Source organism: Haemorhous mexicanus, chromosome 1, assembly GCF_027477595.1.
Source record: "Haemorhous mexicanus isolate bHaeMex1 chromosome 1, bHaeMex1.pri, whole genome shotgun sequence".
In the NCBI taxonomy this organism is placed as follows: Eukaryota; Metazoa; Chordata; class Aves; order Passeriformes; family Fringillidae; genus Haemorhous; species Haemorhous mexicanus.
In genome coordinates, this window is record NC_082341.1 from 104,108,486 (window position 1) to 104,252,664 (window position 144,179).

At 36.6% G+C, this 144,179-nt stretch overlaps 1 protein-coding gene across 2 annotated transcripts; it reads right to left on the bottom strand.

Moving 5' to 3' along the window:
- Positions 1 to 19,764: 19,764 nt before the first annotated feature.
- CDH7 (cadherin 7) lies at positions 19,765 to 104,501 on the bottom strand. 2 transcript variants are annotated; one of them, XM_059857544.1, is made up of 12 exons: positions 104,378 to 104,501; positions 95,129 to 95,537; positions 64,245 to 64,539; positions 56,672 to 56,791; positions 54,215 to 54,382; positions 52,699 to 52,886; positions 40,929 to 41,182; positions 37,095 to 37,231; positions 34,978 to 35,099; positions 33,494 to 33,611; positions 31,224 to 31,475; positions 19,765 to 23,983 (listed from the first exon to the last, which is right to left on the bottom strand). In XM_059857544.1, exons 2-12 carry the CDS (start codon positions 95,336 to 95,338, stop codon positions 23,490 to 23,492), a joined length of 2,358 nt encoding a protein of 785 aa, XP_059713527.1. In that variant the 5' UTR covers positions 95,339 to 95,537; positions 104,378 to 104,501; the 3' UTR covers positions 19,765 to 23,489. The 2 variants fall into 2 exon arrangements, with proteins under 2 accessions (XP_059713527.1, XP_059713536.1); XM_059857553.1 differs by lacking the exon at positions 31,224 to 31,475.
- Positions 104,502 to 144,179: the final 39,678 nt, after the last annotated feature.

Here is a 144,179-nt window from a genome sequence, read left to right on the forward strand (position 1 = left end):
AGATGGAAGAAGACCAGCAGCCCAAACTGACAATAAAAGGCATGGGGAGTTTTAGATACCATAATCCATTTATAAGTATAGTCATTTTTCAGAGGAATATTTCTTAAGATGCCACTTGCAAACACTTGCAAAATTCCCTGCAGTTGTCAGCTAGATTTGTCCCTCGTACTTTCCTATCCTTCACCGTGTAAATGCTGACACCTTGCTCTTTTCTTAAATCCACAAGCCATTAATTACTGACAACTTGCCTTCTGCTTCTGAGGTGCCTTAGTGGCTATAAGATCTATTCCAAGTTCAAAGTTAACCATCTTATGCTATGTCAGGGGTTTGCTGCTGCTGCGGTTGTTTGCAGATAAATAATTGAAGTGTTCCACCTATCTCATATGAATCAATGTCTCTGTCTTATTCTACCTGTGCAGCTCCACACCACAGACAGACTTCTTGGTGCCAGTGTTTCCAGCATTATAGCCTACATAGTCATTTTTTATGCACATTAGCCATTATGATCGAAAACTTTGATAATCTGCTTGTTTCCTGCCAAAAAAAATCGTTCTGTAGCCCTCATGGTCAAAAATCACTAAATGATCAGTGATGTGTTCAGTGAAAATGGGAATGAGTCAGATTGATTTTCCTGAAAGGCAGAATTTTTATGTATTATGAATAAATAATTAAAAATTCATCTAACTTAATCCTGCATTTTAACAATTAAAATATGCTTCCACCAAATGTCCATATTTATAGAAAATGGTTACATATTGTACTTAGATAAAGGTGCAGCTGGATCTTTATGAGGTCCCAGTTTTCTATAAATATAAAAATTTAGTAATTATCACTGTTGTGCAGCAGTAATAAGCTCAGCTGGGGAATTCTGCTGCAGTTGTTTCTTTGGCTACAAATTTCAGGCTTACAGGTTCTCTCTAGTTTTCATCTTCTTTTTTATTCTACATGGAGTAAAACAGCTTCAGCCTATCAGATTTAAACCTGTGCCTGGTCTGGATATCTGGTTGTCAATGGCATCTTCCAAGGCAGTGAAATTTGAGTTAATGTGACTGGATCAAGTGACAGACATCATTCAGAACTTAATCACTGATACGTCTAAGCAAAAGATGAAAGTGAAAACCGCAGCACTTGACTCCCTCTCCGCCCTCCTCTGTTGTAAATTTCCTAGTTGTTAAAATAAAAAACTGGAATTATCTCTTAACCCTGTCATGCTTTCTTCCTACCTTTGTCCCTTTCCTTTTCTTTTTCCCTATTTTTTATTGCATAATCAAAGACTGGTTGTGTTTAAACTAATGGCCAGTATGGAAGAATGCAAACTATGCAATGATAGCTAAACTGAACTAATATTCAGGAGGCTCTAACTACTCTAAATTACCTAGACACTCGGGCACCTGGTTGCTATCATTCTAAACTGTCACTTGCTAATTAAATGTGAGACATTCAAGTACAGACTTCATTTATAGCTTGTAGAGCTTGAACTACCTGACTTGGTAGAAATCGCAGTAGTTTCTTGGCTTTTTAAAGAAAGTATGCATTTAGTTAAGGTATTTCTTTTTACTTACTCCACTTTGTATTTCTGGAACCAATATGGAGCTGTTTTGTCTACTCCTTTCAACATAAGAGTGTCAGTCCGTTTTTGGAGTGCATCCTCCATGACCTGATGCAATTTTTTTTACTATAGAATTTACATTATCTGTGCATCTGCCTTTGGAAACAAGATGTCCCCAGAAGCTGATTGGAACAGTGTCCTTTGCTGCCCCTTTGCACTGGCCTTCCAAGCTGGCTGGCAATGCAGAGGACAACTGCAGTCCAAACTGGGAAAGCCATTGTAGATGTATTTCATTCCTCATCCTATTTCGGTTTTAAAACCAAGAAGTAAATACTATTTCTTTAATCTGTGCCTTTGATACAGTTTTAATTTTTTGCAAATTACATTGATAGAGAAATCATGTAACAGCCAAGTCAACCTAAGCACTGAACCTTTAGTGAATTCCACAGGATTTTCAAGGGTTCAAGGTCTACGAAGCACAAAAAGCCAGATCAAATTGTATACTCTTGACAGAAGGTATTTATTCAATTTTTTCTTAAAGGAGTAATTTTTGAAACTTGTTCATAGTCTAGCTGTACTTCAGCTTCTGGCAATATTTCTTCTGAACATCTATGGCTTTAAAGTACTATCTGTGAAACAAATTTTAGGGTCTGCATCCTGATTAGCTTTTTGGGTTTCTTGAGGGAGGAAAGGTGGGTATGTTTATTTTGTCCTTTTTTTGTTTTCAGCTCATACAAAAAGAAAATGTGTGATGAAATAGAAAACAAAAATGAAACAAAAACAAAGAAGGTAGGACACAATGTCATAACTTAGTAGAAAAATTGTAGCAAAAACTTAGTGCAGGCCCTGTAGAAAGAAAGATGATTTTTATAAAAATGAAACAAAGTGGAAATAAATAAATAAATAAATAAACTCAATTACATTAGCTCACGTTGACACTCATGCTCCCATACTCACAGGCACCAAAACTTTTGTAGTTTAGCATCCTCTTCAGTGTGCAATGACCAAGGTTTATGTACAATAGTAGTTGGCCCCAGGATGATACAGGTTCCAAACAACATCAACTCATCACCTCCTCAGTTTTTCTTAGGTGAGTGACTTATTTGCCCATTTTTCCTGTGTCTGTTGGACTCTTTCAATCTCTCCATCTTGTTCAACCTCTACAGTCCTTCAAAATTTACTCAGTTTTTTGTCTATTGAATCAGATGTTTTGAAAATCAATGCTACATGGTATCAGCACATGCTGTTCTTATAGGCTTAGTGTTCTGCTTTTTCTTCCATTTCTTCCATAGCAGAAAAGTCCTGTTGATTCTCCATTCACACCAATCTTAATGATTTTACTGCAGTTCCATAGAAATGGAAGTTGCAGAACCAATTTCCTCTCAACTAATCGCATCAACTAAAAGATTAAAGTCGTCTCTCAAAATGTAATAGCCTGATTTTTGCACAGTTTGTAAGTAAACTGTGCCAAAAAGTAAGCATTACTGCCTGGCCAGATTTGGCAGCTGAGGAATATGCATGAAGCCATAATGGTCCTTGGTTCTCTGATGAGTAAACTTCTCATGACCAAAGAATATCAAGTCTCTGAAGTGAAGTATGTTTATACAGCAATGGGTAGTTTGTTTTGAGGAAAACAAAGTATGAGTGGGATAAAAGGCAGGAAGAACATATATGGCTAGAGATGTGAAAGCACTTTCCATTCCCGACTTTCAGCTGGGTAGTACAGACTAGGACATACCATCTGCCTTATGTCCTGGAAATGCAATTCCCATCTCAAGCCTAGGAAAGTTTTTTGAGAACCTTTCAGCACATCCTCTACTAGCTAGGTTTCTTCTAAACTAGTTTTTCACTTTTTACTACATGGCCTTTAGTCTGAACTATAGCTATTCTTAACATAATTGTGGATTTTTATCTTATCTATGTCTTAAGACACCTCTCCAGATTTTTAAAGTTTCCATCATCTTCTTATCTAAAATGCTGATGTAGTATTAGAAATTATTCACATAAATATGTTGTCATTTCTCAAAATTACAGCAGAACCTGGATATATTATATTTGCTGCAGTTTCATCCAAACTGCAGTTATCACCACATATAAGTACGACTCTGTCAGGGGGAAGGAGAACATAAGTAATGGATTATTACACTCCATTATTCTGCTGAAAAGCCACCAGTTACATCCTTCTTTGCTGTAGACCTCTACTTTCAATCTGTGAAAAAAAATCTGAGTGAGAAACACACAGTTAATCACATCTTGTAAAAAATTTTGTAGGATCATATGCAATAACAAGCATGCAAACTCTGTTGAAACTGCAAACCTGCAGTCCCTCACTGTAAACCTCCCTTTGAGCATGTGACAAATTGATTAGGGTGCAGCGAGATGTACTCAAAGACCATAAAAGATTAACAGAACTTTTAACTAGATGTTGTATAATCATTCCATATATTGTTGGAGATTTTAGTCCCCTAGCACTCTGAAAAATGTACTGAGGGGTACATTACAGCACCCCAAAATAATACAGAAGGAGCTTAGTTTTTCTAAATATGTGTATAGGTTTTAAATAGGACTTCTGCAGAGATGAGGAAATAGCATTTTATACAGGTATGCCACAAAAATGTAATTTTAAATGGATTTGAATGCGTTGGTAATCCATTGGAAAATTTTATACAGTTTGAATATTTTAACACCTGTCTGAATTCATAATTAAAAAATGCTTAATGCTATTGCAAACAGTGAGGAAAAATGTAAGTACTCATGAAAATGTATGTATTGCTTCTTATTCTGTATTTTCTCACTTAAATATTGATCATAAGGAAAGAGTCCTCTTCCCTGCCTTTCTTGGTCTGATTCCACACTGCATTAGATAATCACTATCTTGTGTGCAAAAAAAGTGTGGGTATGATCAGAATAGTAGCATTTTACATGCAAACTGAAAAGCTATAAGTGATTGCAGAGGCTTCAGGCAGTAAAAAATTTGGATTCCCTGCCTATGTTGGATTGTGCACTGCTGGCTAGTATCCAGTTTTGCAAAGGTAAAAGATGCATAGAAGATTTATAGACAGCTGTTCTGTCAGGCATTGAAACTTTAAAACTGTACTTCCTCTTGCTCTTCTTGGTTTCTTACCAACTTATTTTTGTTCTTGTTTTTACTAACGTACAGAACCATGGATCACCCTACAGAAAGCATACATAGAGTTTGTCAGAAGACTGAACTTATTTTCCTGGCAAACGTCTGCTAGTGAAGATTAAAAAAGCCTATGTCAAGAAAAAAAAATCACCTAAAATAACCAGCTCCTGGTGTTAGAAAAGTTATGGTTCTGAATGTCTTTGTGCACTAGTCATCCCTTCAAAGTTACACCTGCTTCGGGGAATTACTGTTCAGAAAGGCACATTGTGTTACCTCGGAAACAGCTGTGACTGCATGTGTATATTTAGATAGAAGGTATTTCACTTCCTTCACATTTCTCTCTGATATGCCATTTACTTTGTATTTAAGCTGTTAATGCAGTCAGTCCTTTGCTATCACATCTGCTTTCTTTTAGTCTTAAATCTACCCAGCTGTAAAAGATGGTCTTGTAAGTATGTACCTCTGCTGACACTTCCACATTTATGCTACCTCCAAAATTTCTACAGAAGAAAGACTAAAAGAATGTTATTAACATATTTAGGACCAGATAGATAAATTCTACGCACCATCTTTAGAGGATTCAATATTTCATTAAGACAGGTCATCTAATAAAATCACACAAGGTGACTTCATTTCCTTCCATTTCACTTCACAGTTGAGAACAAGGGTACTTGTCTGTAAGACAGACACTTGGCAGGAATGAAGTATAGCTACGTACAAAGGAGACTGGAATTATGGGATCTTATTTTTGTTACTGGAATTGAATTGTTGTGTGGCCTTGGGTAAGTCATTTAAATTGTCTGTGCCCTGATTCTTAACTTCCCATGTCAACAGGGTTTTAATAGTTGGCTAAATGCTACTGAGCTTCAAAAATACTTTGAATTCTTCACACACAGCACATAATATATATCGGAAATATTTTCATGATCAATGTTATTTCTATTCTACACTGACCTTTCCCTAATTAGGGGAAACAGATGCATTACTGATTTAAATGCAGTGTGATTCTGCTGTGAGTGAATCAAATATTTTAAGTCATTCTGCTTTCTGTGTATGAATGATATTTACTTCAAAAATATGTATTTCATAAAGCTGATATGTAAAAATAAATGCTTTAAACAAATCACAAAAGAACTGAGAAAATTCATACAGCAATTTTCTGCTACTGTCTTGTTATGATACTGAAGAAAAAGTAGTGAAGAATGAGTATGATGATATTAATAGAAAATTAATATCAACATACAAGTCTGTTTCCAGTCTACATTTATTTTTGCATATAAATATAGGAAAACAGTTGATTGAAATTATGCTTATTCTTTCAGTATAAAAACCTATTTTTTTTTCCTGTCTTAATCTCAATTTACCTTTTTATTTTTGTCTAACGAAACCTCTTTTTCTTTTTTCCTCATTTCTCTGTTAGAGTACTGTAAAGAAAAATACTGCACGTGTCTTCTGGATTTCTTGCTCTTTTCTGTTCAGTATATATAAATAGAGCAGCATCAGTCATGAAAACTTAGTGATGAATACTCCTGCGTGCAAATATCATTAGGTTATTGCTGCCAGACTGAGCTGTCTTTTCCCAATTAACTCCTGGGAAAGCGATCCTGAGTGACATACAGCAGAGGAATGATAACAGGTAGTTTCAGATATTCAGCCAGAAATGAGAGAAACTGGAAAAGGTGAGATAAGTTTCAGTAAAAAAAAAAGCCAAAAGAAAAATAAAAGAAAATTCAGAGCAGCTCACCTAAAACCAGTGATTTTAGAGATATTTATATTTGCAGTGTTTAAGGCACTCTTAATTCTAGAATTTTGTTTGTTGCAATGTCAAAATTGTAAATTTCAGAATGTTGCTTTAAGACCCCAACAAACAAGGGTTACACAAAATAGGGTATTACTTCTGTAATCACGTAGGAAAAAACAGTCAATAACATAGTTTAAATGCATAAATAAATGCAAATAAGTAAGGAAAGAAAGCTTGCAGGGGAAAAAAGGAAGTTCTATAGCAATAGAAATCAGTGCTCACCAGTTGTAGATTGAATGGCATCTTTTTGGACAGGCACTGGGAAACCTAAACTTAAAAGTCATAATAGTGTGTTCTTTCAACCAACTGAGGATTTCAGTGTTTCAACATCAAATCAAAAGCTACAAAAACGCACAGAAATAAAGCTGAGAATATCGAGGACATTGACTCTGTCCTAGATTACAGGAAGAATATGAGAATTTGTCAGATGAAACTATCTAGATAGGGAGGCTGAAAACAAATTGAAACAAATTTCCAGTGTTTTCTGACAGTCAGTCTTTGATTACTTCCTGATTATTCCTCTAATGATATATAATGATCACTTCAGTATCTAAGTATGAAATACCATGTAGACACTTGAAAAATTATCAGTAATGCTAGAGTTACTTTTGAACCTGTACTGTAGTCAGTGATCAGTCTCCAAATGCTTTTTGGGAAGAAGAATGAAAGATGGAACACCAAAACAAAACCAAATTTATTTGTCTAGGATGCAGTCTTGGTGACATATAAATTGGGTGCAGTACTTAAAAGCAGGGTTGGCATTTTTGTTCAATGAAGCCCTTATGTTTATTTCAACAATCTTTGAAAATGTAAATGAGTTGAATACATATAATCTTTCATCATGAGAATTAGGATTTTTATGTAATCCTTTTTTCTCTAATCTTTTCAACTTCAGTGTTAGAGTCAAAATCATTAGAAACGCTATCCCAGGACCTTACTCAGAAACACCTTTCTGATTTTGATGACATTATTCATGACCACGTCATATCCCTCTGGCCATGCATAGGCATTGTCTTCTAAGGCAGATCATTCTTGTCCTTCTTTACATCTTTACACTTATAACAAAGGTAATCTTCACTCCACGTGTGGTTTACTATCTCTTCTAACATGAATTTGTAGGGATTTTTCCATTTTCACAGTCATCTTTACTGTCTTTTTCTGTATCAAATTCGGATAAAGTTTATGCTAATCATCGGAGTCATATTGTTTACAATATTTTGAGTAAGATCATGACAATGTGTTCCAAAATGGGAGTACTATTTTCCTTGTTTGATGCACTCTGGGATATTATTCTTGTTATTTTCACAACCATGTCACAGTCATCCTATTACTCGCCAATGTATTCAAGTTTTCCTTTCCTTTCTTGCATACAATTACATTTATAGGCTCAAATTCTCATTAATCATAAAAAAATTATCTTTAAAATTTGTATTATTTAATTTATTATAATTTGCATTGCTTTAGCCCCCAAGTTAATCCAACTCTACCACTTACTGATTAGGTCTGGATAACACTTTCTGCTTTCTAACACTTCCACATTTCAGGGTGCCCACTTAGCTCCTGCATGAAAGTCTCTAATGAAAATATTAAACAGGAGGAATGACTGAGGGAAATAATTGTCTAACTTCTTCCCAGTCTGATCTATTCAACTCAACTTTTGCCACAATCCTGTTCCCTGGCTATTCATAATTTCTAATGATTATCAATTCACTCCTCTATAGGGAACTGTATGAAGTGCTTTGCAACTCTAGACAGATTGGGATGACTTGACTATGATGATCTAATAGATCAGCTGTCAGAAAATATATGTGTATTTGCAAAGAATATATATGGAGTGTATCTACTGTGCTAGATAATAATTTTATAACTTCCTGAAGGGTCCACAGAGATACATGGATTTGGCAATTTTTTTCTCAAAAATAAGTTCTAGGCCATTATGCAGCACTGAGGCCTGCTATGTGCATATTTCTGATGTGTTTACAGTGCTGTGTTTCCTTCTCTTAATTCAGAGACCATTTCCATCATTCATTCATAGTACTGGACTCAATTTCAAATTATGATTCTTTAAAGGACTATATTCTTCAAGACAGACACTAAAGGACTAATCTAATTTTTCTTTTTTTTTTTTTTAGAATTTGAAATCTAAGTTTTTATTCCCTTTCAGATATCCTTACTTTTGTCTCCTAGTTATTTTTTGTAGTCGTTTCTTTGGCATGTTTTTTTTTTAAATTATAATTAGTTACTATTTTTTTCTGTATAGCAGTTACATTGAAAAAAAGAAAGTCTGAGGTAAAATTATTCCTTTGGCAATTGGAATAGATTAACATTGATCTTTTCTCTTTTCTGAGCATGCATTAGTATCACTTTTCTTCTGTTTCCTTTTCCTGCTGACCCTTTTCTATTTTTATCTTTGTCACTGACAGATGTAATTTTCTTTAAAAGACTCAGCTTAACTGTATTTTGACTATTTTCTTTTTTTTTTTTTCTGTACTTCCTTACAATTTTGTCATAGCAAAATTTATTGGAGAGTGTTTTTCCATAGTTTTTCATTGTTTTCCTTTGATTGTTTGAACATATGTTATGTTGTTTTGCATTGGTTTTCTTTTTATTCAGTAAGGCTTGCACTTCTTCCATATCAGTGCCCTCCTGCTTTGAATTAAAGATCATGCTCAGAGTTGCCCTTTTTACAGAAAGTAATTCTTTGCTCATTCCATTCCAATACTTGTGTTCATCATTCAAGCCAATCAACATCATCAATTAGAAATAAAAAAGTCAGAGGCTAATTTTTGTCTTACATTTCAATATATCAGATTACTTTCTGTGGCTAACTCTGTTATAAATATGCTTTCTGATCGAAAAGAATTTTTTCCTCTGCTTCATTTCAGCACTTGGTAGCGATACCTGCCTTCTCCGTGTGCAAGAATATTTTGTCCCTAAAGTTATTATGATATCTGTTTTTAAATATATGCTTAGAAAATTACAGTGTTTCAGACATGTTTTTCTTGTTACTTCCAGAATTTTACTGAGCTTATTGCATACTGAGCTTCTGCAATTTCTTATAGGGGAAAGGGAAAAAAAAAAAAAAAAGAGGAAAAAGGGAGACTGAAACTTTATCAAAACCTGGATTTAAAGTCTATCTAAACACATATCTCATTTAATGATTACTTTTGACATTATTTGAACATAACTGATAGATGTTTTGAAAGTTGAGAATGGTAAGATATGAATGGTAAGTCAGAAAGGTTTTATGACTGACCTTTACTTGAATTATCTTTGCTTAGTCAACAATCTTCTTTTGTTTCCAATGCTAAAAGAAAAATGCTGAATTAACACTTCCTTAACATCTAAAGCTTTCTTATTCTTGCTTTGTGAAGGCTAATACAGCTGGTGTAACTAAAAAAAATGGCCTGAAGAAAACATTTAGTGATCAGATGGACAGAGAGAGGGTATTTTACTCAGTGTGTTTAGTTCTTTTTGTCTTTTTTGAGATTGCTGAAAAAGTTGTTAAATTAATTGTCAGCAGTTATGTGAGTATAAGTATATTCTATGACCTAGTTTCAAAACAAAAGTTATTTGATTTTGCCTCCCTGATTGTCACCTGAGTGTAATGTAATATCTTTCAAATATTATTGACTAGAAACTTCTTCCTACTCAAAACTCTGTTCATACAGTTATGAGGTTTTCCTTCCTAACTCAATATTAACTTCCTGAAGCATGGATTCCACTGTCTTACTCTATCCTTATGCTATACAGTGTCACAACTTCTTGAAAAGCTTTTCTTTTAGAATTCATAGAATATGAAAATATTCATAGAATACACATGCAGTGGAAGAAAACATAAGGCAGTGTATTGGTTTTAAGTCTTTTGCCTGCCTTTTATAAAAAGAGGAAAATTCTGACCACATGTAAATAGTGGCAGAGAAATTTGTTTAAGGGGGATCTAGAAGGCAGCACTACCAGAAGTACTGATTACAAAACCCATACCTGAAATCTAATTTTGCAACTCAAGTAGAGAGAGTGCCTCATATATCTTATCCTTTTAGAGACTGAGAAATTGTATAACAAAAGAGATTTATTAAAGGAGAAAAGAAGTGAAAGGGAATTAGGGGACGAGAAATAACAGAAAAAAGTGAAGGCGTATGGTTTTAACAGAAGTCTATAAAAATGTGTGAAAAGTCATTCATTTTCAAGATCCCAACATGGTTAACCTCCATAACACTGGTGCACTATCACTGCTAATTCACCTTTAAATTGTATGCTAATATTGTATTTTATGTATATTTTAGAAATAGAAGAAGGTTACATTTATTTTCTTGGAGACTCTAATTTATATATTTATTCTTCCATGTTCAATTACATTTTCTGAAGAGCTCTAAGGTTAATAATTCATACTTAACAGCTCTCTGATGAATACACTCGGTTGTAAACAAGATGTGCTGTTTCTAATCTGGTCAAAGTTGCATCCTTTTAACCTAACATCATGTCATCTTGTACACACTCAATCTTCTGCCTGTTAGGTGGAAATAGCACTTCTCTATGTCCTTGGACAATATGTATAAAACCCGTAACATTTGCTGTCTGTCTTGTAATGCAAAAGTCAGTAGGATCTCACTTAGAGAAAAAGCATTTAAAAAATAAAAATAACAGGGTGTTTCAGAAGCTCTTACAGTTTTATCCTAAGCCCAGGTAGTTTGCTAATCTTCTAAACACAAGATACTCTGATTCTTACTTCTGTTCATGTAGACAAAAAATTAGATGTTATAGAACACTCAAAAAAAAAAAAAAAAAAAAAAAAGGAGCCTTATTGATGTATGGTTCTTCATCCAGCACATGGAGTGGATTGGTTTAATGCTGTCTGGATGTCAGGTGCCCACCAAAGCTGCTCTACCACTCACCTCCAAAACTGGACAGAGAAAATATAAGAAAAGGTTCATGAGGTAAGAACTGGGATTCAGTCACTGGTTACAGTCATGGGCAAAGCAGAATCATCTTGGGGATATTAATGGAATTTGTTGCCTAAAAAATCAGAGCAGGATAATGACAAGTAAAACAAATCCTAAAAACACCTTTCCCCACCTGTCCCTCCTTCCCAGCTCTACTTCCTCTGACCCAGCGGTGCAAGGAAACAGGTAATGGAGGTTATGGTCAGTTCATCACACATTGTTTCTGACACTGCTTGAGGAGAGGAATCTTTCTCCATAGGCTTCTTCAGTGTAAATCCTTTTCACAAGCTACAGTTTGTCATGAACTGATCAAGAGTGGGTCCCTTTCCACAAGGTGCAGTCCTTCAGTCACACCCTGCTCCAGCATGTATTCCTCACAGGTCGCAAGTCCTACCAGGAAATCTCCTATTCCATGGACTGCAGGGAGACAACTGCTTTACTATGGTCTTCACCACAGTCTGCAGAGGAATCTCAGCTTCAGTACCTGGAGCAGCTCCTCTCCCTCCTTCTCCAATGATCTTTGGTGTCTACACAGTTGATGCTCTCAAATATTTTCACCCCGCTCCTCTCTGGCCACAACTATATCTGCACAATAACTTTTTTCCCTCTAAATACGTTATTGCAGAGGAGACATCACCATTGGCTTGACCTTAGCCAGTGGCACATCCATCTTGGAGCCAGCTGGCATTGGCTTTGATGGACTTAGGGGAAGCTTCTGTCAGCTTCTCACAAAAGCAACCCCTGTAGGTTCCCTGCTACTAAAACCTGGCCAAGCAAACCCAATACATAGAGAAAGAAGGTATAGATAATTTATAAAAGAATGTATAGAAAATTTAAAATACTTCCCTTTTAAATACTGAAGATTGCCAAGAATAATTGAGACATTTAAAAGAATTTAGCTTACAGAGTTTTACTGTGAATTGTGCTGATAAAGGTTAATACAGTGCTTTGGTTATTTGTAGATAAAAGACTGGTAAGATCACTTTCAATACAATAAGAAAACTTCCCAGGATGAAGCTTATATATGACCCTTTTTTCTCCTATAACTAGATTTCCTAAGGTAGAGACTTTTGTCGCATTCCGCTGTCTAAAGGATGCTGTCCTCAGATGTCTGGTCTCTGGGGAATTTGGAAGATAAGGGTTCAGTTCTGATCATGGCCTTTAAGAAGTCTTTAGCTGCCCCACTGTTATTGGTCATGTGACTAAATACCTCTGAAACTCTGAGGCTGAATACACTGAAAGCCATATTCTTCTCTAGGTCAGCTCACTGCTGCTCCAGTAGCAAATCAGCACCAAATAATTGCCACTATATTGGACAAAATCTGAGCTAGCAGAAGGCAAATAAAACAACTACAGTAGTTTCAAAAAATCCTCTCTGAGAACTTTTAACTCATGTCTTATGCTTCTCTGGGTATTGTTTGGTTTTGTTTTTTTTCCTCTTAAGCACGTTGAAAGCAAACAGTAGAACACATGTTCTCTGAGATCCCATTTAGTTCAGAAAATAATTTTGCTGTCAGAATATTGGCATTCTTTTTAATTAACTCAGAAAAAACATAAGCAGTCCAGATTTATTGGCCTGAATCTTGATGAATTATTTCACACATTATTTCTGGACAGCATGGTCACCTTTAAATCTAATAATGTGTTAATTTCATCTGTATCAGTTGGTTTATATAATTTCCATTCACCAAAAAATTACAGAAATAAAGTGATAGACCAAAAACTGTTTTTCTACTGAAGATGATAAAAGCTTACCTGAACTGCCTCTATTTTGGTTTTCTGAGAGAGTGATTTTGCTTTTCTAACTTGATGATACCTTAGGCACATGGCAGGTTAATCTTAGAGAGATCATTTGGAGAGGTAGTCTGTTCAAAGCCATTAGCTTTTCTCACATATTGCTTTGCCAATAAAACTTGCTAGTGAGGGAGCCTTTAATTTGTTTAATTTCTGATTTCCAATGAGAGGACTGATTTTCAAATTTACAAAGCCATTGGGTTTTCTTATGATTAAATGGCAAGAAAGATTAATTAATTATCCCTCCTCAGATGAAGCTTCCATTTCAATAAAGTTTTTTATTTTTCAGTTTCATATTAGCTAAACCATAAGGTTTTAAAGATAGATGTTTTACTTTAGGATTGGGTATTAACAAGCTTCAGCTGTTGAAATAAGTTAGCTGAGGAGAAAATATATTCTCAAAACCTTTCTGGTTACTTGAAAATATGTCTTCCTTCACATTAAAACATCAATCAAGTATTTGCCTTTACTTCCTTGAATACTCAACAGAAGGCTATGTAGCTTCCTTTTACTTCAGTAAAAAGTATACTAGTCCTCCAAAATATTTGTATGCCACTGTTTCACTGTGGATCTGAGAGAATGCTTTCTTCAATGACAGAATGACTAAGCAAATTAATGTCTCTTTCTTTTAAACTCTATGAATCATAAAATGTATAAAATTAAAGTATTGGAAGCCATTTTGTGTGGTGGTTTTTTTTTTTTTTTTTTTCCTACAGCATTCCATCTCACTGGTATGACTATCACATTGCATTTGTATGGCATCTTAATGCCAAATAACTTTCAGGACCTCTTGTTTTTTTCTGAAGCTTTCTTGCCATCCTATATACAGCATTGAAATTACATTGCTGCTGTGCTGCTGAAACTGGATAGGGAACAGTTTACTCCAGACTTTTGCCAGGAATGAAATAAACTAACAAGAAACAAACAAACAGTTTCATGAATATTGCCAAATTATATCCATTCTACAAAATATTGAAAGTGCTCTGTTCCTCTTCAAGTCTTTTTACCAACAGGTGACAAAGATGGATAGATGGATCAATCAGTGTCACAGATCAGATCACTGACAAAGCTGGGCAGATAACTAATATCTAATAATAATCTGATATTCTGATTCCAAGACTAACGGCGTCTCTTTTTGACAGAGTCATTGTTATTAGTAGTAAGAGTAACATCAGTATTGTTGTTCTGTTTTTATGGCTTAATCAACATTTGGGATCAGTGGTATGAACCACCATACACAGGGAATTCACAAAGTTACAACTCTCCTCTAGGAAATACCAGCTAGAGCAAGAGAAGAGCAGTGGAAGGATGAAGAGTGAGGCAGTAAGACATTGTCATTCACTGTAGGGAAAAGACTGAGGCAAAAATTAGAGAAAACTGGGAAGTTATAAGAATACAGAAAGAATAGGGGGGGAATGCAGTTGTTGTTCCTTGGATGGAATGCGGTCAACATGTCCAATTTCCCACGCACAATATATGAGAAGGGAGGGATGAAACTGACAGTGGAGCAGAGTGGACAAACAGTGACCAAGCTCAGCTGAAATCCTTGCAGAAGAGGAAACTCAGTGATATTTTTTATCTGATAAGCCACATATTAGCTGCCTACCAAGGGATATAAAAAGAGATGTCTTGCTGTTGAGCCAGAAACCAGGGTGAAATCACTCTTGTCATATTTAATACTGATGCCAAACTCCATCCCAAAGTTACCTCAGATGTAATACTGATCCTCACCTCCATCCCAAAGCTACCTGTCTTTGGGATATGAGCGCCCCTCTCTGAGCATGATGTATGCCTAGAGCCACTAAATCTTCACCTAGACACCAAGAAATATTGTAAAAGTAAAAAGTAAGTTAAAAACTGGGAGAAGTTAGGAAAGACTCCATAACAGCCAGGATGAGCTGACAAGCTGAACATGTCTTCTCCCCCATGGGGATGTCTATTGGGTAAGAATCATACTCCGTGCACACTGAATAATTATCTCAAGCTAACATTTCTAGGGATTAGAGCTTATCCATATATTGCTTTGAATAAGTTTTTCCATCAAATACCATAGTAGCAGCCTTTGGACCTTAACCTGTCAGAATTTTCTATTATAGTAATAATATTGTTCTGTAAATTGTTCATGTGAGTCCTTCAAGGGTGCTGGCAGTCACTGGCAGTGTGTGGCACTCTGGACTGCAGGGACTTGGGAGGTGGTCTCTCTTCTGCTGTTGGTGTGTGTCCTTAACAAGTTAGTTGAACTGCCCTCCCTTCCAGGGGACTGCTCAGTGGAGAGCCCCCATAATGGGATACTGACAAACTGTTGGGCACAAGGATCTTGGCTCTCCTGAGGTCTGGTCCTGACACATAAATCAAGAACAAGGGGTTTGAGGAAATCTTCCCTTTCATTCACCATGGCCTCCCCATACCATCAGTCTTATCTATATTGTAGGTGACACCAGACATCCAGACTGTCAGTCAACCACAGCTTTGGACTATATTTGCTTTATCTGTTCGTGAATGAAAAATTGACCAGAAGGCAACATAAATCTTTCAGTTTCTGAAGTTCTGGTTTTTGCAGTACACAAAGCCCAAACTAAAGTAAGACAACTCTTAATACAGATGACCCTAGCTAAATTAGACTGATTAGAATGACTGCCATTGGAAGATGCCTCCTGGGTTTCTATCTTGCTTTCAGTTGTAGTCAATTGGATTTTCATCTATATCCACTACAGGTGTTAAATTTGAAGAGCTTACCCTTTCTGACTTCTCTGTATATATATAACTGTTCCCAGAAAGACAAGGATTATGGACTGTTCCTTACTTCTGTTTATTTCCAAGGAACAGTGCCTTCTGAATATTTAAATAACTCTACATTTTATAGTAGCTATTTGAATTAAAATCCCTTCATGGAGGTGCTTTGTGCATGAGGCAAGTTGGTCGAAATTAATCTCTGAGTCCCAATAAAGTATATTGACCTGTGCTAAGCTACAGTAGAAAAAAAAAGTCATACATAATATATTAACCTATTTTTCATGATCAGCTGCTACTAAATATAATTTTTTCATAATTAGTATGTTATCACATACTAACTTCCACTGAAAGATAAATCAAGTCATAAACTACTAGAAATGGAATGGGAAAAAATATAAACAAATATCTAGACAGAATCAATAGTTGCATCAACAGGTTGTATGTCCTAGGAGACCTTTATTCATGTGTTCCTCACACCTAGAACAGGAAAACTTAATGTCTTGACCAATTGAAAAAGCTTGTTCCTTACATGTTTAATCTCTCCCCTTAATAACTCTTTTTTTATGTTTGAATAAGATCAGGCCAGGCCAGGCCAAGCACTGCAGACTGTTGGAGAACAGTGTTCCACTGGATGGAAATATTATTACCTGAAAGGAAATTGTATTCCTGTAGCAACTGGTAAAACATTATTTTTCACATCATTAGATCATCTATGAAACATTACAAGCACCAGAAAAAGCTTGATAATTTAAACCTCTCTGTCACTTTTTTTTTGCTACAGCCCTTTTCTATGATTTAACAAAATCTGAAGTATCAGCAAAACAAAATATGTCCAAACACAATTATGGTTAATTTGGATTGTACCTGCAGTCACTGAAGTCAGTAAGGCTACAGATTGTCCCAGAGTCTGAGAAAAATATGATAACCTAATTTTGATAGCCTGAAAATTCTGTGTGTTATTTATTTTCGTGAGTAACTGTTGTTTGTGTTTTGCTTTGGTTTGGTTTTGTTCTCCAGGCAATATTTTACTATTGGTACCTCATCAAATGTAAACCTTTCCTAAAACTGTGTAATTAGCATGTGCACAGAAATTATCTTTATGAGCAAGGTACTATTCACTTCAGCAAGGTTATGTGTACTATGCTGATAGTAAGTAAGTAGCTTGTGCCATTAAAAACATCCCATTAAGCTACTTGCATTACCATTCTGAGATTATACCTTCCAAAATTGGTAGGTTAGTAGAAGAGTTTGTGTAAAAAGAAAAGGTATCCAACTCAAAGCAACAATCTTCCATCCTGATGATGTAAGTGATCATTTATCTGCCTCCCCTAACAATGGACAAATCTTGACACCTCTTGAAAGCCATAGGGAGATCTGCCAAGTACTTCAACATGATCCAGATTTTGCCTAACATTTTGTAGGTGAATCAGTCAACACTTCATTCTCCATAAAATTTCAACAGTCTGATGACAATAATAAAGGATGTTCTGATCATTAAGGAAATAGAAGAACATTAAAATTCAGACTGAATATTCTTGTCAAACTCAAATGGTCTAATGTGGCCTGAATATCTGGCTTGAAATCACACTATCTTAATTTATTAGTAGATAGTCTCAAAGAGAGGAAAAGCTGCCAGTGTATGAGGAATACCAAGGCACAGCACTAATTAAAACACTGCATTAAATGTCAGTGCACAGAGGGGTATTTTGTATTTGGGCTGTTTTACTTTGCAATTTTTCCTTCTTTTTCTGTGCATCAAGATCATGATATAAATAACTATGATGAAACCGAGTTACAGGTAACAAACCTTGACAATTCTAAAATATTATTTAATTAAATGTGTAAAAATTGCTGATAGTAGTACCAGAATATTTTAAGGTTTTAAGATTAGATCCATGTCATTATTTGAATGGTGGTAATGGCAGCTTAACTATGGAATTTGTGAGTTTGTGTTTCAAGAAAATTATTAGTTTTAGATTAGTTTCACTGCAGTCTGTTGATCCTCTGTTTATCTTTTTCTTCATAGCTTCTTGACATCAAAGAGAGAGAACACCTCAGGACTTTCTTTCTGCTGTTAACAGCACAAAAAAAGGTGGGTTTGAAGTCAAAACAGAGGGAAAGTCAGGATATACATGGCCAGTATGGTTTTGGCCAAAGAAAAAAAACCCAAAAAAGTCAATTAAAAAAGTCAGCTCATTCAAACAAAAGCATTTCAGCAAGAATACCAATTTTAACATTAACAAAACATAAACAAATAAACAAACAAACCTCATTCCCCTAAAACCCCCAAACCACAACAACTTCACAGGTCTCAGGTAGAATGATCTTGGCAGTCAAGACAGAATCAGAAAAGAATATGTAAATAGAATGTCAAGGTAAATGTCTTTGAGCCTTTGTATGAAGAGACAACATCTAATTACCTACTGTGTTCAACTCAGATTCGACATGATTTTGCTTTGGTGGACACTGAAATTCTAACTTTGACCGAGATACTGGTGAATAGAAGAAGAAAGTAAAACCCTAGATTTTCCCCCTACTAGTGGTTCAGCATCCATCACAACAGGTTTATGATCTTTGTTAATCATCCAAATATTAGGCTCCATTTGACCTCACATTACTTCTAGGAATAGGAATTTCAATCTGCTACCATCTTTTAAAAAAATGCACAGAAATCACAGTCCTTGTACTTCTAAATGCTTTTAAACTATTTTGGATCAAAATATGACACCACTTTCATTGTGGGGGCATTATTAAAAGTTTTGCCTGAGTCTAAATTATATTTTTCTACCTCAGTCATTGATGGGGATAAACAAAGTTTTTGAGAGTAGGATTACATTTTTCCAGATGCTCTCAGATTAACAAAAAGTATTTTAAAAGAAATGGTTTGGGAGTGGAATGTTAAAACATACAAATAATTTTAGAAAATATGTGTTCACATATGAAGAGTGTTTGCAACACACCACTGTGGCTTCAAATGAGATTTTCTTCTGATTTCCAGAAAATTTATATGCTAGTTTCTTCTTTCATTGTGTTTGATCAGATATATAAGGCTTCACATAAAGATTCCATTACAATCTCGTGTCATATAATGATGAGGAAAATCAAGTTTTTTCAACTAGTATATTTTTGTAGGCAATTGTATGGTCTAAGGTTTCACAGATTTTATGTACCATAAGGAAAGATTTTTTCTTTCTCTTCTGAAAAAAAGTAAATTATAGTAACAAAGTAGAGCCTATGTTATGAAGATTTTTTTTCATTCTTTTCATGTAGAAAATAGATTATATTGTGTACTGAGATTCCCCTAGTCCAAAAAACAAAAATTAAGAAAGAAATCTATTTTAAAAAATCAGTGAACAATAAAATGCATTTTTAGCTGCATTAAGAATGAACTGAAGGATAATTTTTGGTGTGGAAGGAATCATTCTGGGGTGAAAATTTACCATGCATCTGAAAAAATTTAGTTATAGATCTGTCAGACTTAAGGATGGCATAGTTAAAAAAGCAATTTTTAGAGCTCTTGTAGACTTCCCTGTTTCTGTCCAATAAATAAAGTGACATTTCCATCTTTAGCAATTCCATTTTAGAGTCACAGACCAGTAAAAATATACTTGACCCCTTCTATAACTAATGAAGTGAAGACAATGATGCCTCAAAGCAGTATTACTCTATATAGAATGTAAAGTAGACAAAAGAAATCTATATTTAAAAAATTAAAATCAGTCACCTGATGGACTGCAACCAAGAATTTAAAACTAGATTTGATATAGGTAATTGTGTTCACTTTTCAACTCCTTAAGGACCTTAAAAGCCAATATAATTGTATGCTTTATTTATATTTATTTCCTTTTCAGAATGACAAATTATGATTTTTCTTTATATCATACAAGAGTTTTTGTCCATAAAAATAAGATGCTGCAATTTTATATTTCATACCATGCTTTCATCCAAAACTTCTAAAAGAAAAAAAATTATAGGATTTTTTTATTAATTATTGCTAACACCTAAAGCGTTAACAGGAAAAAAAAAATTAGAAAGACCTTAACTGAAAAGGGACATTGTGAGGAATTCTCCCTCTCCCTTTCAAAACAACAAATAAGAGAGTAAAAATGAACTTGTTTTTTGGTGTTTGTTTTTTTTATCCCTAAATTCTTCAAGAGTAGGAGAAATTTCAGTTGCTAACATCAAAGTTCATGAGTCCTGAAGTGATTGTATCAAGCAGCCATCAGAACTAGGAGGCTTAGGAAAGCCCATGCTATGTCTTAGTGGGACTATCACCTAGAGGAAGTACCCTAAGTTTACTCTTTTGAGTGGGGAATATTAGTCAGAATGTCTGTTGTTTGTCTCTGTTGAATTCAGTAGATTTTACACTGGTCAAAACAGAGTAGGAAGTCTTCACCTTAAGTCTTCTTCAAACAGCTTAATATTGTGTAGGGCTATTTTAGTAGCACTCCAAAAACTGTGCACTTTTCAAGATTCTTGTAAATCTCAATCAAAAATAAGCCCATTCCATTGGCATGTGGTGGAAGGAAAGACATGCTATTCCACTGTAAGATGGGAGTGATTGCCATGTTTGACCTATTTTTTATCTAAGATTTTTGGCTTCTAGTTAGATACTGAAGCTCTTCAGAAAGCTAAGAAAATAAATATGATTGGAAGTATTTTTAAAGACCTGTTCTAATTAATTTGCCCAAGTAATTTCATTACCTTTCTAGGACAGAGAAAATATTTTTTACATTTTATAGTATTTAGTCAGTAGAATATACTTTATGCCATCCATCTATGCAACATAAATAAGACTCAACAAAAGAATTTGAATCAGATTACAAACTGTAAACACCTACAGTCATGGTCATTTTTGGTGAGCATTATATAGTATGCATATTACACACACCCTTATGTTGATGCTATAGTAATATCTGCCACCAAACATAGACTATTTCCACCTTCCTTTCTTACTGCAAAAATACAATCAGCAGATAAGCATGTAGAATGTAACAGCAAACTAATTAAATTAGAACTGCGCAACAGAAAACATGTATGTGCAAGAGCTTTTATGGTATCAGAATAAACCATAATATTTTTTTTTCTGTAGAAAGCACATCAAAGAAATCCCACCCTAACATAGTTTCCTAATAGTGGAGGGGTTTTTTTTTTTTTGGTTTTTTACAGATACAGAAGCTAGAAAACCAAGGAAATTGGTCTGTTTACTCTAAACCACATTTAAATCTCCTGTGAATGTTATGTGCTAAAACCAGCATTTCTGACATCTTATTCCAGATGCATGAATTAACTTCCCACAAAGAACAAGGAGATTAATGAAAACTGTTCTTTCAGAATCTCTCAGATTTAATACCTGCTTATATTTTGCAGCATATCTTGTTCTTATTAAACTGTATACACATGGGGTTTTTTTTCCTATTTTTTAATATTTTTATTGAAAATCTTACATGTATGACTAAAAGTCATGGACGATATCTTTCAGTTCCATTACAAAATCTGTCATATATATATATATATGCCTATATATATATATTTCGTACAACTAGAAGCAAATCTACTGAATAATGAAACAATGATTGTCTATTAACATGTAACTCAAATTAAGTATGTTGTAGATGATTAAAATTATTTTTCTTTTCTGTTGGAGCTGAAGGCCACTTTTACATAATTAATTGATAATGCTGGGCTGCAAAAATTACAGTCTTAATGATAATTTCCCATCCCCCAGCCTCACATCACTCATACATTAGGATTTTAGTACAAGGATCCTTCTCTCAGAAAGAAGTACTTTTAGAGTGAGCATCATCCTCTGTGGAGCACCTTCTGTTCACAAACTCAGTTCTGTAAACAATTTGGTGTAGCTCTCAGTAATTGCATGAAGGTCAAGTAATTTCAAGTTAGGTGCAAGCAAAAAAATATGCAGGAACAGACTCTAATTTAGGAACTCGTCTACATTTTCTCTAAAACAAAAAAATAATCTGAAATAATACCTAAACCTACTATTTTACTTGAATATATGTCTTATTATCTAGTAATAAATCATGAAAGATGAAGTATAAATATTGTCAGAATCATAAAAAAGTTGTCTTTTTCTAAGAAATCCTACTTCAAAATCATACAGTGTATTAACCAACAATAGGTGTCCTTCTGTTTTGGCACTCCTGAACCAGCATAGAAATTACGTGTAGTGAGTTAACACCTTGGGGAAATAATACTTATGTGCAGCAGGATCTAAAGATGACCTCTGAAGTTAATAGTATTACATTGCTTAACATAAGAAAGAAATAGAAAAATCTTTTACTGTGATTCATCAGCAGCAAAAGAGAAGGGAAGGAGAAGAGCGAGGTGCTTCCAGTCTTTGAAGCATATAGCACGTTTAACCTTGAAAATTAAATCTTGCATTAAAGACACTCCCAGCTACCTCTGCAGTCTTCTTTCAAAAAATTCAATGTACAAATATCTTCTTTAAATGTCTCAGACTTTGTAATGGCTCAGAAGAACAACTGCACATCCTTGGAGCTGCTCTCCTTTCTGTGGGTTGAATGGTGGGTGGCCTTGTTTACTGTAATTTTTTCCACTTCCATGCTTCATTTCCTACATTTATCTGAGACTGGAGAAAAATCAGCATGTTCTGACAAGTCTAAAACCATGAGGCAGTAAAATGGACCTGAATTTAGTGGAGATTGGAGTTTCAAAATAAATAAAACATTTTATGTCAAACAATAATAAAAAAGGCTAAATTCTCCTGTACAAATCAGAAGAGAGAATAAAAAATAGCAAATAGATAGCAACACCTCTTCTATACCTACATGGGCATCACAAAACTTTCCATCCATAAGACTCCATATGTATCATTTTATGTGAATTTTAAGCCACTTTGTGAGTTGATGACACACTGTGGAATTTCTTAGTACAAACAATAATTTCTCAAAAACTACCCAGAAAATTACAGAGATTTCTAATTAAATAGCTCTGAGAACAAACAGGGAGAAACACCAAAAAAAAAATTCCTGGGCTTTCCTTGTTTTCATCAGTCCTTCTACTTTTGTTCTAGTATGCTGTATGCATAGAGTAAGGAAAATTTGCTAAAAAACACTTGCCTGTGTAAATACAATGTACTGTAATACTGTATTGAGTTATATATTTGAAAATTTATTTCTTCTTTAACAGAGACTCTGTATTCTCAATATAGTAATACTGTGAAGGCATCTACAGAGTATCACCAGCTCTCTGAGGTGACTGTATAACATACTCTTGAAAGTGAGTTGCCTCTGCAGGTATTTAAGGGTTGCTATCTATTTGAACGTGGCTGAGCATTTCATTTTATCAAAAATGCCACCAAATGCTCATATTCTGTGTGGTCAGTGCAGTCCCTAGGACAAGTCTAATGAAGATATGTTCCACCAAGGCAAAAACAAGGAAAAAAAAAGCCAACAACCTAAAATTTTAAAAATGGGAAAATATTTACAACGTCTTCAGTCTGTTAGATTGAGTTTTCTGTTTTAGTATTCTTCAGTGCATTTTCAGAGAAAGGTTCCAAGGCTAGGAGTATAAGCATTCTGGTCCGGTCCCATACATATCTGCAAGCCTTTTAAAACGAGGGCCCCAGTCACTGAGGTAATCGTAGTTCTGGTCAGAGTTTGAGCTGATGGAATCTAAAGAACTGAGCGACTCCGCCACGGAGCCGTTCCCCTCAAATGCGTACGTCTGCAGGGAGTCATAGGGCGGCGCGCAGGGGTCCACGTCAGCTTCTTTTAGTCTTTCCCAGATAAATTCCCTAAAAATGACATTATCTGGGATACTTTTAAAAGTCGGTCTGCTCAAGAACTGAATCTCAGGCGTCACGTCCCTTCTGGTCTTCGTGTCTCGCATGATGTTGAGGTTCCTCAAGGCAGCCATGTCAAAAGCCTCTGTGTCTTCTTCTCCACCACCCTCATCATCGTACCTGACAATGTTTTCTCTGATATCTCTCTCTTCATCAAAAATGAGGGGTTCTTTTTTCCGTCGCCTCATGGTGACAATCAGCAAGACAAGAACTGGAACACAGAAAAGCTAAAGTTTTAGCAGTGCTGAAGTTTTCTCATATTTTTCCTTATGTTGGAAGTACCCATTAATTTACATGTCAAAGACCCAAGGAATTTATACAGATAGATGCAAGAAATGTGTGCAGTTAGATGTGAAACCTAGCAGATTATGAAATAACTTTTAAGCCATAAGCTTTTTAGACCCTAAAGAATCTATTTCCCAAATCATTCAGGATTAGCGTCTTCATCTCTAATTCTAATATGCTATATTGTCTGCTAAACATAAATTTCAATACTGGTTAAGTCTGACTATGAAAAATCTCACAGCCAAAAAATTATAATAATTAAAAAAAAAAAAATCAGAAAGCTTTTTTTGAAGTCTTAAATGCCCAAGTGATAAAAGCACATTTATAAATTGACGGAATAGAATTTAAAACCCATAGTTTGGAAAGTGACAGCATTAAAGTGTATGATCAATGTCTGCCAAATAAAAATAAAGTTTAAAAATTCTTTTTTGGAGAACATCAAATTTTTAAGCAATGTATAAAAAAAGACTGTCTTAGTTAATGGAATAAAACCTCCTCTACAGAAGATCTCGCTTTCCTGAAAAGTGCAAAGTACTGCACTTGAGATTTACGCTTTACATCTAGTGACAACTGCTATGACTACAGTTTACTGGATGAACCAGTACTAGAAATGTAATTGATTATTTAATTTTAACCCTAAAGTTTCTTTCAGCTTGAAAGGTAATACTAAACTGCAGTGGCAACCAATAGCACTAAAAGAAACTAGCTCAAGTCTCCTCTTGTTCTAATACAGTTTTGGTACAGAAACATCACTGGTAACACAAAAAATATGGAACCAATATTGCATCCATCTGTGGGACATGATGGAGCGTGAATCATCTTCCTAGAAAATAATTAATACTATACTGTAGCATCTGGATAACATTTGCTGAGTTAATGACACTCCTAGGAAATCACAGGCATCACTATGATTGAAAAAATAACAGTACGTTGAAAAGTGTCATTCCACATTTAATTAATCTCTTCTGATTTTATGATTATTTTTAATGTTAAGATTATGTGATTATATGCATTGATAACATTTTCAGTCTTTACTTACAATGCCAATTAAATGCTGTAGAAACATATGGAAAAGAAAAAGCTAAAAGGTGATAGCGAAAAAATTAAGCTTGAGGTTCCCTAGGTAGCCTGAAAAGACTACAAATTGCATGATTTGAGACTACCATTCTTAAAAGCCTTTTCATGGAGTGATCTTAAAATCAGTATCAATCTAGTCATTTTGAGGAATTACTTAATATTAGGATCATTTGGCTAGAATAAACCAGTAAATTGTACATGCAAGAAAGCTGTACATGTCTACAGATGTTGTGGTATTATTTCGAATTGGCTAAAGCCAGAGATGCCTTTCTGCACTATTTTTATTTCCCTTTGGAACCACACATGTCTAAAAATAAAACTGCAACTACATTTTTTTTCCCCTCCAATTTTTGACAAATATATTAGGCAAAAATTCTTTCCTCTTCTCTCAGTAGCTACCAAGCACATATCCAATAATCCATCTACTAATAGATGTCTCATGACTCTATTACTACGTAATCAACATCACCCTTTCACGGTTTTTGCCCCTGGCATCTACCTGATTCATTCTTTATGTATTGAATTCAGAAGCCTCTAGTTTGGGGCATTTTGCTTTGAACAATATTTACATAGGCAGTTTAGTAATATGAAATTTTGACCTTTAAAGTGACATTTGTGAAATTTCAAAACATTCTGATATTTGTATAATAAGCTGTAAATTATACAGCAGAGAACATAAAAGTGTCATCAGATACAACGGCACTCCACTCTTAATGTTTTTCCTCATTGTAAAAGATATTTTAAAGTGAAATTACATTGCTGACAGTACAAATAGACATTTCAAACAAGATTTCTATTGACATAACTGCTTAATTACTGTTTTTAACATTTACTGCCACATTTTTATTGTCATATAAGTAAGGAGCTAATAATTTACTTTACTCAATAAATACATTTTTACTCTACTGTCCCTCTTAACATACTTCATGTTGAAAGTTAAAGACATGCTAATAAGTGTAAAATAAGAAACTTAGTAGGAAGGTCTGCCTAAAGGTACAATAAAAATCAAGATACAGTGAATGTTTTATACAGTGTTCCTTCTATCTCTCACACTTGCTCGAAGCCAAGAAAAATATGGAGTCTTTCTAAAGGTTAAATATTTTAGCATTTAGATAACTTTATAAGATTATTAATTTCTAGCCTTTCCAGCAGCCATGAACAATAAAGTTTAACCTCTAAATGAACAAAGCTTTAACTGCATTGCAGGAGCAGCAGAAATTAATATGAGCCCTAAACAATTTTCACTGCTATTTAAATCAAATGCAAATAGTTTCCAAGTTTTTTCATTTCTCATTAAGTAATGGTGGGCTTTTATTTCCTGCATTTATGAAAAAAGAAGACATTAAGTCAGTAATTAGGGACTGTTTGAACTTCTAAAAACCTAATTTAATGATTGTTAGAAAAGGAATAATACAGTGGAAAACCTTTAGGCACAAATGAGGGCATTAGATTGGCTCCATACAGATATATCCAACTCATACTAAAGAGATGAAATGACAATACCAATTTCATATATGATGTAACAAATAAATCAATCGACGTTTTAAGCTGCTAATTATAAAGTCTTAATAACCACAATTAACAAAGACTGATTTAAACTAACATTTTAATTCTTCTGATTTACCTAAATTTTTAGAAATATTGATTTCCTTTAATAGGCACAGTAGCCAAGCAAAAAAAAAAAATTGTTTCTCTTTATATTAGCTGTGGTAATGCACAGTTTTTTCCATGTCTCTAGTATGCATTTAATGTTTGTAGTTTCAGTACACCCAAATTAGTCTTTAAACAAACACCCTTGAGCAAGAGTGGATTTTTTGCTTTGCCACTTTTCAGTGTGCTTTCTGGAATTACCATGAAATTTCCATTTTGGTATGATCTGGTAATAAGTCAGGCTTAGTTCACCCGAACATATTTCTCTAGTTTAGTATTAATTTTTCCTTTTGTACTCAAGGCAACTGCAACATAATTGTAAGGAAGCCATAAAAGTCGTGAGAGGCCCTGAGGGAGAAGACGACATGCAGAGCTATACAGAAAGGCACAGAGCTAAATCACAAGCATTACCATGATTTGTATACACTACCCCCCTAAGCCAGGAATTTACTATAGCAATAAGCCACATCAGCTGTGAGCAGATCTGCACACTGGTTTATGCCTTAGGTGTGTCATGATTCATAAAGCTGATGATTGGAGATCCCCAGCCATCTAAGCAGCACACTAATAACCTATTTAGTTATACCTTGCAGTTGCCAGCACAGTCAGATAAGGTTTGGGGATTACAGAGGCCAAGACTCAGGAAACTTGAATTTAATTCCCACTTAACAAACTTCACCTATACCTGTTGTTTAATCAGTTTGGACTGATATTTGCAAAGTGACTGTAACCTTTAAATGCCCACACTGACTGACCCTAATCAGCTCCCTTACTTTCAGAAAATAGCTGCTGCATTTCATATTCAACCACTTTCAGGAAGTGTTGCTTTGGGTACCCCTAGTTAATTGGTTTCCCCCAGTTACACATTTATCGCTTTTAAAACTGCAAGCCAAACCCTGCACATATTACATAGTCACATTCTGTGCACGTAGCACCTATTAAGAGAATAGGATTCTTATGACTAGAACTGCTTCTTCTTGTTTACAAATCACAGTTAATGTGTTCTGATTTAATTTTGATATTTTGATAATGATAACAAATTTGACGTCTTTCAACTGAAAAAAAATGATAGAAAGCTGAATTTTCAAGTTTTAATAATGTATTATCCTTGTAAACTCTAGTGCCACACCAACAGGAAGCTTTCTTCAGTCTTCCTGAGAAAATACATCACACTAATAGATTACATTCAGAAGTGTGAAAGAAAATAATTACGAAAAGTATTGTGACAATATAGCTTTCCATACAAAGAAAATACTTACCCTCTCAAATGTGATTAGGTTATCTACAGGTGAATACTCTGTTTATGTGATTTTATGTAAACATTTTATGCTAAACAGTCATTACAAAGGCAATTACTGTTTCTGGAAGATGCTAACTGAAAAACAAATTGCCTTGAATTAAATTACCATATAATTTTCAGAAAAGTAAAAAAAAAATTCTACTTGCTTTCCTCAAAATTATATGCAATCCAAAACTAATCAAGCTACCTTTTTCTATGTTTTTTTATGATTTTTTAGAATTTTTTTTCTTTCTGTAAAACAGCCTTACTACATAATTGGAAAGCTGTTTTGAGTATTTAAAAAAGTACTGAAATATTCTTGAGTAATAAAATATAAAATTTAAACTCCATCAGTCAGTATGAAGGTAGAGATTTTGTTTTTAAATCTTTTTAGATTTTAAAATTTATTTTAGTTTAAAAAAATAGTCTATACAGGGTTATTTGCAATTATCATAAAAAGAGTGTAATTTAATTACGTTCTTCCTTCTTAGAGTCAGTGAAAACACTGGGCTTATCTAAAATTGATTGCTTGCTTAAGCAAAAGTAGTAACACTAAGAAATCCCACTGAGACAATCCAGATCTTGGTAAAGACAAATGGTTATGTATCTGCCATAGGGATGTATGGGGCAAGACCAAAAAGTGTATCATACTAACTTTAAGAAAGCAAGACCTGGTTGAGAATTCAGGACCCTGGTGCCAGAATGCATGTATTCATTCCATTTATGCAAATTTCATGTTTTCTCTGCATTACAATTGGCACCCACATTAAGACAACATTGATTAATGTGACTGGATTTGTACTGCATGTTAATCTTCGGTTAGGAAAAGATATTGATCCAGTAGACTCTATCCTCTTTTCACTGATAAAGTCTTACACAAAAATGTGCATCCTTTGTTCTGGTCCTGGAACCATTTGATAATAGCTGAAGCCTGGTTTTTTATGCTATACTAGTAGATCTTCAGCATTTTTCTCAGGAATGAATGCAAAGGACAAAAGGGCAAAAGCAAATTCCTAGCAATACCACCATGCAGCTGGTCCCAGAAAACATAATCTAGGAGCAAGTGAGAGAAGAAGAAAGTCTCTGGGACCAGACAAGCGGCTGGGTTTCATTGAACAGCAGGGATGCTTGGGTACCTCTTCCTTGTGGACACTGGCATGCAGCTGAGACTAAAATGGGATACAGCACCCAAATGCAGTACTCAAAGCCAGGGTTATCATACAAACACAGCCTAACCTGTTCCTGCAGCTTTGAACTGTACTCAAAAGGAACAGTTCAGACTGGAAGTGATGGTGGCACATACAAATGTCTTTTTGGATAAACAATGTTGGTGCCTTCAGACAGATGACTTTGGAAAACCAAAGTCCTGACAAATAAAATCAGTGGTGCGGTGGTAATATGCAAGATTTTTTTACCAAACCCCTGTTCAGAATGCTTTCGAAATAACTGGAATAAAAGCTCATTTGTTGGTTTATTGGTTGTATTTGACCCCTGGTGCACTGAGTAGAATGAGCAAGTTATTTTGTGCCAATATGCTTTGTCTACACTCAATGGTCTTCTTGAAATCCTACTGCTTCCATTTAAGAAAAGTTTATGGCCAGACCAAGCTGCATGCAGCAGGTTCCTATGTAATCTTCAGAAACTAGCTTTTCATGTATAACTAAAATGGTGAGATTTCCTTTTGGGTTCAAATGAATTGCTATGGTTACAGGACTTATATTCCTAAGCATATTGGAATTAAGCTTAAAGCGGGTGTTTTTTTGCTGATACTAATGCCAGTTGATATAAGAGAATATTTTTGTATCTTTTTGAACTGTAACATTTAGCTTCATGTCCAAATAAAGTTCATTTGTGTACATAAATTGGCTAGAAATGCTACAAGAAAAATGGTATTTAAAAATGTTCATGAAAACTTCTGGCAATAATTCTCTTGCATTTCTTAAACCTAGGCCTAACCATGTGTTGAGTGAGAATAAAGTCTTATGGTGTTAGATTTTTTTATGTCACGTAGATGGAAAACTTTAGAAATGCCACCTCCTATATATGTATATATAGCTACTGAGTAAGTTGGTTACAGAGGTAGTGATTTTTATTAATCTTTAAAAAAAGTATGAAACAGGTTTTTCATTTTGGAGACCTTTAGAAATATTTTAGCAGAAGGAACATTTCCTTCTAATGGTTTCCAGTGACATGAATCAGAGTGTGAAAGAAGACATATCTGTACATGGTGGAAATACTGCCACGGACAGAAGTTTGGACACAAATCTCTTGATTTGACCTATGCAAATTACTTTGATAACAGTGGCAGATTAATCACTGGGATTATACCAATATAAGAAGATTGTGGTCTTCTCCCTTTCCTTGGGCTGGTATGTACAGACAGGGAATAGAAAAGTCTCTTAATTGATAGAAACACTGATAAAAATTCTTTTGAGCTGAATCGGGTACCCTGTTAACATAAGAATTTTCAGACAAAACCCAAAACTTCAATTTGGCTCACTTTATCCTGCATCTTTATTTCTTGATTTGACCTTTTATTCTCCCATTTACTTTTTAATGACTAGGTATTATATGAGAAATGCTAGGCAAACTAGGATGTTGACACCATTCCGCTCTTTTCCACTGCCTTTTATATAGCTGAAGTTTTACCACTCAACATAAATCCAGCTGTGCTACCATTTACAGAACTAACAAAAGATCACTCTGCAAATGATGTCAATTAATTATGATTCTCATGAGTAAATTGCATCTGTTGTATTTTCTGAATATCTTTTGTTCTATGCAAATCAGTAAATGTTTAAAACCAGTTACGCCTGTTAAAAAGCGATACTGGTTATATGGTGAGTATGTTAAACCAAATGCTTCCATAAACTGCACTGCCTATCTCTTAAATATTGCATTTGATGCATGTCAAACTTTCTTTTTCTTTTACTGTATTTTCTTATATCTGTCTGGAGGCAGCTTGATATAGAAACAGTGTCTAAATTGATAATCCCAATCTAAAGGTGTTTTTGTGCTAATGATACAAAATGCTGTTCTTGAATATTAACTGTTCCTGTTCACAGAAATCAGGGCGGAGGGGAATTTTGAAGCTTATATGCACGTATCTTTTGCCACGATGCATTGAATGGAAAATAAGGGTAACAGAAAGAAGACATACCTAGCAGTGTCAAGACACAAGCCAATATGGCTATCAGGGCTCCAGTGCTAAGTCCTGCAGGCAAGATATATGCTTCTGCATTGCATGTCTGAGCAATACCATCTGCATCACAATCACAGACCCTGATGGTGAGAGTATTAGTGCTACTAAGTGAAGGTGATCCACTGTCCACTATGAATATTGGCAAGTAGAAAACAGACTGTTCCTGTCTTCGAAACCCATTTCTTTTGGTTAATACTGTCGCAGTATTATCTAGATAAAGGAATAAAAAGACAAATTATAAAATATGTGACTTTTCTGAAACACAAGCTCATAAATACTATAACCTTTATAAAAACATTGATTTTATTTCAACAAGTTTACTTTTCCCAGTCATATACTTTTGAACCTGCAAAGGTAAGATCAACTGAGAAATCACATACAACTAAACAAGAAGATTTTTATTTTCAACAAAAGAATATTTCAAAAAAGCAGAGTCCATTTGCTTTTTAGCCAAGCTTACATTTTAACACCTGGATAGATAGCTGAGGATGAGATAATTGTAAAAAGAAGAAAAATACCCTTCAGTGATCAGATTAGGTATCTAAATACATGCTTCCAGTTAATTTTCAAGCATCTATTTCAACTATTTACAGCTATAGATATCACATTAATGGAAGCAATGACCATATTAATAGGAGAATAGATTCTGAAGATCAATGAAATATTTTTTGAAGGCAAAAAAAAATCCCATCCATGCACAAACAAGGTAATTGTGCATGCAACAAAGAAATGCTGTTGTTCTCAAACTCTTCTGAGATTCAAGATGGCTATTATAATCAGTCTAAAATGTATAGATCGACAGTGGTCTGAGTTGTGCGATTAAAAGGCCTGTGTGTTCAAGAAGATATGAGAAAAACTCATGTGTACAACACAGATTGAGAGCTCCTGAGAGGTAGGGGGTTACATCTCCCAGCATGTATAGAAATGTTCATTCAGTTGGTTTATCTATCTATCTGCCTAGCTATCTATCCATAGACAGACATATAAAGTTATCTTACTGCATCACCTATTATGATCTATCTGGCAAAATGTGCAAACACCTCTTTATATAATATCACATGAGAGATGCATAAAAGTAGCTAATGTTGAATGAGGCAGCTGCTGCTGTGTCTTGTACCTCCACTGATATTCCAGGCATTACAAAAGTCTAGTATTACTTTTATTAAGTTATAAGTTCTCTAGAAGAGGGTCTCTTTTCATTAACTACTTTACAGTGTTCATGATGTCAGATTTCTGAACAGTCCTATTCTAATGCACTTTTATTATTTTGATTGTATTACTATTAGAGTCTTCAGTTTAAACTGCAAGCTGTTCATATGAAGAAAATTAAGCATTTCATTAACTACATGTAAGGTAAGGCAATAAAGACCTGCATGAAAGAACTTTATTAGGTCGCACATTATGCTTACTGAATATTATTCAAAGTCTGCCTGTACAAACTGTGTCCTTCAATGTCCATATGTTTGTTTTTCTTGTTTTACTAATAGGATGACTTTGTAGCTCTGGCTAAGTACTGATCCATAAAAGAGCAGTGCAAGAGCAATACCCTGTCTATTTAGTTCTGTTTGCTACAGCTAATAGCTAAACTGCCTGACACGTGCCCAGCTGCTGTACTGTGCAGTGCAGCTAATGAGGGCAGTAATTAGAGTGTGTTCTCAGATATTTTAACTAACAGAAATGGGATGTCAGTGGGAGTCTTTGAGGAAACAGTCATGAGAAGTCTGTGCAAATATTATAGGCAGCTTTCATTATCAAAAGCATTCTTCAAAAGGGGATATACTTAGTTACTGAAAAGATGTGTTTTTCTAAAAACCAAACAAAAACCCCAGAAATCACAAAACATCTCCATCTATTGTGCACTCATTTTTTATGCCCTGAGTTATATTAATAAGACATGAATTCCTGGACATTTTTCAGACACTGCCCCAAGGTAAAATATCATTTAGATAAAAACCTATAAATACATGCAAAAATGTGAAGAGTGAGTGATGGGAAAAAAAAAGTAAATATTTAAAGATTTGATGCTGCTCTGCTTGGCTCAAGGCTTTAAATGACTCAAGCTACAGCTTAATTCCTTTGACAAATAGTCTACAGATAAAATTATTTGGCAGGCTGATTGTAGTCTATATCCTTACCAGAACAGAAGTTTATGTAGGTCATAATAAGCATGCTGCATTGAAAATGGAAGGGGCTATTGATGAATATTTACCAAATCAAAATTTCCTTACCTTTGTTGTCCTGCAATGTAAAATTGTGGTTATTTGCTGCCTCTGCTGTTAAACTGAAGTAGAACTGATGGCCATTTGGTGGGTCATCCTTATCAATTGCACTAATTTTCTGGATCACCTGTTTTGAGATACATCAGGGTTTCATTGAAGCATACATACGTGTACATTACATAACCCCTCTGTTTCCTACCAAAATATCAACCCTCCCTCAAGTTCTAATAATTCTGAATTTTAGATTTCTAATCTCCTAAGCATGCAGAGACTGTTAATGAGTGACTCAACTCTTTACATGTACCAAATTTATTGGCCAAAGCAATGATCTGCAGGCTCTAGGAGAAAGTTAGCTCCTGTCATTTGCCAGAGCTTGGAGTAATAAACTACACAGCAGTGGAAGAAGTGTGCCTTCTGGATGGCTCTTAGTGTAGTTATCAGTGGCTGCAACCAATGTTGTAAACCTTCACAAGGAAACCGTGATGTTTTTGAGCATTCAAATTCATGTACTTTTTTTTTTTAAATATAATGGAAAACAGAAAGGCACATTATATTAATATTGTTTTCTCAAATTTCATTACTAATAGTTTTTTGCTTCATTTTCTAAATTTCTCTCAAAATCAACCTCTAAAGAAATTGTCACCACTGCTTAAAATCCACAAAAATTGGAAACTCCAATTCTCTGGTCCAGTTCTGATCAGAGCACAGGGAAAACAGAAAGGTACAACAATAAAAGCATGCATAGTCTGTGTTTCTGATGAACACAAGCTATCATAGTGGGGTGTTGTCAGAATTTAAATTATGAGGTGATTTTGAAATCTGCAATAAACATGTACCACTGGAAGGACAATACACTGTGAGAAGGCACAAAAGCACAAAGTCTTCCTGGAAATATGTGGGATCTTTGCAGGTGCAACATCTACAAGTTTTCTGGAAGTGGGAGGAGAGACTGAGAAAGTACATGTATTTGGTGAGGTCTTCCAAAGTAGAGAGGAAAAGGCCAAATATGAGGGACACCAAGGACAAACAACAAGCAATAGATTTAGTTAAATCTAGGACTACTTGGAAGATATTTGTGTAGTTGAAAACATGGGAAAAAAAAATAGGAAACTTCCCCATCGTGCAAATGTCCATACTTTCTAGGGGGATTAAAAGTGTGTGCTCATTTTCAGAATAGTGGACATTTAGTCTCAGAATGACCTTTGTATTACTGCTTCCCACTTCCCACAAAAATTAGGAGAAAGTATGCATTCTCATTCAAAAATAGGTGAGTTAAGTAAAATGTATCAGTTATACAAGTAAGAAAGCCAGAGATTTTGCCACAAATTTCAACCAATATTTTTTATACCCGGATCTTTCCTAGTGTTTGCTTGTACTGCTCATCAGAGCCTCATTCCTACTGTTATAAGAGGATTTTTCTTAAAGCTGGAAGGCTTTCATAAGCAATGGCTGATCATCTGGTAAAAATAAACATAAAACCTATCAAGAAATACCTGGCCAGCCTGAGCATTTTCACAGACAGTTGTCTCATACTCCATGGCAAACTCAGGGGCATTGTCATTGATGTCAAGGATTGTGATGGCTACATAGCCTCTCCCAATCTGTGCTGGATTCTCTACAGGAAAAAGTCCAATAAAACAATTAAGAGGAGATCCTTGCAAGTTATTCTGAAGGTCATTATCTTTTTTTATTTGCATTCTTCTTTTGGATATGCATCATATTATAATTCCTCCCTCAAATCAATTATAAGTCCTCCCTCAAATACAAAGGAAGCTCTTGTCTTGATCTTCTGGACCAACATTTAGGTACTCCATCTGCTTCAATTAATCTAAGATTAACTCTCGGAATAAATTGGAAATCTTACTCACTAATCACAGCATTGAATCAAATCACATGGAAGGATAAAAGCAAGATGGTGTAAAATCATCACCAAGCTAGCCAGAACATCACCATTCATACTGAAAATAGCATGATTATTATAGATTAAACATTTTTTTTTTCTGTACTTTAGATAGATCAGTCTATTGAGAAGTCAAAACCAGAATTTTATCAGCTATGTGTAAGAGAAAAAAAGAGAAGGCTGCATTCTGAAGCAAATCCCAAAGTATTTAAAGTGCACACACAAGTAAGTACTTCAATACTGTCATTAAAATGGTGAACAACTTAAATATGAATCACATCCTAAACTGGTACACATCTCTAGCTAAACTATGAGTATGTTCATTGTCCAATGTCATACTTTAACCCTATAACAATAATTATATTTTGGAGTAAGCACAGGGATATCAATGAGTGCACTACTTATTTTGCTTCTCTTTCAGAGCAGGGAAAAGAGTTTCTATAATCCTTTTTTACCAAAAATGATGATATTAATGTTACAGCAGGACAAAATAAAAAAAATTTACAAAACTTCAAACATGTATTTATTTTTTTAGAGTGTATTGCAGCCACATTTTAATAAATATTTTAAGCATCCAAATGTTAATCACAAGGTGTGGGATTTTTGGCCGTTTTTTATATCACATGTGAAATGCCAGAGAAGCAAGCCTTTTCAACACCAAATTTTTCCTCTGCTGAACTAAGCTTATTGAAAACCAAGCAGACTATAAATTAAAGCAGCAATTTATAAAATAAATTACTATAAAGACTATAAAGTAAAGCAGTAACTATAAATTAAAGCAGTACATGTTTTTACTTGTGCTCCTAGACTCTCATTTGTTTCAGGTATGCCCCTTGTCTACCTCATCAGTTTTGCTACCATCCAGGAAAAATTTTGTTTTCTATTTTGTGGTTCTTTAGACCAAAATACTACTCATGATAACAGAAGATAGATTCATAGAAACACTAAATAATAAATCTTAACTTTCAGGTTGAATGTTAAATTAAGCTCACTGAAATCAAGAAGTGATGATTTTCACAATAGCAAGCCAGAGAACTGATAACTTTTTATTATCACAGCCCAACAGAGTAGTAATAAAGATGATATTTGAAGATATAAATTCTTCAAATATAAAAGCACTTTACAAAATGTATTCAAAGCAGAATAAGTTTATGTTTGAACCTGCATTAGAAGAATTCTTGTATCTATTTGAAGCATTACATTCTTTAACACTTTTTATCTTACACTAGAAAAAGATACCAAATACAAAATAACTTCTACAGTGGTATCTTAGAGTCAGGAAAATGAAACCACATTAGCATTCACATCCCCTTTTCTTTCTGGCTTCTAAGAATGCTGAGTTTGACCGATAGCAATCAACTCTGAGTGCCCTCACTGAGATGGGGTAACCACTCTCCCCTATGTTCCATATCACCTTTCCTGTAATGGCATTTAGTGTGAGACTGCTGACTTAACATATTTCATCTTCCTTTGTATTTGTCTTTCAGAAGATAAAGGAATACACAAGGTGTGAAGCAAATGAAAGAGCAAACACCTAAACTGTTGTATTTTTATATTTTTATCATATAGATTTCTTTTGCATTAAGCAGTATGTTATTTTTATCTGCCACACTTTGCAGCTGCCAGGATTTCTCTAAGTGAAGCTCATCAAAACCAAGCCTGAAGCTTTACATACAAACTGTCGATAAAAAACCTCCTATGGATACTTACGACTTTCCATGGCCAAAACCGTGATATTATGAACAGCATTAGTTTCCCTGTCCAAAGATTTGGCAGTTGTAATGACTCCACTGTTGGCATCAATATTGAAATACCTCTCCAGATCTGTGTTTCGATCTATTGAATACCTAGGTAAAGGATGAAAGAAACTTTTCATTTACAGCTCATTTACAGCTTGTAAAAATATTTCACTGATTTCTTATTACAGGGAAAGCACTTCCACTGTTTCTTTAGTTTGAGCATTGCTCAGTCCAGTTTTCCTGGGGCACTGAGAGAGGCAAAGGCACTTGCAAACGTGAGAGAATTACACAGTGACTTGTGCTGACAGCGGTGGGCTACACTCCCACAGTGTCATCTTAAGCAAGGTTATAGGTATTCCTCTGTCTTTTCTTTCTTCCTCTATGCTGTAAAACAAGCTCAGGAATTAATCAAATACCATCCTCCTGAGAGCCAGCAAAGGAGAAGGTGAGTTGGAATTTGCTACAAGGCTGTACCAGCCGGGCACTGATCCCATGGGGCTGGCAGTCTGAGTGCAGAGCTTTCTATCACCAGCTCTTGAGCTGGTGAGTCACCCAGAGCTGCAGGGGAAAGGGGAAAAAGGAAAGATGATGCAGCCTAGGGTCAAGGGATTGCATGTCATCACTGTCAGCTCACAGTGCTTTACTGTCATTAAACAAACACAGGCTCATGGCCTGAACTCTTTGACTTAACACATCTTTACCTCCTAATTTGTTTTAGGAAGAGGAGCTCCTTAGGAGCTCCTCAGCAAACTGAAAATAGCATATGAGAAAAGGTCAAAACACCTGTGGGTGATTTTCTTATACCCCTTTTGAGAGTAAGGGACAGCTCATTAGGCAGATTCAGATTTACAACTGGAGTATTTTTGACATTAGATTTATAATTGAGTCAGATTCTTGCACTCTCATTTAGGTCGAGTATGTACTCCAGGGCACTTCCCTACACTCAGGATGCAATAAAATGTCTGAACCAGATCAAGTGTGATCATTGCAATTACTGACACACTGATGATATATTAGATTATTGATATAATATAAAACAAATTCTTTGAACAACATGGAAAGAAAGACTTTTGCAAGACAATTAAAAAATGTGACTTCCTAGACACAATAATCTTATGAAACTGGTTTTTTTTGTTCTATGTTGTAATATACATCTTCTTTACTGTGTTACTGTTTTTATCTTTGCCTCCTAACTGTATAATCCAAATGCAGAGCCTTGTTACATAATTAGAATTGTTTACCTGTATTATGTCACAGTGAGAGAGAGAATAACGAGTTGTAAAAACAACAGTAAAAGCAGTTTTTGTGGATTACTGCTTTTCCTCTTTCACTTTCGCTTTTCTTCTTTCATTTTGTCTTAACTGTAGGCCATTTTTCACTTTATTTCTTGCCATCACTGTTGTTTATTTGGTCAGCAGTGTTCTACAGCTGCTTTGAGGCTGGCAAGTTTTCCCATGAGACTATACCTGTCACCTCTGCTAGGTAGTCAATCTTGGCAGGCCTCACAGCTGAGATTCAATCTCCTGCCAGATTTCCCTTAGAAATCCTTAGATTTCCCAGTTATTAAGACTATCATTATGCAACTTGAAGAGTGAAAGGAGAAAGAGGAGATAGAGAGGAGAGAAAGACAAAAAGGAAAAAAGCAGTAAAGGAGGGAGACAAGGAGGGAGAGGGAGAATAGGGGCAGAAACGCAAACAAGTTATATAAATTGGATGATCTCCTTACCAAACAAGGAGAAAAATAATTCTGTGCATAAGAACCAAGCAGTTTCCCTTATTTATAAGCATTGTATCCATACTCAAATTCTAAAGAAAATATTTTAAATATATTTAATCCTTTAATTCCTCACAGCCATAGCCCTTGAAAATCTTTGAGCTGCAGGAGTTTTAAATCCTTTATTAAAGCTAGTTCAAATATCAATAGTTCTCTGGTCCTTACAAGATAACCCCTTATTTTCAAAACACTAATTATTTTCCCTAGTTCTTGGTATTGTCAAGGTTATGTGTCTGATCTTGTAATTTCAACATTTTCTGAGTTGTAAAAAATCTAGATTTTAATCAATATCAATATAATCCAATGTTTGGAAGTTGGAATACTTATTTATAGATTAATAGTTTAAACTCCTTAAACAGATCATGAAAAGTTTTATGCATTAATCCTCTTTAGCACATTCCAGTTTTAGGTGAATCTGTCTCTGATGTATCAGAGCATATGTAGAACAGCTTTAAATTATATTATCTTTCAGTACCTTTGGCCATGTACATAGCAGGTTCACAAGCACATTTATAAATTCTCACTACTTTTCTTTTTTCCTCTCCCTCAAATTCTAAGAGACTTTGAAGCAGAAAGAATCTTCAAGATGTTAGCAGGTGATATAATCATTTTTTATGCTGAAATTGTAAAAATTAACCAGATCAAGGCCAATAAACTCATCTTTTTGTTTACAAGGAGTCAAAACCACTCTGAGCATGGCCTGCATAAACGGAATGTGTTTAAGCTTATTCTAAATGATTCTGGTAACCAGATATTATACACCAGATGCTAACATTAGTGCCAGAAAATACTGCCACAGCAAAGATAAATTTCACAAGTAAATCCATGCCAAACATTCATCTAGGACTTGTTTATACATGATAGGAATCAGCTATTTTGAATATGTTGCAAGTATATAACGAAAGAACACTTGCATCACCTCTAGGAGTGAAACATATGCTTTACTTTTGCAAAAGATCTCTGCTTTAGAAATTACACTTGAATCCCAAGTTCATTTTCAATGCATGAAAGGAAAGACTTAACATTACCAAAACAAACACCCAGAAAGATATTTCCTGTGTATGCCCTAAGTGAGCAATAAAAACAAATGAAACTGAGCACTAACTTTTGATTGTGTATGAGTTCCTCCCCCTGCAGGTGTTTAAATTCACTGAGTTTCTAGGTTATAGCCATTACTCTCTAGATCCTTTGCATGTTCCTTTGAGAATTAATATTACTACTCTGCATAAGTAAAATAACAAGTAGCTCATTACTGGTGTAGCTAAGGTGGTGAGTCTTTGCCCTTGAGCTCCGACCTTAGCTACAGGCAAACATAAGTTTGAGAATTTGTGTTCTTCTATGGTTTCTTAATGATTTTGGACATTTTATTGTGGAAGGTTTGAAGGTTTTTCAGACACTGACTACAAAGGAAGAGGGTCTTGACAGTTTATGAATTTCCAGTGATCATACCTCTTCCCATTCAAATGGAAGATATTTGGCTGCAGCAAAATTTACAAAACCAAAAGCCTTTAACCATCCTGACTAGAACAGGATGCATCTCATCCTGTCCACTTTTCTCATGCAAAGAGTTTTTATGAATGCTTCCATGTGGGAATTTATGTCCTATTACATTTTGATTTCTAGTGCACACAGACTATAAATCATTATTCAAGCACACATGTATAGTATAGATATAATTTTTGATACTGGTTGATTCAAGAGAACATAACTTGCTATAGACAATAACAGACTCTTCCTAAGCTTAGAGAGTAATAAATATGAGCAATATTTTTAGGTGATTTCTTCCCTTTGGGATTTTAAAATGGTATCTTCTCTTTGTTTCACAGATATTTCAACTTTTTTTTTTTTCCATAGATTCTGTAGTTCAGGTTATAAAGGTTAAACCATGCAAACTCATAGAACATCTGAATCTCCCTCTGCAAGGGAATAAAGCTTATTAATGACTTCCAGTGTAACCAAAGCCCCTCCCACCACAAGATGAACAACCTCAATGCAAAGGTCGAATAAATTATTAAGAACTCTTGCAATTACCTGACAGGACTATTTGATGCATCAGGATCATGGGCTGCTACAGTTCCAATGATAGTGCCAACCTTTGCTGCTTCAGACACCACCATGGAGTACAGACGTGAGGTAAACACGGGCGGCTCATCGACGTCCTCTACAATTATCTTCACTGTGGTCATATCACTGAAGGGCCCCAGACTCAGGAAACGAGGGTCAACATGCATATTGGCTGCTTCTATCCTCAAGGTATAGCTTGTCTTAGCTTCAAAATCCAGCTCCTATATACAAGCAAAATTTTTTGGAAATTTTATTATTCAGTGATGTCGATGCAAAACTGTTTTGCTTAAAACTTTCAGCGAGTATAAAATGAAAATACCTTCATTTTATACTTACTTCAGTGTACCTTCATTTATACTTCAGTATACCTTCATTTTATACTTACTTCAGTGTACTGTTTGTATACAACCATCACTTTTGATGACAGACCACAGTTCATGGTTAATTTTTTAGCTTTCTCAAAACACTATTTGCAGCGTCTCACTAGTGAATATTCTGTGATGACTTAAGCAATAAAGATAGTTCTACCTTGTGAGTGAAACAAATTTATAAGAAAATTGCAAAACTTTCTGTAACTTCTGTGAGGACCAGATTCTCACTGATTATTTCACTATTGTGAATTAATACTTAGGTTTGTCTTACTAATACTTTATCTAAGCTCCTGGCAAATACCATGTAACATACTAGCCAGATATAAGAATTCAATATAATCTTTACAGGTTACTTAAAGGTGAAAACGCCTCATTCAGAAAATTGTGTTGGGATTCTTTTCTGTTTTAAATTTCTTTTGAAATTATTGGTTTTTGCATAGTATTTGGATTGAATAAATAATCTTTTCTCCAAGCTTTTACAAATTTGTGTAGAAAATGCGACAATGACTTAAATTACACACTTTATATCAAAATATTTTGTGCTGAGATAAAGTTTGGAGATTGTTTTGGTTTGTTTTGCTTAAAAAGCAAAATACATGTAATTTTTATGCCTTCCTTCTGCTTTAATTTTCTTCAATGGAAATACAGTTTATTTTCAAATAAATACTGCATTAGAATCAAAAAGTACCCCCCACAACGAATGAGACATCTGTGATCTGAGGATATTCAGATTCTTTAGAATGAAGAAGATTCTATTTGAGGAAAGAATAATTTTAGCACAGAGGCCATTACTGAAATAAAACACCAAGTTAATATTAGAACCTTTTACCCTGTATCTATAATCTTAGTTTGTCAATTTGCACCAAACATCCCAGTAACTATTCCTTCTCAATTCCAAGTTTAATCATTAAAAAACAGCAGCAAAATACTGAAGCAGTTCTAAGGCTACAGTCTGGTTACTCAACTATATCTTCAAACTATAATTCCAAGTGTATAAAACAGATTAAAAAGGTTTTTCTGCAGTTCTGCTACTGAATACATCACAGGGATCTGAGATGTGCTTGCAAATTAATCCTCCAGCATCTGCAAAAAATTCCAATATTCACTGAGGAGCAGCAGAGGTGAAACACACATCTGTTGACGTACAAGGGCCCAAGTTCTCCATCCAGTTACAGTCGGATAAATCCCAAATGAGCATCTTAAAGTCAGCGATTATGTTGATGCGATAATACAGCTGCAAACAGTCTATATTCAAACATGATAAATGAACTGCAGCACAACACACACACAAAGGCACTGAACTTTTACAAGCTCTGTGTGGCAGCAGAAGGCTTCTCCAAATGGGAATGCTTGTGATCCTCATATTATGCAAGCACTTAACTTCTTGCATTGAATCAAAGCTGCAGTATCCACAGCTCTTGGAAAACAGATTGGCTGAAATAGAAAGTTTGTCTGGATACTGCTCCCTGTACTGGATACAACTGATCAGTATTCATTAACAAAGCATGTTTAATAGTTTTTTTTTTTTTCATTTTGGTTTTGTATTTACAGGACAATACATGTGTTATGAAACAACCTCATAGTCATAATGCAAATTCAATGTGATGTTGGAATGATGAAAATGCCTCAGAACCTTCATTCTGTGGTGATAACAACTAGGCAAGTGATATGACCAGATGAGCAGCAACGTTAAAGAGTGGACAAACTCTTAGGACATCTTAAGGCCTTACATTATCTAATAAAAGCAAACTATTAATTAAAAAATGATGACCTGAAAAACCAGCATAATAAATAAAGAAATGATAAGCCAAAAAATGTGAAAGGCAAAAGGCTAACATTTGTTGAACTAAAAAAAACAAAAACAAAACCAAAAAAAGTACTAAAACCAAAACTCCCCCTCAAAAAACAAAAACACCAATCCTTTTGCAAACAGTATATTTTCAGTCAGAATGTACAAAAGTATGTAGTGGAGAAAGGAAAGTTAATTTATCCTCATGTATCTGTTGAAATTGGGTGGTTGAGATTACAGTGATACCTAATCAAACACATGGAAATTTATCATGAGTCTGCAGAAAAGATAGCTTCTTCTGATACACTAATGTCAACAGCACAGTCCTTCAAAGTAAAAAGAATTATGAAATTTCTGATTTAATAGACAAAATTTATACCATATATGTAATTGGAAAACTTATATAAATTTTGTTTTAATAGGCTAGCGCAACAAAAAAAAATACTATTTAAATTAATTTCAAGACACTCCCATGTCTCTATATTGATTAAAGAAGACTACTTTAGATCTTTATTAACTGAAAACATAAAGAAGTGTTTTTTTCATATGAAAGTTTATCATGAAAGAGTGTTAGACTAGTAAGGAATTCACCAAAAATACACTCACGAGTAAAGTATTTCCTCATAGAAAAGGATGAAAAACTAACAGTGGTGTAGATACGTATTCTAAACAGTCTTACTTACTAAGTGCATGTTCAACCTTCTATAACATAGCTATGTACATCTGAGAAAACCACCATAAGGTCCTTAGCGTGGTTGTAGCAAAATTCTCCCAGGAAAGCTATCAGCTGGTGAATGCCTGCTTTTCACCAGTTGCTAGTAAGGGAATCTCAGTAACTGAAAGAAGTACAAATGTGCTCTTAGCAAAAAGAATCCTTCTGTAGGATTCCCTCAGATACATTCTGGTACCCAATGCTGCTAGCAGCATTCAAAATAGATAAGGATCCTTGTGATTAAAAATAAATAAATAAATTTTAAAAATTTAATCTAGGTACATATAAAGTAGAGACAGTGTTTAGAAGAGAGCAATTATGGATGGAAAAATGGATTTTACAGCATCAAGTGATTTTATTGCAGTGGCAATAATGTTATTTTCAGTTCTATCTAGCAGAGCCTGTCTTCTGTGGGGTGTGGCAATGTCTACAAAAGCAACAGTCATTACCCTCAATCTGCTGCTCTGAGATATACAACCTCAGATCCTGTAGGGAATACTGAGGTATCAATCAGAGTTTAAGGTAGAATATAATCTGGGAAAAACAAACAGAATATCTAAATATGATTAATGGGCAAGAGCTCTTGACCTGGAATAAATATTTCAACATTTCTTAGATAATATATTGAAGAAATTGCATGCTACACACACTCATGAGAGTCAGACAAAGTGACCTGAAAAGATTTTTTTTTTGTTTCTTCTTATCTAATTATCATTGGTGTCTGTTATACTGAGAGCATTGTTCAAATGGCTTTTGGATCATGCCTTCATTATTTCCTGCTATAACAAAAGCACAAAATTCCAGTGACAGAACACCAGGTTAACAGACTGCAAATTACTACATCAATGGTGAAGGTTAAATGGACAACATTTACTTCAGTCCTTCAGTACAGTGAATAGAGCTTAACAGCTTTATTAATATCTGTGCATTAGCATTATCTGATTCGATCCTGTGCAGGATCCATATCTTTCCTTTTGTGAGGTCTGTCTCTTTTTTTGTTCTTTTCCTTTTAAGGGGTAAGAATTTTATCCTCTCTGAAGGAAATTGCAAAACAAGTCTTCTATTTTAGAGAGGCTGGATATAAAGTCATAACTCACAGAAAGCCCATTTTTATAATGTTCATTTTTATTGCATGGTAACTTTGTAATAATGTACTTTTCAGAGGTGAAAATCCCATTTTTAAGCCCAGTTGAGGTTTTATATTGAAAACTGCAGTACATCAAACAAATGCACACAATCTCTCAAAGGAACCAGGGAAGCTTCAAGTTCTTACATTGTAAACTCTGATATTGAATTGAAAGAAAAATTTCTAGCTAAGAAAAAAAATAAATGTTAACAGTAATGGAAAGATAGCTTTTCACTCAAAAGCTTATGCATAAACCCTCTCCTTCCCCCACCCCCATTTTATAATTGCCAATATTGCTTTTTGAACGAACTCTGGTTTTAAAATAATCTCTTAGCAGTCAATTTCCATGAGAAAGTATGTTACAACAATATTTTTCCGTTTAGCATGCATACCAGTTAGTGATATTGTGTTGGGGCTGTGCATTGAGGGTTGAAATGAAGGCAAAGTGAGCAAGAACTCTGCCATGGGAAATCTTAATGCTTGCCACTTTCTGCAGTAAGACATTGCAACACTCACTCCACAGAGTATTTAGGGGTCTTTGGTCCTTTTTTCCCCCTCCCTTTAATCCACTAAAATCTCTCCATAGACTTCCAAATGGCTTGAACCATGTCTCATAAAATCTCAAAAAGTCACATATGATACATAAAATAAAAATATACCTTGCAGCCTTTTTTATTATTAAATTACCATAACTACTTTAAGTACCAAATATTTGATAAATGTGTAGGTGGATACAGAGCATCATGTTTTTATCTTTAAAAATTTTTCTGCTACGCTATTAATATTACTGAAGTCTAATTTTAGCCTGCAACTTTGTGGATAAAGTGAGATCATCTGTACCTAAATGATGCTTTTCTTAGTACACTATTTCTAGGAATAGTGGTTTGGAAATCAAAAGAAATAAGGGTTTGTGTATGTACAAACTTAGAAAGCAAAGCCAAGACTTCATTCATGTGAATTACAATTTGATTCTGTCAAAAATCAACATGAATCCACTTCAAAGATGTATATAGCTTTGCATGGACACTTCAGAATATGTCATATTAAGTGACTGAATCATCATTTGCTTCCATAAATGTTTCTTCAATTCTAAGATTTCTACTGCAGAGGAAAATCTGACACATTTTTTAAAACTCCAATATATGCAGAAAAAATACGCTTTTTCTCCAAACACCCTCACCACTGTGAAATTGAGTTATGCAAATGATCAGAGTCCTTGCTAACGGAGCATTGATAGCAGTATGTAACTTACAAATGAAACCACAGGAAGGAATTGATCCTACTCTACAGATGGAGAACTGAGTCACAGTGTGAACGAAGACAAAATTTTGAGATACTTCTAAGAAATATAAATGTCTGATTCCTTTTCATAAACTCTACAACTCTTTTTTTTTCTGAAAAGAGCACATAAGATGGATGTTTTCCTAAATCCAGCTTAAAGGCAACTTACACATCTAGTTTAGTTTTACTTTGGAATTGGCAGACCATGGCTTCAACCCGTGCACTCTTCACTGAGTTAAAAACTGGCCAGGCTCAGGGAGTTGGTAGTGAATGGAATTACATTCAGTTGCCATCCAACCACCAGTGGTGGTCCCCAGGGCTCAGTGTTCAGTCCAGTCCTGTTTATTATCTATAAATAATTTGGATAGGGGGATCGAGTGCACCTCAGTAAGTTACAGACAACACTAAGTTGGGTGGGAGCCTGGATCTGCTGGAGGCCAGGAAGGCTCTGCAGAGGCATCTGGACAGGCTGGATCAATGGGCTGAGGTCAGTTCAACAATGAAAGTGAAGGGTTCTGCACCTGAGTGACAACAACCCCTGCAGTGCTACAGGCTGGGGGCAGAGAGGCTGGAAAACTGCCCATCAGAAAAGAACCTGGGAATGCTGATCATGAGCCAGCGTGGGCCCATGTGCCTCAGAAGGCCAATGATGGGATCAAAACCAGTGTGTCCGGAGGGACAAGGGCAGTGACTGCCCCCCGTACTTGGCACGGGTGAGAACACACCTGGAGTCCTGTGTCCAGTTTTGGGCCTCCATTCAGGAGGTGCTGGAGCGCAGGAAGGGCAATGGAGATGAGGAATTGTCTGGACGATGAGTTGTGTAAGGAGTGAAGGAACTGGGGCTGTTTAGCCTGGAGAAAAGGAGGCTCAGAGAGAACATTATTTTCTACAACTACCTAAAAAGAGATTGTAGTGAGGTGGGGGTCAGCCTCTTCTCCCAGGTAACTAGGGATAGTACAAGACAACACAGTCACAAGATGTGACAGGTAAAGGCTCAGGCTGGACATCACAAAGACTGTTTTTCACTGAAAGGGTACTTAAGCCTAGAAACAGACTGCCCAGGGGATCATCATCCCTGGAAATGTTCAAGAAATAACTGGAAGTGCCACTATAGTTTAATGGTGGTGTTTGATCAAAGATTTGGCTTCATTAATTTGGAAGTCTCTTCCAACCTTAATGATGCTATCTTATGATTCTATTCTCTTCTATCCTGCTTTATTTTATTAATTGCCACAGAGACTGTGCTACAGTGCAGAGATTAGCCCAACTCACATTATTTGCAACATCAGAATTGCAGCGTGAACTGCTCCAAGCAGGATAAAAATAAGAAAGATTTTATTTTTCTTGTAAAAATAAGAAAGTGAGAACTTTTCATTTATTTGTTAGTATTATTTAACAAAAGAGAAGAAACTGAGTAAATAAAGAAGTAGGAACATTTCCACAGGGACTTGAAACTGCTAGGCAACAAATTGTATGAATATAGTAGGTTACAGGAAAAGATCCTTATTAGGATCTTTTCCTACCACTTTCCCACCCTTCATTTAAGCTGAGAATTTTACTTATGGGTCTCATTCACTTGTTTTTTATAACAACTTCTGAAGAAAGAGGAAAGACAAAGAAAAAGAAAGTCAAAGTTTGTCTTCTAGAATTTTTTATTTCCTATTTCAGGTAATGAAATGGCTGAAAAAAGCTTTAAATTGATTTACACACTTTTATATACCATTGTAGACACATGCTGGATACATGTTTTGCATATGAAATTCGTTAATGTATTACAGAAGAGAGTAGGCTATTTTTTTTAGTGCCAATTACCAAGTAAGTGGTTCAACACTGTTTTACTAGCTTCTGTCATTAGATGAAATAATAGCTTCTCTAATCATACAAAAAAAAAAAAAATCTATCCAAACATAACCTGCTGTCACTATGTAAGCCATAAATTAATGAACAAAATTAGCCCTTGTCCCAAATATTTTTAAAATGTTGTGTGTGAAGTTTTTTGTTTATTTCTTTTTTGTTTGATTGGTTTATTTGGGTCCAGGCTTTTTTGGTGGGGTGTGGTGTTTTTTTTTTGCTTCAAAGGAACTTAAGCAACGTCCTGAAATATGTGAACTACTTAACTCATTCATTTTATTTTGATTCAAGTATCCTAACTGGGATAAAATAAAATAAGGAGTGGTGAGTATCTGAAAGCCCATAGGGCTGCAAAAACTCTACAGTGATAGAAGCACACATGCTTCTTAATTGTGCTCCATAAGGTGCAGTACAATCCTACTCTTGACTCTTGGAAAGGACAAAGACCAAGTGGATAGAGACACAGAGAAAGCATTCTTCCCTTGTCTGCCTCCATGTGGTCAAGGGAGGAGTTACAGGAGTGCCAGGCTATTGCCAAAATGTTATTTTGAGCTGAGGTTTAGTCTAGTGGTTAATCTACACAGACATTAGGCACCAGGTAGCAACAGTACTAGTGTGCTCAGGAACACGTAATCCCTAGTCCTGCCATGGCTGCAAGAGCTATGAGCAGAACTACCTCTACTACTCAGAAAACTGCACTGCTCTCAAAGTGTTAGGAGAAAAATCCAGCCTGAATAAACTGTGCAAGCAAGAGAGATATCTGGGTTTATAGCAAGGCAGAAGAGTTATAAAGGAAGGAAGACACCCCATACATTTCAAAGAAAATCACTCTTAATAGTAAAACCAATTTTTTTTTCCACTGACTCGTGATGTTATGAAATCTTTGTTGCAGGGTACAGAGAAGAAATGTGTTCAAACAGGCATGGAAAACAAAAAACTAAACACACCCAAATCTGTTCACCAGTAATCTTGAGATACACCTAACCACATGACACATTTCTCATTCTAATATCATGGTACTTGGTGTCTCTCTGTTTCAAACAAGATCATTTTCCTGCAATTTTTGCTCGTCCCTGGGCATTTTTCTTTAATATTCCATAAAATGAATGCTGTGGAATAAAAATAAAAACGAACATAAAAATCCATTTTTACATGGTGAATTCTTAAATCTCACTTCTCTTCCTGCAGTTTTCTTTTCTTTCTTACAAAAGCTCTCTTTTTTTAAATTTAATGCTACTTATGTGTTAAAAGAAGTGTTAGTTTTGAGTGAGGAAGTCAACTTTCAAAGTTGCCTTGAAGTGGTTATCCTTCTAAAAACAGAATGCAAAATCCTCAGCTCGTGTGTGGAACTCGGATAACCAGGTGCCAAACTTTCTCCAACAACACCCAGCACAAAAATGAATGGAGAAGTGCCTTCAGCTGCTCAGTTACTGCCGGTGATTTTCATGCCCAGCCTGCTGAGCTTTATGTACAATTGCAGCAGAAGTAGGCAAAACTAAAGCACCCATTTGCATTTAGAACCAAAGCGTGCCTTTTCATAAGTCTTTGCCTTGGCATTTTACTGCCTGATGTGTACACTAACGTGACATCTGAGCATATCAGTCATCAGAAGTTGAAAAGGATAGGCATGCATTTTGAGGCTGAGCTGCTTCTCAATACCTCAGCTGATTTTAGGGCATGAAAAGGAGAAAGGTAATTGCACTCAGAGGAGTACAGAACATCATGTGCTGGACAGTAAAATTTTTAGGCAGATTTCAGGCTACAAACTTAATTTCTTCCCTGACTTCTTACTAACGTGCACATTATCATGCAGAGATAATCTGACTCCACAGTGATCTGGCAGACAAGGCTCAGTGACTGAAACCTACTTAACCTGCATCTGCAGTTATTAATAATGGTCTTTAATTCAATTTATTGTCCAGAAGACAGTGCAGTTGCCTAATATGTCCTGTACTTCAGTACCTCACTTCTATCCTAGACAACGTTCTCTACAAGGCTGGCAGGGAAGGTCTTTGAGCGCTGGGAAAAGCACAAGGTTCCCTGGAGTCAAAATGAAAAGCTAAGGATATCCTGAGGTTTGGGAGGTGGCCCTCAGTGTGGGAAATCACCTTTGGGTCTGTCAGGGTTTGGGTGAAGGGCAGTCAATTTTTCCCACAGCAGAATAGCGCTGTGCTTTGCATTGGTAGGTGGAAAGGTATTGACAACACGCCAGTTTTTGGCTACTGCCAAGCAGTGCTGGCACAGCATCACTGCTGTCTCTCCAACATTTCCCACACAGATGGGCAAGATCTTGGGAGGAAGCACAGCCAGAACAGTGGACCCAAACAGACCAAAGAGATATTCCATGCCACAGGATGTCTGCTATAAAACCTAAGAGAAAGGTGGGGGTTGGAGTGGGGGAGTGGGCATTACTTATTTACAATCTTTTCCTTCTGAAGCAGCTGCTATTTGAAATGAAGCTCTGCTTCCCAGGAAGCAGCCGGGTATTTCCATAAGGAATAAGATCTTCTGGTTTTTCGCTTTGCTTGGCATGCATGTGACCTTTAGTTTTGCTTTCAGAAACTGCTCTCATCTTAAACCAAAAGGTTTTCTCCACCTTATTTTCTCAAACTATCCTGCTGAAGGCGGGGTGATAGACTGGCTTGGTGGGCACCTTGCACTAGCCAAGGACTACCTACCACACAGAGGAACAGAAGTCAAAAATAGTAGGAAAATTAGAGAGAAGGTCTAACGCTGCAGAGAAAGAAGTCTGAATTCTTGAGTCAAAATACAGCAGAATGTAGGTATAAAAATTATTAGCAGATTAGACCATTTGATCGGGTCAAAAATTTGTACCCTTTTGATGTAGTCGAACAGCTATTCCATGGAGCACCTCTCTGGACAAATATTCAGTAGTGAAAAGTCCAGTTCAGCTCTCTAGCTAAAATTATTATAGAAATAACAAATGTCAATTATTTGGTCCACTGTATAGCACTGAAATCAGGATACTCCAGGAACAAATACCATGACTACAAAGCCATACTAAAAAAAAAATTAGAAATGAACTCACCAATTCTTATATTAGATCGCTGAATACCCTGACTGATTCAGTGTTGCTCATTGTGGCACTGGTAAATGTTTTCCCTCTAGCATAGGCACATTTCTCCCAAATCCTTGCCCAAAAACTTTAAATGAGCAAACTGAAGGAGCCACACTGAATTTGGCTGTTGAACAGAAAGACTACTAACTTTTCATCACTTGTATTTCAAATGTGCTAAGCAGAAGTACATTTTGTAAGAAGCCTAAGATGGATGTTTTTTCCTTGAAAAAAGATTCACATTACACATATTATGATCTTTCAAGGGTGAACATACTTCATTTGCTGTGACATCTATGGATGATTACCAGTTCTCAACAGGTGGTAAGGGCATCAGAGAGTTAGCCCATTGCTTTGCAACAACTCGCACTCTTAACTTCTTTCAAAGAGAAATATACCTGAAGATTTATATTGCTAGAAGAAGGAATTGATACACCAGAGAAGGGAAAAAAAACCCCAGCACAACAAGACAAAAAAGTGCCCCAGCCGATAGGTGAAGTTTACAAAGATTAAAGACTGTGTAGGGAAAAAAAAACCTGTTACGGAATAATACTAAGTACAAACATAGATCCTTGTTTGGAAACATATGTGGATGTATTCTGAAATGGCAAGTCATTCCCACATTTTAAGGATATCAAATTTCTGAGGAATCCATTCAGTGTAGGTAGCTGGGTTAGCAGCTGCAATGGGAGCTGCAGGCTGAGCTCTGGGTGAGAAGCCCAGGCCATGAAATACCATTCTTTGCCTAACAAAAGTCACAGGGACCTTGCCAAGCACTCACACATTAAGAGTAGGAAATTATACGAGAGATTCTTCCAAGGTGTTGTATTTCTTTTACTGTTAAAAAATTTAAACTTTCTTGAAAAATATTTGAGCACATTTTTTTGTTTTTAAAAGGGTAGTCAAAAAATGTGTTGCAACAACGTGAGAAAGCTTAGTTTTAATAATTTATATCAACATGATCTTTCAATTTCGTAATGCTTTCTAACCACACATGTAGAAATCTATGAAGAAAAAATACTTATTTAATTTTTTCAGGGTTTTTAAAATAATATTTTAAATAATACATGATCTTGTAAACCTACTACATTTACTGTTATAAAACTTTAAATTAATAATGTGTGCTTTCTGAATAGTATTACCTCAGCTAAAGACATCCAGATAATTATTTTTAAAGTTAATTTCAGAATCCAATTTTTATTCTGAGCTTCCATTTTTGCTGCAAAATATATTTTCACACTTTCTACCATTTATTACAAAGACAAATGAGCCTGAAGTGTAGATTCCCATTCAAATGCAAGGCTTTAAAATGTACACCTCACAAAAATACAGGTCTTGTCAAAGAACATGCAGAATATTTTTCAGCATAAGTCATTAAAAACCTCAAAATCACACAGTCAAGTCAAGATGAAATGTACCAATGGAAACATTTACAGCAGACAAGGCTCTTAGGAACAAAAGCTCATACTCTCATTACCTGCCCCTATCTTGAAGAGTTCCAAACAGAATCAGTGGGTAAAATCAGACTCACCTTCTGAATAGTTATGATTCCCTCCTGGGTGTCTTTGTCAACAGAAACTTTGAATACTCCCAAACCATCACCATCCACAATCTTGTACTCCATTTCAGCATTAGGTCCAATATCTGCATCTGCAGCTTTTATTCTGGCCACCACAGAAGCCACTGGCAAAGACTCTGGGACATTATACTGATATGATCCTGCAAAATTTAAAAATTTAATGAATTCAGAGTCTTCTGGGACTGAAAGCAAAAAAAAAAAAAAAAAAAATCTAGCTTTTTTAAATCTACATTCCTTCAAATCCTGTGCCTGAACATTTACTCAGGCTACAAGAAAATATTCTTCAGTTTTGAAACCAAATTGCCCTTTTTGCTAGGTTTTCTTTGTGAGAGACTATAAGTAAAACAAACATAACTTCTTCATATGACAAGAGAAGCACAAAGCAAAGATGCAAAAATAAAACTCAAGACTTAAATGCAAATCATGATGTGAGTTCCTGATAATGCAGTTTTACTTTGTTTACCAGAAAAGAGGAAAGAAAAGCAAGTAAATAAAATAATATCAATATAAAAATGTATTATTTTATAGTTTATATCTTGATTAGGCAGTTCACAATCTGAATATCACTAAAAATTAATATATTATTATTTCTTTAACAGAAAGTGCACCATTTTGAGAATTCTAGCTTTTTTTATTCAAGCAGAAAATGATATATATGCTGTCAAAAGGGTATCAGAGTGCATTCTGTAGCCAATAACACCCTCACCTTCAAAAACAACTTCAGTTATTCTAATATTATTTCAAGCAGTTGGTGGCTTGAAAGAACAGGAAATCTACTATGTACAGATCTATTTTTTTCCATTGTTGGAGGTGAGGCTGGAGCTGACATGAATATATATCCTTCACATTACTTTCTATGTTACCACGTTTTTGGTTTTTTTTGGTTTTTTTTTTTTTAACTAATAAAAAAGCACCCCAAACAGAACGCTATGAATAAACTGAGCTCTTCTGGTTTGAGCATACAAATGTGAGCTCCTTTCTTTAGGTTAGGATGAGAACCACCTTGGTCAAAGAAATCAAATGGAGGGAAGATGACTTCCCAGCTCTTTGGTATTTAACTCTTTAAGAAACACTGTAAGCACGTGACAATGCCGAAGGAATACAAAGAATTGAGGGTCAAATTAAAGAATTCTGAAGCCTAACTGGAAAGACCTAAACATCTATTAGGATATATTTTTTTGTTTATTTATTCACAGAGAGGAAGTAAAATCCATTAATAAATGTCCCTGGTGTATGCCATTTCAACCGATCTGGTATGCAGGAGGCAAAGAAAAACAATGCTTACTAAACAACAACAACAACAACAACAACAACATTAATAATAATAATAATGTAGTCTTTCAGTCAGTGTTTAACAAAGAACTTAACATAGAAAGTAAGCACTCTTTGTTTAGAAATAGCACAGTGTAAAGAAAACAGCAGCGTTTAGGAATAATATTGCAAGTCACCTATTCACAAAGTAACTTACTGCGTGGAAAGCGCGGCGGGTTGTCATTAACATCAGTCAGGGTGACAGTTACGGATGTAGTCCCTGACAACCCCCCGTTCTGCCCAACCATGTCCTTTGCTTGGATAACTAACAGGTACTGGTCCTTGGCTTCTCTGTCCATATTCGGAAGGGCAGTCTTGATAACACCTGCAGAAAGACAAGGTGTCAAGGATCACACAAGCAAAAATATGCTGCTGTAAAAGCTGAGTTTGCCTTTGAAAGGTAACAGCGGATTGCAGCAAGAGTGGAATGAATTAATTCCAACGCCAATATAACAGGGTTTGACTAGGAGTTGCACTGACATAAGCTTATTTTAAATAGTCACCAAACCCACTAATTTTTATTTACTGGGTAATGCAGTGCATGACAGTGTTATTCAAGTATCTTCTCCCTGAACCAGTCATCACAATGTCTTGGATAACACTTCCTTCCCTGGAAGATGTAATCTTCTGTATTTGATTACCCACTCTTTTAGAGCTAGAAAGAACAGAATATTCTGCATTCGTTTTTTAAATTCTAAGGTCAAGATTCATTTCACTATCTTTTGGATACCCATTCAAGGCATTAACTCTTACAAATACTGATAACATGCCACACTTTGCAGATATATGAAATTACCTTATTTTGCCATATATTGGCTTTACCAATATCTACTTCTAAAACATTAGTATATTTAAGAGATGTTTTTATTTAGCAATGAAATACTTAAATGTCTGAAGTAGTTTTTGTTATGTCCATTTGATGATCTGCATAATTAATTAATTTGTAATTAACTGACATGAAATGAAAACCAGAAGAAAATTCCATGTTTCATTCTTTCAGCTTTGCTGATATACATCAAAAAATAAATACGCCTTCTCAAAACAAGATGATTTTATGAATATTTCATGCCCAGAACATAATACAGCTGCTAACCCTGATTTCCGGAGAGGCAGCCGTTTGCTCCTAAAGCACTTAGTGTCAGCAGTAAAAGAAACATAAACAAACTAAATAAAGAAGAGGCACATTGGGACACGTATCTCTTCATCTGCTATTTGTTGAATGTTAGCTTAGAGTTTTATTTCTTTTTTCCCTTATGAATGTTGGACTTGCCATTAATCACTTTTGCGTTGAAACATTTATTTCACCCACAGACTGCCTGACACTATTTCACCCATTTTACAAGATGTGTAAAAATACAATTAATATACAATTTAATAGTGTTATTGTTTCTACCTTGTTTTTCCTGGCATGCTGGTTTTTCTGTCATATTTAAATTGCCAGGTAAAGTTACCCAATCATTTGGAAACAAACTGCCATGCACACAGGAAATCTGAGTATCACATCAAAGTGATGAAAATGTATGCAAACATTTCAGTCTGAATTCTTCAAGATTTTTATCTAGCAGAAACTACCATATTATTTTTCACTGGCTGCCTGCAGCCAACATCACAACATACATGGTACATAAGCTCACATGGAGAGGGAAAAAGAGAAACAGAGAGAAAACCACTATGAATCATACTCATTGGAGGGAAAAGGACAGTGCTATATATCCCTGCTGAGCATGGATCTGTTGCAATATGGATATAATTATAGTAGTTATTTCTGCAAATTTAGATGTTGCTAAATAGAGTGTGACTTTTTGGTCACAATATTGGGACTCAGGTCTGATTCACATCACAGATTGTTTATAATTAAAAGGGTGATATTTTTTCTCTTTTGTCTCAGCTTGGTTATATCCAAAAAGAAGATTATATCTCTTGTCCTTATAGGTGTAAGTGAAGGCTCGAGCACTAAATTGAAATGAGCAGAGCAAAAAACTACTTTCCTTCATTATGAAAAATATAGCAGAATGGGTAATATTTATTAAACTAATAGAAGATTAAATGTTGCATTTGGTTGTGGCTTAAAAATAATAATAAAATTTAAAGAAAATTATAAAAACAAAGTTTCACCAGCAATATGATTTAAAAGTGGCAGCACAATATTATATCTGAGAAGCATAAGAAGCATAGTGTTTTCTTCTTCAAATTAATAAAGAAGGGATTCATTTTCCACAACTAAACTTCACTTTGAAAAGTGGAATGGAGAGTAATTGAGCCTTAAATATTTTCTTATGGAACCTGGCTATGTGACATTTAGATATTTCTGAAATCTGATAAAATGTTCAACAAATTTTGAAACTTTCATTGATAAAATAGATGACAATGGCAGCAGACAAAGTAGCTGGTAGACTGAAAAGATACTAAATTCTATTCCAGCAAAGTCTATTTATTACATAGCTCAGACATGTGGCTTTCATAAATCTATTCTAAATAATAAGTGATTAAAATATCAACAAAATCCGAATGTATTCAATTAACAAAGAGGTCATATTAATAAGCTCCTAGCAAGTTTTAATGCACATTTTTCTCTTTTTCTCACCATTACTGCAAAGGTTTTATGTAAATTTACCTGTTTTGGGCTCCACAGAGAAGTAAGGCTGTCCTTGCAATATGCTGTAAACCACTCGAGCACTGTTGCCGTAGGTAGGGTCATCTGCATCAGTGGCTGTCACTTGAACCACAGAGGTACCTGTAAAATGTTTGAGGGACTGTTGCAAATGAAAGATAGAAAAATCTGAACTACACTTACTCTATATGCTTTGCCAGAACATATTTGGAACAGTGTGAAGTGGCTTTTCACAACTGCTCATCATTTCCATGCTGACTCTGTTTACTGTATCTATTTGTAAACTGATAGTATCAGCTACTACAGAATTCCATCTTCCCAAATAGTTACAAGCATTGACTCACAGCAGTAAAAAACATCTCACTCATTAGCTCCTCCTCTCCACCTCTGACTTTGCCTGGTGGAAGATATGTCAGCAAAATTTCAGTAATGATGGTGAAGCCTGAAGTCTTTTCGAGTATGAAATACAGTAGCAGTAGTTTTCCTTTTAAGAGAAGTCTGCTTGCTGAAATTGTAGTAACTCATAACAAATTCAAGCATACAAACATATGTTTTACTAATTTTGATAAATGTATACAAAATTATTGATAGCCTATAAAATTATTTATTGCTTCATAAAGAATTGGCTGAAGAGTTTCTTTCTCAGCTCAGAGAAAACCTGGTGAAAGTGGTCTCTAAATTCCTTTAAAAAGCAGTAAGTTCCCTCAATAATTTGTAATATTAATTTTCTTCAATATATCTGCAATATCAATTGTGGTAATCTATTGTGGAAAGATTCCTCGAGCAAAAAATGTCTCTATTTTAACAGGAATAGGAAAGAAAAATTTCTAACTGGCTAGTAGAAAGGTTATGTTTTGTGAGGACCTCATTCTGCATCCAGCTCCTATTCATTATGTTCTCCATGTCAGTTCCCATTTGTTTTGTTCTAGACAACAGCTTTCATGGTGTATGCTGAGAGCAGAATAAAATAACACTTGGAGCCAGGGCCTTGGCCATGGTCATCATCCTGTGATAGACAGAACAGAATATTTTTTCTCACTGGCAGATTGTCTGTAACATTCAGACCTTCCATTGAGCAGCCCAGAGACCCATTTGGAGGTGAGATTGCAAATTAATATTGTATCAATTTGGCAGATGCCCAGTAAAGTTCTTCAAGAGAAGATCAGATTGCTTCATGGACTTTATTTAGACACATGATTAGAGAAAAATATTTGCTAAACACAATGTTCATTTTCTGAAAGGACATCTTTTTGACATGTGAAAATGAGACCAGCAAGCCTTGAAATCACTTTTTAAGAACAAACTGAAATAGCAAGTGTCCAGGATGAACTTAATATAAATAGTATTCTGGTCAGTTTTACTTGGAATTTTCAATAAATGGGAGTAAGCTCTGAAATTCTTTTTATCTTATATAGTAAACCACCCATCCATTTTCCTCATCTTTTCCATTCTCAGTTAAGTAGAACATCATAAATGGAGCCTAGGACTAGGCTGAAAGTTTAGAGAAAGGATTAAGTGCAGCCCTCCATTTGGAACAGATTGCAAAGGATGGGTCCTGCTTGAAAGAATTCTAACCAGAAATTATCATATGTAAAACAAAATTATTGAGGTTATGGCTTAATAAGCCCACATTCCTGATCTCTATTCCTGAAGTATCCATGACAAATTAGTATGGTTGCAATTCTATTTAAATTCAATTTTTCTGTCTTGCGACTGGTCTAATATTTTTGGACAGGGAAAAGGTTCTTCCCAATCTGAAATTTTGCATTCAACTATTAAGTAGATGGAAAGTTTAAAAAGAAGATTGCTAGCTAATCCATCAAGTCATTTATCAGTTTTGGGACATAAATAGATCCATTTTCTGTTCACCAGTAACTAAGAGCTTTGATTCAGGATGTCAAACTGATTTTACAGATTACTCTATGATGTAATTTCATACAGGGACCTATTCCAAACTTGCCAAAGTCTATCCAGCTTTTGAGAACAAGGGTATCGTAATGACTGTTTGACATCCTGTGTTCTTTGTGAAAGCCAGGCTTACCACATTTACAAAGTCACTAAGCCCTGCCAATGAAGCTTACAATGTCTGCAAATATTGGCAAAAGTGCTTATAAACCTCTCACACAGTTATGTCTTTCCCCCTGCTCTTGCTGCTTTCAAGGGCCCCAGACCAATACAAGATCAAAGAAATTACAAGCTCTGCAATCTCAGCATAGACATTTTCGAAATGCTGCTAGTTTAGAAGTGCTTGTTTGCTGTAAAAATCTATTGATGTAGCAAACAAACCCTCTACATTCCAGGAGATGAATAAAGTCATTATCTGAATTTGATTGTGTCTCTCCTAAAACACATGAATCCTTCAGAAAATGGTGGGTTTTAAGTAGAAATTCTAACATCAAATCTTTCTGTGATCATTTCATTTAAATGTAATCAGTAACTAAAAAAAAATGATACTTTCCAGTCCCTCTGTGCTAATCAACTTCTTCTAAACATCAGTGGGGGAAAGATCTAAAACCCATGATATTGTCATTATTTCTTTGTTAATTGCACACACACACAAAAAAAGATCTTTTAAAGCCCCATGCTGAGAGATTTCTGCACATTTTTTTCAAGAATATGCAAGATAACAGAAGGTATTCTAATTATGTGAAAAGTCCTATGTGTAGGAAATCTGTTCCAAGGAAACAAAATGCAAAGAAAGATCTGTATTTGAGGATTTCCAGAGATTTTTTTTTTTCCAGAAGAAGCAGATTGCTCTTGAAGAACAGAAATTCCTTCAGAGTAGGATAACTGCCATGTACTGCTGTTCTAATCTTTCTGCAATGGATTGATTGATGTCAAACTAAAATACTTCCTTCCTTTAAAAACCCAAATCATAAAGTTGTGGGGATACTTATGGATAGTAAATAAATCTAAAAGTGTGAGGAAAAATGAGTAGTTTCATTGTAGTTCCAAGTACATTGCCTCAGAAGAGTTTGTGTTCCTGCACGGAATTTGTCTTCCTTGTGCATGTGAATGCTTTGCCTTACCCTCCAGCAGAGACAATCAGCTGCCAAACCTGTACCCAAGGTTAGGACTTACAGGTGACAGGGACAGCCAACAAATGGTACCACACCTTTACTCCGTCCGACAAAATGAGTGTGCCAATAAATCTTGTTTAGTCACAATTGTTCAGAGCCCTGGATTCCAAGTATAGACAGGACACTAACTCTACCCCAAACTTTCATTACTGTCTTAATATAAACTGTGGCTTTGCAACTAAAACTTAACAAATTAGTAACAGATATTGCTTACAAAGTATTACTTTGTGTATTTTGTGTGGGTTGAAAAAATAAGCATGTGTTATTTATTTAAAAAGTAGCTTTCTCTTTTAAGTATGGATTACTCAAGAATTATTTTTCTCTACAGTTATGTCTTTTTAACAAAACTTGGATATTAGTTCATTAAAAGGAATTCTACATGTAGCAACATAAACTTTTCAAGCAATTGCAGCCAGTACTGAGAAAAAAATCTGTGCTGCTTATCAAAGTGTTCCATGTAATTCTTTTCTTGATAGTAGTTAGTTACAGACTTAATTTTGTGTGACTGGTACAGATTCCTGGTTTTATTTTCAAGAATTTTTAAGATAATTTCTAAAATAATATTTACTAGATATTGATAGAGATTACTAAATTACAATAATCGCAGGATTTGACCTATTAGCACTTATATTAAGGTAAAAGGATGGGAAGATATTTGCAGAGAGGACCTTGTACTTAGAATGCTATTTGTACTTAGATTTAGCCAAGTCAAGGCTCCACAGTGCTCCTGACACACTGCAGAGATTAACCTTTTCTGTGATGGGAAGAGAAAAATCTAAACTTGTTGCTGAAAATTGAGTTGGAGATCCTTCAAAGGGATCAATTTTGAATCTCTAAGTGTACTGTTTTAGAAACATCTACAGAGCTTTTTAGAAAGCTTGCTAGTAACTTGCAGGATATTTTATGCAAATAAAATTTGAATATTTCAAATAATATTTTGAAATAGTGTTTCATGAGAAATTATTCCGTGACTTCTGTTTTAATATTGGTGAGATCATTCAAAATAAAACTGGTTTCTAAAACTAAAATAATTTAACAAATGCATAATTTTTAAACTGCACAAACTCCTATAAATTGAACTGTAGCCACATTATCAAATTGAAAATAGAGCTTTAGGCAGTCAGTTATTCAAAGTATTAATTTATATCAATTAATGATGTGCACTATTTCTAATATACAAAACCTTTCCATAATGGCATCATGTCTCTACATGGTTTCAGCTGCTACTGAAAACATTAAACACCTTCACTATCAAGTGATCCAGAATTCCTGCATGATCCAACAATCCAGACCGATTCTGCTCGGTACCTTCTGGTATTTCTAAGCTTCCACCACCAGGTCTCACCCACAGCTGATGCAGCAATGCCTCCACAGCCTTTCCCCTCCAGGAGTGTGAAAGGGGAGAGTCAGAACCCTCTTCAGCTCCTCCCTCCCCTCCTACAGCCTTCTTATGCTGCCTTCACTTGGGGAAAAAACTCAAGAATAGTCCCAGCTAAGCAGCAAGGTCGGACAAAGGGAAGCAGAGGTGCCTTGTGCTTGGAGAGAGACACTTCATGCAAGCTCTCAAGACCCACTACACACTATATCAAAGATATAAGCCTGATATAGTGCTTTTGCTTTCTTTATGTCTTTATATAATTCAGGTATTTCTATCCATCCCAGTCAGGGGTAATAAATGGCAAGAGATATTTGTTGTGCTGGGTAACAAGCAAAGCTGTTGATATGGCTGGAGAGCGGAGAAGATTAAACAAACCAAAAGTATGTTGGGCATTGGAATTCTCATCCCTTCTTCCCTCAGTCATAACTCAAACAAACCAGTATCCTTTTGTTTGAAATATAATGCTGCTTCAGTTTTTTAAGTACCAGACACACTTTAAAAAAATATGACAAGAACAAACCCCTATGGTTTTCAGATAAGCCATATCTTTGGGGGTTTTGCCATGAATAGATTTATAAGCCATCAAGATATTTACTCTGTTCAGGATAATCAATATAATTGGCCCTGACCCAAATATAATTTAAACCTGACCTGAAGTAATTTCAAATAAAAGAAGAGATTGACTTCAATTAGCCTTAGATAATGTCCAAAAATATTTGTCAAATAGAATACAGAAACATTATACTTGCATAACCCATCTGTAGGTTAAAGGTTGTAGTTTTTCTAGCTTTGTAGTTAATTTGGGTTTATAATCCTGCAATCTCTTTCATTTCCTTTAATATCCAATTAAAAATCCTTGTCATGGATACAATTTTAAACAAAATAGGAAAGAGATACTTTGTATCTCCTTAATATTTCATGGATGCTCTAGGTGATTAATTAAAAATTATGTTATATGAATAAAGTATGAATTGCTGTAACTATGTAAGACAAAATTCGACAAAGTGCAACAAAGTGTCACAAAGGAATTTCATGTTAATCCTTAACTCTGTAACAACGCAGTATTTGCTAGGTGTGTGACACTAACCATGAAGGTGTTTGAAATGTGCAGTTTCAGGAAGTTCATGAATCTGAAACGACCCTTAGTTGACACAAATTTCAGAGAGTGCACTAGTCTCAGTTAATAATTTTGCATAATACTTACCTGAATTGAAAACATATTTGGTGTTGCACAGTCCATGTGGGAGAAAATATCTTTTACTCCTTTATGATGTAAAGATTCAACAAAATATGCAAAGCAGTTAATTTTGAAAAACAGTCCTTATATTCTCCACTGCACACAGTGCACTCCCCATAGATTGATTTCAAATATATTTTTGGAACAAATGGAGCATAGGTAGGAGTAGAGGCATGGATTTGTATAGTTAAGTAAACCTCGTAAATCTGTAGTAGTTGTCTGTACATCAATATGCCAGTGCAAGAAAAGACAGAGGTGATAAATGCAAAAGTGAAATATGGAGATAATTTCTTTCCAGGTCATAAGAAAAAAGTGGGAAAAAAAATCTAATAGATGCTACATGCTAGACCTTACTTAAATACTCTTATTCTTAAGTAAAAGAGCATCTTAATTAAGAGAAATACAGATGTATTTTAACATAACTTATTTTTGAAGTGTGTTATTTAGGTTTTACAGTCTTAGATTATCTGTTGTCTATATTTTTTCAAAGTTCAGAAGAAAAAAGTTCCCAGCAATTTTTCACAACTTCATCTCCTCCCTGTTACTCTGCAAAAGCTGTGGTGTCTGTCTTTCTTCATGGCTAGTATTGCCTCTTCAGCCATCCACATAGTGCTCGAGTGACAATGAGCAAATGCCAAGTATCAATGAGAAATAGTGTCTATGCTCACTGCTTAGTAAAATAAATGTATGGAAAACTCATTAGCAATGTTTTACTTGTCTTCTATTGACTCCTAAACTGAGTTTCAAATATATAAGCAATGTTTGCTTCCGATTGCTACAGGGCACTTAGGTAGGGAAGATTCTTCTCCTCGCTAGCTCCAATGTAAATGCATTGTTTAACATTCAAAAACACAAGAGATCATACTGAGGAAACTGTAGCAAATTTTATGCCCAGCCTTTCTGTAAGAGTACCACATTTTAATATGGTTTAAAATCAGTTCAGCAAAGAAAATCTTTATTTCAATCAGCACAGAACTCTCTCAGGTAGAAGGGGGCCTTCCCATATACAGATTTATAGTAAAGTAAGTTTTTATTTTTTGTTTTGTTTTAGCTTTTTCTTCTTGTTTTTGTTTGGCTGGTTTGTTGGGCTTTTTTGTGCTTGTATTTATAATTTCATCTCAAAGTAACATTTACCAAAACATCTCTGGGCCAAGCCTTGCTCTGGTCTGAAAGAGTCAGCTTTCAAAGGAACAGTGGTACCTGACAATGGATGAGCATTTGGTCACTTTATAATGAAGAGAGAGTGGATTTGATTTTGAAATTCTTCCCTAATTCAAATTCAGGAATAATCAGCATTTCTTAGTTTCCAGCAAAGGGTCTGAAGCTTCTAAGACCCATTCTTCTCTGATTTCAGTAGAACTTTGAATTATCTCAACTTGTACCCCAGTTCTTGCTTCTTGCCTATATTCCCCAGAAAGTGGAATTTCAGTGTAAGGAAAAAATATACAATAAACTATTGCTAAAATGTGCAAAACTTACAAAAAAGATTATGCTATTCACTAGCATGAACTTGAAGTGTTTGTTATGAACAGACCTTATCTGAATGAAATTATAAATTATAACCTCTGAGTACCATAACAGAGGTGTGAAACTTATTACCATTAATGGGAATTATAAAACAAAGCCTCTGGGCCCTGGAATGAGAAATGCACCATAGAATGGTTATCTGAATCCATAGCTATTTGAGTTTCACAACATTTTTGAAAGGGTAAATACTTAATCTAGCATGTTATTTCCAGTTTAGTCTTGAAATATCTAACTGTTGCAGGTGCCTCATAGATAATTAAGTAGCTTAGTGCAAAACAGTAAAAAATAATGAAACTTTTAAAAAGGCAATAGGAACAAATTTCCCACAACACCAACAGTGTATTTTGCACTTACCCACAGGAGACATCTCAGGAACTCCAGCAGTGTAGGGACCATCCAGAAATTTTGGCTCATTGTCATTGATGTCCTGAATCTTAATGACGAACTCAGACTCTGGCTCCACGGGTTTATTAGTCAGCCTATCTAGTGCTTGTGCTCGGAGCGTGTAGTAGGCCTGCTCCTCTCGGTCCAGCCTCTTTGTAGCATGAATATCCCCCGTGTTCTCATCAATAATGAAAATGGAACTTGCCCCTTCGCCTGACAAGATGTATTTGATGGAACCATCTCCTTTATCAACATCAGAGTGAAGCTGGTGAAAAATTGATGAGAGATGAGATTAACTTACAAGAGAGTCAGTGGCATGGAGATATGTTAAAAAAATAATTCCTGTGTTGAGCAGAACATTTGATTGTTCCTGGAAATATAAGCTGAATGTTTGTCACACACAGCGTGTGTGGCACCATTAGAATTTGTAAATTTGCTCCTTTAAGCACAAAAACTTCATTCTTTCCTCACTCTTCTCATGCCAGATTTTTACATAGGCAAACACATGCACCCATATGATCATAACCATGACTTTATTCCTATCTGAATTTAACCACATTGCTCAGTTCAGCTTATAATCCTTCTGAAGGGTGAGACTTGAAACAAATGGCAATATAAACTTCATGTCAGTGTGTGTTTGCTCTTGTGTGTATTTACGTATTTTCTCAGTGTTTACTGCAGAGAGCAGTAAAATATGCCAAATACTCCTCCTGAGGGAAAGCAGCAGGTACTGATCTCTTCACTCTCGTGACCAGTGACAGAATTCACTGAGAGAATGGCATGAAGCTAAGTCAGGGGAGGTTTAGGTTGGATAGCAGTAAAGTTTTTCAATAAGAGGATGGTTGGGCACTGGAGCAGGCTCCCCAGGGAAGTGGTCACAGCACCAAGAATGACAGAGTTCAAGAAGCATTTGGACAATGCTCTCAGGCACTTGGTGTGATTCCTGCAGTTTCCTGTGCAAGGCCATGGGTTGGACTTGATTATCTTATGGGTCCCTTCCAGCTCAGCATATTCTATGGTTCCATAAAATGAGGTAAAATGTACTGGTTGATAAATTGCTCACTACTATCTGATGGGCCTTTAACTTCAATTCTTCATTTCCATATCTTCCTTTTCATTATCTAATTACAGAAAAATGCAGACTCTGAGAAAGACCAAGGTGTCCTGGCACTTTTGGAAGCACACAGCATTGAAAGCCAGGTGCAGTTTCCCTGGGACTACTTGTAGTAGGCGCACAAGAAATACACTTCAGCATACAAAATGCATCTTCCATTAGAAAGATAAGAAAGGTTTACAGAAAGAAATTTTTTTTCCTCATCACTCAACATATTTTAAATTACAGAGCAGGATTCCACAGGTTTTCTAGCTCTTTTATGTTGACCGAGTTTCATCTTCCAGTTAGAAAACACAGACTCAAACACCTCTTACATACTTCTCAAACTTCTCAAACAATAAAGAGTGTAATTGATATGGATGTCATGTTATAGTAACACACACATATGATATAGTTAATACTGTACAAGTGAAAAGAATACCAGTAAAATGTAAAGTATTTTCTTGCTTGTTAAAAGTGGAATAATTTGTAAATAGCTGAAGACAGTGTTAAATATGCTTGGGTTTTTCTATCTCATATCTTCTTTGTACCTGCCCTAATTCCATGTTATCTTGGGTTTGGAGGTACATTCACTATCATCACCATCATCATCACAATTTCCATCGCTAACTTTTTTCTCTCTGTTAGGAGTATCACTGTGACAGTATTCACTTCCCAAATACATGCAGACAATTGTTATCTTGGGCATGACTTAGCACAGCTGCAAAATATTTTCCTATTTCAGCAGGGAAGTATTCATGCTCAGTTTTGAATTTTTCAGCTGGATAAAAAGCTGCCTATTTCTTACACATTATTTCACTTATACTGTTTGGATATCTCATACTTATGCAATTACAGTGCACTCTGCTCTTTTAAGACAGAAATGGAATCCAGAGCTTTGGACTGGATTAGAGAAACAGAACTAGGATATCTAAATCAGATTAGCTACATTATTTTGAAATATGATTTATCCTTATTCTGCTGCTACCTAAATCCAGAGATACCTAAACAAGCCTAAGATTTCTTTGGTGGATTTCCCCAAACATTTAAAGCCCAACTTCTCTGCACACTCAGGAATAAACAGTGCTGACACTGTGAGCAGGCCAAGGAAAAATGTATCTCACATTCAGGCTCTTATGAGATCCACAGCACTGGGTATTCCTCAGTCCCAATGGCTGGGGTTTATTGAACAAACCATACCTCTGTTCAACTCACACATCTATGACAGCTCGGTCTTTCAATGCTTTTTTAAACTTGACTGGAAGAAGTATCCATCTTCCCTACAGAGGAGCAGGGGCCTGTGGGAGTAAGAATCTGTATAACTTGTCTCTAATTTTATTTGACCCTTTTTTCCTTCCTATTTTCTTTCTCTAATACCTGCTTCAGGGTCCATAGGTCTCCTGTGTGCTACAGAGGAACTGTGTGTGTTTCCCTACACAGCCAGAATCCTACAGTCTAGACTGACATGCAGAACATCACATTACAGAAGAACCGAGGTTATGGCATACAAAGATTCCATGCCTTTGTCTTTCTTAAGTGATTCTGTTTTCTCCATACCCCATATTGTAGCTGCTCTTTCTGTGGTGGCTGAGACTCTCACATTCTCCCTGTAAAGGCTGTTCCACCTTTTCTGGCATACTTTAGGATGAGAGAAAAGCAGGGGACACCAGCATCCCCAGCATTTCATCAGGCAGAGCATTTTTCTGAATTTTAGAGATGTACAAGTATATCTCGTCAAGCAGAGAAAGGAAAGTTTCCATATCTCAGTTTCTGACAACAGCACAGCGCTGTCCCATTGGGATGGAGCGGAGCCCATCAGCACACCACAGTGCTCTCAAACTCCAGGGCTGCACAGCCTACTTTTTACCTTGGATCTACATCCAGACCTATCCCAAATAACTAACCAGCACTGCTTTGAAAAAAATAAAAAAGAGACCTTCAGGGGAGAGGCCAGTAAATCCTTGAAGATGCACTGAGCAAGGCTTTCACATCCTAGGGAAAGGAGAAATTCTGTAGCTTCAGCATTTCCCATTTGCTCACTCAGTGGCTAACTGATTAACAACACATTGTTCTTTAAGGAGTTCCACTTTGAGGTCCATAAATCTCCTCATGGATTGCACTACAGTGGCTGGTGACCTGGAGTGAAATGCTGAGCAGAAGCCACTTTTTGGAACGATGCCTTGGTGAGAAAACTGCTACCACATGGATTAGTAAAGTGATTGGTGAGGACCTTTGTTATTCCAAGGTTAAGGCTCTGGAACTGCAAACTTCTTTGCATCTTTTATTAAAACTTTGTTCTACTCAGCATTAAAGAACTGTGCTGGCCCATGCTCAAATTAGTAATGTACCATTCTCTACCTACTTAACCACAGGAAGGTGATATAGCTAAAGATTTTGGTTTGTCTTTGGTACCGTGGAACAATCAATTCAGTGTAAAGCACTCCAAAGAGATTTTTTTCAACACTTTTATATGCTTTTTAGAGGAGATCTGAGAAAACTTAAAAGTACAGTACAAGAGAACAACACAAAAAAAAATGTACCTTGCTGAAAATATTGAGAATTTTGATGCAGTTTTCATGCCACCAATATCCAGTTTCACACAATATAATTCTTCCATACAGTGATCTTCAAAGTCATTAAGGTAGAAGCATCAATGCATTGCAACTATGAACAAAATTTTTGAATTTGAATGTCCTGTATCATATTCACAGCAAACTACCTGTGGTTCCAGATATTTAATTTAACATTGTAGGAAGTGAGAAGCACAATTTTCCATATTAGGTTGGCTTTAGAAAACACTTTGTGCATTTTCAGTTGTTGTGAGTTGTTTGCTTTTGTTATTGCTTTTGGGTATTATTTGTCCCTTTTTTAATAGAAGAAACACATTAAGTAATAAGACCTGGGATTTTTATTTGTTCTTGTTATTAATTTGGCAACAATTATATAGCATTACATTAGTCCTCAGGACAGTAGTACTTAGCAGGAAGGTTCCAGAAAGCCTCTCTGGCTGTTCCATCTGCTAGCTTGCCTTTCACTCCTCCCACTTTCTATAGGGCCATTCTTGCAGGAGACAGAACTGCAGCTCAATCTGTAGCTGCACATGGGGACTGACTTTCGAAGTAGACAGGCTCAAGACAAAGTCACTTTCAAATTCTTGTTTCAAGAGACATGGAGGATTCAAGGATTCACTGGGTAAATCTCATCTGGTTCCATTCTGGGTCATTCCAGAAAATTCCTCTTTCAGAATCAGTTTGCCATGGATATTGTAAATAAAACACCCTCTTTTCAGAAAGCGAAATAATGGAGAGAGTTGTATGCTTCCAATCCATTTCATCCATTGCCACCTCCACACAATATCCATGATGGTGACTCTCTAGTTTGCCTTGCCTTTCAACTTGGCTTATTATCAGTATAGGATTCATGATCTTATATGCTGATCCTATAGCCTTTTTGTTGCATACTGCATATATTTAACATTAAGATTCTAAGAGTTCTGGAGTTAGGTGATCCCTGCATTTACAAGAGTACATGCGAACAGGAAAGGGAAGCAACAAACCTCTAGACAGAGATGATGTATTTTTTACCAGCAGGATAACTTCTGATGTGCTAGGAAAGTTAGCAGAGAGCAAACAAATCTAATAATAAAAGCCACATAAGCCTTTTTGAGGCAGAGGGAAAATGTACATAAAAAGTGAACTTTTTCTTGTTCTTTAGAAGATAATTTATTGTTGACTCTGAACTCAAGCTAAAAAAGCACTTAATCTCTTTAGGATCTCAGTTTTAGAAAATACTTGCTGGATATGTGTGAGAGAAGGAAGCAGTCAGCTTCACTAAAGAGCAAAGGTGTTTCTACCTTAAGTCTTTTAATAAACCAAATCTTTTCTCACATTGTTTTGGCCCTACAGCAATATAGCTTAGTCTAGGGTCTCCCCTAATGCATTTATGTCTATGTGGGCCTTTAGTCTGGTGATGATTCTATGGAAACATAAAAAATTTTTTTTTTCAAAATTCCCAATACTCAACAGTTTCTAAATATTGCCTGTGTTAAAATCTGTACAACTAAAGATGACAGTCTTTTGTATCACTTGCCATTAAAGTAATAAACAGTATTTACAAAAGAGAAGGAGACTAATTTTTCTCAGGAAGGAGAGATATTGCACTGAATTATTAAAAGCATTTTAAGTACTAAAAGCAGCTTATCTGGCCACTACCATCTCTTGTATGTCTGAAGGGGAGGTTTGCTCTTTTTCTGATTTTCAGTTCAGACTCCTTTAAAGAAGGTGCAATGGTCATATGCTCATATGCCTCTCTCCTCTGATCTTTCTTAAAGATCTATATTTCTTTTTGCTTCTCTCTGTGCCAGCATGGTCAATGATTCATTACAGAGTTTATAGATTATTGGTGAAGAAGAAAATCGAAGGGAGAATGGGAGGAGCTGATGTTTTTTTGACACTAGCAGAATGACAGAAGCAATGGAGAGAAAGAGATGGGCAGGGGAAACATTAGATGCTTCAATACAATCTAGCTTCTTTGCTCTCTGAGACCATAGGAAATGTGCTCTCCTTTGCAGAACTGAAAAGTTTTCTCGAGGAGGATTTGCCTTGTCTGCACCTCTTCCTTTGTCTCTATGAAATTAACTAGAAAAGGAGGAGAGGAATGAAAACTGCCTCCTCCTCCTCCTCCTCATGCCCTGTGCAGCATCCATCTTTATTGGTGATATGGAACTGGCACCAACTGAAGGTTTATTCCTGCCTCCTCACAAACCGCAAGGAAGCACTAAGAATCAAAAACAACAATGAAAAAGGAAAAAAAAAAAACCTCCAAGCCAGAAGCAATCTTCTTGTCCATTTTATAAACTCCGTTTACTATCACAAAACAACTGAGAACAGACTGCGAGAAGAATAAACATTTTCTCATGCCACCTTCTCCCCTTCATCCTTTCTGGGAAGACATAAAAAGGGTATATAAAGATTGAGCATGTAACTTCTAGAAGGCTTAAGAAAGCTGGTGATTTGAAACAAAAGCACAATTTTTCCATTTCTATTAATTTTAGTCATCACAACATCCAGGTTCTTAAATCTGCTGTTCTCAGATTTTCTTGGAGTCAATATTTACTATGGTTACTCATACAAAGTTTTCAAATCCCCTTTCCCCTTAGATTATCATTGTTAGTATGTGTTTTGTGATGACTCATAAAGTACTAGATACTTGTAGGGGTTTTATCTCTTTTTCTTTTTCTTTTCTTTTAATGTAACAATGTATTTATCAACTCTCAGGATAACTAAGGGTTCCGTGCTGTTGCTTTGGAACAATTTCAATGCAAATAGTAACTAATATTTAAAATTCAACCTGGATGATGTAGTTAACATTTCAGTAAAATCTAATGTGCACACAAACCACATTTCTGCAATGTCTAAGGGCTTCACAAACACATTAGTTATTAATAGGATCATTGTTTTCAGAGGGAGCCATGAAACTATCATTCTTCCAAAGTGAAACCATATTTCAGTATCAACAGCCTAGGACATCTTTTTAAATTTATCTTTCAGTCTGATTACAGAAGTCATGAGGGAAAGAAAAAGATTCCTCAACATTTTATTGATGTCAGCAAAGGCCTGTGATTCATTTAATTGACTTTATACTCAGGCACCAGTGAAAGTATTATTCAGTCGGTAATGATTTTCTTATAAAAGTCTATTCTCCAAGAAATGTTGAGAAAGTGATAAAGGAGCTCCTGGAGGGCTTTTGTTTGCTTTTGGTTTTATTAATTTATGTAAAACTATAGTATAGGCCTGGGCTCAGAAAGAGATATGCTGGTCTACATTCTGTGCTTTCAGCACAGCAGATAATACTGCGGACAAGAGATCAAGTCAATATAAACAGATATACCCAAAACTCCAACACATTTAATTAGAGTTTGAACAGAAGGAATATGCTTGTAATGCTGCCAGAGTTTCCTTGTCTCAGCAATGTTGTCAGCATAGTAGGGAACCCGCACAGACAACGGTGTCACTGTGGCACAATTTGCCATGTTGACATACTGGCAATTTCATGCACTGTTTTGTGCCTTCAGACTTGCTCTTTGTCAGGCAAGTGCAGAGACAGTCACAAGGGAATACAACAAAGTCTCATGCAGCAGACCACAATATAACCACTTTATATTTATCTAACACAAGAAGTTGGTGACAGGGTTGCTAAAAATCTGGTCAGTCCAGACAAGACATCTCTTCTGACTTGATTTAAAATATCCAAACAGTGTCTGGAGTGCTCAGGGCTGACCAAAGACCTAAGAACTTCTGAGATAATTGAGGCCCAGGACACTTCAGAGATCTCTTCACATTCAGCACTGACCCTACAGGCTGCCTGAACTCAGACTGCCTCTGAATCATATTTTGTTTTGACACAGGTAATACTAGAGTCCTATGAATGACCACAAGGCAGATATATATCTGCCCAGGATCACCACAAATGCAATGAGGTCATCAGAAATTACCTACCAAATGAACACATTTCAGATTCAAGGTAAAACCAAGGCACATCCCTTTGGGAGTATCAGTTTCCATCCCACAGATTGTCCTCAATAGTCCTCCTGCAGTCAAAATGTATAAACTTTGGTGTATTTTGAATCTTCAAGACCTTCATATTCAACAGGATATAAAACCAGTGAGAACAAAGCTTCGTTTGCAATCAAGGTATTCAGTCATTATTAAGAAAGCAGAGGATGAGGCTAAATAAATAGAAATGTTTAACAGGAAAGAGAGGAAAAATAAAATTTAAGTGAATACATAAATAAAAAAGGTAAAAAATTCACAAACTGAAAGCCAAAGTGAATGAGAATGTGGATACACCTGAAGTTCAAGAATAGTATTTCAGAGTAATGTTGTATAACTTTATCAGAGACTTCTTTTCATACACTGCCTAATTTGACAGCAGTTTAAAAAGATGATTACCTGAATCTGGTCAAGTGTCATTTTACTGAGGATGTGTAATACCACTACTCCAAGTGTATGGGGAAAAAAAAAAAAGGAGGTAAAAAAAGAAAGAAAAGAAGTTGAAACTTAAATGGCCATTGGTTTTCAAGTCCTGAAACCAGAGGAGAAAACAAAATAAACATGATTAATGGGCAGGGAGAGAAGCATAACTGTCAGCTGACTTTTAATGAACTAGGTATTTTTCTTTAGAAAACCTTCAAACAATCCTTATTTCCACTGTAATGCAGTTTTTTAACTCCTTTTCTGTTACAGAATGCATGTTTTTGTGCCTAAGAAACTAAAATAGTAAGATTTTGTATTAATTTACTTATGCTCTTCCATTAGCAAACTTGGAATAAGCAGTTAGGTTTTACTATTCCCTCCTTCCTCTGTATTGTTTCCAAAATAAATTTTCAGGGATACTGGTGGAAGAGTTTAGTTAAAGACCTTTACAGCCCTTATACTTTTAAGTGGTGGATCAATGCTTCAGGAGGATAATAATCTTACCACCTCAGCCAAATGAAGTGAGGTGAATATTTAATTTTGCCAGCCTTTTGAAAATGGGGGTTAAAGAGGAAAGGGACAGTGAAACTTCATTTCCTTGATGGCTACTGTTCAAACAAAATTCAAATTAGAGGTACTAAAATTCTAAAACTTTCACTTCATAATATTCCACTTAGCATCTAAGTAAGCCCTCAAGGCTTCTAGGTTGAAGACCAAGTTCAGAAGAATAGTTCCCCTAGGAATAACTGATACTGTCATCTAAAGGCTAGTGAGTTGAATAATTAATAGGAAATACTGAAAACTTGATGTGATAAGAGCATCCATGTAACATTTCTATATTTTTTCTCTTAATAATACTCAGCTGTGTCTGTAGTGTTCTCTCTCCTCGTGTATACTCTCATAATGTAGCTCTTTATATAGGCAGGGATTGTATATCTATACATGCATCTAAGTGTGTGTATGTACATGTACACATGTGTATACACACACACGTACCCTTCCCTTTTCTTTCCTTTTCCAGTCTCTGCAGCTGCTGTAGTCACCAATCTGTGCCTTTTCCACTCCCCAGTTTTAATAAGAACACAAAATGCCCTGTGGCGACAGGGAATTGTGCAGCCAGCCCATTAAGTTTACTGCAGCTCAGGAGGAACTCAGAAGCAGCTGCTGCTGTGGATGGAGCTGAGTGGGCATATGTAGCTGGCTGAGTATTCTTGAGGAGTTTTAATGGGCCATCATCATGACATGTCACTCCCCAAAATGACTGTTTGTCATTCACTCTCTTAAAAAGACAGTTTGGCAGCTTTGGGAGGTAAAAACCATCTGCATACTGTGCATCATCATGTACTAATTGCATAATATTTATTGGGGGTGGGGGGACAGCAATACTGTATTGTAGCACCACCAAGAGCCTATAGATATCATAACATGTTCCTAACAAGAACTGCAAAAAAGGAGACCTGCTTTCCCCTCATGCACAGGCTTCAAACTTTTCAGAAATTGCCTTCCTAGAAGGGAAACAGACCACACTGTTTGCAGACAACATGCACGTTGGAATCCTTACAGAGCTTTTCAATATTCAGCATCGCGTGGGGTTTTCGTTCAGTTGTTTTCTCTTTTTTTTTTTTTGGTGGTGGTGGTGGTGGTGTTTGTTTTCTTCCCCACACTACTCTCAGTCTATCAGTATTTATTCCTAGGAGTACTCATTCTAAATATCTCAGTGAAAAAAACAGCATCATTGACAAACCAACACAGAATGGATTTGCCATCTCATGTGGGGGGATAGAATGTAAGAAAATACAGTGCCGAAGGTAGTCTCACACCTGAGGAGTGGCAGCTGTACTAATCACCAAAGATTAGGAACAGGCCTGCCCTTTATAGGCCACAGCTGTGTCCAATAAGAAGAAGAGTGCTACAAAAGAGTGGGTTAGCTGGTTGAGAGGAGAGCTGGAATTAGTTGGCTGTGCTGTGAGGAAGAGGTCCGTGCTGTGAGGAGCTGCCCATGAGAAATCACCAAGAAGTTAAGGAACTTTTGCAATAAGATGACAACACTCTGACTTACTTTTTATACAAAAACAGTTGTTTTTTACTCAAATAGTTTTAATTTTTGATTAGAGAAAACCCAATGACTCAAACCTCACTTCTACAAGAGCCTAATACAATTAAATCACGTGAAAATACCACTGCAGTGAAACTCTATTTACAAATTCCTGAATGTTTACTCTTGCTAGCTTTATTTTGGGTCTTCTTCTCCAGGAAAGGGCCTAAGTTCACTTCCATACATGCCAACAGCATTTCCACATGATCTATATCTATTCATAGTGAACCAAGCAACTTGCTGTTGTATACTAAAGTGACGGATTTGATGGTCCAGTGCTTTGATTTATTTTGTTGCCAAGAATCACTGAAGCTGTAAGACAAAATTCCCTTAAAGTCACTACACTCTATTTCAGCAGTATAATGAACTTGTTTCAAGGATGCTTCCTTTCTCCATTCCCCACATATTGCTTCTACAAATGTGTTCAGGCTTTTAAATGTAGCATGGCAAACAAATACCAAAGTTCCCAGCATACTTCATGGAAGAATATCTCTGGGCTAGCAGATGTTCATGGGCTTGAAAAGTTTATGTATGTGTAGCAGCTTGCAGAAACAAAACATTCAAGAAACTTTTCTCATTCTTGTTCTCAAATTACTTCCTCACTATACATTAAATAATTTCTGTTTGCACAGTATTAACACACATACAGTGAAGTACTGTTTCCTGAGCTTATATTTTTCTTGTATGAAACACATACATAGGTGCACAAATATATATATATTTATAGTTATATGAATATTTTCCCTTCTTACACCACTTAACTTCTATTAATTATTTCAGTACAGTTTGTTTCTTTTTGTTAGTTAGTTAGTTAGTTAGTTAGTTAGTTAGTTAGTTAGTTAGTTAGTTAGTTAGTTAGTTAGTTAGTTAGTTAGTTATTCTGACCAGACAATGCATGCATGCACTATTCCTTATATCACAGAAAGAAGGGAAAGAGGGTAAATGAAACAAGAAAGGCAGTAACAGAATTTATGTACCTTCAAAAATGAAAAATTAATGCTTTTACTTTTTTATCTGTCCTTGAAAACAGAAATAAGACATTAGAATACAAATATGGTAATTGGAAAGTTGCTTCTCCCATAATGCTTTTTCTACTCAGCCATAATAATTTGGGACTAGGATTTCAACCATGGAAAATGGGAGCACATTAGACTATCTACTTTTTCATCTCTAACTCTGTAATCTATAGAATTATCTGTAACAGCACTGCACAGGAAAAATAATCATAGACATTTCTTGTTTGACTACCATATCAATAATGTCAAATTTACACACAAAAATTCATTTGGTATTAAAGTATTTTCTGAGATAAGATATGTACTTATTTACTGTATTTATTTTGGATTGGAAATTATACCTCCCATATTGTCTCTTCTTTGTCAAACTACTGATCTATAGTTTAGAGTGATTATCCTCTTTCTGCTTCAACTATCCAAAATAGCTTGCAGCATTGCTTCATTGATAATGATTTTTCTCATAGGAACCTGCTTCCAAAGAACATTAGTAACAAGGAATAGATACCCAGAGGGTGTAGAGCTTTTTTCATTTGTTTTCATTTTAGTTTTATGTTGTATCAATTCCTCACATTTAATTTGCTTTTGAAAGTTTAATGCTACTAAAGATCAACTCATAATCTTACCTTGCGTGTTAGTGGGAAGTGCTGACACCCTGACAGACTTGAAGACAATGGTAAAATACCTAACTGTAAGACAGTGTAAGTACCTGGGGTCAAGTGTCTGGAGAGGTTTATAAAGTACTGGACTACATAAGAGAGTATGATCTGATCATTTTAATGATTAAAGACTTGCAATAGAGAAAAAATGTAGTTAACTGGGTCCATGTACTCACTAATCTTTAATTTCTTGAAAACAACTGTGGACTTGTTAATTAATATTTTAAAAAACTGTCAGAACAAAACAGACTTTACATGTCTGACTAAATACGAATTTTAATTTTTTTAAAAAAATGATGGTACAAATGTCAGGATAAAAGTGCTTGGTTTTGTGTTTTTCTTCTTAAAAACTAAATTAATATTGTCTTTCTTTAGAAAATTCTGTATGTTTGAAAAAAATGCAATACTTGATGCTGACTTTCGTGAAAGATATATAGTGAACTTTAAATTGACAATTCTCCATATGAACTAATTGGTTATATGTTATAAAATATTTCACACCACCCAGGTATTTCCCAAAGCATTTTCACAAATCTAATCCCACAGGTCTTCTCACTAGAATCAATGGGACTACTCCTAGACCTAAAGTGCAAAATTAGGATTTTGACACAGTGCCCAGATTGGATATAATTAGTACCTCAGAAGGCATGTTGTGGGGAAAGTCACAACTGCCCAGAGCTGAGAGTAGGGCAAGGAAAAAAGTCAGTAACAGAGAATTTAAACACAAAATTTTACTATAGCATTTTAAAAAAAGTGAATTATTTCATATTAAAAGAACGAATGAATATCTACAGTAAAGCACAGTTTCCTTGCTAGTATGACAATATAAGATGAAAAACCAGTGAGTGGCCAAATAAAGTGGAGACTAGACACTTATCTTGTGTCATAAAATGAGCTCAGGTAAAAAAGAGCAAAAAAATCCCTTGGTTAATTTGTTATCATAAAACACAGGTTACTGTTGCTAGTGTGTTTACATTTCATTTAGAATCTCTTTTACAGTCTGGCTGGTTAAAAACCCTAATATTTCTGTGAATGCTTTCCATTAACTACTGTGACCCATTTCTAACTCTGCAGTAAAGGTAAAACACTGAATGACAAATAACACGCTCTTTTTTTCAGGGGACTATAGGACAATTTTTTTTCTTTTCCCAACTATTATCCATTTTACTGAAGGCTGTTTATCATATTGATTTTTACCCAAAAATATTTCTCAAGTCCATCCATCCACCCATATATGTATTGGCATATGAATTCACAGCCCATGGTTCAAAATTCACTTCAAAACCTAGGGAAATTTAACCTGGCGCTACATCGAATTAAACCTGGTTTAGAATTTTCTAAGTCAGGAAATCATCCTTACCCATGTGGATCATGTCAGGACTTGCTTAACAGTCATGAAAACTGATACTAAGCATATGTCTAAGTATCTTTCTGAAACAGCCCCTTAACCCCTGCTCTAAGAGGAAGGTTGCTTTAATGAACTTGTGCGTCACATATGCCTAATTATAAGAAGCAGCATTGAAAGATTAAGAGATTTCCTTACATAAATTCACACGGTAGCTGCTCAGTATTCAGAACAAGCTGAAGCAGAGTATGCACAGTAAATATGGACACTTGAAAGTCTGCTTGAAACTGTTCAGATCATTTAAAGTGATCCTTTGTGAATAGATACTTTAAGAAGTTTGATTTCTCCCTAGCTTTTTTTTTTTTCTTTTTTAACCATTCAAACTTGCAGGCCTTCAAGTATTTTCAGATATAACCAGGCTGATCTCAAGATAGTAATTCATATCTTGATAGGCATTTAAACTCTACACGGTTAAGGGCTGGGAAATAAATGCTTTTAATGCCCAGGTTTTCTGCTTGTTTTTCAGAAAATATTGGAGGGGGAGGATAATGCCTTATTCAAACCCATTAAAAACTGCCTTAACATGAACAATACAAGGTTAATTGTAGATCCTCCCAGCTTAGAAGGATTTTAACAGTTCTGTATAAAAGACAGTGCTCTCCTAGTGCCTTTTTCTATGCTGGTGTTTACAACAAGCATTTAACAAAGAAAATCTCATCAAATTCCTCTGCAGTCATTATACCTTGTTTCCTTAAATCATATTTTGCTGTTTCAAATGATGTGAGAAGATATTTATGAGGTAAGATTGAACTTCACTTGTATTTAAAGCAAACAAACAAGGATATAAGATTTGCCATATACAATGATGATGCTGAAATTTTTTCATCTGTTTTCATCATATCATATTCTTACTGTATTTCTTACTCATTGCAATTTAATGCTGGTGATACAGTCAATGTATATGCCAAATAAATATAAACAAATTTTGAGAAAATAGTGAAATGGAAGCTGTTATTTTACACTGCTCATGTATACTTGCTGGATCTACCTTAAAATTCAAATTGTGCAGACCTGTTTCTAATTCTGTAAGCTATCTTGATTCTACTGAAAATTTTAGTGTCTTCTTCCAGAACTGATTTCCGAGGCTTCCAGTATTTCACATATATTGAGAATTTTAAATTTCCATAGAGACCCCTCTGATTATCAACAACAACACATCCTTTTGACACTATAAAGGACATTTAAAAGGTTACATAATTCAAATTCTTGTGTGGTCTCTGATGAAATTATAGCACTCTTACCTAATGATCATTTTCTTGTTGACCCCCTTCTGAGGGAGCTTTGGTTCAATGAATAGTGCACACAGTGAGCTACTTAAAAGAATACTCCCTGCTTCTGGAACATTGTTGTGAACATGAAGGTACATGAGTTACTAGAATTGTGCACTCTGTTAGCTGCAAACAAGATCAGTCATCTGAATTTACTTGCCTCTACCTCAAATGTTGCAACTCAAATGACTGCTACTATTTTCTCTGTCATACTTCTGGTGTGCCATCAAACATCTCCATAAGGGATCTTTTATTATAGTACCTGGTTGTTTCATTATAATATCTGATCCATTTTATAACTAAATCTGAAAACAATTAGTTACTCTTAGAGATTAGAGTTTAAATCACTATAATACTTGCCCCCAGCATCCAGGACTGATCTTTGCTAAGTTTCAACTGGCACAGCATGTAAACTTCTCTACCAGATTGTCTGAGCGCTCTCAAAGCTTAATTGATCCAATTTGCATGTCTCATCCTGGCAGAATTGTGTATCATTTCTATCCTCTTGGACTAAGTGATCACAATCTAATCACTTAGTATACAAAACAGATGCAAAGTTTCCAGCTCCCTTGCCTGCATCCATATTAAAGCAAGGCTAATTCAACAAACAATCTGATCTTTCTGTATTTTTATAGGATTACTGTCTCATTGATAGGCCTTCTGTCACCAATTGTAATGTTCAGAACTTCATACTCAAGGCATTTCAACTCTAGTCTCATACCTTCTGTGTGGTCCATTAAAATGATCATTTCATTTAAGGAAGTCCCCTTAGGGAAGTTCTATAAAACTTGGTGTAAATCAGCACAGCTCCTTGCACTGAAAGAAAGGTACAATAGGGACAATTTCTATTAATTGAGGATCCTGTACTTTTAAGGGGAAAAAAAAAATTATATCCCTATTAATTGGCCTCTGAGCCATGTGAACTAATAGAAAATGCCAAACTTATATATTTGTTAAAAGGAAAATGTTATTTTAAGTAAATATTTTTAAAATAATAATTGCTTTTGCACATGAAAATCTTATATATGTTATTTTGCTGTACAGTTTCCCTTCAAAACTGCACGAGTTGTCATATAGACACAATGGCATTTTAGTAAATAGTGATGTTGTTCACAAATAGTTGAAAGCTACCTTGTGACAATAGCACAAATAAGAGCTTCTGCAAAGAAAAGTCACGAGTAGATTAGTCAAATTAATGAAGTGTCTGCAAAACTCAAATCACTAAAATCAAACTTTCTGAAGTGGACAGGAAGTTCTACTTTCTAATCTCATTAGTGATTCATTGACAGAATTTATCTTCTCCACCTGTCTCTAGTTTATGCACGAGTTCAAGCTGTGCTGTGTTTCTTCAGCCACACTCTTACCACATATTCCATTCTGTTGAATTCATTGTCCAATAGTACCCCTGCTCTTCTGGGAGTTTGTGGCCGGCATATTTTTTTCCTACATGCATCCTTTTCATCATTTCTTCCACTTTTTTTCTCTCCATTAATCTGTATTCATATTTGCCCAGTAAAATTCATGAGAAGGCAAAGAGATTGTTCAGAGATTTTAAAAATTGGTTTTCAGTGAAGAATACTGAGGAGCTCTAAAATATGTTGTTTACAGAAGTCATCAATCAGTGCTGGTCAGTGTTCATGGCAGTTCAAGATAAGGAATACCCTTCAGTTTGCTCTGCAGCTACTTTAAAAACTTGTGGAAGACTGGAAGGTAAAACTGGTGCCTATATAAAAGAGCAAAGGAACTAGAATACTCTTAAATTTTGTAGTAATTTTTGTCAAAGGTAAAGGATTCCTGTTCACTTATAAAACCATGCTTTTGTGTCCATATATACAAAAAATAGTGGTACAAGTGGAGGGATAGTAGTTCAGCAGCAAATCTAGTGAATTCAATATTAACTGATTAAAAAAAAATGAATTAACCAACCAAGCCAATTCAATCATTAAAAAAATGCATTAGGGCAGTAAACAGACCTTCTATTAGTATGCAGCATGATAAAAAGTAATAGCATAAAACCAGCAATTCCTTTCTTTGTCTTGCATTTCAGACTCAGTGGACAGGTCATATGCAAGCTGTTCATATTGCAATCTTGGTTGAATCTTTCCCCTGCTTACAAAAGCAAGTAAAGCCTATCTTCAGATTCTGTTCTAATTTTAAAAATGTAAGGCCCCATAGCTTACAATAGGATTTTGCAGGTGTAAGTCAGTGGAACATAACAAATAAGTCTGTGGATGACACTCAGTTTGCTGTCTCTCAGCTGTGTTAGCTCAGCAGGACTAATGGCAATAATAAGTGGGAAAAAAATTATCACTGGAACAGGCAGGTGTGACTCACACATAGAATTCATCTACTGAGTAACACAGTATAATTTTATGCAGTCTCTTTTAAGAGCAAATTTTCTGTTAGTCTGTAAACCATCAGACACATATTAAACAATCCTATTGTTTGTATGAGTTTCCAAGCCAATGTGAAGACTCAGGGCCCCGAGCAGCCTTTGCCATGTGACAACTTACTGCTTCTTCTGACACTCCACCCTGAAGGTATTTAAATACTGAAATAAAAGATTTAACAATATTAAATGCTTTTGTTGAGCCCAAACTTACAGGAAAACATCAGGGAGGGCCTATTGATTACCGAGACATACAACTTCAGAAATATATAAAGACTCTTACCTTGCCTTACAAGACATAATTTATAAAGTGATGATATCCTCTGCCAAACATTATTAAATAGTACTTAATGTTTAAGAAAATCTACCTTATTTTATTGCACTAGTTCTGCTGCAAACCAAAGATGCACTTTGATTTTGAGCATACACTGAATGTACTGCTCATTGTCAGTTGTATCCATATTTTCACCAGATTCAAGTTACTATGGAAGAAAAAGCATCTGATTTCACTCCACAACTCTCTACAATGTCACACATACAATTTCTGCTGAAGTTCTCTTATCAGCAAAGGTTATTTACAGGTACAGGAATATATGATTCCAGGAAAATTTGTGATATTAAAGATCATTTTGTTCACTCTAACAAATTTAACTCTTCTAACCTTGAAGGTGAATCTGCTGTATGTCTCCCTTCTTTCCTATTAATTATTTTACAAAGTAATGTTCCAAAAAATATAATCTGAAACAAAAATTTTTACCTCATCCTGCTAAAGCCTCAAACTGTGTTCCAAAATGATATTTGCATTTTAAGTATAATACAAAGCATGCATCAAAAAATCAGAACTGGAAGACTGGCCACTGTCTAAAACACATATGATGACATAATTTCAGGAGCAAAGGTAACTATCTTCCCTTTTAATATGGTATATAGATACAGACCCTTATATCTTTAAATCAGAAGGATCTGTCATCAAGGTGGATGTCTTAATCTTTCCATCTTCCTCACAGTCTCATTTTCTGCTTGGCAGGTATTTTGGAAGCCTGACAAAGCACCTGGGCCCTCAGTCTGTATCATCCCACACATCAAGCAGTCATTGACTTCACTTTGTGCTACTAGAAGTAAAATTGCCAAAAAAACCAAAAATCCAGAAAGATGACTTTGTCATCAGACTAGCAGAATGGACCATCATTGTCTACCCATCTCTGCTTACTAAAATAAGAGATGAATGGAAATTGTTCAATGTGATACTGTGACTTAGATAGTATGGAACAGCATCTAATTTTTACAGGACATTGAAATTAGTCTGCATGAAAAAATTCTCATGCAGCCTGCAAACAGATGGGAGGAAATATAGTTACATGAAATGATCAATGTCAAAATATCAGTCTAGAAGGAAAGGTGTCGACTTCTGTCAAAGTTCTGAAAACCATGGACGTCATTATTTCATCCCTTTAGCACACGAGAAAAAATTGCTTTGTAAGGTGTGACCTGCCTTCTTAAATGGTAGACCAGAGAACTTATCATTTTGATTTTTAGCTCTTGATTTGGAAACAATCTGGACATGGTCCAGTTACTTCCCTGAGAGCTGACCATATTTGCATCCGTTCATCCGTCTGCTGAGAACTCAGATTTGCTTGGACTCCTCCAGATCTTCATGTTGTTTTTTACTTATCCATGCTTTATCTTGACCCAGTAATTCTTGGAACCTCTATGTATAGAATGCTGTTCTGTATTGTCCTGTGCTGTTTGGCACTCAGCTGTTCATGTTTTAGGCTTTTTTTGAACAAATTCCAAATTCTCTAGCCCTCTTCAGTAAGGTTTTATAAGAAATATTTACATCTTTCATTTTCTATTCATTGCTTCCTTAGTGTCATTAAAGAAGCATAAAAATTTGTTCTACTAGGTTTTGTCTTGATGATATTTGCTTTTGATGTCTTGTATCACAGATTACCTTGCTGCACATGACATTTTCCTCTTTTGATTAAAAATGAACTTTATTCTACCTTTTTTGCCTCTTTCAAATACATCTGCTAGTTAACAGACCTACTCCCCTGTATATTTCTAAAACCTGTATTTTACTGGATCTCTGACTATCTGCCCTCCTTTTCCATCTGTGCTAGCATAACCAAGGCAGGTCTGCTTTCTAGAACCCATGGGGTGGATTGAGGTGACCTAAAGCAATGTGTAATCCATACAGATGCATACAGCTTCTTTAGCAAAGAGCACAGGGAATCAAGACCTACACTTAAGGTGATTCTTACCTCAATCCCTGTCCTCATTCAAAAGACCATCTCTATCCATGTGGATGACAACAAGGTGATCAGGAGTAGCCAGCATGGATTCACCAACAGCAAGTCACACTGGACCACCCTGATTGCCTTCTGCAATGAAACTGCTTGGAGGGATGGGGGCAGTGGATATTTTCTACTTTGACTTCAGCAAGATTTTCAGCCCTGTCTCTCTCAACAACTTCATAGGCAAATTCAGGAAATGTGGGTTGAATGACTGCACAGTGAGGATGACTGAGAACTGGCTGAACCAGAGGGTTGCAGTCAGTGGCACAGGGTGCAGTTGGAGGCCTGTCACTAGTGGTGTCTTCCAAGGTTCAAAACTACACCCAGTATTTAACTTACTGATCAATGGCTTGGATGGAGGGTTAGAAGTCTCCTCAGTAAGTTCCCTGATGACACCATGCCAGGAGGACTGGCTGATATCCCAGGAAGTTGGGCAGCCCTTCTGAGGGACCTCAGCAGGTGGGAGAGATTAATAAAGAGGAACTGTCTGAAATTCAACAAAGGCAAGTGCAGGGCCCTGCCCTGGGAAAGAATAACCCCATGGACCAGGACAGACAGAGGGTGACCTGCTGGAAGGCAGCTCTTTGGAGAAGGACCAAGGGGTCCTGGTAGACAACAAAATGTCCACGGGCCAGTGTGTTCTTGTGGCCAAGACAGCCAGTGGGATCCTGGGATGTGTTAGGAACAGCATTGCCAGCAGGTCAAGGAAAGTGATCCTGCCCCTCTACTTAGCCCAGGTGAGGCACATCTGGAGTGCTGGGTGCAGTTCTGGACTCCTCTGTAAAAGAGAGAGCTCCTGGAGCTTCAGGGAGCTCCTGGAACAGGTCAAAGAGAAGGCAACAAGGATGCCTAGGGGACAGGAGCTTCTTTCCTACAAGGACAGGCTGAGGGAGCTGGGCCTGTTCAGCCTCAAGAAGAGACAACTGAAAGGGGTCCTCACCAATGTCTATAAGATTCTGAAGAGAGGTGCCAAGAAGATGGAGCCAGACTCTTCACCAAGCAATAGAACAAGACGCAACAGGCAGAGACTGATGCACAGAAAGGTCCACCTGAACACAAGGAAGAATGTTTTTATTGTGCAGGTGACCACATACTGGAACGGGCTCCCCACAGAAGTTGTGGAGTCTCCGTCACCGAAAATATTCAAGAGCTGTCTGGGCACAATCCTATGCCATATGCTCTGGGATGACCCTGCTAGACCAGGGAGGTTGGACCAGACAACCCACTGTGCTCTCTCCTAACCGAAGCCATTCTGTGATTAGATTGTTTTATCTTAATCTAAATTTATTTTCTCATTGATTTCAGTTTTACATCAGGGTCCAGAGTGATAAAAACAAAGTTCTTCAAACTGTCCCTTCCCCTCTCACATTTACTCTTTGGCATACTTTTCCTTCTCTTTAACTTTTTCAGTCTCTATTTTCTTGAGCTAGAAACAATACAGGCTAGGATTTTTACATTTTCCTTGAATCTTAAAATAAATCTGAATTAAATTAATGTGTCAGTATAAGCAGGAACTATTCCTCAATGTGAGGTCCCTCCGTTGCTTCCTGGATATATATACCCATTTATGTATATGCTTCATCAGTGCTATCATTCTAATTCCTGCATGTTTGCTCCATAAAACCTTGTTTGACATGGCTTCACTTGGTTTGTCAGACAAACAAATGGAAACATTTCAAACAACTATTATTCCCACTGCTTTGAGACTGATACTCACTCAGAAGTATGCTTGATTCAGCATAAAGATTAAAAAAAAAAAAAACAGAAAAGCAATAAGGCTTTAAGATTCTCAGCATGGTAGTGGGCATGAATTTGCAAAGAAAGAGACAAACATGAATAGTGCAATTTGAATCTTACAATGAGAAAGGAAGTAACAGTTTCACTTGGCTTATTTCCTGTTTAGATGAAGCAACAATAGTGTGCTTTTGTTCACAGCTTTTCACTGTCAAGAAGATATTCAAAAAAAGGAGGGGATGAATGAAAGAGCAGTATGGATGAACACAAGACTACAGTGTTGACTCAAAAGGAAAACCTTTTAAAAGTATTGCTTGGCTAAGCAACAGCTAAGTGCTAAAGGGTGAAAGATGGTGGGAAGGATAACAGTCTACATACACATGAAGAATATAAACATCCAGGAGCAATTATTTAAACAGTTCTTAATATGTAGACTATGTAGAATTACAGCCCTGCCAGTTAAAAAAGAAACATAAAAACATGCCAAGCACTTTTCCAAATGCCTGCTCTGCCCATATAATGTGTATAGATTTTGTTAGAAAGACAAGTTAAGTATTTTGCTAATTTATGCCATTACGTTTATACCATGATTATGGAAACTTAAGAAATGACCATCTGCTTTTCCCAGCTGTGTATGGAAACTTTTCATTGTTACAGAATAACAAGCTAAAATTCATGTAATACAGCACCTGCCTACCTTGTAAGGAAAATGAATTGCTGGATTGCCTAGTCAGCAGGGTAACAATTTGGTACCTCAGTATGAAGTGTTTAAGCAGCTTATCATCCTTACACATGTACAATCCAACTACCAGATTTTCCATATTTTGGAAGCATTTCAAATGAAAAATAACTTTTTTGGTTCAATTCTTCTCACACATACTCCACAGCAACATAATTGTATGTTTAGTTAATCCTTAAGGTAATTTATCATGATTTACAGAAACAGGAAAACTAAATGAAACAGTATGACTCTGGCAATGTTTTGTGGAATTCATGCAGAAAAATCTTACATCACCTAGAAAATGACATTCTATTTCTTTCTTTCTACTCAGAGAGGGCTTAAGAATTTTCTGTGTTATAGGTAAAATATTATGTAAGAGTGTCCTTAGTTGTTCTTAGCATATACCTTTTGACCTACACCCAATATCACAATGCATCCCCTTGGTGCTTTAGGAACATTAGAGTACTATATAAATGGAAGCCACTATTTCTTCACTCTCAAAATGGGGAATATTTTCATATATGTTGAAAATCAATCCTCAGTATTTCTCTTTCACTAACCTACAGAAAAAATTACCAGTTAAAATTCATTTTTGAAATGATCAGATATTTGTATTGCAACAATAATACTCTCAAATGGTCTCCAAGGCTGCATAAAACTGATCTGAAGAATCTGGACTAAATTTTCAGTTACTCCATGAACAGCATAATTTAATAATCAAAACATATTAAAAAACTTTTTACCCTCCTTTTGAATGTTTAGAATTAGCTTCTTCTCCCAGAGGAGGACTCTGAAAAAGCTTGAGATGAAATCAGTAAGGCATATTTTGTGTTTCCTGGTACATGAGTAATGGCGCATGAACTTCTGTATGCAGAAGAGCTATATCTCTCTTGGCATTCCTATTTATCTGGAAGAAAAAATAAGGCTTATTCTTGGCTATGTTTATGACTTGTAGTGTGCTACTACCATAGTATGTGCCTTACACGTACATAAATAACAATATTACTTTTGCAACAGCACAGGGCTGTAACATCACCAAATATTTTTACACTGACAGAAATCTTAATGGTAGTATTTTTTCTCATGAACATCTGCAAGAAATAATATTAAATATATTCTTCAATTTTATGAACCTGTTTACTGATTTTGGCAATCAGTACCTGTTGCCAATGAGCTTCTTGCCTGCAAAGGTTCAGAGGGTTCCCCTTTATACATTGAGCTCAAATGAATTATACCTAGGTGTTCACAACATTTATTTATATCAAGTGAACAACCCCCATGCCTATTTTTAACTGGCTAATTCTCCTTCTTATAACCTTGAAGTCATGAAAGATTAAGCATTATGACATTTTCAAACTCCTGCTCTTGGTATAGGCTGGTACTCATACCATGACCATGGTCTGAACAGCTGGGACAGAAATAGAGTTCTTCTAGAGCACACACTCCACTGTCTTTTCTAAGAGCTACTTGACTCTAATTTACATGACAGTAAAAATGTCTTCCAGTGCAAAAGTGACAGAGAAGATGTTGGTAACATAAGATAGCTAATAGTTATTCTAAAAGAACTGAGCAACCTAGTGTAGTAACATCTTCTCTCAGCAGTTCCACTGTTAGCACTTTGCTCAGCTACCTATTCCAAGGAAATTCATAGTGCTGAGATAATAAGATGATACTGAAGAGATTTCCAGCACTTATCATCAGTGTATTTATGTAAAAGCCACCTTATTTCATGCAAAGGAACCATTCCCTGATTTTTTTTCAGAATCCTTAAGTATATTGTCCCAGGTTCTCCCTTTAAGTGGTCAAAGTTAGCACTAAAACACTGATATATGTACACAAGTGCTGTTTTATTAAGTGATTATTGGGGGAAAAAAAAAAGAGGGGCCAGGGAATTAAGAAATGCAGTATGTTATTTAAAAACAAATTTGAAGCAAAGAAGAAATTCAGCAGCAGAGTTATGACAAGGCAGCAACAGTCCTGGCAGCACTTTTAGATGGTGACACATGGAAAATACTTAATACATGAAATGAATGCCCAACGAGTCTGCAGACAGACACTTAAGGCTAACAGAAGATGTATAAGTGAAAAAAGGCAACATGAAAAGGTAGTGTGACAGCAGGCTACAAGATGTAAAACTATAAAGCATATGCAGTCTGATATTTTGAAAGAAACTGGAAAACATCCTCTATCTTTACTGGTCTGAAAGAAGATGTAGCCTTGTACAAACACAGATATTAAACAGGTCTGCACTTAAAAGCTACAAAAAACTTGTCATCTATAAACACTGGGAAGTAAAGGCAGGAAAGAGCTCTCAATTATATGTTCATAATGTTTTAAAATGTTGCATGAGTCTCATTTTTAGAAATGAAATATTCTGTCTTCATGGAAAACAGCACTAGTGACCCACTGTTCTCAAAGTATTTTCAGATTTTGATTAACACTGTAGTTCTCTGAATTCTGTCATTGCTTTTTAGTCTGCTATTAGTTCTCGCCTTATAAGACCACAGCCTCAGAGTGGGGGTTGTGTTTACTTGCATTTTAGATAGGAGAATAATTCATGAACGGACTCCCTTCGTATTAGAACAATGCAAATACTCGCAGTTCCTGGTAGCCATAGTTTTACAGTGCTAATGCCATTAACACAGAACTGTGGGACAAGAGGACACACATAAAACTGGATGCTGGATGACAGCCAACAACAAGAACTAAGGGACCAAGTACAATCTCTGAAGACAAAAAGGAGAAGGAATGTCAGCTGAAGCAGCATCAGCCTGACTGACATCAGAGCTTCAAATCTCATTCTTTCCTGAAAATAAGGCATTTTCTGATAACCAAGCATACAGGAGCCTCTCATCTACATATAATTGCAAAATCAGCTTTTACTGTTTCTTTTTTATTTTGTCAGACTCATAAAATTTAGTTTTAAACAATGCCCAAAACACATCCAGAGCAGAGCACTGCAGGTAGAGCCTCTCATTCTGCTGAAATACAGAAAGGGTATTACAGGATTACATAAATAGCAGGGCTGTGCCATTGAACAAAAATTGCCATGAGGGCTGCCTAATTTACTGATGTTGTCATCACCTTCACTAACCTTCCTCTTCTGTAATGGCACATGTTAAGGATCAATGTTCTATATTATAGAAAGAGGTCAAAAAGCTACATGTTTGGTTCAGTATCCAACCATAAGTCTCTCAACTCTATTATCGCTTTTAATAATGAAATTACATACAAATTGTCTTTTAGTGCTTGGGCTTGTGAAATTGTCATCACTTTAAGTCCCTGGCATAAAAGCTTCTCTAGTATCCATTCAGCAATGAGAGAAGAGGACTTCCAGTAAGGAGGGAGAGAACAAACTACACTGTAGCTGGTCAGGCTGATGAAATCAACCAGGAAAATGCAGCAGATTTTATGTAATCTTTTGGATAATTCTTCCTGTGTGCCTTAATCTCACCATTCTCCCCAGAGACACTTTAGCCCTGCATGCTAAGGAGGGAACATTTGGACTGTCAGTCATCTCTCAGTTATTCAGGGTAATCCACATGAATTATAGCATGGAAATAGCACACAAAGCCCACAGTGACTATCCAGTGAAGAAAAGTGTGTGATACTGGGACTGGACAGAACAAGTTGAGATAGTAAAGTCATACATGTGCAGTACAACTGAAGCATCACTTCCCCAAGACCTATTCAATACATAAAGCAAGTAAGAAGGACTTAATTATTTTGGCTGTTCATTCATTCATTCCATTTGCAGCACTTGTGGTAGGAAAATACTTGACAAGAATGGCATGTCCCATTTTACTTAAAAGGTCAACTGTTATCAATTTTCATAGCAGAGAAAAGCAAAGAGTTCCTGAGATGGATAAATATCAGAAATACAGCAGACTTTCTTTTTCCCTTCTATAAATGGCCTTCTGGGAGTATATAAAACAACAGTGCTTCAAAGATTATGATAAAAGTAAAGATAACACAAATAGAAAGTGAGGAAAAATACAACAAAGGGGAAGTTTCTTTCTGAGTTATTATACTGTCTGTTTTCCACACAGAGGCCACAAAGACAGATGAAAAATAGTTGGTCTGAGTTCGGTGTGTTTGAATGTTTTTGTTTCCTAAACTTCTTGGGGTGGAAAATGAACAAAAACCTGCAGAGCTGTGGGTACTCTCAGCCAGGAGCTTACCTGCAGAGCAGACATGAATATTTACCTTTCACAGGATGCTTGGAGGGTAAAAAACACAGACTGAAGCTGAGCAGAGAGCCCTAGTCCCTGTGGATGCCTCTAGAAGCAGCAGGAGGGTCAGATCCCTCCAGGGAATTGCACCTGACTAACCTCCTTCTTCACTATGTGCAAGTGAGGCAATCCAGTCCTTTTTACCTATATTTAGCCTTTGTTATATCACCCCATGTCCTCTCCATTTCCCAAAATGACTGTAATATTCCCACAGTTCAGTCTGAGTTTGACTGAGGGGCCAGTACTTCCACAGTACTCACTGCCTTAAAGTATTTTAGCAAAGACACTTATTATCCAACCCAGTCAAAATTAGTCAGCCACATCTGAAATTGTCAGGCTATGATTCTATGAAAAGAGCACTACTGCTGACTGCATCTGTATGGCCTGAGACAAGGTCACACCACAGATAAATATAGTATGTGAGTCATTCTGTCACCTTATTGAAATATTCACCAACACCTTTGAAAAACAAAGCATTAATCTAAAACCCCAGTATCCTCCCCTATCCAGCCTCCTTCCCTCCAAAATGAGGAGACTGGAAAAAAACTACCCACTCTCTATGCTAATAATAACATAGACTTGTTATATGGGTGCTTTAAAAACCCATCCTTCCTGTAAGTTCTCTTAAAACTTGTAGAACCTGCAAATTCTCTTAAATGATGTAATTTTTTAGGAAAAGCTTAACTTCATTTCTTTTTTCACATGCACCTCATTCTGTACTACTCCAGGAAATAATAATGCAAATATTTGCTTCTATGCACTTTTGTCCATGTTTGAAAATTGAATCCAACAGGTTTATTTACCTTAAGACAGTCAGAAAAGGCAGGTAAAATTGTGTTGGAAGGCAGTGACTGTGAGATCTAGGAAACTAGAGGCTCTTAGTTCACTCATTTAACCATTTTTCTTTATTTTAGAATCTAGAAAATACAGGTTAGCACTTTTGCTTTACTTTCTCTTACATTATAAATAAAAAATAACACTCAGGGCGTCTTATGATTTCAAAGCATTATTTTTGAGAATTACCAATGAGCCTTTCAAAGTTACATACTATCTTATTGGGTTTGTGCTCAGTCAAGAGCCTCTGGTTTTTATTTTGAGTCCTTCATATGCTAGTGAGATCTCAAAGGAAGAGTTTAACTCAGCCAAAAGCTTGAAACTGCCCTGTAACTATACCTAAATTTAGAGCAATTGGAAAAGGAGAGTTGGTTTGGATCCTAAAGAAAACAGTGAAGCTATCTATCAATCAGCATCTCACATGGAGTTCAAAGACCTCTTTCCCTTCTTCAGGTTTGTTTGTGGCTTCTTTTGTTTGTTTGGGGTTTTTTTAGCTTTTTAATAAGGAACATGAAATTATTACTGGCAGAGATTCTGTGTCATTATAATGCTTTTGATGAGACTGACATTCTAGCAGCAGAAGACAGATTAAAACAAATAATAATAAAAAAACTCAAACCTATCAGACCAAAATACCCCCAACCCTGGATGTTTGATAGTTATGTAACAAAACCAAAAAAGTACCAACAAAATTTTCAAGTTCTACTTTTACTGTACCCCTTTTTGCCAATGTGTACCCATGGAAACTTCAATTACAAGACCGTACGCAACTTTTCAAATATTCAACATAACAGCATTTTCAACAAAAATTTTCCTAATTTTGGGTGCTTATGTTTCAAATCATTTAAAACTGCTCTATACTATTTTTTTTTTCCAAATAGATTCCATTACCATAATTTACAAGGAAAATACAGAGTAAGGCATTTTACAAAAACATATTACCAAGCAATAGTAAACATTTTCCAGCAAACAGAAGCCAGCTATGCTTCTAGCTCAATAAGCATCACAGTTAACTGCCTCACCTCCTACATGGCATGTCTGGAAGAGAACAGTACCTATCCAAACAGTTTTAATGCGTTAAACAGTTAAATGCTTCAGCCCTTCAAGTGAACATAACATATGCTGGGCTGACCGACAAAATAGAATTGTACATGGTTCAGTCCACAATCTGATTACATGTTAAGCACCTCCAAAGAAGTGCTCAAAATTACATCCAAGATTATTAAAATTCATATCATAGAGAGGAAGGACCTAATTTTTAAAATAAGAGAATAAAATGGCACCAAACTTCTGTCACCTCTGACTCCTATTAGAGTGAAATTAATGGAACTCCTCCAGAGGTTTCTCCAGAGTCACATGAGAAACAGGCCCTGCTGCCTTTATGAAAAAAAATACATATGCACTTAGGAAAATGAAAAAAGAATATCAAGAAGGAAGGCAGCAGTATACCTCAGGTATAGATGTGAAGCCTCGTTAAACAAACATGAAAACACTGAAAAATTAAGGGAAGGACTTGTTTTACAGAGGTGAATAGGAATCCTACTACATTATTTACGAGGAAAAGGGTTTTACTCTGCATGATCTTGCAATTAAAGTGTCAGCATGCAGACACCCAGGAGGACAGAGCTAGTGCTGAACATGGAACTAACATTGATATTTCACAACTCTTGAATGATTTGCCATGTAACGCTAACATCCCCCAAATGCTGCCTTCCAACTAGAATTGCCTAGGGCTTTGTAAAATTGAATAGTGCCAGGGAGACAGTATTCCGCATTACAGCTCCATTTGCTTGAGTGTTTCTGAAGCCTTTTTATCTCACAGCCCTTAAAGGCTGGAGGAAGGACCCTCCTTCCTGGATGTGCAGTTAGATTGGCACCCTGCAAAGCATCCTGAACACAAGGCAGCACAGGACTGGCCTCCCCAGAAGCAGAGCACTCTGCAGAGTCTGGTTGCTGCTTCCACTTCATTTGATGAGAAAAGTGAGTTATGAGAGCTTTTTGCTTTCTGCAGCTTCCTCACCAAGGGGAAAAAAAAAAAATAAAAAAAAAAGACTAAAAAATCCATCCTTCCTATCCAAATCTTGGTCTTCTCTGTTCCTACCCCTGCAAAGGATTTGAAACAAGAGCAACAATGTTTTTAAGAGGAGAAGAGGGGGATGAAGGTGACTGCTGCTCACTTCAGCCGCACTTGTAGTGGCGCTACACATAATATGTTAAGACACAGAAAGAAATTCACTTCTTCACCTTTTTGCTCCCCTGTGTGGGAATGCAGCTTCGGTCATGACTGCACCTCAGGAGCCACACAGTGAAAAGCCTCTACAGTGAGAAGGTTAGGAACTGGGCACATCTTATCTTACAAGATGCTCAGCAAGGACTGTGTTTCCAGGAAGATGGGCTTCTTTTTGTAAGTGAAAATTCTTATCTGCTCTTCCTACAAAATGGATTGCTGGTACGAATTCCTCAGCCAACAATTCATACTGCTGATACAAAAGCAGGCTGGGCACAGAATGTTTCAGGAGGAAAAAAAAAGGTTGTGTTTTGGAAGATATCTGCTTGTGAATGCTAGGACTCTTGCAAAGGATGGGAAAAAGCAGACTGTGAAACTAAAAATAACCACATGCATGCAAATATCATGTACTACAGCACTACCACAGCATTTTTGGCCATAATATAGCAATCGACTGAATACGAGAATTACTACACATCAAAACTAGTCTTCACTCAAGTATTTCAAGATGCGTCTTTTCCAGGAGAGAAATTCAAATTTGCAAGCCACACTTCTTTTTTTAACAGTAGGAAGGAATGCCAAATAGGCCATTTCCAGAGCCACAAGAGAAATTCCAACCTGGGGACAAATTTGCCTAAAAGACAAACCCACACAGGCAACCAGCAGCTGTGTGGCATCAGAATGGGTACTGCTACATAATGTAAAACTTTACCAAAACTTTCAAGACCACTGTAATGTCACCACAAGATGACATTTTTGATTCTAGCACACCTTTCTTAAGGGTTCAATTATGCAAAGTACCAGTCCCAATTCAGAAAAACACCTAAACACAACGATGGCTGCAATCATGAAAGCAGTTCCCTATTTAACTTGATTATTCCGTTGGCATGATTAAATTCTAAGTGCTTAACTGCATTAACACAAACATCAAGGTTTTGTCTCAGTAGGATGAATTAAGTAAGCTGAAATTCATTGCACTGGTATATTTGAAGCAGTGGATTTCAGATTACTTCATCTCTTTTTCTGTAAGCGTGCTGTTGTGCCAAAAGCTGTCACTCCCTTGTTTTCTATGCATTTGCTGTATTTTAATGAGAAACTCTATTTATTGATTCTGATATTACCGAGAAAATGGGTTTTCCTTTCAATAAAATGATTACACATAAATGTTACAGAGAAACACAAGAGGGGGTTTTGTTTTGTGGGCTTTTTTTTTCCCCTGCATAATTGCTGAAGGCAGCGTATTACCCACTAGAACAAGGCAGTAAATGAGCTAAGTCCTGGATTCACAGCTGTGCTCAGTGTGCTCCATGTGCGGCGACGGGCGCTCAGAAAGAACCATTTGGGATGCCTTGATGTAAAAGGGCTGGCTCTCTACTGGACCCGTGCCCATCGCAGGCGAGGTAAAGCCACAAGGCTGTGCTGTGCACAGAGGACAGCGAGGCCCCCAAGGTGCCAATCTGCCAGCCAGGCAATGTCAAAGAAAAGCAGTAATGCAGACATGCCCTCCGAATTTTCACTCATCACACCCACAGATGCCTGATGCTTTCTCTCTTGCTTTCAGTAGTGCTGAGTTTTAGGGAGCAAACAACATAATACCGAACTTCTTCTCTGGGAATAGCTGTTAACTCTTAAAAAAGAACACTCATCGTTTTGTTCCTGTTTTCAAACCTAGTATAAGTAATAAATATCTTCTTCCTATTGGTGGTGGTGAAACACTTCCATTACTGCACTCTCTTAAACAAGCAGTGCTAATATGTACAGCTCTTAAAGAAAATTGCAACAGGAACCTTGCATTCTTACGAGAATGCAATGTGTTGCTGTTCTGGGCTGACAAAATTACAATTTTTAGATTGCATCATATAAACACATCAAAAAGCAAGCATCTGCACCCTCCAAAGTTTATTTAAATCCCCTACCTTTCCTACATAGAGTGGGTCTGTACCCATGTATTCTTCCAGCACAAAGAACTGATTCCACACCCAGCTGCGTTTGGTTCTCGTCCTCCCTGATTGAAAATAGGGCTTTGACCTGGACCTTGTGATCTCTGCTTGATTCATCCCAGAAAGACACAGGAAAAGAGCTAGTATCTGAAGAAAATGGCAAAACTCCACTTTGCCCAACTTCATCTTTTGTTTTTTTGTTTTTTTTTTCTTCGATGAAAGAAAAAACCTTGACCAAAGCAGGCACAATTCCAGTTGTCTCAGTAGCTCTAGCCTCCGGCAGGGTGTCAGCTGGGAGTCCAGAGATAAAAATCTGCAGAGTGGCCGATTGGAAGATGTCACCACTGCTGAATAGCCTTCACCAAAGAAATGGTGTAATGGGTACCTATACAGGAAAAAGACAAGAACTGTTGTCAGAATTATAATTTTTTTTAGAGAATGCAAATTCTTTGCAGCTTTCGCATCATGCATTGAAACTGTTTATTCATTACTTTTCTCCTCATCAACACCAAAGAGTTTACATAAATCTCTCTGAGTTTATAGTGAACTTCTTGGATGGCATTACTACTGCTGATACAAATGTATTTATAGCTATAAAGTTTTCTCCTAAATGTTCTCTTAATACACCGGGGTTTTTTTACAGTATAAATGCTAAAATTGTTGCTCTTTAAAATAATCAGAGTAATTGTAATTATTTACAGTAATTTTGTTTGATATTTTCTCTTCTGCCTACTACGGTCTGCTTTACTTGCCATTACTATGATATAATTACAAACCAGCTAGAGGCAGCAAGTTGTAATAATGGCAGGGATATATCCAAGATTAACTCTCTCCCATATAACTCAAAAATAAAATGAAGGAGAGTAAGATGCATCAGAACAATATGATTGATTCTTAGTCACAGTACACCAGATGCTGTGATTTGTTCTGATCTGAATCTGACCTGGTAAAAAGCCCTGAGTCTCCCCACTCAATTTCACTACATTCCTAAAACAAATGTCAGGCAGTGTAAGAAACATGTTAGACTACTTTATATATTTATACAGAAATATGCCCAGAAAGATCAGAAGATAATGTCATTTTGTATTTTCAATGAAACCCAGATGTAATTACAAATGATTTCCAGAATTAACAAAGGTAAATCAGTTTTTATTTAAAATTTTAATAATTTTATGGCTCATGGGACTTACTAATAAAAAAATTATTTTTTTTTAGAAAGACAAACTTCAATACTTAAACAAGACTTTTCTGCCTTTTATGACTGTGAGCCTTCTCTGCCCATGTAAAAATGTATACTTAGCAAAATGTTTGTAAAAGTATAAATTCTGTCAGTCAGAAGCAAACATAGTTTCCCCTTTTAGAAGAATCACCAGATAAGCAAAGCTGTCTCCTAAACAGACATCCTCCCTGTCCAAGTGAGCAATAAGGGAGACAAGAAGCATTTACGAAGTGCCAAACATGAAGTGGAAATAAGGATGAAATTAAAATAGATAACGGCATTAATTTGGAGTGAACTGCTGCTACTTAGGAAGCCCCAGAAGAAAGAAGATTTCATCCTTTATACTTTTAATTAATCTAAAAAGGCTAGACATTAAATCACATACACATTAAACACTCTGGACTGATTATCATAGTCCTACCCATTACTACTAAAACTGAGTGAAATGAGATATCCACTATCTGTTTTCAGTATGTCAGGCTCTTTCAGCTGCAGAACGCCTATGCATTGTGCTGCCAAAGGTACCTAGAGGGCAGAAACATGAAACAAATAAAAAGCTCTTCTGATTACAGACTGTATTTAAAGCCTTTTTATTGTAATCCCTTCTGTGGTAGTGCCCTGCACCAGAAAGGCTTTGCTTAGAGGCTGGTGGGATAAACCACAAACCCACTGAGCGTGTTTGCTAAGCAGCAGCAATTTGAAAGCTTCCAAATAGGAAAATCCAGTGTCTCCCTACAGGCAAAATGAAAAGAATAGGCAAGCCTTACCTAAAGACCCTAATTTTGAAAACATGATGCTACAGTTATAAAAGACATCACTTCAACATGGACCAAAATTCTTGTCACAGCAGGATTAACAAGCAGGTGTCATCCTCGTTAGAAGAGCCTACTTTGAAATGATTAATCCCAACTAGTCATAACTCAGTTTTGATCTGGCGCTTTGGGTAAATCATGACCATATGACAGTAATTACTGAGAGGGCTGCCAATGAGTGCTAAGGAAGTAGCTTAGCTGTGCTTTCCCTGTGATATGTTCCCTTCCTACTGCTCTGTTCAGCTACGGTAAACGTTGTTTGTAGTAGAGGCTGTTTATGCATCCTTGATTTACCCTCTCTGTGTCTAAGTTACATCATGTTAAAGACATCTGATATTGATAAACTGTCAGTTTATTTCAAAGAGGCAGCAGATTGTTATTTAACAGAGATAAAAATACAAAATGGATTTTCTTAAGAAATGTCAGTAAAACATTTACAATATGTTAGAGTCTTTTCACTAAGCAGTTTGAAATGTCTTGTTCTTGCTCAGAACAGACATTTCAAACCTAGAATTGCTCTAACCTTTATCTCAAACAGTGTTCTCTTATATCCTTTCTTTTACACCTGCAGGAAAGTATGAAAGCCACCATATGGAGTGCCATGGTCCCCAGCCACACACCACAGCACAGAACTGAAAAACGCACCCAAAATACCAAGTGAAAAACAGTCCATATGCTAGACAGCACAATCTGATGAAAAGCAGAATACTCACACCTCCTGAGAAAAAAACGTTGTTGTGGTTTACTCATTCTCAAATACTTTCACCACACAGACTCCAAAATTCCAATTATTTTTATTCAGCTGTGTGGCAGCACTTTCTGCTCTGAAACACTCTACCCTCCCTTTTTTCTCTTCTTCAGGAAAAGTCTTCGTATTCCTCTTAAAGCCCTTTTTTTTTAGGTTTTTATTTATAGTTCTTCCAGCACACTGCCTTTTATATGTGATACCTCCAAAAGCAGAAGTCTCTTGTATTTAAAAATAATTTCCGTTTTGGGAAGAACTCTTTATTAAATTGCATTTCATTACCTTTCTTACTGAGATGGATGGATGGATGGATGGATGGATGGATGGATGGATGGATGATAGACAGATCGATAGATAGATGATAGATAGATAGATAGATAGATAGATAGATAGATAGACAGACAGACATTTTATACAGATTTGATTAATTTTGTCCAAGCATAATTAGAACTTCAACATCACCTGTTTTATGATGTCCATAATTATCAAGTCCACAAGACCACATAAGCAATGTCACATCATTCACAAAATTGAAAACTAAGAGGTACTGTTGGTGGTTTTTTCTTCATTAAGTCACAGCTAGAGTATTCAGGGTTGCACTTGCAGCAGAGGATAAAACTAACGCTGACAGTGACAGAGGGTATTCAGTGCCCTGATTCCAGTGTCTTCACTGTCATCTGTGTTTACTGACTTGAGTGTGATGGCAAAACTGACCTGTAACCACTTTCTACTTTTTGTTTAAAGATGCTCTTTTATGAAATGCCATCTCTTTCTGCACAAACAAGATTCAGAATATACAAAACTGAGTGATTTTTACACTTTTGATATCATTAACTACCCTAGAATAAAGGTGTACCTTTACATCTTGTTTCTGATCTCCCAAATGCTACCTTCCTCCCTAAATAGGGGTAAACCAAATCATATCTCCTCACTCACACTTTGCCAACCTAAAAGTAACTTAGGCCTTTAGAAATAAAATTGTCTACTAGTGCATTTAAAGCATTAAGCTCTAGCTTTCACATCTAAGCTTCTTTTCCCTATTTGTTTTACATGTAGTCCTGGCAATAACAAATATGAAAAATACAAAGTAATAGAACTGGTGTGTAATTTGGAGAGTATGTTATGTGATCTGGACAGTGCAGGTAGCATGCCTCAACTAAGCAGTAACATGCTGTCCAAGTGAACAGCTGTAAGAATCAAATAAAAACACAAAACCAAAAAAATTAAACAAAAAAACATTTCCACAAGATATTCAAACACTAGTTTATGTTCTTAAATAGCTGGCTGATATATAAAACCTCAGACTGAAGAATATACATTTGGAAAAAAAAAAACCAATATACATTTGAAAAAAAAAATAACCTTTTCATTCAATATACATACTAAACCTTACATTTTCTCCCATCTGCTGTACAAAAATTAAACTGTATTTAAGCCACAGTGTACTGGTATACACTGCTAAACTGAAAAATGTTACTACTCTACTTTGCCAAAACAATCTGCTAATGTCAAAAAGACACTATTATGCACTGTCTCCAAGGGGCAATCTTGATTTGTTGAAAACATTCAGATCATGAATAAGATCCTCAACTTAAAGGAATAGTCCCCCTCACTGCAAGCAATTAAGGGTAATTTACACCCACTAAAAGTCTCTCTGAATATTTTGCTTCACTCCATAATTTCTAAAACAACTCATCAAGTCTAGTGTTCGTTGTTTGCGTGTCACAATAAGCACCAGTAGATAAGGACAAGTTTTCAGTCTCAGAGATATCATGGTGGAAGCCCTCCATCCCCACATCTTGAGATTTCTCCACCACTGTAGGGCAATTTGCTGAATGCTCTTGAGATCATCTTTGCACCACCTAACCTTTGCAGCCAAAATGCAAATTCCTGCAGACTTCTGCTAACACATTGCTACTAGTGTCACAGTGCCAGCTTAATCTATGAACCATATCATTTTCCTGTCAACCTCTTCCACTCAACTGAGGATTTTGTCCTTCAGCATATTTTGTCCTGAAGTGTTTCTAATGTATAAAATGCTTCAGGAAGAAGTAGAAATCCAAACCCCTTTCCATTACTAAATTCCACCAGTCTGGATTGCATTACTCTAGTTTGAAATCTCACTGTCAGCCACACTCTGGAGTTGTAACTGAAGAGTTTACCACTCCTGTTTTATTGCCTTCTCTTCCCTCATCCTCCCCCCTGCCCCATTATTCTCCTTTCTTCTTCCATTTTTGATACCATTGCAAAATTTACCGCGCAAATATGGACCTCGCTGACTGAGCAGCCACCACCTGCTAATAAATCTTGCATTAGCTCGGTCAACTATGCATAGTTATCCCATGGGGTTTTTTGGTTTTTCTCTACTTTAGTCATTCAGTAAAATCAGAGCCAGGGTGTTGAAGTTAATTCCAAGGGTGACTGTTGCCACTGGATCTTGAACCATGGTCCCTTAAACAAAGTAGAACCAGCAGGTGAGCCCCGACAGCTGGACTGCCCTCACTGAAATATTTACGCTTTGACATTCAGTTTTACAATGCCCATTGGACAGGGTGTTACATTTAGCGGCAGAGAAAATTCCCCTTTGTTACAAGCTTGCAGCTCCTCCATGTCACACATCCTAAATATTACAGGAGACTCCTCCACAGGCACATGAACAGGAATGTGATCCTTGAGACAAAAAGGTTTTGAGAAGATAACATGTCTAATTACGGTGTCAATTGCAATGTTGGGTTATCACTTTTTTCAGAGAAAGAAAAAAAGAAAAGGAGGGTGCCTTGGAGCAAGAGAGGTGGGGACCCTGTGATGAAATGAAGCTCTGCAAGTCAAGGCAGTACGATGAAACCTATTAACTCCCTGTGCCAGATGACATTACAACTACAGACCACAACCTCCTGCCGCTAACTAGCCTAAATATTCACATGGGAGATCTGTAAATGTAGTGCACATCCTGCAGTCTGCATCTGGTTATGAAGCAAAAAACTATCACTGCTCCAAACATATGGCACTGTTACACTAAACTGGCTCCAATACCCTCTGACTCAGGTGAAAGGACCTGATGAGACGACAAAAAACCACAAGGTACACTACTATAAAGTATATGGCTTAAAAAAATTCATAAAGAAAGCCAGGAAACAGCTTTCGGTCTTTTACACTGCTCTGCAGTTGATCATAAGATTGCATGTGTCTAGAGTGCTAAATTGTTTGAGTTTTTGGTAAGTTTGTTTTCTTCCCCATGCAAAATTATCAGAAGAAAGATTTTTTTCTAATATAATTTTCTCCATGTGAAAGGGTTTTATTGGTTTTTCACCTTGCCATGGTGCATCTGAAAGATCTAAGCTGCTGGGAAGGATTATGCTAATTTGATCAGTTATTGAAAAGAAACACCAGCAGTATTTGTGGATCTGGGACCAATCAAGGCAAATATTTAAATTTCCACAAGCTCAATTTTTGCAGCCTCATTTCAGCTGAAGAATGTCACATAATGCCTAGGGATAACTTTCTTGCAGAACTGCTGAATTCCCAGAGGAGGCACTCCTGCATTACTGCTTAGAGTTAAGCCTGGTTTGACAGGAAAAACTGAAGTAACCATCTATTTTATGCACCCTTCCTCAGATAGAATTTAATGATTTTCATTGCCACAAGAAAACAATACCCAGTAGCAGCATGAAAGCGTACATGAAAAAAAAATGTGTGCGATAAACTAAAGGAAAAGGAATGGTCCAAGAAAGGCCTTCATTGAAGAACCGCTGAACACATCAGATACTGAAGTCAATAGACTGAAAACACTCACAAAAACTCACTAGACATCACTAGGACTGACTCCCAAGCAGTGTACTCATCTGTAAACCACTTGAAGTTTAAAATATTTTCTATTTTCATCACACATGGGAGTCAGTTTGTTAGTTGAATCCCTTTGAGAAAAGGTTTAGCCAGGTTTATAGCAAAGTAGGAATTTAAGTTGGAGTAGAACAATATAAGGTCTTGCATTAGTAATGATTTTCTTCAGTCAAGTCTCTGACTGCTGAAGAAACATAGAGAAATGTGGGAACGTGCATGCACACACAGTCATATGTGAAAAGGATAGGTGGAAATCTATGTGGGTATTGTATCCATTCTTCTCATCGGAAAATTCACAGTTAGTCTGCTGCTGTACAAATGCTTTACAATTACACTTTTACATGAAAACATAAGAATATTTTGCTACTAAATCGATAGCAAATAATCAATAGTGCCTTGTTATTAAATCAATGAAAGTAGGCTTAGGAGAGTTGTGAGGCTGTCATCTGACTTTTAACACTATTCTAATGACCCACATCAGCCTTTGATTACAGTAAAGTCTCCCATTATAAGGCTGAAATGTTCCTTGATTAAAACTGCAATCTTTAGAGGCTTTTTGCAAGAAAGTAGGCTATATTACTGATGTTTGTATTTTCACTCACATTAACTGACACACATTTCTAACCTGCAGTGGTAGCTCAGATTATTACCTTTGATATATTCCTAATATTCCTGGTAGTTTTAAACCTTTATCGAGTACTCAAATCCTAGATATTGCACATACTTAATATTAAAAGCTGTCATAGCTAGGCCCTCCCTTACTGTGGATTTTACTGCAATTGTTTTTGAATTTTACTTAGCTTTTCTTCATGACCCTGAAATAAATGTGTGTCTAGATGTCTAGATTAGATCCCCTGGTAGTTGCAGACTGAAAAGCTATAAAATTGTGCAAAAGGACTTAAAAATAATAGCACATTTGGTCCCTGGATAGTTCTTTTGAGTTTGTTAAGTGGGTTTTGTGTTCTTTTTTTCCTCCAAAGGGGTAACACACTCGTGGCACTGAACTAGCTCTAATGAGGCACAGTCGTATCATTTCCAAATATCCTCACTTCACTTCCGCATTGTTAAAACTGTTATAATACTGCTGAGAAAAAAATCAGCATCACTTTATAGCTGATCTTTATCTGTTGACCTGTTGTACCTTCAGGAGCTCCATGGTAAGCAAACTTAATGTAGTTATGCAACTTTCATGCTACTGCCCATCTGCACAACTCTGCACCTGGGGTTATGTAGACCCACCTTTCTCAGAAATAAAGTACCTAGCTTTCACCAGGAACAATTCCTTGCAAACTCAAATAATGCAACACAGAAACAATTAGCAGATAAATTAAGGATAGAAAAGTAAAGTCATGCATCAACACCAAGGAGAGACTGTTTCAGAAACTGGCATGCTCAAAAGTTTGGCTCTTTTATGTATTTATTTGTCCTGGAAAAGCAATTTATTTTCTGCAAAGCTGCACAATCACCTATGTTTTAGCTGAAAAATTGCAAGTCAGTATGTCTTGTTAAGGAGACTATGAAGTATACCCTGCCCTTTCAAGTCTCTGGTTTGGCTTGAGCAAGTTATCTATCAAAACATAAGATTTTATCCTTGCAAGGAGAGAAGATTAAAGTATCAGCATTTCAGTTCCCAGAAAAAGAGCACATCAAAATTATCCATCTCCCATCCTTTCTCACATCCCAGGGAAGGCATCGTTTGTAGAATCTGGGCTCACCTGAACTACTTCACCTTTTGAAAGCAGTATAAAGGCTAAACCATATCTCAAAAAGGAATATTTTTTTGCCTCCACTAGTAACTAGAAGTCTGAGGATCCAGATGACAAACCTCTTGCTACTGGTATACACAGCCTATTGTAGGAAAGCAGGACATGCCCGTGTGTGGATATGGGGATGGATTGGGGGACAGGGCGGAGGGGGAAGGGTCAGCATCAGCCAAGCACTGCAGAGCTAGCCTTACCAGCTGAATACTAATCAAAGAAACGGCTCCCATAAATTCAACATTTGCAAACTCTAGAACATCTTTGACATAGAAGGACAAAAGCTCTGGGAAATAACTCAGGAAATTTCATTGTCTTTATAATATTTTGCACTGTAGCATCACTGCCAGACTTCGAGCCCAAGCAAGACAGCCGCTTTGGCTTGGCAGAAAGGACTGAGACAGTCAGGACTTTGGACTGCCGATATTTTGCAGAAGTCTGTGGTCCTCCCTTCCCCCACCCGACTTCCCCGTTTGTCCGTGAGACTTCTCCAAAGAGTCAAGAGTGATGCTATTGTTCTCTTATTTCTCAGAAGGTGCACACGCATCTATAGTCCCAGGGCTCTCACTTTCCACGGTTTCCCCACCACACCTGGCGTTGGGCGCTCCCGCGGCCGGTCCCGGCCGCCCCCAGCCCGGGGAACGTCAAACTTACGGCCGCGGCCGCACCGCTCCCGGCGGCTCCGCAGAGCCGCGGCTCCGCTCCGGGCAGGAGCCGCTCCGTGGCGAGCGGGTGCGGAGGAGCAGCGCACAGCCCTTTCCTGCAACTGCTCCGACCGCCCTCTGCCTACACCGGAGGGGAACGGAAAGGGGAAGGAAGGCAAGGAGAGGCACAGGTGCAGCCAGCACTTACCTGCTCCCCCTTTCCCTCGGCTGCCCAGCGTGGTGAGTATTTTAATTCCAAGGGCTGACGGTGCCTCCGCGGCGAAGTGCTGGCGGGATGCTCCCAAGCAGGGGGGGGCGGGCTGTGGGCGGCGAGGCGCCCACCGGGCATGGGGGCTGCGCGCCCGCCCGCGCACTCGCCCGCACCCGCGGAGATGGGAATGGGAGCGCTGCCGCTGCTCCGCTCCTCCTCCTCCACGGCACGGCGCGGCACTGCACTGGCAGCCGCTGGGCACACGATGGGAGAAGTGGGTGCCGGTGCCAAGCCCAGCTCCGACTGGGTGCGGATCGTGGCTGCGGGAGGAGGAGGAAGAGGAGGGAGGGAAGGAGCGGGGAGGGAGGGAGAAAGCAGAGGAGGTGGGGATGCTGCTCTGGGCAGGGGATATCACGGCTCGGTGGCTGGAGCCGGCTGCCAGCTCCGTCCGAGGGCGCGCGGAGGCGGCACAGGGACTCTTTGTACCTCCCGAAGACCCAGCGGTGGCTATTGAAGCGGGATCCAGGGAGCAAAGGCAGCCTGCCCGGCCCCACTACCCCCCCCCTCCCCCCTCCCGCCTCTTCTCCTCCTCCTCCTTGACAGGATATACAGATGGAGTCCTTTGGATAAAAATCAGGAGCCGGGCTAGGGGGTGGGGCGGGAACCAATCTCTCTCCCTATTTGCATTTGAAACAGGGAGTTGAAGGAGAGACTTCAAGATTTTTTTTTAATTTTTTTTAATTTATTTATTTTTACTTTTCCCCCCCACAACCTACCACGCAATTTGTCCTACAAGCTTCGACTGAGCTTTGGAGGCGTGAAGACAAAGTCGCAAAACTAAACCGAAGTTGCGGAGTCCCTGCTTTAAAGCTTTGCCCTTTCAGCCTGCCCAGCCTGCCACTTGTGAAACCCACGCTCCCTGCCCTGGCCCGTCCTCCTGCCCCGCGTGGGGCAGCCGCGGGGCCGGGCCGGGGTCCCCTCTCCTGGTCCCCGGGCAGAGCACGGAGTCACCACCGACCGGCTCGGGGGACTTAAAACCTCGCAGCCCTGCTGCCCTCTGTCTCCCTAGAGCTGCTGTCACGCCTCTCTGGCTCCTGTTTATACCGCGGGGTGGTGGTGAGCAGGGAGAAGAGGATTGAAAAAAGTAAAATATACGTTGAATAACTGAACCGAGTGCTTTCCCAGAAAAAAGGGTGGAGAGAGCCGAGTGTGCGCACCGGCAGCAGGAGAAGGCTCAGTGTCACGCTGGGGCTGGTGCCCGGCAGCGCCCACGCAGAGCCCCGCAACCCCGGAGCTGCTCGGGGCAGGCGCTCTGGGAAATGAGTACCTGCTTTGTTTGGACGTGGTCCGGCTGGGAAAGCGGCAGCACAAACTTTCTGCCTCCTTCCAGCACTGCTGAAGCCTTTTTGAGTCTGCAGAACGAAACAGATCTACAACTGAAACATGATCAGCCAGGAGTCAGCACGCCTCCTGAAAAAAAAAAAAAAAAAAAAAAAAAGCAAAAAAAGCAGAGGTTCCAAATGTTGGCAGAGCTGCTGAACTGACATTTTTCACGGACAAAAATATTTTAACACATACTGTTTTTAGAACAATGGACTATATACCAAGGGCAACTGTAAGAGATGCACCTTGGCCAATGACTTTTGGTTTATATTTACCAGAAAAGCATTTTCAACATGATATAAACTAACAATGTGAATATATAATTACTTTTCATTCCTACTATACATTATACTATGAAGTGTGCTGTCAACACTAATAAAGTAATGTGTGGATAAAGTCACTTCAATAAGAAAAAAGCAGCAACAAAACAATTGGTTTATATCACAAAGGTTTTTTTAAAAAAATTAATTTCTGAATTAGTTTATAGTCTTTGAATACACAAATGCAGCATGCATAACTCTTTTAATAAATGTAATATGTAACTGTTATGTGTTTCTTGTCTTTAACCTTCACTTTCAGATGTGATTTCCAATGTCACCTTTCTAATCAGAGGGAGGCAATTCAACATGGCATTTGTGAACTGAAGTAGTGGTTTAAAGAGAGCAACTAGAAGCAATCTACATTCTCCAAGTTGTGGAGTGTCTGAGTGCATGGTTCCAACTTAATAAGATGTATTCAGGCAAGAAAATCCTGAAACATGATTGCACACAGTTGCTTAAGATTGTAATTAAGGATTTGCCTTTCCTTTGTTTTCCTTCCCCCAATCCCTAATTCATCTTTTACAAATTAATCAAAATAAGACTGTCTGCACTGATCCTTAGAGGACAAGGTTCAAGGGCAGATTATCTTTTTTTTTTTATCATGAAATATCATAATACCTCTGCTTTATCTTCTTTCAAATTCATTCAGAGATATAACCATTAAATTTATCTTTTTACCACTTAATTCAGTAGCTATGACTTCAATGATGAAAACAGAACAATTAGAAACAGAAAAAAAATATTTTGTTTGCAAATAGAATGACATAAAAAAAGAATCTGCAAGAGGTCATGATCTTCATAAACTTCAGCTAATATCCTCAAACTTTTTATTTTCTCTTCAGGTTCAAAATAGGGACTAAATAGTTTTACAATCGCTTAAAATCATTATAAAGGAAGGACTCTTTTTTATTAATTTTGATTCTGATCCAGATATTACTAATGGTAAAATAGAATAGTCAATTATCACCCAATTAGAAAGCTTTCATGTGTAGCTTTAAGGAGTATTTCATGACTTTCTTCCTAACAGACCTCTCTCAAGGATGTGCTTTATGTTCCAAAAATCTAGTCCCTCAAGCAAAACCTTTCATTAAACTGTGTGTCAGTGAAAACATTTGAACTTATTTTTACTCTGTTGAAAATAGGATAGATATTTTTGTCTTATTATTTTTCTAAATGCTTATGTTGTCATATCAAAATAAAATGTATGAAACCCTTTGACTTTCATGGGAGTAAAACAGTGACTCCAAGCAAAATATGTGACTAAGCAGACCAATTTAATTTCATTGCACAGGCAGAATAAAATATACAGAAGTAATTATTCTTAGTCACTTTTGGCAATCTACCGCTTTTAGTAACATAAGCAAATGTATATTTTTTAATACATTTTGTTCTTGACTGTCTTGATTGTGGGTTTTTGCCAATGACTCAGTCCATTCCAAAGCATTGAATGGATCATTTTGGCAGGAATCCACACCTACAGCACTGTTGCATTTCTTTCTAATATGTTGTATAGTGCATTTACCCATCCTGAGACGTAGAGGTATAGCACTTCCAGAGCAAAGTCTACAGTTTGTGCGAACAAACCTTGGACCATGCTAAACTGTCTCTTAGGTAAGTGCTGCAAAGAGTAACTGCAGGCATCAAAACTCATTGGTACTGCCACCTTTCCCGTCTTTTCATTTCTGGAACTATCAAGGATGCCTCTTCACATTACAAGTCACGTTTCTGTTTTGTAGAGTGGATCCAGAGGCAGATTTAGGACCACAAAACCTGAAACTGCCTGTCTTGAAGCATGCTCTTAAATTCTTCTTAGACATTGAGAGCTTTGGTGGCCTCTGCTTATGAAGGATTTTGACCAGAAAAGCAATATAAATTTGTTTAATGGTTGTATTCAGTCCCCTGAGCCTCTGTCTCTCTATGTTAACATATCTGTACAGTCATTATACACATTCTGAAAAAAAGCAGTGTCAGGTAACTGCTACATGGGTCCTGGTAATTCACTGTGTGGGAAGAAACAAGTTCCATTATGCATTTAGCAATAGCTTGTAGAGCTCCTTCAATATGAAAATGTAGTACTCTAAGATGCAAAATACTAAGTTTTCTTTTTCTTAAAAATGTATGTGGATATAGGTCTTTCATGAAGCAAGCAGGAGAGCTTGCTGTTTATTATCTCTTTTAAAGGAAAACATTTCCTAACGCCACTAACACATGGGTTTTCTGTACAGGTACCAATGCCTTTGTATGTTACTCTTAGCTGAGTACTTCAGCTGTCCAGAAATAATACTTACAAGTGGCTGTAATGCTGATGTGAATATCTTACCTTCTGTATCACAGGGGAAGTCACTGTCCAATGCTGTGGTTACACTAACTCTGATTTCAGTCTAGAAGTGAGCAACGTTTTTTCTTCAGTCTTCTTTTTTTATCATTTCTATAAATAGCAGAAGGCAAAAAGAAAAAGCCTATTGAAATTGAAGACACTCACAGCCTTTGACAAGATATTTAACAGAGGGATGTCTCTGTGTTTCTGTGTCCTCACAGTTACGATTTCTTTTCCTATTTCAATTTTGACATTTTTTGAGACAATTACAATGTTGTCTATATTCTAAGAGTGTTTTCAACCAATGTTGAACCACTGGGGACATGTCTAACAATAACAAGTTCAACAACCTGTTTAGAATATATTTTGCAGAATATCCTCTAAAGATGTGTCAGTCAAAATGACATCATAATATGAACTAAATTATAGTAATTAATAGTGGTGATTCAATTGGGGAATTTATGAGGTCACTTTGTGTATCCACAACCACCCATTCTGCTTAGGAAGTGTTACCTTATCAATTAAACATTACTGTCATGGCTCCATCTGTCCCTCTTTGGCTCCTCTCTATCCTCCCTTGAGTTGCCACAATCTTTTGATGACGTATTTGGTCCACATATACTGGCAAATCTGAGTAACTGATATCTTTGCAAGAGTGGTATATTTCAAAAGTAAATCTAGTTAATCTAAGGCAATGTAACTGTACAAGTAATAAGAAGTCAAAGTTGCCTGAGGTAATAAAAGTGAATGCAATTGAAAATGGAGTTAATGTTGCCAGGAAGAACAGAGAACAGCAACAAAGGGAGTTGTAGGAAGGGAACTTGTAAAGTTAAAAAACTCTAAACTGAAAATAAGTTTGTTTAATCATAAGGAAGCTGCAAAATTAAAAGATTCTACTATTGAGGATAATTTATTAGTCACACACCAGTAAGAACAGCACAAGAATAAACCAATTGAAAAACAAAAACATGGAAAGAATTTTGAAAATGTCACAGGACAATGGCAAATGGCAGGTAGGCTGTCAGAAGACTGAAAAGAGAAATGGAGAAATTCATTATGGCCACACAGGAATGGGCTATTTGTAAAAGAAAGGATAGATGGCTTAGAAAAGCACCAAGACCAGAATGGAGGCTGTGTGGCCAGGCTCCAGATGCTATTCATCATATTATAAGTGGATGTACCAAGCTGGCCAGCACTGAGATACAATGCAGAGTGACAAAGCTGGCAGTGTGGTGCAGTGAGAGCTCTGCAAGAAGTATGGATTACCAATAGAAGAATTAAAAAGGAATCAGCAGCAGACAAAGAAAGGTGTTAATAATAAAAGGATGAAATTTATTTTAAAATATTAGAATTAAATAAAAAAAGAGGAGAGGGGACTAAGAATAAGACATAGGAAATGAGATGAGAAGATTAAAAGAGAGGCAGAATCATTAAAAAACCATTTTATTTTGTTTCACTGAAGAATGTTGTCCAAGCAAAAAATGATCAAAAATGCAGTCAGGGCAGGAGCAGAAGAGAATCCAGTTTCTGGATTGTCTGGATGGAGAAGAGCATGCAAAATGCCACCTACTTTTGTAACCTTGGACCTGCACTAACTTTGAAATGGTGCTAAGATAAACAGTAACTCTCTATCAGATGTCATGTAGCTGCTTTTACGAGCACTTCTTGATGACAAAAATAATTCAAATTCTGTTCAAAAAAGCACATGAGTCTCAGATTGATGTGTCATGACAGAAAGATCCTGCTGGTGGAGAAGAAGCATCACTGCTTAGAATCAGCACTCCTCTCTTTTTTTTGATGTATGCTGAAAAAAAATTAGGTTAGATGCATCTCTTCTGTATATTAAGATAAATTCTGCCAGGCATTCATACTGTGGTACAACTGATGTAATTTTTTCAGAGGAATTGTGATAGAGAATTACAATTTGTCTGATTTTATGAAAAGCTATACATAGGAAGTCCATTTGACTTCAGGGAGTTTTGCATGCTTCAGGGAGATTGCTACTGTGTAGCATCCATCAGAAAACCTGCAGCTAAGTTACTTGTGAAAAATGCCAGTATATACACAATTAAACAAGCAACTTCCCATACACAGAAGGATGTCTGTCTTCAGGTCAGACCCTATACTCTACATCAACTACACAAAATTAATATGAGTAAATTCTCCACTGACCTCTAAACCCAACCAGGTTTCAGTGTTCCAGTGTGATTTGTCAAGACAAGCTTGAACACTTGCACAGACAAAATCTGCGATTACAGCTGCAATTTTAGAAGTCTTTTCTGAATAAATGGCCTGCATTATGTATACTTCTGCATCATAACTGGTATTCAAGAGGCTCATAACCTTCCCTGTGTGAAAACTTCAGCTAAGTAAGCAACTTTTTTATTATTATTTGTAGGTTTTTTCCCCTGACCACAGCAAAAATTGGACAAGCACTCTCAGAAAAACCCTCCCAAAACTGAAGACAAAAAAAAAAAGCAAAAAGTTCTTAACAACCCCAAAACACATTTTCAAAATGTAGGGTATTATAAGCACAAGAAACACTAAAAGCAAAGAGCATGCTGATGACCCCTCCTTTTCCTCTTCAAGCAATCCAACTTTTCAAGTCTGTATGTTAAACAAAATGCTAATTTCCTATACCTGAATATTTATGTAGAAAGAATTCTACACCAGCATATAAGGAGATGTATAGGAAGCCGATGGAAATGTCTTCTAAGCAAGTTAAAGAAAAAAATGACACTATCTTCATCATCCTGAACTGCCCATTCTCAAAATTACTTGGTATGAGTGCTGAAGGAGACATAATTTCATATGTCAATTTTCCACCCAGCTAATGTATCCATCAAATTTTTTATTCATTAGGAATGACAACTTAGACATTACTTTTATACCTAAAATATTAAAACCCTTGTAAATTCCTTAATCCTACCCAACTTCTTCCTTTCCTTGAGATAGATTCTGCATTCATTAAAATTAGTGGGAAAACACAGTTTAGTCAATGAGACAAAAATAAGTTTTATGAAAAACCTAAGTTATTGTTGATTTGAAAACTAGCTCAGAATATGAAGCACAACATTTTGTACCACTCCTGCAGGAAGTGGTGGAAATCTTTACAAGTCCCAAATGGCAGGATGAAGATGCAAGTCCCCAAGCATCACACCAATGGTTGTGCTGCAAGAACAAAACCAGACCCTGATCAATCCCTATTTCCTTCTACTTCTTCCCACGGCTATATGTGTAAGGGAAAAAAACTGCCAAGGGCAGATGAAAGAAAATAGCAGTTCTCTAGAACTTGCTTCCTCCCACACGTAGCAGGTTAGTAATGCCCTAGCACCACAAGTAATTCATTCAATCCCCTTCGCTCTTTTATCATATTTCCTCAGATCTACCCTTTGGAGACATCAGTGCTGGTCCCTGGGATGCAGTGCCTAGTCATTCAGCAACACTGACCTTGGTGTTCCCAGCCCTGCAAGCCTTGCTTTTCCAAAAGTACTGCTTTTGTTTTCCTCTGAGTCACTGAAGTTTGTCATATATATTTCTGTTGGGAACTTTCTGGGACAAGGGGTTTTTTTAGGTCAGTCAAGAGACACAGAGCACAAGCACCTTTATCTCAGTGGGAAGTACTACCACACAGATATATACTAATAATTTACTACACACATGAGTATAATACCCATGAGTCATCTACTCTAAGACATCCCATGTCTTGAAGCTTGTGCTCATCCACAGATATTCATCTTGCTTCGAATTTAATGAGCATGGCCTGATCAAAACAAAATTGAGTAAAACTGGATGCTCCGCAGTATTTCTCCTTGAGGATTCTAGCAATATCTTTTGTGTAAACAAACCTGTACTTACATCAAGCTTCATTGCAAATATATATAATTGAATAACTCTACTAGACTTCCTCTGAGTAGCCTTTATTTAATTTACTGTGATTATCCTCAAAATAGGGGAAGGCTGATAGGAATGACTTCATGTATGGGATGCAATATACATCCTCTGTCTCAAGGCAAACAGAAGAATAGGTGCCTTTTGAGCAGCAGATGCCTACAGGAGGATAATATACCCACCAGTTACTCAGCTGCTTCATCTGTCATTTTTATGAAGGCATGTCATGGATGGACAGAGCAAAATTGCCTGTGAAAAGCTATGTGAGGAAAAAAAAGGAGAGAGAAACAGGTAACTGCCTCTTCCTAAGTGCTGGATGAAATTAACGTTTATGGGGGGCGGGGGGAGAGCACACAGGAAAACAAACATAAGAAATAACTTTGTAAAATATCTCTTCATACAATATCAGTCATCTCAATAGAGCTAAAATGCTGCAGTTGTTCCACTGCCATTACTAGTTACTTTAAAAGATTAATTGATGTGGAAATTAGAAAGTAACAGATGTGAAGCAATCTTAAGCATAAATTCCTTCACACTTCTTATTAACGGTGGTTAAGATTTTGGTCATCAGACACCCTTTAGTTCAGACAACAAAAGCAAAGAAAGGAAAATTTAACTGTTCTTCAGTGTTGTAGGCCCACTGAGCTCTGTAATTTGCTGAAGATTTGTTTTCTGACACTTTCACCCAAAAAGGGGGGAGTGGGGGAGGGAGTGGAGAAGTATTTCTCCAAAAGCATTCTGACCCACAAAAAGACCCAACTGTATGTGTTGGGAAACATGTCGAAGCACTTCTCTATTTAAGCCTTTCTTCTCTTTCAGTAAAGTGTCAGTAGCTCTTTGAATAGCTATTGGCCTTGGCCAAGACCCTAGTGAAAGGCAACAGATGTTGCTAAGATTGTACCCAGGCTATCCTCTATCCCGTTTCATTTCTGAAAGGGAAAAGAGAGAAAGAGGGAAGAAAACTTGCATTAAATCACTGGACCATTTTGTACTCCAGCAAATCTGTTTGCACATGCTCGACTGGCCTCGCCGAAAAGGCTGAGCCTTTTGCATTCAGCCTGAGGTCAGTCCTAATGCTCTGTTCAGTGGTCCACGCTCCTTTCACTGGGAGCAGCTGCCTCTGATTGCTAGAACAAATTGAGGTGATTCAGGCCACCAGCAGGGCCACGGTACAAGTGCTTTTCACCAGAAAGGGAGGGAAAGCCTTAGAACAGGACCAACTGGGGCTGCCCACAATAAACCGTAGGATTAATTTGATACAGTCAATATTAAGACATGCTCATGCTGAAAAGTGGGCCATAGTGACATAAACTACAAGACAGTTGGACTGAAAGACGAGGGAACAAAGTGGTGTTCAAACATTTATTAAGTTACACCTAATTATTTAATTGGGGAACATTTAAAATGGTAATAGTGGCAGTTCAGGCCACTATTACCATTTTAATGACTTGCTGTTTAACCCCTGGCAGAGATGCTTGATGTAAGTGGGATTCGAGATCAGTTGCACCATCATCCCCCTCACTATATTGTTTGAAACATTAAATGCAAGTTCTCTAAACTATTTCTGTGGTCAGTTTAAAGAGAAGAATAATTGACAGCACTATTTAATACCATATTTATAAGCCTGTTTCAGTGACTGGAAGTGGCTAAAAGCAGTTATCAAAAGGGAAAAAAAAGAACCAAAAAAATGAGAAAAAAAAGGATTTGGTATTTACCTCTTTTAAAATTCTTTCCCTTCTATGAAAAGAGATAATTGCACAGAGCAGTCACTAGCAGGGAAAGATGAAGGCAAAACCCTCTCCCTTTCCCTGGTGCAGGCGAGCTCCTACATTACTTGCTTAAGTCCCAGCTATCAGATCACAAAATTTTCTGCTGTGTGAAGGATCAGGCCAGCAGCTTTTCGAGTCTGAGGCCAAGCAAAACAATACAGTACTGCATTAAGGCATGACATCAAGCACTTGTCACTTCAAAAGGAAGCATGCTTTGATGCCTCTGAAAGGAAAGTAAAATCTCTACAGATAGGTAATTTTACCAGACTGGTCAAAAAAGAAAGACTGCTAATGTTAATTCATAAAACTGTGGATTTAAGATCAGGGGAAATTAGGAATTACAGCATTTAGTCTGGCTCTGCATTTAGATGGAATGGCTGGGTATAGCACATGGCCTTTGAAGTAGAGTTATCCAAGAGGTAGCTTAGTAAGCTGAAGAAGAAGGATCTTACTATTTACTTAATTAGCAGATATAGAAACAGAATTTAAGGGAAAATATATGCAAAACCCCTGCCTTCTAACTCAAAAAATTGAGATTTAGAAAAGTGTCCAAATAGTATACTATAAACTGTGATACAGGACTGCACAAAAACAAAAACAAAATTTAAAATATCTTTTAACTACTTGATTTATGGACCAAAAACTGAGGTACATCTCAATCTTCCTTTATTAGAATTTCATCCTATTACTTGCTACTGTTGTTGCATAGCAAAATAGAAAAAAAGAGAGCTGCATGTTCAAAGAAAAGTTTTGAATGAAGATCAGGAGGAGTTGTATCTTCAACAGAAAATTCACTTATTTTATTCTCCTTAAAAACATTAAGTACTAAATATACGTATAATGAAATCTTTATACCACTTCTTTAAACTTTCTTTTCTCTAAGGCATTGCATATAATGAGTGTATGAGCTTTGAACAGCTGCATCTGAAAACTCATTCCCAACTGTAGTGTGTGGTTTTCAGCTAGGGAAGGGGTGGAATTGTGTGTTTCAGTGCCACTGACAACAAAGCCAGCTGAGACATTCCTCTTCTCCACCCTTCCTACCCCCGGCCCTGGCATTCACACATGTGATGTCACCCCAGCTGAACACAGAGTAAGCCTACAAAATAGATCAGTTCAATTATTCAAGTTAAATCAAGCTATAAAAAAAGACAATTTTTCAATTAATTTTGTTTAACATGTGTTCCTTCCCTGATCAACTTCACAGCATGAATCCATATGTAACTGTGCAGAACAAAGAGTAGGGATGAGAGGGCAGGAGTATAAATTAAACTTATACTTTCAGTTTCCTTCAGAAACTTTCCAAAGTTTCCTTCTTTGGGAAGCTAAATGTAAAAGGTATTTGGGCAATTCTGCTGTTTTATTGTCTGGATTTGATCTCATTCTTCTAGTTGAGTATATGCTCTTCTGGTCTTCTCTTCTGGTCTGTTTCCAAGCCTCTGCCGAGTCAGAGTTTCCTGACTTTCAGATATCAAACGAGAATGAGGAAGGAATTGAACCTTACCAAGGTCTTCAGTGCCAAGTTCTGGAGATGGAAATGGAGCCTTCTGGGATTAATCTGACAAGAAAGATCAGAGTCACTTCAGCATGCTTCTGCCTACACTTGCCAGATTTATACAGCATGTAAGCAGGAATGTATGACTGACAGTGTCAAACACTGCTGAGGAGAGCAGTAGAAAGGGTATGGGCATTTGCCAGTTGTCAGTCTGATGTGATACTGGCTTTTATAAGATAGGCACCAGGGTATAGAAGTGGACTAGATTCGTGTTTGATAGAAGCAAATTCTCATTTGGGCTTCTACACAGTTTCTTCTTGTGCATAAAAGAAAATAAAATACTAGCAAGTGTGCAAGAGCTTGTGCCTACCCTTTCTGGACAGCACGTCCTATTTTAAATAATAATATCAGTTCATTCATTTTGAGGGTACAGGCCTCAGTATTTGGGTGTGCACATTGTTTTGGTGACATACAAAAGAAGAGTTATCTATACGTGTGTGTGTGTGTGTGTGTGTGTGTGTGTGGTTCAGCAGAATGTAGCCTAAACCTAAAATACTCAAGCCCTCAGAATTTAAGCAGATAAGCTACTAAAAAAAAAAATTTAAAAGACCTCCTCATTAGAGATAATTCATTGATGGTTATTCCTATGCCATGTTTTAATAAAGTTACCATCCTTATATTCCTTTCAATACTGAAAGGAACTGGCAAGAACCATACAGATCTAAGTCTGAGTTCCTGTATGCCTCCTAATTGGTAGCACTGACCAAAGGTCTATAAGAGTCTCTGATGAGTACAACATGAAAAGGAAAAAAAAACTACAAAGGTTATTGTTACAGACATTTTCATATTCTTAAAGGGTTAGTACTACTTGGGATAGTTAACAAAATACATAATAGAAGCAGGCTCTATAACTGATTTAGAATTTCAAGAGCCTTTTGAAAGATTTCTTCTTTTGAGGATATTAAGCAATGAGAGGGGATGATGCACAGTCATGTCATGGATTAAAAAACTAATTAGAAGACAGAACACAGAAGAGGAATGTATTCCAGCTCACAACCCAGAAGTGAGTGATTGTTTTTACACAGCAGTGCCAGAACAAACCTTATTTGCAAAAGACTGCATTCATTGCTCTCCAGTATCCTTATAAATTAAAGAAAAAATAAATCAAAACACTATTTTAAAACTTCTTTTCCTTTTTCACTGCAACTGACATAGAGTGATCTTTAACATCCAAAGGATACCATGAATTTTAGTTTTGTTCTTGAATAGTTACCTGGAAGAAAGAAGTAGAAAGCAAATCTCAAGATTGGCATTGCATTTCTTTTTCTAGCTGAAGAAAGCTAGTGAAAACTGAAGGCAAGTGTTCAGCTCTGAAGTGGCTTCTTTCTTTGCAGAGAACTACAATGGTGGTAGTTGGTATGCAAGATGATGACCTGACTAATTTCTTGTTTACATGCAGCACCTACATTTGGTATATTGGCAATTCCAGGGCTATCAAGAAGACAAGACTGCAGTTCAGAGATTTCGCCCACTATGATCCACAGGACACTTCAAGGCAAATTATGCCCATTTTATCCCTTTCCAGTCCTTCATGGTGCTCCCTTCAGCAATGATTATTTGCTAACCGGGACCTCTCCCTCCCATTAGCATATGGCCATGCTGAAAGGATGGGTGATCCTCGCAATGCCGCGCTGGCTGCAGAGGATAGCCTAGCAAGAACTCATTACCACAGTTTAGTTCACAAGCCTCACTGTGCTTGGTCCTTGAGGCCACAAACTGCAGGTAGCCACCTAATGAAATGAGGTGCCTAAGGTAAGGAACTTCTCTACAGAGTAAGAAGCTTTTTAATGAACAGGGATCTGCTATCCTCCTTCTTTTAAAAACTGAACAGAACCTGATAGGAGATACAGTGAATAATGACTGAAATGTTAACAAATTAGGAACATAATCAAGGATTTAGTACCAACTTCAGGCATCTTTTCACTCATTTTGGTTTGTGCAGTATCATTTTAGTCTCTTGCCAGTTTCTTTAAGGTCTATCAAAAATTATCCAAATGAAAGACAAAAGATTATGAAGAGTTTTGATCTTGACTTAGTTTTAAACCCAGAATAAAGAAATTATTTATGGGTGAGAGGATTAGCATAAACACAAAGTTACACTGCACTGTAATCCCTTGATAGTGAAATAAAACATCAGAGAAATAGAGTCAGAACATGGATGAAAAAGAGTTGACTGAAAATGAAATCATGAATAGCAGAGGTAATGAATGTTTTAGGAGATGAAAAGGAGCTAAGGGTTGGAGTTTGTTTGCACGCAGCATTTTTATTTAAGAAACCCTTGCACAGTTGCAAGAGTTAGGGCAGCCCACTGGTTCACTCAATTGCTTCCTTGTAGAACTGCCAAAAACCTTTCTTCATCCACATCTACTTGGAAAACTTAGCTTTTTTCGCACACAATACATGAAGTAATATGTTTTTGTGCATAGAGACATATTGAAGTGCTTCATGATTCAGGGTTAAATCTCTGGTTGCAACCAAAAAAATATCAAAAGTGGAGGCAGACTATGTGATATGAAGTGCCTGTGGAGAGGGCTCCAGGACTTCAAAACATCTGATACTGGCCACTTTCTCAGATAACTATGCTGCTCAAGACAGGCTTTGGATCTGAATCAATATCACAATTCTGGTGTAAAAATAGCATAACGTGGTCACAGAACTAGTCACAATTTGGCAGGAACACTTCTAAGTGTATATTGTGGGAACATAGAGTTCCCATCTTTACCTTTCTAGAACAATTCATTGATGTGCTCTTTCACACAAGTTTTTCCCAGGATGGAAGGCTGTATCTGTTACTGAACAGTTTTAAATGATGTATTGTGAAAGTGGGAAACAGCTACAGGAGTTGCATGATATTATGGTAAAAATAAGTCTGGTATTATGTAATGCCATGCTTTCTCACAGCACTTTGTAAGCATGAACTAATTAATCCTTAAAAGAGTATACATTAATATTAATTTTTATTTGCAAATTACCCTTAACTATTTTACTTGAACAGACAAGAAAAAACAATGCTAATAATTTCCTATAAAACCCTTTTAAAGTCTTCACCTTCCTTTTTGATGGGATTAAATCACCAGCATCTTAAAATAAAAGCATTACATTTCACTGTTGTTGAATTTAAATGTAGTTCTTACTTGGCAGACAAAATGGTACCCTTATCAGTTCTAAAATCTGACAGTCATGTTTTTTAATTTTTTTTCATTATCCTTCTTCCTTTTATTTATCATATATTGAGATTTGCCTAGTCCATACTTATGGTTCCATGGTTCCATATGTATAGGTTTTTATCTATGTGTATGTATATATATATATATATATATATAAATATATATATATACATATATATATGGATAGTTCCTTCACTACTTAGTCAAAGCTCTCACTGAAGTCAAAAAGAATTTTATTAGCCATAGTGAAGATTTAGTATGCAGATTTCTCCCAAAGACAAAGTGTTTCATAAAGTAATATTCCTCAACTTCCCCAGGCTACATAGGCTTGAAAATGTCACTGAGTTGAATATCACAAAAAAAACAGTATTACAAAAAAACAATAACAAGCTACTTTCTGTTCCAGAAGTTTTCATTATTATACTAATTCTAATTTACAAACAGTATATTTTGACTTCTGTCTATACCTTATGAAGTACCTTATGATACTTGGTGTTGTTCAAGTAACAAAAAAAAAGGCATAAGTAAAAGAAAACCCCACAACAAAGTAAACAAAGTATAGGATAATGTGAGAATAAGTCACTCTGAGAGAACACACTTTTTAAAATACTTGAACTGTAGTTTTAGACCTCTTTTTGCTATTTTCAGTTCAGAGTAAAACACTGTTCTCAGTTTGATTAGACTGAAAATATAATTTGGATATTTTTCTATTAGGAGGCAATTACAAAGGGGATCTAACTACTCATCAGCTTAGAAACCTCCAAACCATTTTTTGCTCTTATCTAGAGTATACAAAAGTGTTTCAATATTGTTTCAAATGACAAATTTATAGAGAAATTCCACTTTAAAAGGCAACTCCTAAAAAACCTCTACAGTACAAGGTATATGAAGTGCAGGTTAATAAATTTATCAGTACTCTGTGTAACAAAATAAAACTGATAAAATTTGTCACTTTAGAATTTTGCCACTGTGGAATTGCTGAGGGTTACAGAGGTTGACTGACCTTTTCATCAGACACAGTGCACTCGCAGAATAACTGCAGAAGAAATTTTCTATAGATTCCCATCCAAATATATTTGGCCCTTAGCAGTTCAATTATTTGATCCAACAGCAGTCCTTATATTTTGAAGAAAAAAAAGCAGGAAATTAAGTGAAAAGAGCACTATAACTTAACAGAATGAATCTATAAAAGAACAGGAATAAGTCACATTTCAATTATGCTGCAGTCTGTTAAAAGTCATAACATATAAAGCATAAGCCATGAAAACTTGCATATCCAATTAAATACATTTAGAGTGAGTTTTGGGTTTCTTTTCCTGAAACTAAATTCTGAATTTAGCTTTGGTCACCAAAGTAATATTAATGATATCCTGAAATCTTTATATAGAGAGAGATTAAGAAAATATTTGTATGAAGTGCAGGAAGAGAAAATGTTTTTAGAGTTTTTTAAGTTCAATTGTTATTTTCAATTGATAAAAGTATCCCCCTTGAAAAAACCTGAACAGTATTTTTTTAGTTGTTTTATGTTCAATAAATACAGCAGTAAATACAGAAAAGGACCCAAAGAGCACACAAACTAAATTTATTCTTTAGACATATCATGGCTACACAGAGCCACTTTGTCCCAGGCATGATCTGTAATTAAAGATATTATAAGAAAGGGCATTCCACTACTACTTGTTACAATGCTTTTTAAAAAATATATATTTCAAAAGAGCATTTATTCTCAAATGAAAAGAAGAATGATGCAAAAACTGATGTCTGGTGAGGTTACTACTTAGAAGCATGAAGGAATTGAACTGGATATCAAATGTCCTCTATACTTTCAAAAATATAGTCATCTATTAGACACTGAAATAAATAAAAAATTATTAAATCACTCATCTATTTTATTGTAATGTGGAATGAAGAAACCTTGAGTAAAAAATACACAGTACTATCTTGAAGAAATAAAAAAATATTTTAGTACAGTACACAAACAGCCGAAAGAAATCTGTGTTTAGAAGGAAGGAAGGAAGTGGCGGAAGGAAGGAAGTGGCGGAAGGAAGTGGCGGAAGGAAGTGGCGGAAGGAAGTGGCGGAAGGAAGGAAGGAAGTGGCGGAAGGAAGGAAGTGGCGGAAGGAAGTGGCGGAAGGAAGGAAGGAAGGAAGGAAGGAAGGAAGGAAGGAAGGAAGGAAGGAAGGAAGGAAGGAAGGAAGGAAGGAAGGAAGGAAGGAAGGAAGGAAGGAAGGAAGGAAGGAAGGAAGGAAGGAAGGAAGGAAGGAAGGAAGTGGTGGAAGGAAGGAAGGAAGGAAGGAAGTGGCGGAAGGAAGGAAGTGGCGGAAGGAAGGAAGTGACGGAAGGAAGTGGTGGAAGGAAGGAAGGAAGGAAGGAAGGAAGGAAGGAAGGAAGGAAGGAAGGAAGGAAGGAAGGAAGGAAGGAAGGAAGGAAGGAAGGAAGGAAGGAAGGAAGGAAGGAAGGAAGGAAGGAAGGAAGGAAGGAAGGAAGGAAGGAAGGAAGGAAGGAAGGAAGGAAGGAAGGAAGTGGTGGAAGGAAAGAAGGAAGGAAGGAAGGAAGGAAGGAAGTGGCGGAAGGAAGGAAGGAAGGAAGGAAGGAAGGAAGGAAGGAAGGAAGGAAGGAAGGAAGGATGGATTCTCTATTTATTATGTAGCAATAAAGTCCTTTAATATCTACAGTGAATTTTTAATTCCCTGTGTATAAAGTGATAATCATTGTAAACTGTGAATACATAGACCCCTCAGCCTTGGGGCTGGCTGGAATGAGCATTACAGTATTACAGCTGCAAATGTGTGCTACAATCATGATTTCTAAAACTAATTTTAACTATGTGAAACATTGGACTGATTTGTTAAACCTGAACCTAACTCTGTCCCTAGCAAAGCTGTTCGTACTTAGATGAGCTCGTTGACAGTAAGAATGCCAATACTGTAAGAGTTACAGATTCATGAAGATGTAGATGATACTTCATTTCTTACAATGAAAATACTTCATTCATTCTACCTTTAGTTCTTGCAGTAGATTCTATACATTTAGGGAATACATTGGGCACTTTGCTATCAAATTTTGGAATGTAAATACATATTGAAAATTAGGAGAGTAAGAAAATGAAAAATTCACTTAGTTGCTTGGTTCATCACCAGTAGTTCTGAGATGTAATCAGAAACCAAAATGCAGAGTCACTTTTCAAGTCAATTTACTCAGTTTAGAAGAAGAAATGCATCAAACTGATCTGCTTGGATGTTGCAAGTTAAATCAATAACCCTACACTTCAGAATTAATGTAGATGTTGAATCAACACATGGCCTATTAAAATGAGTGTAAAAGGGTTAAATTGCAATTCATTAGAGATATCTAAATGCATTAACTAGCACATATAGCTTCTCAAATGAATGAGTGGTATGCAGTTTGTATGTTGAAATAATTCTGCAAACAATGCAAGTCCTCTGAAATCATACTATTTTTAATTGTAGAGCATCTAAATTTAGATAATTAATGTTTCAAATTTCTTTTTATATTTTTTAATAATAGCCTCTTTTTCTTAGCTAGAAAGAAAACTACTTCACTCTGGGTAGTTGTTTGTATAACTGATGAACAATCTCTCAAAACATAAAATATTCTTCTGGGCAGAGATACCTGGTAAGGAATCACAGGAACTGAAGGATCCAATGACTAATAGAACTGTGTTTCATATCATCCATGGGGTCAGTTGTCTGTGGCACAGCACTGAAGATTGATGCCAATAAAATGTATTCTCCACTCAGCTCTCATTTGCTTGAGCCTGAGAATCAGGATTTCAGCTCCATGAATTTATTGAATCTCCTCTTTGAAAAGAATTACATAAGCTGTGTTTAACCTGGCCTTGGTTTTCTTTGGAGATTGCTCAATAACTGATTTGCCCTTCACTTTTGTTTTGACCTCTATTTCATGTTGATTTGGGGGTATTCTGCTGACAAATTCTCAGCAACACTTTCTTTGCAGCAGCTTGCCCTGTAGCTGAACTCAGTGGAGAGAAAGCACAAGGTACAGGGCGGATATTCTTGCCCTTTTAAAGTGCATCCAAACAACTTTGAAATAGATTTAAAGCCCATACCACAATTTTTTTGGCACATTAACCAGGACCACCCTTGCTTATGTGAAATATAAATGGCAATAAAAAGTGGCAAAAAAAGGGGACACATGCCCCCCCAGAAAAAAAAAAAAAAAACCAACAAAAAAGTGTCACTAAAATCTCCTGAAGAAATACTAGTTTGTGTAGAATATTACTCACTTTAGTTTTCACTAGACCATCCAAAGAGACGTTGCATCACTGGGCACAAGGTGGGTGTATTGGATTTGCATGGCCAGGTTTTCATAGTGGGGGAGAGGCTACAGGGTGGATCTGTGAGAAGCTGTCAGAAGCTTCCTCCATGTCCAGCAGGGACAATGCCAGCTGGCTGCAAGATGGAAATGCCACTGGCCAAGTCTGGGACAATTAGAAATGGTGGTAATGCCTTGGTGATAACATATTTAAGAAAAAGAAAATAGAAAAGTTATTGTGCACATCTAGCTGTGTCCAGAGAAGAGCAGAGTAAGAATATGTGAAAGGAACAACTATGCAGACACCAAGGTCGGTGGAAAACGAAGGGCAGGAGCTGAGATTCCCTTGCAGCCTGTGAGACAGACCATGGTAAAGCAGCTGAGCCCCTGCAGGCCCCAGAGGACCATGTGGATGCAGAGACTTGCCTGCAGTCCCTGAAGGACAGCCACGCTGGAGCAGTGGAAGCCTGAGGTGAGGCTGTGAACCCGTGTTGGAGCAGGCAGAGACCCCCAGACCTGTGGAGAGAAGAGCCCACACTGGATCAGGTTTCCTGGTAGTAATTGTGATGCTGTGGGGGACCCAGGGCAGAGCAGCCTGTGCCTGAAGGACTGCACTCCGTGGACTTGCGTTGTAGCAGTTCATGGAGAGTGGTTTCCCACAGGATAAACTCATGTGGGAAGTCATGGAGAACTATATCCCATGGGAGGGACCCCATGCTAGAGCAGCAGAAAGATTCCTCTCTCTGAGCAAAGGCAGAAACAACATGTCATGAACTGACTATGACCCCCATTACCTGTCTCCCTGCATTGCTTGGGGGAGGAGGGAGAGCTGGGAAGGAAGGTGGGGTGGGAGAAGGGTGTGTTTTAGGTCTTATTTTACTTCTCAGTATCCTGCTCTGATTTTGTTAGTAATAAATTCAATTAACATCTCTAATTCAGGTCTGTTTTGCCCATGGTGGTGTTTGGTGAGTGATTTCTTCTAGTTCTCATCTCAATCTAAAAACCCTCAGTTAAGTTTCTTTCCTCCACTCCCCTTAGAGAGTGAAAGGGGAGTGACAGAGAAGCTTTGGTGGGTGCCCAGCATTCAACCGGGGTGAACCCTCTGCAGCAGGGAAACCCTGGCTCTGTTTCAATAGTTATTTCAGAAGTTCATGATCTTCCTCTGGTTTGTGATGCCTTTAGACCCATTTGGCTACCATTAAGGTCTCATTTTTTAAAAGGTTTTACCAAAGAAATGTTTTAGGAAAAAATATCTGAAGAAGAATGAGCAACTTTCTTCACATCATCAAAATGAAATCAGTTTAACTGTGTGAGTCTAGGAGTGAGATATGGATGCAATCCTCTATTCCAGAGAAAGAATTTGAGTGTAGAAAATGTTCTTCATCAAAACTTTGTATTTTAGTAAGTTTGTTTTAAATCAAGAGTGTACCTGAAGGTTTGTCATTTCTGGCTATCAAACATGTAGTTACATTTCACCCTTAAAAACATTTTCTATTGAATTTGCAATTAACCCTAGAACTTTCATGCAGTGACTCTCTAAGTCATCTAAATAGTGAAAGGATGACTATCCTTTTCCCCACAAGTGTTCTTTTTGAGATAAAGTGGCCACAGGCTTGTCAGAGGGGACTCTCTTTAGTAGTGATCTTTAGTCATTTAACAAGACACTTGAAAATCAGTACGGCTTTAAAAACCCCAACAAGTCGTGTTTAATATTAATGATGAATATTAACATGATTTCTTTCAGTAATTCCTCCCACATAAAAATTTCTAGAATTCAATTAGCTGTACTTGAAGAACGCAACTTTCTCAACAGAACTTGCTTGTCTTTTGTAAGACCATGTGGACAATTTTGCCAGAAAAAAGAATTGCTTTTCACAAGCCTGCTCTGAGCTGCAGAATTGTTTGTAGACTTCAGAAAATAAAAAAAGATGCTTTTGACTTGTGTGAAACTTTCTACCTGGGGCTCAGAAAGTACTTCCCGACACTTTTATTTCACAATTTTTTGTGATATGGATAACATTGTTATGATTTACAGATGGAGAAATTTAGGAAAAAAAAATCTTTGATAATTTATATGCTAGAAGTCCTTAGCAGAAATATACACTGGACAATGGAGTAGATTATTAATATAAGTATAAGCTAGGACCATGCAGTCAATTTCCCTGTAGTTATTTACGAAACTTACAGGTTTTTTTATGTTTGTCGGGAAAATTTGGACGTGTCTTTGAGCATACAAAAAATACTTGTCGGATACATGCTGGACCCAGTGTTACAGCTAATACCACACAACATATCTGTCTTCATCTTCCCAGCAGCAAGAGTAGGGTCCCAGGAGGGCCAGTGGGCATCTCCTGGGAGTTCCCACTCACTTTGGATCCAAGAAATCTCTGGCTAGTGCGTTGGTTTCTTGGTTGCTGTATGTTGTCAAACAACAGTAGCCTTATTGTTTAGAGCATGATGTGGTCGAGTTGTGCTGAACCTTAATAAAAAGACAGAGGAGGAAAAGATGTCTCAGGCTGCATTTTCACTCATATTCAGAGGATTGCATGATGAGCCAGAGTGGATCAGAGCAGGCTAAAACATGTGACATAATCCAGACAACTTATCTAGTTGCATGGCTTTAAGTGCAAGTTTGGACATTATTTTGAAACACATGTGTCCTAGATCTGTGGATTAACAGATTGTGAAATGTTTTTGTATTTTGCCTCAAGAAGGAAAAATACTGCAGTGAAGGCATGCCAAAGGAGGAAAGTTTGTGCTAATGTAAGATTTCAAGCATGTTGGTGTCTATTCCGGAAAATTCCAATTAAGTCAATAACATTATTGTGCTTTCATACTATCTAATTGAGTCCAGTGTTATTCTTGAGTTTCTCTGGTATCACCCCAAACAAAAGAAAGCTTAAAATATTTGGCAGTGCTCTTTAAGAGCAGTATACTGCAATGTATTTTCCCTAATACAGAAAGGACTAATTCACATGCAATGCACCAGCGTGCTATATTTCATATTCCCACTCAGAAATATACACATGTACTCACTCTCACAAGAGTATACAGTAGCTGCAGTCAGATTTATGTCTCTGTGGAGCAATTTGAAAGAGTGTGATCCAGAAACTAAGCTGAACATTAAGCCTGGAGGAGCTGTTAAGCAACAAGGCTTTGCTGATTAAAACATGAACTTTATTTTAGTTTATTTAATTCATTTTGCATTCGGGTGTTTTATGTTAATTAACTCTTATGCAATTTTCATTAAATTTACTTTAGGCCCTAAATGAATATTTCAAGTTGCTATTGATAATTGTTTATTGACTATGGAACCCACATTGAATGTATTGCCACATTTAATTCTCAACACAATTATGAAAAAGAAGAGTTTCTCTATGGTCAAAGACAAGGATAGAAATGCAGGAGGTCTAAATATAAATGGAAATCTGCAGTGTACTCTCTCTGTAGGCTGAAAAATTACAACTTCTTTAGACTGGGATGATGACTGATTTTTGGAAGAGTAGCAAGCCATAACCTTTCAATGCTTGGAAGAAGATACCTTGGAAGACCTTGTTACAGGATGCTCAAGCTTATAGTAGGCCCTCAAAATGAAATAATTTGAAAGACTCTGCTTTGTACTATAGGGGAGGATAGGGAGAGTTACCTGGAGGAAAACCCAAAACTTGTATTTCAATCTCCTCATTTGTATTTGGTCAGGGTTACCTGAATGTTTGAAGTGTTTCAGATTCTCTAATGCCTTACAAAACAGATTCAGTTCTGGTATAAGCAGATACAGTTTGACTGGCAGTTGTACTACAACCCTGGGTAATCTTTTAAGTAATAAGTACTATCAATAATGACCTTATTAAAAAGCATTACTATCTTAGTTTTGCAGTGCAAGGCAGAGTGGAAAGATGGTCTTGTTGTTACAGAAGTTATGAGTTCGATATCCAATATCCAGGCTTATTATGCACTTAGCAAGCCAGGGGTAGTGTCTTCCCATTCCAGTAAATGCCCTTTCTGGAAAACTACATAAATTGTTGAGATTAATTTTTCTGTTTCTATGTTTAGCACAACCACAACAGGACAATTAAATGGTATTCTGAGACTCTGAGACATTAACAGAGGTTTTTTGTTCGCCCTGTTGATATTCTCTGAAACAGTCTAAGCAGTTTGAGTACTGTTATCTGTTACTATGCTTGCTTTCCCTCAAGTTATTTTTTAAAATTTTTAAAAATGCAAAGCTGGCAACAGTGGACAATAAAATTCATCTATATACAGGCTAGGAACCTCAAGAAAGTGATGTGCATTAGACCCTTTCACATCTGGAAATTTCTGCAAGGTAGTTCAGCTCTTCAGTGTCTTTTTCTTAAAGCCACTTAAAGATAGTAACATCTGTTCTAATGGTTTTTGCTGATTGGTATGCCTGATGAACAGGAAATGGGCTGAAATCAGCAGTTTGTTTGTAGGCCAAGAACTGCAACTAGAAATAAGTCCAGACAGTCAGCTACTCTAAAAAGAATCAGGTGTAACAGTCCTCTCCAGAGGCAGAAGGACTTGCAGCCCCAGCAGATGGCTGCTTTACTCACAGGAAGTAGCTCTAATCAGGATGTTTGTAGAAAGATGTGAGGTCAATGAAAAATGGTGCCAGCCACTGTGTTAAATGACTGAGGAAGTACAATGGCTTTTTTAGTATAATGGCTTGCTTCAGTCTTTTTGCTAAAAAAGAGATGGTGTTCTTTTCTCCCTGCAGAAATTGGTACTGTCCTGTCCACTGACCCTGACACAAGTGATAACAGTGACCGAGTTCATAAATGTGAGAGGTCTGCTGGAGTTATAGATGGATACAGCCATGAAAGTGCAGGAAGATGAACAGGGAAAAAAAAATATGGTCTTCTTTAAACAGAAAGGGCAATATTCTATCTTGAAGCTGGCTCTTCAACATCTACATGCAGAACAGTTCTTTTGGCTAATTTAGAAAATGGCAGTAGTGTTACAAAGACAAGGGGGATTCTTTTGTTACTCATTTTCTGATCACTCTTAAGGAACACATCTGGGAAAAAAAATCTTAGAAAAGCCTGTAATATTTGCTCCATTCTTCCTTATGTCTTCCATTTTAGGGGCTTGCTGAAGTCAAGCCAACAGTTTTCCTTCCCACAGGAAAATATGAAAAGGATGGCAGTGCTATGGGATGAAACTTCTTCAAGGACCTTCAGCAGAGCAATTACTTTATGGCAGAAAACAGATGGCAGATCTGAGTACTGGTAAAAGGATGTGCAAGAAGTTAATCTCATACACACTGTGATTTTTTTTTATTTTTTTTTCACTCAGCTACTGGCTTCTCTCCTGTGTTTCTGGTACACTGGCTGAACATGGATGACTGATGACATGGATAACCTGAGTTCCATTCCCTCATTAGTGTAACTAACTGCAAGAGGAAAAAATGCTGGTTTGTGCTAAAATCCTGTTAATCATTAAAAAATTGTAATTTTTTGAAATTATCTCAAGTTATTAAACTGAAAAATAGGAAAAAAGCAATTTGTTAAAATACTACACTCAGTGAAAAATAGTGCTAAAGTGAAATTCCTGCTTAACATTATTATCTGATACTGCTTTCTTCATCTGACTATGCTGCACAAAGGCAAAAGATAAACAGCATGTACTTTAGATGCTTGCAGTCTCCTGAAGAAAAGGCCTTTGCCATTCTACAGTAGGGGTTTAAATGTTTATTTTATGTGTGAGTGTAAATCCTCTCTGGAAAAAGCACTGGGGAGGATGGAAGATTATAGGGTGCGATTTACTCACATCCATACCCTGAGAGACAAAATGCCTTGAAATGGTCCTCTGTGTAATCTGATGTAAATTATCATGGAAGTAATAAAAGTAATGAAGAATGTGTACTGTTTCACAAGTGGAAACTGATGTTTTGCATATCTGAGAATCTACTGGCAAAAAATTCATGTTTTGATTGCACTACTATTTCCGGCAAATAATCGTCCAAGGGTGTTTTGGTTGGGCTTTTTTGTTCTGTTTTAATGATGTGCACTTTTGCCCCACCCAGTGGCCTTTACCTAAATTGCCAGCTCTGCTTGTTTTTTGGAGGCGTTTTCTCCCCTCCGCCGCAGTCTACAGGGTGGATCTGCCACTGAAAACTGAACAAAAGCAGCATCTGTCCCCTGTTGCTACCCTGAGTATATTAGGCTATCATTATCTGCAATGACACTACCATCTGCAATGTGCTCTGGGGCAAACACAGGCACTGCCAGTAGCTTCAGCACCACAGGCAGATGCTTCATCATGCAAGAAGATACATGAAGCCAAAATATGCTGTACATGAATTCAAGTACTAGAGATGAGAGAGAGAAGGAGAGGGAAACAAGGAAATAAATGTTGTTCATGTGTCTCATCAACAAAGACAGAAACAAGGAGGCATGGGCTAGGTCAGGTGCATTACTCAGTCTAAATAAATAACAGGTATAAAAAAAGAGACTCATTTTATTGCACTAGGAAATCTGAGAGTCTATAACTTTTTATGGACTTTTATGTCTTCCCTCTTTCCACACAGAACTTACAAAAAACTGGTTCCAAATTTAAGTAATAAATAGAAATTTGGGGGGTTTTCCTCAAAATTCCTGCACTCATCTGTAACAGAAAAAACACACGCACACACTGAGACAGAAAATAAAGACACTGAAAGTAGCTTGTTTTTTCTTTTCTTGTATATTTGTGATTTTCTTCGCTCTAAATCTCAGAACTTTTATGTAGAACTCCATCTTCTTCTCTCTGAACCAATGTCTCTGTCATCAAGTTCTCAAGGAAACAACTCTCTCCCTGGACCTCGTTGCCACATGCAAAGGCACAAATGAAAGACAGAAAAATAAATCTTTTCAAAAGCCACAAGCATTCTGGCCAATCCTCTTTTTTACTGTCTTAAAATGCAAAATCCTGTGTTTGAACCAATCTCCTGATTTTTCTACCTGCAAGACATACATTGAAAGAACACAGTTCTCTTTTTGTTATAAACAAGTTGATTACTGAATATGTTCATTGTATGTCTATTACGACACTTGCTGGGTCTCTTGAACAAGATTTGACCTTCAGCATCATCTGTCTTATATTCATACAGCAAAAGAGGCCTACTATCAAGAAAAAAATGTTCTTGCCTTCTAGAATGAAATGCTTCTACAACAGCTACTTCAGTACTCTAAAGATGTTAACAACCTCAATTTCCAGATGTCCCCTCATACATGGGAAGCATCAGATCTGCATTTTGGCATCACTTTGTTCCTACCTCTCTGTCTCCCTTCCCCCACGTGTGGTCTCAGGAATTTACTCTGGACATTCCAGAAATGGACTGCATTGCTGCAGGCAAAAATCCATCTCCTGAAATATGCAAAATGCACGTGCTCTTACATGACTGTACAGAGCACATATGTAAATCAGCAATGTTTTCCCCACTATTTCATCTGCTCCATTAAAAAGAAAAAAAATTAGTCATTAAGGCCTGCATTATTTTCATAGAAGTAGAGGAAAATATTTTCTATTAATATGTTGAATTAACTAGCTTTATTGACAGTTAGGTACAGAAGAGAGGACTGTAATAATTCAGAGTTGAACAGAAAAAAGCCCTGAAGGATTCTGGCTTCCTAATGCACAAATTATTGTACGTCACCCTCCAGTCACTCCTTTATTGAACCACAAGGACACCGTCTCATTGCAGGAGGGAAGGTATGAAATGTTACCTTTGTATGAGGTGGTCCAGTGCTGCCTCTATCAAGATTAAGTAGGTCATTTATAAGAGCCCAAGCACACACTGTATTTTGCAGTAGGAGTTTGGAGTTTCACAGACAAGCAGCCATCCAGGCAGCAGCAGTGATCACATTGTATACGAGACAATATTTTTTCTCAGACACTCTGCTTCCAAATAAGAACAAAGTATCTTTAACATGTCTAGAGGGAAAATGATGCTTTCACTATGTTTTTTCATATTGTAAAGGTTCTGTAGGTACTCTACACATCATCACAAGAAATCTTTTTTCTGGGCATTTTTACAGGCTAGTTATAGTATTCCATATATTGTTGCTTCTTTTCTAAAAGGACCCTAAGTAAAAATGCAGTCCCAAAGAGTTAAACCAATTGAAGCTATTCTAAACTCGCCACATTTGTCTAGGGGAAGTTACAGGGGGGTTGTCAATTTTAATTAGAAATGGTAAATGATTGTGCACAATGCAGCAGATTATCAGGGCTACTTGTTAAATTATAAAAGGCTGGCTAAGCTTCAGAGTGAAGCTAGTGTCCAAATTAGCAAATCTGATAGTTTTTGCTCAAAAAAATAATTGCTTTTTCCTCCTTTCTTTTGCAGATCGTGTTCTTTGTCTGAGGGGAAAAAAAAAAATAAAGCTTATCGATCTCTAGCTAATTTCTGCGAATTAAACCTATGTTCAAAATAATAAAACCAAGAAAAATGCCATGCCCTTTCATAAGCCTTATCTGTTTTTAACATTTCTAATTTTTCATTTTAAATCCATAATACACCCCTTGCTGGAGTATAGCATTTTTTCACCTCAGAAGGTCATTTAATGCGAATTCTGAAAACAGGCTGAACTAAAAAAAAAAAAAAAAAAAAATCTATGCCTAAGAGGTGCTATGCAGGGATGGAAAGAGAGGGAGGAAAAGTCTATGCCCTTTCTATTAGGGCTCTCTGTCATGAAAGACAGCTCCTGCTCCAGCACTGAGGCAGAAGACATGTCTTCCTCTACCACTGTGGCCTGAAGAAAACTAACCTGGCACTGGACATACACAAAGTTGAAACTTGGGCTTCTGCATCCTCCCCCATCATCCTTGGATGATTTTCATTGTTGTTCAGACTTGACTTGTAGGACAATTCTGATTTTATGGTAATGTGCTGATTTTCTTTCCTGCAGAGCTAACTCTGGAGATAATACAAAGTCTTCATGAAAGTTGATCCAAAGAAAGATAGGGATGAAATTCTCAAATTATAAAAGTCTCAAATGTTAATCCATGACACACCAGTGATTTAATAACGTTACTGGTGGTCCCTGGAAGACAGTCCTTCTTTTAATCTTCAAGCATTATCTTATGCTCAAACACAGTTAGGAAAACACTGTGTAAGAAGCAAACTATATTTTCAAGTAAAGAAAAATAGATTTCAGGAAGATCTATCAGAAATGTATGATCTGAAGCTTGACTAGAAATAGGTTTTAAGATGTTGTAAGTAGTTATAACTCTCCAAAATCTTGGATTCATCAACTAATTTTTTGTTGTTTATGAAACAAAGGTTTTCCAAGCTGCACAATTGCATGTAGCCTCAAGCTCTAGAGATAGTGCACTATTAAAAAAAAAAAAAAAGAAATTAAAGAAGTTAACATACTTACTTCCTGCACTCTGAAAATACAAGTGAACCGATGATGCTCTGATTCTGAAAAGAAAAAAATCTCGGGGATAAAATGTGAACAGAAAATAAAATCCAATTTCTGTGTATCAAGTCCAGCCTCTCTACTGATTATCTGAGTTGCATTGGCACCTGAAGGGCACAATAAGCTCAAAAATGTGCTAAGCATACATCTTCCCTCTTTGCAGTCATGCAGTCATCTTCTATCTAGCATGTGATCAACAAGCAGGTGGTCTGCTGAGGTGAAATGATTCCCAGTACATGTCAAGGGGGGCAGAGAAAGGTATGGTGAAAAGCTATTTTTAATTTTCTCCCTGTTTTCCACCTTCCCTCCCCCCTTTCCTCCTTCTTTTCTCCTACTCTCTCTCTTTCTCATAGAGTGTGTTGACTGTCAAAACAGCATATCTGCACTAATATATTCCATCAAGAAATAATCTCTTGCAAAGTACCTTATTAAAGAGTAAACCCGTATAATGATTAATTTCATTAAGCAACATTCTTCCCTGAAGGCTCCTGTTTGTAATGAAATCTTCAGACAATCACTACCTAGGGAAGCAATATGTCTGCTAAGAGCATTGCAAAATAATTATCAAATGACAAAATATGACATACCAACATTTTTAGATGATTGAGTAATAATACTCTAAAGAACACCACCCCACCTCCTCACCCTCCTTTTTTTTATCTACATTCAAGCCTTGCCTACATGCAAGTTTACACTGCATACTGCAAAATGACCACTAACTTAACTAAAACTTTACAATACCAAAACCCTCTCACTAGAGCACACTGACAACATGCAGAACAAACACAGTGAACATTAGAGAATCCTTAATTTTAAAATATTGCCACACATTGTATAACCCAGAACTGAGTATATTCAGTAGGGATACTTACTTACTGTATCTCTATATGGCACAGTAATTTAATGAAATCCTGAATTTTGTTTTGTTTACAGATTTTACCAAATGTAGGAAATAAGAAATCTGCCCAACACACACAAGAAATAGGATTTTCTTAGAACCATAATTGAGAGACCTGATTAAAGCTCTTTGTGGAATCAGTAATAAGGAGCTTGTTCATACATATTTATTGAATGAAAACATTTTGATGCCAAGACTCAAGAAAGACTTATTTCAAATTAGAATAAGCTTTATTTAGGAGCAAGAGATTAAGTTTACAGTGGACAAAGTGGTTTTTTTTTTCCTCTACACAGACAGCTATCTTGTATTGACAATAACTTATACTGAAAAGGCCTTGCTCTGAAGGAATAAAGAATATCTGCATTGTGCACACATTCTTGTGCTGAATATTTACATTTGCCTACAAGAGTTTAGACTCCAGTAAATAAAGATTATGCGGTGGATCTGCTCTTACAAAGGTTTGCTTACTGTGTGAAAAAGCTAGCTTCCTCTATTGCTCCCTTTATTGCTGATTTTCTTTTCTTTTCTCAAGAACTTGGAGATAAAACATGTTTTGAACCCTTTTTCGATAAAGTTGCCTCACGTGCACAATTCTCCCTCTATCTCAACCTCTGCATTTTGCTAGTTTGGTCTAATTTATTTAAATGTAAGCATCTTTCAGCACAGCTTTGTTCTGTTCTATATTAAAATGATTGCAAAGATATTAAATTTTCAGGATAGTGTATTAGCTCAAACTACAGAATGGGCATTCTAGTAGAAAAAATCTGATTATTCAGGAATGCAACTCATACTTCTAGTGTTTTGCACAGAACAGATGATGTAATCCCAATTTCCCTACTGTTGCAACTATCTGAGCTAGGAGTTGAAGAAAAGGAAGATAAGCAGGAGTGAAGTGTGTCTATCATGTTGGTTTTTCCAATTATCTTGTTTCATGTTTCAAATAAAATTATCAACTTCAGGAAAGTAATGGTTTTCATTATTTTTTTCATGTTTTTGAGAAAACAGGATTTTTTTTCTCAGTAGATAGCAGTTTTTAGCATTTAAAAAGTTGCAAAATCTTTGCAATTTACTGTCTATTATATGCAACATAATTTATTCAGTAATTAAAATGCAGTAAGTGCCATTATGAGTTCTATAGTTGCTCACAATTATTGCATGTTGATATCAGAGACAATTTGAAATTACACTTTCCTTACCATAGGAAGGTATGGCCTCATTCATATCCCATGCAGAGCACTGCATTAACCACCACTGACACTCTCATTAACTCCTGGATCTTTTGAGCTATATTTGGTATGCTGTGTAGGATCATCTTTCATGCGTGCTCTCACCATTCTGTGTAGATACATTCATCTTTTACCTTTCATTTCTCCTTTTCCATCATTTCCGAATGATGGGGCTAAATGGAAGCCATTTCAATGAAGGATACAGTTATCGCTCCTTAGCACTGCCTCAAGTACCTGAGATTTTCACATGATTTCTGTAATCTTTGGATGGATACAGAATGGATTTATTTCCAGGCTCACACTCCTGCCATTACAGCAGAAAGAGTACTTAATTGCTGTAGTAATTTACTTCCTTACTTTTAATATATAGCAGAGTATTCACAGCAAATGGTTAGTATCAAAACTAAAAGTCTTCCATAATCTGTTTCAGGCGCTAGTTTCTGCTTTGAAATCTCTCTTGCATATCTTCTGCTCTGGGACTCAGACATCTGTCAGCTGCAGGGGATGATCACACTCCAGCCCAGGCCAGACCCCTGGAGTGGGAAGACCCTGGAATAGGCTGGACTTGCAGAACCCACAGCAGCCCCAGGTTCTCTAGCACAGTTGGGCTCTGGGCTTGCTTGTGCTTCTGATCAAAACTGCAGCACAGCAGCATGGGGAAGGACAAAATGTGGCCTTACAAGAAGGTCTTTTTCCTGGTTTTCAAAGGAAACAGGTAGTAAAAATGGCTTTTGTTACAAGTGTCTGTACTGAATTTACACAGCAAGGTTTTGTTAATGGCCGTGGGGGGCTACTACAGAGGTGGCTTCCATGGGAGCTCTGCTAGAAGCTTCCCTCGTGACAGACAGAGCAATGCCAGCTGGGATCCACCTCTACACAAGGCCAAGCCCATCAGCAGCAATGGTAGTAACACCTGTGGGGTAACACAGTTAAAGGGGGAGAAAAAAATCCACTTCAATAGTTCCATTCAGATGGAGCAGAGAGACTATGGGAGAGAAAGACATGAAGGAGAGTGGGGAGGTGCTGTACCTGGAAAATAATGTGTATTGCAGTTGTCTGCACTGAGCACGGAAGGAAAAACCCAAGTCCCAGAATGAAAGTCCTGCTGCAAACTGCAGCACTCCACACCCCAAACCCACTGTGATTGTGCTCTCCCTGCCTACTCACCCTTCTCTCTGTTCCATTAAATTCAATTTCAGCCTATTAAACTCAAGAGTCAAGAAAAAGAACTTTAAAGAAAGTTACTTAATATTAATTTGAACTCCAAAGTATTCCAGTAAAGGGAAAAAAAATCAATTTTGTTAAGATGTGCAATATTTTACATAATAAGGCTGGAGGAATAATGAAAAAAAGAGTTCAATATCTTATACTGAAAATCTGTAAAATCTGTTAAATGAACTGTTTGGTAAATACGTTCATAGCTCTTCCAACCAAGCCCACAAATTAATGTATTACATGAATTTTAAAATACTATATACAAAACATGAGAAAATATATTACATTTATAATTTGATTAACAGTATAATGAGATATCAACAGAAGTATTGTTCTTCTTGTACATTGGGAGTTATGGTGTATGAGTGGGTTATTACCAATAAGATTTCCATGGTTAATGTAAAGTTTACCTCCTGTGCATACTACTAACTGCAATTTCACAACTGGTTGTTCTTCAAGGTATTTAAAAAGGAGAATATTTATTTTATTTTCTTTGAACTTAATGGAATCTGACATCAAAAAAAAAATCTTTTAGTAAACTCTATTTAGAGATGATAACTTTTGCCCATCAAAATAATTAAATTTTATTCTTCCTGCTTCATTTTTTAAAAAATTAAAACTGCTCATATGAAAGTTCACATAGTTATGAAGATATATGAGTAAGAACAATCAGGATTGGTTGGATCCTTTGAACTTGACATTAATGTGTCAAGACTGGTCTTTTCCATGTTGGGTACTGGGTTTTTGATAAACTTAACACCTAGCAAGTGCATTCACTATAAAAATGTATGAGAAATTCAATAGCCAAATTATCCACTACGGATCCTCACTACTTGCCATCAGGTTATAACAGGGGAAAATTAGACTTATCAAGTATAGTGTAACTAGTCTTGGATTCAGTGTGATCAGGGGCAGAAACCACTGAATGTTATCCAAGGAAATCTGTGGTAGTGTTGATCTCATCAATACCTTTCCCAGACTCTTAGAGATCTCAGAATATTCCTTAAAACTGGGGAATAATTCTGACTCTTTGAATGATGTACATAGTCAAATAGTAGAGAGTGGGGAAGGCAGGTTTGTTTCAGTATACTCAAATGAAGCATTTATGGAATCATAGAATCATTTGGGTTGGTAAAGACCTCTTAGATCAAGTCCAGTTATGATGGGCTTAATCCAGTGGACTAGGGCCTTTTTCTGTGTTACAAATCAATGGATAACCAATCCTCTTCATTATTCTTGAAAGGGAAAGCAAAATGTTTTCCAAAACCATAGTTTTCCACACTACCTACCCATACCATGGATTACTTGAGACAGGAATCTCAGCCTGCTGTTTAGTTATTTGGCTGGTACTGTACTCTGTAGCACTGGATCTTTGTGATGCCAAGGTTACCAATAAAGCTGCCTGAGAAGTAGGTTGTCACCCATGTAAAATATTTGAGTTACAAAATCACTGTATTTTTTTTCAATAATGGTTTCAACTTTTAGCAAATAGATATATTTTCCCCCTGGGAGATGAAAACTCAGTGCATTAAAAAAATAGTCATGTTACATGTTGGCCAAAAGTGCATCAAGGGGAAAAATCTTTGCTAATGAACCAAACCTACCGAGAGTAGTGGCATGAGGCTTCTAAATGCCCATGGGGCATTATTATCAGCAGATGTGAATAAAATGTTTCAGCTGAGTATTTCTGACATTCAGGTGGTTTTGGGTTTGTTGAACAGATGCAATTTTCTGCAGAGGGCAGACACATCTTTCTAATTTTATTTTAGACAAAATCTATTTAATATGCCTTGAGAAAATATTTTCATGAGATATTTGTGTATATGCATCTTTTTCTTCTACACTGTACCCTATCACAAAACCAAGAATTATTTCATTACTGTTGGATTTGTTTTGCTTCCTTGGTCTGAGAGAGACAGCATGTTTGAGAGAGAGCATCTTTTCCAACACAGTATGCACTTTGATATTAACAAAAATAGTAATAAAATAGAATAAAAACAAAAATGTAATTGCTTTTGCTGCATGACTGATTGCTTCCACAATACAATTAAGCAGAAGGGAAAAATTATTGCATTTTGTCAGTTAATTCAGATTGTAGCACACCACCAGTCCTCAGAGAACTTAATTTTCTGCCAAAACTAAAGAAAGTATATTAAAAAAATATCTGATCACCAGGAAAGGTCATTCAAACAATTTTTTCTAAGTATTGGGACCAGCACTGCTTAACATCTTTGTCAGAGACATGAGCAGTGCCATAGAGTGCACCCTCAGCAAGTTTGCCAATGATGCCAAACTGTGCGGTGCAGTTGACATGCTGGAGGTAAGGAATGTCATCCAAAGACTTTGGCGGACTTGAAGTGGTATATGAGAAACTCATGAGGTTCAACAAGGCTGAGTGCAAGGTTCTACACAGGGGTTAGGGCAATCAGACTGGGAGGAGAATGACTTGATGGCAGCCCTTTAGGAGAGGGACTTGGGGGTGTTGGTTGAAGAGAAGCTCAGCATGACCCAGCAATGTGCACTTGCAGCCCAGAAAGCTGCATCCAAAGCAACGGGGACAGCAGGGGAAGGGAGGAGATTCTGCCCCTCTGCTCTGGCTTCATGAGGCTGCACCTGGAATGCTGAATCCAGCTTTGGGGTCCCCAGTGTAGGAAGGACATGGACCTGTTGGAACAAGTCCAGAAAAGGACCATGAAGTTGATCAGAGGGCTGGAGGACATCTTCCATGAAGGCAGGCTGAGACAGCTGGGCTTACTGACTGGAGAAGAGACTGCTACAGAGCCTTTTTTTTTATCCTTTGTCCTTCCAATACCTAAAAGGAGCCTGCAAGAAAGCTGAGAGGGGTTTTATAAGAGCATGTAGTGTTAGGACATGGGGGTATGGCTTTAAGCTGAAAGAGGGCAGATTTAGCCTGGATATTAGGAAGAAGTTCAGTGCTGTGCATGTAGTGTGGCACTGGAACAGGCTGCCCAGAGAAGCTATGGAGGCCCCATCCTTGGAAGTGTTCAAGGTCAGGTTGGATCAGGTTTTGAGCAACCAGGTGCAGTGAAAAGTATCCCTATCCATGGTGGGGATTGGAATTTGAACTAGATGATTTTTAAGGTCCCTTCCTACCCAAACCATTCTAAGATTCCACGATTCTCTGGAAAAGATTAAGATAAACCTTCTAAATCATTGTAAGACAACAAACAGATTGTTTTAACTAAAGCCATCCCTGCTTTGAATTGAAGGGCTTTACTTGCAGAAAACAGTTTTTCCTTCAACAGAATTTTTTCCTGCTAACTAAACCATCATTATATCATGCAGTAAAACATTATTTATTTAATGTTATGGAAGAATAGCTTTGACAGATCTAAATATATAAGAGAAAAAAACGGTATTGGATTTATAAAATAGGGAAACTCATCTGTATGAGTAAAAGCTTATCTATATTTTCATATCTTTTTATGTATATAGGTATGCTTACACACATATTTACTTTAATATACACATGTAAGGTCATTTGGCTCATGCCAAACTACTGTTACTCTTTAGGTGGCAACAGTTTTAATCACCCATGAATGCAATATTACCTAGGTGCACTCTATAGATATTTTACTCAATTTTTAAAGGTTTTCTAACATATTTTTGAGGCACAAAACAGCAGGAGATAATGGTGGTATTTTAACGGATTAACACTGACATTTTAACTTCAGTTAATTTCCTTTTTTGACTTTAAATTATGTGATCTGTTTCAGTAGCACATGGCTAAGGTTTGTGCTGTCTGCAAAATAAGTAATTATCCTTTTAGTTTTGTTTGCTTTAGCTTTGTAGAAATATATATACAGTATGATATCTCACTTTAAAAAATGTGTTTAATAGTAGTAGTAAAGGAAGGAGAAGTAATAATAACCATAATGATAGTTAATGTAAAATCTTGCAAAATCTGCTTTCTCCAGGTGGCAGAGGTGAAATCAAATTGGCATTTCTGTATGCTCAGAACAATGAGATTTTTGTGAGTGTTCTGATATTTCTGTTTTCATATCTTATCCTCTTTTTTTTATATATACAAAAAAAATCAATTTTAAAGCCTATTGCACTTAGAAGTGAGGAAAACCATGCACTTCTGCAGGTAAAGTCCCAGCTCTGCAAGCATGAGTGCAGTGGAAAAAGTCTGAGACACTGAGTAGAGAAAATATGTAATTACTCCTTGGTTGAAAAAACTTATTTATTTACAGTTCATGCAGGCTTTTGAAAGCAACTGCTTTGTGTGTTCATTTATTTATCCAATTTACAGTTACTTATAGCAGGCTGGCAGCAGATACTTGAGCAATTAATAGAGGCATTATAACTGGCTCACCTCTTCTGTCCTGTATTTCTTTTGATAAAGAAGAAAATACTAATTCAGCCTCAAAAATGGGCTTGTCTTCTATGTTTCCTGACAATGCAAACATCCCTCCAGCAACTATGTCAGCCTCCAAGGCTCTTCCTAATAAGAAAATTGCTCATAGCACACTTTATTCTTAAACTAGAAAAATAACTAGTACTAAGTCATTTTTTTTTTTCAGTTCTCTCCACTGATTCATTTGGAGACAAATTCAAAAGTATATCTGTAGTCTGCAGTCTGAGGATCCTCTTTACCACAGCAAGAGAAGAAAGAATGCTGCAGGATCTTAATCACTTCTCTTAAATACATTGTGAGAGAAATAGAACAAGAATAGGAAATGTATCCAGCTGTCTTCTCTCTGTTCTTTTTTGCCTAATTTGTGCTTGTTATCAGAAGAAAAAAATGTCTAAGCTTTGACTGTAGCTAAAAAATTACCAAACAAGTAGTTCTGTATAAAATATAGTCTCAGTGGCAAAGAATTCTGGTGCAATTGGCAGCTAAAAGAACTCTATTATTAAAATTTTGGGCCTTTTTAAAACCAATGTTACTGACAAAACATTCAGCTGATAGGCAATACATTTTATTTTGAGAATTTATACAAAGACATCAGTGATTTTTCTCAAAATTTCCAATAAAAACTTAAGGCAATCATTTCACTATGGTGCAATACCTTGATGTATCAGACAAGAGAAAAAGTGACTTGACATAAAAATTATGGAGTGATAGCAGCAGACAAGTTGGGTTAGAAACTAAGCAAATAAGCTGAAGACATGCTAATTCATAATTACATGTGGATGTATGAGGGTAGGAATGAACTACTACACACACATGCATGTGAGGTCGAACTGAGTAAAGCAAATCTATGTAAATGAGCAAGCAGTAAAGATAGGTCTAGATGAGGCATAGATAGCATAGGAATAGATGAGATGAATAAAGAATGCAACTTCTTGCAATAAATTACACTGAAAGGTTACCATGAAATAGTATTTTTATCCTTGCCTCATTTTTTCCAGTCCTTGTCAAATAAAACATATATGGAAATATGATATCTACTTAAAATAATAGCTACTAAAAATAACAATGCTTTTAAATATACTGTTGGGAGGTGACTTGATGAATGTATGTTTTCCATGTAAGAAGGATAAATTAATACCACAGAACCAGCTTAACAAATATATGTTTTTAACATCAAACTGACTAGCTTCCTAAAATAGAAAAAAAAAAAAAAAAAAAGGAAAAAATAACCAAAAAAAACAAAGGAAAACTGAAGGAAGTTTAAAGGAAAAAAAATTCTTTTTAAAATCTTTTTAATTTGGTTATGGCTTTGTTTGCATTTTAAATAATTTAAGTCTACTAACATCTGCATTGCAAACCTGAATAACAGAAATTCCCCACTGAAGGCACATGGAAACATTAAGAATCTGAAAAAAGCCTCGCCATTACTGGGATGATTTCTATTATTTCAGCATCTACCCCAGGTCTCATCCCTAAGGCACTTATATGGTAAATTATCATTAGGCAGAGATGGAAATAAGCTAACATACACCAGCAGAACGTATCAGCAATTTCCACGCTGGGACCATGATTTTCTGCAGGATAGAAAAGGCTTAAGATGACATTTGTACCTACACAGCACACGGGTACTTCACAGCCCAGACATTCCCAATACACACACATACAAACCCTCAGCAAAACCAGCAGCTCAGTAAGATTTAGATTTGAATTTTATCTAAGTCTACTACCTTTTGATCAACATTTTTGGTGGGGATCAGTCACTAACACTAAAACAAGCCTGTGCTTTGAAAGGTTTTTCTAGTAGCCAGACATAGGGGAATTCAGTGGGTTTTAATTTTTTTTTTTTCGTAACTCTGTATGCATGCATGTGTGTATCCATTCTGAATTTGCAAAAAGGACCACATTTTACAATCTGAAAATGAACACAAACTATTTGCATAACATCTGCACTGCTTGGAGGGTTGGAACACTGCGGCAATTAGGTCCATGCTCTATTCACTTGCAATTCAGAATACTACTATAGTTGAGCTAATTTAATGTTTAGTTAAAGGATAAGACATATTTTTATTTTCCCTTAATGATTAATGCTGTATTGGAAACCATCACATAAACTATTTTACTTTTAAGCAAGTAGCTATAAAAATATTTTCCATCTATATTTTTAAAGTGAAAGAAATTTTGAAGGATACTAATTTAATCTGTTTAATATGTGACTGTTTTCATCTACAGTATGTGTTTTAATTTGACTGATTTTACACAGCTGTCATTCTACAGCCTATAATCTGTATGCATATGATATAAGCATAACCTTTAATGAACAAGATTCACAGGCAAAAGTTGCTAATATAATGCTAGCATAGCAGCACCTGCCAACACCTCTACAATTAGAAGTCTGTGTCAGCATTTCAATTATAAAGAAACTTCTAATTTAGAGGATCATAACTTGACAGTAAAAATTCTTTCTGTGTTGCAAGTTGACATGCAAGGTCTCAGTTCAAAGCATTTTTATTAATACAGGTTTAAATTGGTTTAGATATTATGAAGTTATAGAAGACTACAGTGAAAAATGAAAACACTGTGGATGTTTTTTTCATCACCACTTTAGCTCAAAGGCTTTGAAAGGGAAATCCACAAACATTACAGTTGTTTATGTGTAACTAGGATCAGTGATTCATTTTATTTTTTTCTATTAATTTAGTAGTAAGATCCAAGTTTTAAAAGTCCAAAGTGTTATGTTTCTTTCTGCTGTTTTGGGCATGCATATTTATCATTAAGTATAATACATTAATTGTTTAAAATATTTATTTTTGAGTGCATCAGATCACTGCTAAAGCAGACCATGGCAGTACATGTGTCAGCCTATGGAATAGAGGTCTCTCCATAATGACATATAATTTACTAATAGCATTTCCATGAATTACAAATTTCCCAAGTGTGTATTGACACAATTGTTTCAGCTGAGAAATTACCATGGACTGTGTCTACAAGCTACTTATCATAGTTGCCTACTGTTTTGCACTGACACAGTAACTACTAACTACTGCTCAGGCATTGCACTATCTATTGTGGAAAGGAAATAATTTTCAGCTTGTGACAGGGTTAGGATCCACTGAGGGAGATAAATGACAAGGATTTCATTCTATTCTTAGATGGGTGGCTGTAAGAGGCAAAAATGTCAATAACAACTAGATCATTTTTGTGACCTTGCTGAGAATATTCCCCTCCACCCTATTTCTAGCCCTTTCATGCTGTTTTCAAAGCCCTAGAGGGCTGAAAAGCATTGTGAGGAGCTCCTAGAGTCCAACAGTTATGTGGAATAGTGTGCAAAGGTTCGCATCGCATTCTTTTGTTGCCTGATAGAAAAGAGCATCTGAGCTTGACAGGGAAAGTAAAGAGAATTACCTCTGAGAAAGGTCAGAAAACTGTGGGCAATCTGAGGTGCCAGAGGAAGGGTAGCTTGCAAGCCACAGCAGCAGGGGAAGCTTCTCAGTGGGAGCCAGCTGCCAGCTCATTGGGCCAGAGCTTGATACAGAGCTGCTCTCCATCTGGGGCACACTTCTACACAAACATGTCCATGTAGCAGAGAGAACCCACACCTCCCTGCAAACCACTGTGCAGGCAAAAAAAAAACAGTTCCTGAAAATGTTTTCCAAGCAATGTGCTAAATCTGTGCATTTCACAACCATATTAGCCCTTGTGGGCAGGGCAGCTCTTTCCTTGCTGAGACACAGTGCTCCCAAACCTTTGTGTCAGGGAGGGGCATGTCAGATCTCCAGGGTTGCAAGCAGAGGCAGTGACTTGCCCTGCTGTGCCAGCAGCAGGTCCTGGAGATTTATGGGTCTCTAAACACCTTATGGTGTCTTGTACAAGTCCCTTTAAGTTCAAAACCAGTATCTGTAAACGTAGTTTGCTACTGGGCAGCAATTAGTGGTTTGTAAATGCATTAGAAATTAAATTTAATG

Excerpts from the sequence above, each read along its gene's own strand:
- CDH7 (XM_059857544.1), bottom strand. The coding sequence starts at position 95,338 with ATGAAGTTGGGCAAAGTGGAGTTTTGCCATTTTCTTCAGATACTAGCT. Across the intron at positions 54,383-56,671 it reads CTCTGTGGAGCCCAAAACAG|GTGTTATCAAGACTGCCCTT; the intron begins GTAAATTTACAT and ends GTCTTTCTGCAG. Across the intron at positions 41,183-52,698 it reads GAATCATAACTATTCAGAAG|GAGCTGGATTTTGAAGCTAA; the intron begins GTGAGTCTGATT and ends GCTTGTATATAG.